At 43.5% G+C, this 144179-nt stretch overlaps 1 protein-coding gene and 1 non-coding gene across 2 annotated transcripts; one reads left to right on the plus strand and one right to left on the minus strand.

Annotated features, from left to right (window-relative positions):
* Positions 1-2478: 2478 nt before the first annotated feature.
* On the plus strand, positions 2479-118997 carry LOC126426581 (uncharacterized). Its single transcript, XM_050088478.1, has 4 exons — positions 2479-2584; positions 55534-56110; positions 70162-70338; positions 118613-118997. Exons 2-4 carry the CDS (start codon positions 55545-55547, stop codon positions 118995-118997), a joined length of 1128 nt encoding a protein of 375 aa, XP_049944435.1. The 5' UTR covers positions 2479-2584; positions 55534-55544.
* Trnas-cga (transfer RNA serine (anticodon CGA)) lies at positions 70737-70811 on the minus strand. The gene has a single exon. It is a non-coding gene; the product is annotated as a tRNA-Ser (tRNA).
* Positions 118998-144179: the final 25182 nt, after the last annotated feature.

Here is a 144179-nt window from a genome sequence, read left to right on the forward strand (position 1 = left end):
CTCATTCCTTGTCATGTTCCAGACCTCACGTCAGTATAGTCTTTCCCTCCTCACGCCAGCCTGCGTGAGCTAAAACGCGTGCATTTCGGCCCCCACTAGCAACACGGTGCTGGCTCTTCTGCCAACACAACAGTTAGGTTAGTTAGGTTTAAGTAGTTCTAACCTCAGATGTTAAGTCCCATGGTGCTCACAGCCATTTGAACCATCTGAACTGTTACTACAGGGTCAGATAAGTTTCACAAATTTTGTTTGAGATATACGCTTCAATGATTTCATCACTCCACTGTGCTCTGTGTTTACAAGATATTAAATGAGTTGTAGGTTATAAACATTAATGGTATTCACACTTTACACTGAACTTTTTTCCACGCTTTTTGAAGAGCACGTTCATGCATAATATGTTCAGAACTTAATTGTGGAACTACGGCGACAGTTACTGGCACGCCTGCAAAATTCTGTGGCCGATGTAAATGCTGGGAAACGGGCATGCAGCGTCACTAGAGTACTTCAGTATTAACGCAGGAGCTTCCACGTCACCAGGCACCGTTTGTCTGAGCACATTAATGTCTGACAAGAAATATGGTGCAAGAATGTCTTTCGGACATTCACAACTTGTGTTTAAACTTAGCTTTTTCCCAAGGTTTTTAGATAGCATTTTCAGTTCTTCGTCCTGTACGCAGTTTTAAACTGTCTGGAGAAAAAAAAGCCGAACATTTCGGAATACTTAGCCAGTTGGCCAAACCTTTCTTTCAAACTTTTTAACACTGTCTCAACGACAGAGTAGAGAAAATCGATCCTATATGTCTCCTCTGACGGTTGAGCTATGCAAACCAAATCGTCACCTTCATAATCAAATTGCTTCGCCTTCTTGCCAGTTCTCCTTTCTCCAAATTTTGGTCAAGTCTGCGAAGTTTCTCTTTCGCCATTAACTGCACATTAACGAAACCTCCTTCGCGGAAATTCCCAATAAACGTAATTAGACTTTCGAGGGATTTAGTTGCCACTTTCACGTCAACGTCTGCTGCTCGAACTGCCTTACTTGCTGCGCTAATGGCAAAGAGAAGGCCATACTATACGACAACGCCTACAATAAACTCGAAGCTTTTCAAACCGTTCACAGCAAGCGAGTGAGCTCCGCTCTTTGTTTTCGTTTCAACAGCGCCGTCGCTCACCTCAGGAAGGGCGCCTCTGACTTCTCTCGTCTGGCACCTTAACAGCTTTGACACTCTACACCATACTTTGAATCTGAAAGATTCATCGCTGTTCAAGTTGGCGCCCTGCGCAATAACATTTCCCATCTCTGAGTGGATGCACTGAAAATAACGTATATTCTTTAAATTACACCAGAAAATGTGACTGCTTTTGCAGTAGATTCCGCCGCATCTGATAACACGAGACTGTGGCTGTCACATGGCATATAAAATGCTCTTGGTTTGCACCTTAATATTCTGGCTTGAACACCAGTTCGATAACCTTTTATAATCGATAACGTTGGCTTCTGCAATCATGAATATCGAGTCCTAGTTCATCTAATTTCGACAAAACGGTTTCGGTGAAACGTTCTCCAGTTGTTGAAGTGGCGCTCAGGAAGTCGAGGAAGTGTTCTTCCACAGTCGCTGCGTCTTCTGATAAACTTACAGACCTAACAATCAGTGTCATTTGTTCATTGTGGCATGTATCAGGAGTACAATATAGCACGTCAGAAACATATTTACTTTCGTTTACAGAATTAACAATGCTGTTTTTTACTTTGTTGGCAAGCAAATTTATGAGTTCATTTTGAATGCTTTTTCCCAAGAAAATGGTCATGACTTACTTGAGCCTTTACCCACCTCTAATGTTCCTGCAAAACAGGGTCAAATTCTGCTGTCTTTCGATCAAACCAAGAAAACTACCGTTATTTTCTTGATAGGGCTTCTCGCTGCTTCCCTTTAAGGCCAAATTACGTTGAACTAGGTACCTGATGATGAGTGTAATGCTTTTTAGAACCTGACGCTAACGTACTGTCTGTGACGCTTGATTGTTAGACACAACAGTGAGTAGAATGGGCGCGGACAGGGGATGAGAAGCAATGAACCGAATTTAGGCCTGGGCAACAGCCATGTGTTGACAATAAACAGTAGTGTAGCGCGTCGGTATCACAAAAACCCTGGTTCCCTTGACTCCGGTGCGGGAATAATTTTCTGCGAGGTAGCCTACTCCAGTGGCCACAGTCGTTTCACAGTGTGCGTAAAATTGGATTACATTACGTTAAAAGTACTTTCACAAACATGTTACTTTATTTTTCTTTTTTCAATTTATCTGCAGTAACAAAATTAGGGCGACAGTCTTCGTATTACATTCGCATGTTCTGCGCGGGGTCCTGGAAGCGCTGCCCCCTGTCCGAGGCCCCCGTAGCAGGCTGCAGTTGGTACCTGCCGGCCTCGCAGCCGTTGGCAGCACTGACTGCGTGCCACAGCCCTGCCGCTTCAGGCGTCTGTCGCATTTGTAGCCAGTCGTGTCCTGTGCGACGTTCTGCGTTGGGGTTTCGTGCTGCTCTTACTGCACCGAGAATTTCTTCTGCTACACCCACACCCTTAATAAGGTAAGGACGACTGTTTTCATGCGTTCCCGCAGTTTTGAATTATTTTCTTTGTTTTCTTTTGGTTTGTTTTTGCAAAGCCACGGTAACTGTAAGGTCTCATTCAGGTTCACTATGGAGACTATCGCGAATAAAGCAACCCGCTTTCGGTTATTACACTCTCAGAATATTAGCGAATTTCGTATTACAAATTCTGGTACCGACATTCCTATTAATTCTGCAGTTTTACGGACTTTAGGCATGAGTGAAAAGCATAGTGTCTCGGACGAGATTTCTCCTCGTATGCGCGCAATTTTTTGAATTTTTTTTCTCGAAATATAGGCTTGTATTTATACACATGTGATCCGTAAAAGGATTATTCTGCGTGTTAGGAATAACACAACAGAATGATGGAACACTGCATGTGCAAGTAGATAAGATGCTATGGCAACTTCCACTATTGAGGAATTAAACAATTACTTTCTGTCACGATACTGCGTAGACCTTGGGACAGTCTGATCCTATTCCTAATGGTTTGAAATCAAACCAAGCTAGACGCATTTTGACAGTTCGATAGCGTAGCACTGAATCCGGTATTTCCCGAAGCAGTCAGCTCCACGAAAGCTGCCGAATTTAGCACAACTAATCTGTTAGCGTCTTTCCCCAAGTCCTGCATTAGCAATCGTCAGCACGTTAAGTCACGCAAATGTGTTTTAGTACAGAACGCTGTTCCATTGAATTTAGATATCTTCACTTTTCTGGAGTAATGTTTTTGGTGACAAGGTAGTCTGCTGGGTAGTCAGTAAGACAGATAATGTTACCCTCCATTTCGTCTTTGTTCTGTATGTGTAAGTGCAGAAATGAATGAATTCTTACGTTGACCTAAAATTGATCCTCTTGCTAGAAAAGTTGTCAAAATTCCCGGCGTTACGGGCTTAGTCTTCACTTCTGTTAATAATCGTGCATCTCCAGGCAGTGACTGTGCCGTACACTTACCAAAAAAGTAGTCGGTTTTCTGCTAAGGGGGTATCTGGACGAGTGAAGCAGTGCCCCACGTAAAGGACCAGCACTGAAACACTTTGGCAGTAAAACCAGCCATCCTCAGAATCTTTTCTGATAAGTGTTTGTCAGTGCTCAGAACGATGTCAAGATACAGAGTATCAGCTACAAATCTCGCTGCAGAACTCAACTATTATATATATTCTTGATGGAACAGTCCATAGCTGTACTTTCGGTTCATAGCGTGCACGCTGGACACTACGAACAGGCAGTTCACCTGTGGACTGTTCCATCAAAAAATAAGCTGGGAGAAACTGAAGATTCACATACATGTTCCTGTCAAACCAAACGAGTGCTGCTGAGTAATACTTTATTAGGACAAATAAAGAATTATTCAAGTGTTGCGGCTTTAAGAAGAACGCATTGTTACATCTGTAGTTGCCTACAGTATGAAGGGTGTTGCTGTTGCGTAGAGAAAGGAATACACAGTTTATATCACAGAAAGCGGATCTCTTGTCATTAGTACGTTGGGAGTAATTTCATCGTCTTTTGTGTAAGTAAATGAAATATAGCAGTGCAGGTGGTTGTAGACAAACTCCCACAAAGAAGGGCTGAGACCATAGCCACCTCCCTGAAATATGGGTTGTGTTGACAAATTGGTCTGCATCCATAGATACATACATACATTGATCCTTGTTGCATAGCGCATTAATACATTTCGTAATGATGTGGGATGTATCACTTTAACATAAGTTTTCTTTACACAAAATAGTAAATATTTTTATATTTAATACTTCATGTCTAAAGATTCATCTATTCAGTACGAGCTGTCATTCAGGAGGGTCGACAGAAGCGTCCGATCCCACGCGTCGGCTTTGACCCGTGGTGTAAGGGTGTTGTCGTGTGTGACGTCATGACGGCGCGGAGTTTGGTTTGAGTGTGGCGCGTTTGTAGATGTCGTCGTGTTGTGGTTTGTTGTGCTCTCTGGTGGTATGTTCAGGGTTTTCGTTCGTGTGGTGTAATGGGCTCAGTTTGCTTTTGCTCATTATCCAGAATTGTTAGTGTGTCAGCTGTGTTTGTAGTGGAATTCGTTTCAGTGAGTTAACGATTTTGTGTGAAGGTTAATTTAGTGTTCGCTATACGTCGTGTGGTAATTTTAGTAAAATTAATAGGTTGTTTTTGTTCAGGAATGGATATGACGGATAAAATTAAGTGCGCAGGTCAAGGGAAGTGTTCGATCCCGATGTGTGGCTGTGTCTGTTGGTATCAGAAGATGTTTTTGAGCTATATAGGCCAAGGGAAGTGTTTGATCCTAATTTATGGGATCGTGAGCTGCTGTTGAGCTATATAGGTCAAGGGAAGTGTCTGATTCCAAATGATATTGTTTAGTGGTATTTGGGGAGTTTTGTGATGTCGGTTTTTTCGTCTTTTTATGTGGTTTCGTATGGGGGTGGGCGTCTAAATTTGTTTATATTTAGTTTACCCACCCAAAACACCCCATTTCCCGCGCTTGTCCCGTTAGTGTCATTAGGCTTCTTGTGGAAAGTGTGTGTGCGTGTGTGTGTGTGTGTGTTTTTCGATGTATTTTCGTCCTCACAATGTGTACATAACGACTTTATATGCGCCATATTGGAATCGTGGTTTATGGTCGTTTCCGCCATATTTGTGACGTCATGGGTGAAAGCAGACGGGCGGGATCGGACGCTTCCGTATTTCCATAATTTTCTTTTCTTTTAAATGTTGGTTAGTATCTGCCGGATTTTTAATGCTATTTGCCAAGTGACCAAATATTTTTGTGGCAACGTAATTCACATCTTTTTGTGACAAAGTGAGATTGAATCCAGAGTAGTGAAGATTTTCTTCTGGTGTTGTAGCTATGCACTTCGCTGTTACTTTTGAATTGGGGTGGGTCATTAATGACAAATTTCATAAATGAATATATGTACTGCGAAGGTACTGTGAATATCTCGAGTTCATTAAATAAACGTCCACAATGTGATCTTCTGTGGGCTCCAGCTGTTAGCCTGATCACACCCTTATGTGCTATGAATACTTTTCCTCTTAGTGACGAATTGCCCCCAAATACGATACCATGTGTAAGCAGTGAATGAAAATGGGCATAGTAGGCTAATTTAATGATGTTCATCACCAATATTTTGCAATAACCGCAGTAGCGTAAGTAGCTCAACCTAACTATTTCAGCAGATCATCGATGTTTATTCAAATTCAATTTCTCATCAGTGTACACATCCAGAAATTTTGAATCCCCTGCCTTAGCAAGAGACTTGTGTTCATAGCCTATATTTATCAGTGTTATGCCATTTACTGCACAGAATTACATTCACTGTTTTTTCTCAAAATTTAATAAGTGTCCACTTGCAGAGAACCACTTGGTAATTTTGTGAAAGACAGTATTTACAATTTCCTTGGGTGTGATTACTGTACTTGTATCATTAGCAAAAAGAACTAGCTTTGCATCTTCATGAATATAGAGTGGCGAGTCATTAATGTATATTAAGACCAATAAGGAAACAGACTGAACTCTGTGGGACACCGTTCTTGATACCTCTCTAGTTAAAGGACTCTGCTGGTTTTCGCAGACTATTTGTACTGTTAATTTCAGCCTTCTGCTTTCTTCCAGTTAAATATGAATTAAACCATTTGTGCAGTGTCCCACTCATGCCACAATACTTACGCTTGTCTAGAAGAAATTCATGATTCACACCATCAGAAGCCTTCGAGAGGTCACAAAATATTCCAATGGATGAAGTTCGGTTATTCAGTGCATTTAATATTTGATCAGTGAAAGCACATATATAGCATTTTCTGTTGAAAAGTCTTTCTGAAAACCAAATTGACATTTAATTAGTACGTCATTTTTACAGATAAGAGATTCTGCTCCTGAATACATGATTTTTTTCAAGAATTTTGGATAAAGATGTCAGAACTAAGACTGGGTGGTGGTTGTTCGCATCAGACCTATCCCCTTCTTTATGCCGTTGTTGAACAATAGCGTATTTCAGTCCGTCTGGAAAAATTCATATGTGGCTGAGAATCCTACTTATTTATCGGCAACACGCTTTCAGTACTCCGTAGCACAGCAAGAGGTGTAGGTTGGTGTGGAATAAGAAGATACGGTTGAGAGACGGATAAGAGAATAAACGTGAATGCGAAATAAAGGGTGGGGGCTACGGGGTTCGTATGTAGCATGTACTTCATCATAAGAGCAAACCAGATGTAAACAAACACAAGCGCGCTGACTGGTCAGCAGCCGTAGCTCTCTTACCACTGGTGGTGCTCCGCTCTTGGAAGTAGGTCCAACTTAGGTGTTCGATAGCTTATTACTACGTCAGTGCGGAAGAACCTTTCAGACATTGTGACGTATTAACAGCCGTCAACGTCTATCTTAATCGTACTTTACCTACGTAACTTTTATCTTAAAAATTGTGTACAGTCAGTGTCTCTGTAACCAGTACTTGTGCTCTGATTGTCTCGCTGTTCATACGTACCGCGAAAATGGACGACACTGCTTCCTGCTTCGTAGTGAAACACGCGCCTGGAACACCTTTAATGGGGAGAAACAAGTAGTTAATGTTCTTCACAAGATTACAGACAAAAATCAGCTTTTGACTTTTTTCGAGTAGGACTATGTATCAGAAATAAGGGAGGTGTTAACTACATGCGTGGCGTGATGGACAGGGTCGTAGACTGACCATCGTGTGTGCCGGCGGGCGGTGGTTCTACGCTCCACGTGGTGCGTAATTTTCTGTTTGGTCTGAATACCTAAAGCATTTAAATATGAAACTCATCACATCTACATATACATCTATATGGTTACTCTACAATTCACACTTAAGTGCCTGGCAGAGGGTTCATCGAACGATTTTCATACTACTACTTTACCATTCCACTCTCGAATGGCGCGTGTGAAAAAGGAACACCTATATCTTTCCGTTCGAGCTCTGATTTCTCTTATTTTATTATCATGATCATTTCTTCCTACGTAGTTGGGTGTCGACAAGATATTTACACATTCGGGAGAGAAAGTTGGAGATTGAAATTTCGTAAACAGATCTCTCCTCAATCAAGACTGCCTTTGATTCAGTGACTCTCAGCCCAACTCGCGTATCATGTCAGTTACACTCTCACCCCTATTTCGCGATAACACGAAATGAGCTGCCCTTCCTTGAACTTCTTCGATGTCCTCCGTCAATCTTACCTGGTAAGGATCCCCTACCGCGCAGCAATATTCCAGCAGAGGATGGACAAGTGTGATGTAGGCTGTCTCTTTAGTGATCTGCCAACAAAGCGCAGTCTTTTGTTTCGCCTTCCCCACAATATTATCTATGTGATCTTTCCAATTTAAGTTGCTCGTAATTGTAATTCCTAGGTATTTAGTCGAATTAACAGCACTAAGATTTGTGTGATTTATCGTATACCCAAAATTACTCGGATTTCTTTTAGTACCCATGTGGATGACCTCCCACTTTTCTTTTGCTTAGTGCCAATTGCCACTTTTCGCACCATACAGAAATTCTCTCTAGGTCATTTTGTAGTTGGAATTGATCGTCTAATGACTTCACTAGACTCTAAATTACAGCGTCATCTGCAAACAATCTAAGGGGGCTGCTCAGATATCTCCTAGATCGTGTATGTAAATCAGGAACAGCAGAGGGCCTATGACACTACCTTGCGGAACGCCAGATATCACTTCTGTTCTAGTCGATGATTTACCGTCTATCGCCACGTACTGTGACCTCTCTCGGAGAGGAAATCACGAATCCAATCACACAACTGAGAGGATACTACATATGCACGCAATCTGATTAATACTCGCTTGTGAGGAACGGTATCAAAAGCCTTCTGGAAATCTAGGAATATGGAATCGATCTGAGATCCCTTGTCGACAGCACTCATTACTTCATCGGAATAAAGAGCCAGCTGTGTTGCACAAGAACGATATTTTCTGAATCCGTGTTGGTTATGTATCAATAAATCATTTTCTTCAAGGTGATTTATAATGTTAAAGTACATTACGTGCTCCAGAATCCTCCTGCAGATTGAGGTCAGTGATACGGGTCTGTAATTAAATGGATTACTTCTATTTCATTTCTTGAATATTGGTGTGACCTGTGCTGCTTTCCAGTCTTTAGGAACAGACCTTTCGTCATGTGAGCGGTTGTATGTGATTGCCAAGAAAGGCGGTATTGTATCTGCATACTCTGAAAGGAACCTGATTGGTACACCATCTGGACCGGAAGAACTGCCTTTCTTAAGAGATCTGAGGTGTGTCGCAACACCTAAGCTACCTACTTTTATGCCACTCATGCTAACAGCTGCTGTGGTTTTTCAGTGGCACCATCGTCGGTAACTTTTCCATCGCTATCGCGCAGTGACGGTGTTCACTGTTTTTTTTGCCACTGGTGTACTTTACATACGACCAGAATCTCGTTGGGTTTTCTACCATACTTTGAGACAATATTTCATTGTGGAAACTATTAAAAGCATCTCGCATAGACGTCCGCACTAAATTTCGAGCTTCCGTGAAACTTGGCCAGTTTTGGGGATTTTGCGTTCTTCTGAATTTGGCATGCTTTTTTCGTTGTTTCTGCAACAGTGTTCTGATGTGTTTTGCGTACCGTGATGGATCAGTCCCGTCTCTTATTAACTTAGATGGTATGAATCTATTGCTGTCGATACTGTATCTTTGAATTTGAGCCATATCTGGTCTACACTTACATAATTAGCTTGGGAGGAATGGAGAATCTCTCTTAGGAAGGCATCAAGCGAATTTTTATCTGCTGTTTTAAATAGATATATTTTGCGTTTATTTTTAGTGGTTTTGGTTGATATGGTTTTGAGCCATATATGGCAATTAACTTGTGAATCACCAATTTTAAGAAAAATGCACATCCCGTAGTTTACAATTACGTATCAAGCGAAAATTTCTGGTGATCATTGCAAGTATACATTCTTAATTACAGATATATTATAAAAGATTGCAAAAGATGGTTGAAGATAAAACATTACGTGATTAAATTTTTTGGAGAAAAATTAAAAAGTACTGTTTGAATATGCCCATTGTTTCGTAGGACAGATGTGGTATCACATGAGCCAGAGTGATAAATGTCGCAGAAAGATGGAAGACAATTTTGATGGCGTCGAGCACGCTGTACAAATGGATTATTTTTAGAGTTGTGGTCGTAACACTGCAGTCTCAACCCGACAGAATTGATATGGAGCAGAGTTAAGGTATTTGTCGCGAGGAATAACAAGACACTACGCTGTCAAACGTACTGCAACTAATGCGCGAAGCTTTGTGACGCGCCACTGCCTAACGATGGCGAACTGCAGAACAGCACGTCACGACAGAGGAGGAGGAGGAGGAAATGTGGACATTTGCACACCACGAAACTCTGTGATACATTTTAGGGTACATAGGTATTGCGAAACGGAGACGTCCTTCGCAACTGTGCAGTCCAGGCATTGGACAGTGTCTCCAGTACTTGGAGCTGGAACAACGGTTCTGCTCGCTTGGTCGGCTGTGTTCCTGTGAAGACAAAAAAAGGAAATGGCGGAAGACCAGACTTCATGTGGGCCGTCAAGACTGGTTAAAAAAAAAGAAACTTATCACACTGTTACCCCGTGAGTTGACGACATTTGCACGTGACCGTTATAATTGTTTATGCATCAAAAAAGTAATCATTTGTCATTGCTGCTACTGGATATGAGGCCCTAAATTCCGTATTATGAAACAGCACTGTTTCAAGGCAACGGTACATGGAAGATTTGTAAAAACACGTCACTTTCTTTCGGATGTTTTATAATCAGACGTCATGTAAGGCAGTATCGGCTGCTAAATCCTTCATTACATTCAGTTTACGGTGCGGGGGCTGATCTTCCAGCGGTTGATTGTGAGGCAGCGGTTGTAAGCGTTGAGTTACAGAGCAGAGGGTAGCTATGGAGGTGACTTCGCATCCTACCATCTCACCTTCACGTTTGTAAAGGTTCTGGGACTTCTTTATTACGTTAATTGCAGTTAGTTCTTAAATATTCGATATTGTGTACATATAGTAGTTCCCTTTCTCTGGAGGTGTGCGTATCAGTTCTGGGTTGTCATTGTCAATTTACAAATCTACGTATTAAGTGTGAAACTCGCAAATGGTAATAAATATTCACACGTTTATCATCTGGCAAAGCAAATTGCCATTCAAAATAAAAAGCATAGAACTGACTGACACATCTGCAACAGATTAAAAAGGTAGCGTAGTCTCAGCTATACATAAAATGTAGCCGTATGTGAAGTGTACAAAAGACAATTTACGGGCTAAGTTTTAGAGGCCACTTCTTTCCCAGACAAAAATCTCCCATTAAAGTACCTCTTGAACCACTTACATTACGCTTTTCTTCATTTTATTATACCAAATGCTACAGATAGTGACGTGTTTTCGAGAGATGCTAGCTGTGTTGTTTCGAAACGGCTTTGCTTACTGGACACAAGGTGAGTGAGCTGATGGTTTACCTCACTTGTTAGAATGGCTGCCCCCCACCCCCCCTTTTTTTCTGACTCCAACTCTACACGTCAGTTTTCAGATTTTTTTAAAAAAAGTAACTTTTCTTGAGAAACGTTAATGAGCGGGTTATTGGATTCTGTGCTGGCTGGCTTAAGATTCTTTTTGCTTGTAAGTCAGTAAGTGGTCTCACTTTTGATGTTAACGAAGGCGTATTAGCAAAAGCAGTTGGCACAACTTTTTCAGTATGTTTCAGAGCTAATTCTTGCCAACGTTTTAATCCCTCACTTATCCACAGCCTGGTCCACATGAATGCAAAACTTCTGGCGTCAGAATGACGTCACGTTTTCAGAAACTCCTGAGAACTGTAGGTTGCCCTTAACACAGCTGCAAGATCACACCACATCGCTATGTCTGCGGAAGACGAAATATTAATACTAACCTCATAGTTTTTTTCAGATGATCCTGTTATCTATGATGTATTGTCTGAAAGAAGCAGCATATTCACTCAGATCTCGATAAGATTTCAAAGCGGTTGAAAGACGGCAACTTGATTTAAATGTTCATAAATGTAAAACTGTGCCTCCAGAAAATTAAAAATAGTATTCCAAGACTATATCATGGAGTCACTGTTGGAATCGGCCGACACATAAAAAGTACCTGGTATGAAATGGAATTTATGGGTAAAGCAGGTGACAGACTTCAGTTTACTGGTAGAATACTGGTGGAGAGCAGTCAGCCTACAAAGGACTTTGCTTACAAATCACTCGTACCACCGGTTCTAGAGTATTGCTCAAGTGTGTGGGACTAGTACCAAATACGACTAACAAGGGATACTGAACATATACAGAGAAGGGCAGCACGAATTGTCATGGATTTGTTTGACGCGTAGGAGTGTAACGGAAGTACGCAAGGAACTGAACTTCCAGACTCTTTAAAGACACACCCAGACTATCCCGAGGAAGTCTATTAACAAAGTTTCAAGAACCGGCTTTAGATGGTGATGATGCTAGGAATATACTTACAACCCTCTACGTACCGCTCACATAGGGATCGTGAGGATAAGATTACAATAAGTACTAAGCTTACAAAGGCATTCAGTCATTCTTCCCGCGATCCATACGTGAATGGAACAGGAACAAACCCTGACAACTGGTACTGTGGGACGCACTCTCTGCCACGGTCGTTTGCAGAGCATATAGACGTAGATGCAGATGCAAATGTAGAAGATGCTGTTTAGCGTCGAATTATCAGAGCGTCTTCCGTAGTTTCGGGCAATTCTCGTTGTCATTTTCTTTTTTCATCGCAGTGTATCTTAATTTTCGTTTCATCACAGGCACAGGAATTCTGCTGTAGATTTCTTCTGCACTTTCTCGACCTGGCCTATTCATCCACAGTTGTTCCTACGAGTACTTCGGTCGATTCCAAGTTGAGCTCCCATTTTCTCTTTCAAAATTACCTAATGTTGTTTCTCATTTCAGCTCGCAAGTACTGTGGATTCCTGTAAAATGTTAAAGATTCCAGTTTAAGTGGACTGCCTGTAGGTATTTGTTATGATTTGCCTAAGGCTTCTGTGCATCTACTGTATTTGCAACATCGAGCGTTTCCTTACCTGTACTTTCCAGTTCCAAAACTCCTGCTGTTTATTCGCTCCCAAGTGTCTCGATAATGTCCGTACTTGGCTTACATACGGGATGGCGCACGAAATGTGTTACCATTTTGTTTTTGAATATAAACTTTATTGTCAATACAATCGGAAAGGAACATATACTACAATGAGGAGCCGTCCATGGAGGTTTGTTCTAAATGAGCACATGCTCAATATGTCTGCCATTGGGGGGGGGGGGGGGGGGCAATTTTGTCCGTGATTGAAGCGAGCTGGAAACCTGAGTGAAATGATCCGCACGTCGAAATGCTCGTGTAAAAACTCCAATAGTCCAGACCTCAATCCATGTGACTCTTTTCTTTGGGGGTTCCTAAAGGAAAAAATTTCCCCGAAACGTCCACTTGATTTAATGGAGCTCAGAAGACTTATTCAACAAGCTTGCAGTGAAATTACGGAAGACATGTGCCGTAGGGTAATCACTAACTTCAGCATTCGTTTGAAGGAAGGTCGGAAACGAAATGGTGGGCATATTGAGTATGCGCCGAGTTAGAACAAATCTCCATGGACGACTCTTGATTATAGTATATATTCCTTTCAGATCGTATTGACAGTAAAGTTCATATTCAAAAACAAAATGGTAACACATTTCGTGCGCCACCCTGTATGTTGCCAGTGAACATGGGCATTTGTTATAGTAGATTAAAGAATTCCCTATGATCACAATCAGTCACATCCCCCATGCTCCTGTTCTAGCCACCTGGCAACCAGCCTTTCCCGCTCACTCTTTTCTGTTCGCCTTCTATCCCACTTAACCGGTTTCCTACCTCTCCAAGTGCCGCGAGGTTTGAGGCGCCGTGTCACGGATTGCGCGGCCCCCCCGCCGGAGGTTCGAGTCCCCCCACGGGCTCGGGTGTGTGTGTGTTGTTCTTTGCATAAGTTAGTTTACATTAGTTTAAGTAGTGTGTAAGTCTAGAGACCGATGACCTTAGCTTCTTCAAATTGCGCTGTGTCGTCCTTCATTTTGATTGCTAAGTTCTGAACGTTTCTTCCGTATCATCATCAATTTCTGAGCTCAGTGATTCTACTGTAGTCATTGAGGTGCCATATTCGGCAACTAAATCTCAGTTCAGCTCCTCCTTTGACGCCAGCAAGTCTGCAGTCTGCCTTTAACTCTTCGCTGTGCTCATTCTTTTTATCAGCGTGGCCAAATTGGCCAGTCATGTTCTGCTCAGAGCTACATGCACTGCTGCCCTATGTTCACTTATCGTTGCTTCAGCCTCGCCCGCACTCACACTTAGTAAATTGTGCACTCGACCCGAAACACTGCCAGCTGTGAGTGGAACAGGCTGTGCACACCCTTTAAATCTAAACATCTCCGCTGCACCACTGAAGTCTGCCTCACTCATTTGTCTCGCATCGGAGGAACCTACTGTTTCATTTTGCACATTTTCGTCGCTAAAAGTGGGGAGAATATGTCCCTACACTTCTCTGTACCTTCGAAGTCTCTTTTCTAGGCATTTCGTCTACTCACCACCTTTTTTCTTTTCTCCTCGTACTGCTTTTGGAGCGACTACACGTAATTATTTTCGAATAACGCAAATGAAAATCTTATACAGAAAAAACACTATCTGAAACAGATTCACTTAAATAACATGATAGATTTTTACTAAGTTCTTCACACTGGCTAAACAAGAGTATTCATCACAAGCAACCTAATAGAATGAAAATGAGCTTCACACGCAATTCCCAGCGCAAAATCGTCACACGAGCATTAATTACATTTAAAAAACTCCCCAATGAAAAGGATTAAGACGAAAAGCTCCCGGAGTACCATAAACACACTTCACACAAAATTCAAAACAGACAACAAAGACGACACTGTTTCATAAAGCAAGCAACAACGCTGATCAACCACAATGAAGTATTTGTGAGAGATCTGTAGAAAATAAAATTTACGTGTTAGTACACCCTAACAATGTCACAGCATCAACATAAGATCCCTGGGGTGACCGAAATCCTGTGCAAAAGGGTCTCGCCATTATGAAGGCTACCTGTTCTCCGCAAAATTCAGATTTAATGGCAAAGTCGGTGTTCCGAATGAATCCTGTTCCTGACTTCAAATACCAACAGCCACCAGGCAAACAGAGGTTATTTTCGTTTTCGTTTCATTGAGCACGCACCAGACACACAAACTTAGATTGTGGCTGAAATTCGTTCATGTACTGGAAAAATAGCCGAGAAAACCACCACCTGTCAGGCTGTTGTATGAGCTAAGGAATGAAATATCCTCGTACTGGATACACAAGACAACATATTACAATTTTATTGATCGCTATTAAGGGAGGATAAGAACTGAATGATTTTAGCGATCTTGACTAGGAAGCAGAGTGGTGCTGTGAGGTGGTATGTAAAGAGCCACTCGACGTTTACGTCTGAATTAAAACACACGAAAATATTAAATGGTGCTTAAACTTCGGCATAGGGTACGTGTCTCTCGAATGCAGCCTCCAAATGCGGAACCCAATCTGCTAAATATGGGGTAGGATTTACTTGGTGCAGACACTGACCATCCATACATTATATAGTTTTGAAGAATGCTTGCTTATTCTGCTTTTAAGTACACTGGGACAGAGAGCAACTACTTTAGACAGTCAACTTTTGAGGACAAAGGCCCGTTGCAAGAATTCACTATAAATCCAATAATTAGACAGTACAGTTACTGAATAAGAGCACCTCTACTCTGTACTTGACAAAGAATATGAGACACACAACACGTGTGGGGAATGAAGTGGTTCTAGCACTACACATTCCACCCTCCAAAGGGACTTGACAGTTGAAAATATTCTTTCCACAACAATATTTGTGTATAGTACGGCAGGAGCAAAACTCACAAGCGTTTCTATATTTTTTACATGAAGTACCTGTACTTTTAAGTGTGTGGAATATATCACACAGTCTCTTAACTGTTTCCAAATTAGCTTTTTCCAATTCCTCAAGTTTCTGGGATACAATGTTGTTCACGCATCCTATCTCGTCTGAAATGTTGCACATGAGTCTACTGCCTTAAGAATTATCAGAAAATTTAAAAGTTCAGCCCAAGAAACAGTTTTTTTTTTTTTTTGTGTTCTCCAATGAAATGATTTCAGAGGTTGAAGTGGAGAAATCTACTTTTCCAAACAAGTCACAAAAGTGTCGAAGTGTCTTGGAATTGGTAAAAGGCTCGTATTTTGACCGACTGAAAGTACCTTCCTTTTCAAAGTTAATTAAAATGGTATTGATTATTTCTTGAAGCCAAGCTGAAACCGTGGTTATTTCCAACTTTTGGATTGAATTTAAAAACATTTTCAATGGGCATTGTGTGAAATGAAGCCAAAGAAGTGATTGTTGGTTTTCGAAAATTTGACAAACTGCCTATTGGCTTCTGTCTCGGGTTCTTCGGCCGACGTTCATCTAATGATTTTTCTGGCGTTTCGCCAGCACGAGTGGCTGGCATTGTCAAAGCTTCACCCTCCATTGCCGGTGGTGAACTGGAGCCGAGCTCGCGGCCGCAGACTATATGTACCTGGCGCGCCAACGTCCGAGGTCTTCTCCGCGGTCATTTCCGGTGCGGTTCTCCTCTCGCTACCTGCGACGGTCGTTCGCTGCAGTACGGGAAGCCAGGATCCGTTTACCTTAAGGCTTTCCTCTTTCTTGTTGAAACTGTTCGCGTGTTTTTGTATTTCTACAGCGCGTGTGATAGTGCTTCTCTACAGCCAGAAGTTCCGTGTCGGCGACTTTTATTACGTGGTCGGTCTCATTCAGTGCGTGCTCTGCCACGGCCGATTTCTCCACCTGCCCCAACCTGCAATGTCGCTTATGCTCTTCGATCCTGGTGTTAATTGATCGTCCAGTCATTCCGACATCCATTGTGCTTTCGTATTTTTTATCGCTCCGTCACGTCTCCTCGTTTGTGATTTGCTGATGAAATTTTTTTTAGCACTCTACAACGCTGCATCGCTTTGTTGGGCTGTTCTCGTGTTACTATTTGTCTGATTATGATGAGAGAGCCCGGTGTGTCGACAAAGGAACGCATCAGCCATCTGTGAGACGCGCCGTGTTCTGTGCGGCCTGCGCTTCAGTCGTGTATTATGTGAGGGAAGGATGAAGGTCGGTGATTCTGACGCCGTCACTTACCAGCTTCATTTCACGTTCAAATTACACGATTAAAGTGCAGTGTAGATTTCTATGTGCAGGCACTAATGGCGGCAGAACCTAGGTTTAATTTGTGCCATTTCCAGTGCAACAGTTGCGAGAGTCGAGGTAGATTTGTTGTTAGTTTCCGTCAGAGGGCTGAATCACGTCAAAATTATAACATTTGTGGGGGCATTTGCTAATTATGTTTGACAGAAACCTACAGTAAACATTATTTCGTTTAGCCAGAGACTGTTACAGAAGCCTTACCCGTTATTGATGGTAAGTCACAGTTTCGGAATCGTGGGTGGCCACTGACGTCGCATTTACACACACTTCGGCATGACAAAGTACTGAAGACGACCCGTCTTGAAGAGTTCAGAAATGCCATGTGTCAGTTAGACTGCACATCGTCGTAAAGCGCAAATTTCACTATCAAAACTATGAAATTGACAATTTTATCTCCGGAAACAGGTAGATTAACACGACTGTTCAGTGTGCTCCCCTCATCCACTGCCAGCAAAGAACGCGTGACGTCACGGAAAAGTGACTGTCGTCACACGTGAGGGACACGATGATTTGATAAAAGTTGCGCGAATTTTATGTATAAAAAGCAACCCGGAATCGGTGCTCTAAATGCCCTTCACTTTCGTGACGTGGAACTATGTGTGGTGGTTTTCGTATTTATACTCGCCTATCACAAAATATACAACGCAATTGATGCACGCCGTATTAAAGACCTGTTCAAAGCGTATCGTGTGTAGCGAGATAAGATTTGCTGAATTGTATAAAACTGTGGCGTTCACGGATGAACAGCAGCGGCAGCCAAAACAGTTTCCTAAAAAGGTCTCCATTTAATCGCGATTGTGTGGAATCAGCTGTTTAGGTCACACATAAATATCCAATAATAAGGGAGTAAGGTCACTCGTGACTTGGGAATGTGTACAGTGTTTCCGGGTGCTTTCAATTCATTGGGTTTCTGTCCACCAGTAAAATGTGATAGCCGCATAAAATTTCACATTGTGGTGTCTCACATGGTACTTGGGGCGGCAGTAAACGTGACTCAGCGTGGAGACGGCGGCGAGGTGTCGCCCTGACACGTGGCTGAGGGTAGCCGTGCCCTACCACTGGCTGCTTGTAGTCTCAAGTTGAGCCACTCTGAGGTCCATCGTGGGCTGTGACTGCTGTATGGCAGCGAAACTTGGTGTGCTAATGCGCCCTTGCGGAACCGATTTACACTGGAAAGAAATGTTCCCATATCTAATGCATTGGGAACGGAACGTGCACAGGAAGGGACAAACAAGTGAGAAAGGCAGAATGTCGATATTGTTAACCGCCACTTGCTGAACTTGTTCAGTGTGAGCACCGGAGACTTCCGCGAGGTGTTGCACAGTGACAGATTCGCACCTGGTATTGGAATTGATTTCCTCCGGCGCCAACTGGTTTCGCGTTAACGCATTAGCATGTCTACAGTGTTTCGCTGCCTTACCATACTCACAGACCACAGTCGACTTGGGTCAGTAGCTTCATTTTACTTAAAAGCACCCGGTACTTGAATGTCTCAGACGGAGAAAAAAAAGGTTCGTGAAAATTTCGCTGTCGCCTTGGTGGCCCATGTGGTCATAAACCATTTAGTAGTTAATCAGTGAAGAAATCTGCAGTTTTCTCAGACTTCCGTCGTGTGTTTCACTTTTCTCAAAGCATCAAGGCTCTGCAAGTACCCGTATTTCCAGTACAGGCGGCTGTCTAAACTGGAGCAGCTCGCAGCTGCTGATAGCGGCCGTCGACATTGACCCGTGGCGTAATGGTGTGCTGCGTGACGTCACACACACTCACGGATACAGCAGAACGCGTGGCTGCTATATTATTTTCTGTAAAGTGTTGTGGTGGAAAAGTGATCTGTTGCTTAGCCAGAGTTCTGGTACAAGTTGTCAGGTTACAGTATGGTTGTCAGTCAGCGGAGCCAAAGAAACGGAATGCTACAGTAACAATTTTTGTGTGGCACGTATTTCACGCATGTTAGCTTTCGAAGAGTGTCGTATGTCCGTTTTGGTGACGCACAGTTGGAATCGGCAGGTTCAGTGCTGGGCACCGTTTGTCCCTAGTGTGGAGGCAGGTTTACACCTGTGCAACTTTGCGTGTGCGAGAGACGCACGCAGGCTGTGCAGCCAGCCGGCCAGCCGCGCACGCCTCCTGACACGTGAGCACGGCGCCCGTCGGCAGCCCCCACTCTCCAGACGAGTACAGACCGCGCTCTCCCGCCCGCGGTGTTTTTCTGTCTGTTTTTTGTACTGCGTCTCACGGTTACGTTGCTGTTTCGCGCCCTTTCAAATTTTAGCAAGCCCATTGGCCGAGTGGTCTAAAAAGATACAAAATGGCTCTGAAGATCATCGTGCATACATACCTGTGGCGCGAGTTCTCGGTAACATCCAGTATGGCCTCTATTTTGTGTAATCAGTGATCGAGTGGTCTTCTGCTAATATTTCAAGTTCATTTGAGTCAGCCACAGTGCAATGAAACCCTATTTTAATCGCTAGATTTTCGAAAATAAACATTAAGAGAAACAGGGCTGTAGTACAATTATAAACATTGACTTAAATATAGGAGACAACCGCAATTACGATACACACACACAGTTTAATTACACAAACCCGTGACCAGTTTCAGATTTTCAAACATCCATTGTTAAGTGCTTTTGCAAGCTGATCAGTACTTGCGTTAACCGCCTACGGCCAATCCAGCGATGCGAAATTTCGTCGTTTAGGTAGCAACAAACATCGATGCTCCCTGAAGGAATGAGTAGTCCAAACAACCACAACTGCAACATATCGAGGTAAGATGTACCCGGCACAGTTGTCTCTCAGTATTAAAACGGCCCATTCAGCTTCGCCTGTCACACAGCACAGGATACATTAACCCTCGGCGAATCTCCTTCATGCGCCGAAATTACCTGAGGTTTTTCAGTACTCCACTCGCTCACATTGCGGGGATAAACTTTTTCAGTCAAGTGTTAGTTGCTTTGTCGCTGAATATCAGCGTGGGGGGCGAAATGTCCATCCTCAATTGATCCCTGCAATGTGGCGCAAATCTGAAGGCGCCGGCCGTAACAGTCCGCTTTTAATTGTTGTAAGGGATCCAGACGGTACGGTTTGGAGTGTAACCGCCGACGCACTGTCTTCCACACACTTTGCTGCGGTGTTCAGAGTTCGTGGCTTCTGCGTGCTGTTGACTTGGGTGCACTGCGTACAAAAATCTCGTTCACGCCCCTACACGGTTTTTTGCAGCTGCCACATTTGGTCAAATACCTCGCATGTTCCAACACATGAAAAGTCTTGCCTTGTCGGCATTTTGGCAAGGCGCTGAATTCGTAATGGCATGCAAACATATTCGTACACGTAATACTTCGGAAAAATTCGAATTCTGGAAACGAGTGAATCGTTCATGGTAGCCCTCTGTCTCGCCTTTTACCTGTCGTCCTTAGTTTCTGCACCAGTACGGTGCTGAGCAGCCCAACTCATGATCTCGATCCCCTTGCTCATTTTACACAAGGCCAAGAAGTCTTTAAATTCTTAGTCAGTCCGGTTGACAACATTGCATTTACGAATTATTTCAATAACGTACGTAATATCTGTACACGTAATGTGCCTCCAGGAACACCCGCGAAATGTTAACCATCAAAGTACTTCTGTGCCCTTACAATTAATCACTGCAGCGCCTAATATTTAATTCACAGAATCTGGTACTTTCTGAACGCGCTTGGTTACACTTCACGTGCTGACTTTAATCCCAGTACATACACTGTGTACCTTAGTGTCGGGAATCTTTCCGTAAGCAATGAAAGATAATGTACGTAAATGATGAGTATATGCCTACTTCTACTGAACCCATATTAATCCTCTGTGGTACACAAGTTAATTATGTACGTACATGTAAACGATGCAGTTCCGCGTGTAACTGACGTATACAAAGACGCAGGTATCGTTAATACGTCGAGTGTGTTTGAATTCTAAAATTGGATGTTGAAGTTCGTTATGTGGAGAGCCAAGTACGGAAACCACTGCATCAGTGGCTTTATTCTTCTTTCAAAATAATGCTGAGAAATTTATACACAAGTGCGTTTTAACGCGTAAATACCTAGTGTATGGTGAGCTGTCAGTGTTGCTGTTCATTAACTTGTAATTCACGCCCTACCTACCCTTAGTTCACTTACAGTATCACTGAAGCGTCGTTCCTTTCCGTACGTAAAATTCCGAGTACAAGTTACGAAATGCCACAGTAGGTGAAGTAACGTTCTCTAAAGCACTGCAGGACCTTTGCTTGTCTCTGAGTTGCACATCAGATACAATGAATTTTCGTCTCTTTTATTGACGATTAAAATGCGTAATACTTGGGCAAATCTGCTGATAGCAAATGTCGTTCTGCTTACTGTTTATCAAAATATGTCCCCGACCTTCATGCCTTCTTTCTTCTGTCGTGTAAATTTTGCCAACTCCAAGGAAACAAGACGACCGGCAAGTCAGGGATTTTTATAGATAAGGAGACTCATAGATGAGTTTCAAACAGCTGTTTATCTTTCTTTTTCTCCTACAGAAATTAGTATTGCGTATTTCTTTATACTTACCGCGTGTACAAATTATTTCCTCTTTTTTACTTATTTACATAAAAATATGCAAATTATCGTTACCACCTAGATGGACGTAAAACATAAATATATCTATGGACGGTTAGTCTCTAAATTGGCTAAAAGAGAATTACTACCATCTTTGTAGCCTCTTTCATGTAGGTGCTTTAATAATATATTCATTACATGATGAACGGTGCAGTTTTTTATAAACTCACGCAAAGATTTATTAACGTGACTTTTCTCGACCGAAATATTTGAGACAGGACTAAAGAAAACGATGGCGTCCACTCTTGGCAGTTTTTGTGTGGTGATCCACAGTGCGGACCTTACTGTAGTTAGTTTCTTACTGTGCTTAGTTTGAAGCGTCAGAAATTAAACTTGGTATTTGAACCTAAAGTAATTTCAGCTTGCGGGGATGACGTCATATAGCGATATTTTGCGCGGTTAGATTGTAAGAATTCGTATATTTAACTAAGGGATTTCGAGGGATTTTTTTCCTTGCTCTTTCTTCAATACAAAGCCACTAAATGGAGCACCAGTGCTCCGGTAGTGTAAAACCGAATACGGCGACCGGTCAGTCTCCTCTGCATCAACGAATCAGAGCGCAGACAACAGCCACTTACTGGGAACTGTCGAAAGTGACCAGCGCAAATATATAAGGGTTACTGCAAAAAACAGCCGCCATAAAATAAGTTCTGGCCATCGTACTCGGCGCAGCACAACGGAACAGACAGGGAAAATTTAGGTTCCTCTTCCGCCCACGAATGGCGCGTGGGTAGGGTGATCCTCCGTAAGGCGTCTTTATTGGCCGCAGTTTCTCGATTTTTCTCGTCGTCGTCATTTCGCTGCAAGCCTGGAAGCTTCGAGGAGACGCGCTGGCGCTGCGGAACAGCGGTTTGTGGGCAGGAAGCGGGCGTCCGCGCAGTGCAGACAACTGCGGGTCGCCAGTCCAGGGTCAGCGGGTGACGTCACGCGGCGAGGCTGGTGGAAACCGGCTGCAGTGAGAAACACAGCGGCAGGAAGGGGGGGGGGGGGGGGGGGCAGCAGCGAGACTGACGTCACGGCGCAGCGAAGAACGGCTTCGGTGAACAAAGTACCTTCCTCCATATTCCGCAAAGTCGTGTGAGGTTTGAATCTGTAGGTGGTTACTTAGTTTTACTGCATGCCCCATCAAGACATTAATTTTGTGGTGCTTATGTTTAGATTTGATTCATAGTTGAGAAGTGTGTTGGAAAAGAGCACTATAACGTATTACGGTTATGCACATGAGGGTATACAGGTACATTCATGGCGGTGCATTTTGTGTGGTTCATATCGTTTGAAAGATGTTTCACGCTGATACGGAAAACACTGGGGCGTGAAATGTGTACGCCACAGGAAGTTTTCAGGCAGAAGAACGTTTCCTTCAGCTTGTATAAATCATACAGAAGTGTACATGTTGGCATAATTTGACAACAGTAATTGTATAAATTTTTCGTTCCTGTTTAGATATAGTAAAAGTTGTCTGTGGACTGGCGCGGACACACACACACACACACACACACACACACACACACACACACACACACACACACACACACACACGAGTGGTCCTACAAGAGTTTAGTTTCTACCGACTGAGCTGCGGAGCCATGGAAACAGAATGAGGTGGCGGTGTTGGCCGGGAGATTTGCTCCCGGGGTTGCTCGGCCGGTAGGAGAAAGCCGTCCCGTTTCACTCGACTTGGCCCATCTGCTCGGCGGTGAGATGAGCCGAAGTTACGGGGGCGGCGCAAACACCCAGACCCCGAGAGAAGGAAATTAGCGGCTCTGTCGGGAATCGAACCTGGGACGCTAACCACGGACTGCGGACACTGCTGCACCGACCGTGAACACGAGTCGGTCTGGGATACGCTGTGTGGGGCTCACCGCCTCTCTTTCCTGCTAGAAGCAGTCAGTGTTCCGAAATTCTTCCGTTCATTACCGCCTTAACAACGTCGCGTTTTGTCTCTGTGGGGGGGGGGGGATGTGAAGATGTTCTACAAAACAAAAATCTACTCGCATTTTGACCTAGAACATGCGAATTTCTTCTCAGATGGGTCTCTGATAAGAGCCGTGCTGTCCGTTCAACGGAAAGAAAGATTGTGTTTTGCGGCATCGAATATCCGCTGACAAGCTTCGGGGTCACGTTCAAATCGCCTACTTTCAAAAAGAAATTCATAGCTCAGATCCTCAATAACAGAATTGCGGAATTGTATACAAAGAAAGATGGGTTAAACGAGAAAGCTTACTTGTTGTATCTTGAAATATTGAAGCACTATTCGAAGTCTTAAAATTATCGAATAGATGATTTTTGGGCACTGGCCAATGATTTCATTGGTAAACAGAAAGAAGAAACACGCTGCAAGTCATGCGAAAAAGCGTCAAATTTGTGTAAGGGTGTTATCAGAGGTAACCAACAAGGATGTTCGAATAATAAAGTTGTAAACCCACGTTCTGTGAACGTGTTATTAGTAAAACTTATAATATTTCCAACAGCTAAGACCCAGTTACTGTCCAAAGGGCTGAAATTCAATATCGCACCTGCGATTAAAGAACCACACGTGGTAGACAATTTCATAGCAGGCCTTAAATTAGGTTTGGAGTGTACCAAAACGCCAAAGAATGTTCAAACGCGGTTAGGCTAAGAATTCTGTGAAATCTTAGGAAATGAATTGTCTGTCGCTCAATCAAAGCATTACGTTATAGAACCGTGAAAAGTTTTAATCGTAAACTGGAGAATAATGGCGCCCTAGTTACGAAAGCTGATAACGGGAACTCGTTAATTATAGCTTGCGTATTTCGGTTACTTCGGCCGGCTTTAAACATCTAAAATGTTGTAATGTACTGATTAAGAGGTATAACCTGACACGCAGTAAGGAAAGTATCACATAATCATCTTGTGGTGCAGCTCTTCTTGTCGTCTCCGTGCTTGCTAAGAAAATGGGATGAGAAGTTCCGCCTTATGCAAGACACCTTTTTTCTTTGTTTCACACATGCATGTTTCAGCACTTTTGTGCTATCGTCAGTGGGTTCTATGTCTCCTTTTAACTGTAAATTTGTTCTTGACATATTAACATTTGTGTCGTTTACAACATTATGTAAAAGTTGCATTTATAACTTAATTGGCGAAAAGTGGGTGTAATCATGAGTAACATGCGTTACATGATATGTGTCCACTTATTTTGGTAGCTGTTCTGCTACACAATATACAACTTGTCATCTGCAAACAGCAAAACGTAATTTATTTTAAATGCGAACATTTTTAGGTTAGGCTTAACCGTGACTGTTGCTGACATTAAATGAAACAACAAGTTCACTGTTACCAGTCACCGTTTTATTTATTTCCACGACGCGTTTCGAAGGTTTAAACCTCCATCATCGGGTGGATTTACATTAGTAAGTATTACATTTGTGTGTTGTGTTAAGATTTTTTGTTTGTTATCATTTACCAACGGAAATAAGACTGTATCGCGTTTTCTTTCCGTAACTTACAGTTTTGAAGTTGTAGTACGTTTCCCTGTATTGTTGGCGAAGTAAATAGGCTTACTTCTGTGCCTTTGTTCGCGTGGCAATGCAGTTTGTCAAAACATGGGCGGAGTTTTCGCTGCCATTACGTGTTGTTGTGGCTGTGTGGCGTTCATTTGTTTCGTAGCGTGTTCTGCTGGGTGAGGCGCGCGAGCTTCAATTACATTTGGCGTTAGTGGTGTGTGTGTGTGTGTGTGTGTGTGTGTGTGTGTGTGTGTGTGAGATGAGTACTGGGGCAGAGAGAGAGAGAGAGAGAGAGAGAGAGAGAGAGAGAGAGAGAGGATTTTGTGTGTGTGTGTGTGTGTGTGTGTGTGTGTTACTTGTATAATTCTTCTATTGTAGCGAAGAGGGTTTTGTTGCACAGTGATGTGTATTCATTGAGTACTTTACTTCCTTGGGCTCTTGATTTTTGGATGTGGTAGTTTTCCTCTGTAGCTAATTTTTGGTATAGGCTGCTGCTAGTTTTTAGGATGTGAAGGTCAGTTGTTGGGTGGTGGTTGTGTGCTACCAGGTGGTCTGCAAATGTTGAGTGTGTGCTATTGCTTTTCAGTGCTCTGAGGTGTTCATTATATCTGGTTCTGAAGGTCCTGCATGTTTGGCCCACATATACATATTGACAGCAGTTGCAAGTAAGTTGGTAGATGCCGGACTGACTGTATTTGTCAGTGTTGGTGATATTTCTTCCGAGTCTGCTCTGTATTGTGTTGTTGGTTCTGTATGCTATGTTGAGTCCTTGTTTCTTTAGTATATTACCCACCCTGTGTGTGACCTTGTTGTTGCAAGTCATTATGTGCCATTTGTTGCTTACTGCCTGCTGATTTGTTGTGTGATGTGTGTGTTTGATGGTTATATGCTGTTTGTTTCTGTATTTTCTGGTTTATTTTGTCTACTCTCTTTGCGTCATATCCATTCTCCTTTGCAATTTGCTTTATCGTGTTCAGTTCTTGTGTGTAGTCATGCTTGTTTGTGGGTATTTTGTTCAGCCTGTGAAGTAAATATCTGAAGCTGGCTTGTTTGTGAGGTATGGGGTGATTGGATTGGTTATGAATAATGGTGCTGGTGGGTGTGGGTTTTCTGTAGATTGTGAATTCATGTTTGTTGTTTCTCTTGTGTATAGTGAGATCTAAGAAATGAAGTTTTTCATCTGTTTGTGTTTCTATGGTGAATTGTATTTGTGGGTGGATGGAGTTTATCATGAAGTTCTTTTATGCGAGACAGTGGTTCATCTATTAAGCAAATTATGTCATCTATGTCTCTGTACCAATATATTATTTTGTACTGTTTTGGTATTACTATTTTGTCAAAGATTTGTTTTTCCATCTGACTGAGGAAAATGTCAGGTAGGAGGCCACTGATTGGGGATCCCATGGGTAGTCCATCTTGTTGAGAGTAAAATCTGTCTTTGAATGTGAAGTAGTTTTGTTCTGTGATGAGCCGGAGTATGGCTAATATTTCTTGTATGTTTGTTGTGGGTATGTTTCCTTGCAGTTGGAGGTTTCTTTCTATTATGTTCATGGTTTCTTCTGTTGGGGTGTGTGTGTACATTGAAATTATATCAAATGAAACCAATGTTGCTGTGTTTGGTATGTTTTAATTTCTTACTTTGTCTAAGACTTCTGTTGTCAGTGTATTTGTATATTGTCTGTAGCAGAGTGTGTTTGGTGAAGTGGTGTTTTGTGGCTTTACTGAAGTTTATTAAGACATATGGGTATTCTCGGTTTGTGAACTTAAGGCAATGATTTTAGGGTGGGGGCCTTGGGATTTTACTGTATCATTTTTTTAATCTGTGTTTCTGTGAAAATTGTTTCTATGTTTCTCAGGGTTTTCTGTAACTCACTTTGGTATCGGTTTGTTGGGTCACTGGTTAATTCTGTGATGTTGTTGCTTTGGATGAGTTCTAATATGTTGTGAATGTATTCCTGTTTGTTTATGACTACTATTGAATTACCTTTGTCAGATTTTGTGATGATGGCATTTTCTTGTGTTAATTTATTCTGTAGTTTTCTGTAGGTTTTTTCTTCAGGAGTCCTAGTGTTTTCCTTTATGGTGGTTTTGTTCTCTTTGATTGTTTATTTCCTCAGCAATTAGTTCTCTTGTTAGGTTTGCATTGAATACAGGTGTGTTTAGTCTTTCTTGTTGCTTTATGATGTTTTCAGCTTCTGTTATATTTTCTACTGTCCTGTGTGACACCACTGTGTTAATGTTATGTTTGGGACCCTTTTCAAGTAGGCTGCTTTCTTGTTCAGATAATTTTATGTCTGTTAGATTAATCACTCCTTTGTGAAAGGTGTGTTTGTTGTATCGGTGGTGGGAATGGTGGGTGTTTGTGTGATTTAACATTTTTGTGAGTTTCTTTTGTTGGATTGTCTGTTTCCTGCCTATTATGGTATCTGTGTATGCTCTAACCCTGTACATTAGTTCATCAAAAAATGGTGGGTGTGTTATGTGATTAGCTAGTTCTATATGCAATCTGTATAATTTAATATCCAGAGTCAGTTTTTTGGAATACAGAGACCGGATTTCTTGCTTTATTCACATGATTTCTGCTTTACGTTTTGTCTGCTGTGCTGCTGGTGACATGTTGTTTACAGTTATTGTTATATAGTTAGGTACAATTTTAGAAGCCAAACATAGTTTATTGAACTTAACGTTGAGTATGGTTTTATGAAATCTGATGGTTGTTCTGATATATGTTGAAGAGCTGTGATGGAAATACCTGGCTTGGTGTAGAAATAATCATCTTGTGGTGCAGTTCTTTTTGTTGTCTCCGTGATTGCTAAGAAAATGGGATGTATCACAGCTGGAAACTTGGCGTGTCTCGAGGTGACGTAACTCAGAGTTCTGAAATACATGGTCGTCATTCACCCAGTAGTTCAGAATGATGGCAGTTAGCGACCCGGAACCAACTTCAGACAACATTTCAAACACTTGAGATAATTTCCCCTAATGTCACCCCGCCCCACACATATACACACACGCACATAAACATGCGCGCGCACTGGGAGATTGGCATGTCGAACATTCAGTCGCGCGAGAGACTTCCTTTTGTGTCAACTAGCCACACTGTAATCCAACTGTGTTTCAGAATGAGAGCACTTGTCCACATCGAACACACGTTAAGAATAATTTCAAACCGTTCCCAAACTCCTCTCATACATGCGTAACGTAGGATATCACACGCGTTTAACTCATTTATAAAGCAGCCAGTCGTCGGGCGCTATTTCGTGTGTCGGCATTGCGTGTCCTGTAATCGACTCGCGAATCAGAACCCGTGACGTCATCCCGACATGGTTGTGGTGCTGCGTTCATTTCAGTTTGTTGTTGTTGTGGTCTTCAGTCCTGCGACTGGTTTGATGCAGCTCTCCATGCTACCCTATCCCGTGCAAGCTTCTTCATCTCCCAGTACCTACTGCAGCCTACATCCTTCTGAATCTGCTTAGTGTATTCATCTCTTGGTCTCCCTCTACGATTTTTACTCTCCACGCTGCCCACCAATACTAAATTTGTGATACCTCGATGCCTCAGAACATGTCCTACCAACCGATCCCTTCTTCTGGTCAAGTTGTACCACAAACTCCTCTTCTCCCCAAATCTATTCAATACCTCCTCATTAGTTATGTGATCTACCCATCTAATCTTCAGCATTCGTCTGTAGCACCACATTTCGAAAGCTTCTATTCTTGACTAAACTATGTATCGTCCACGTTTCACTTCCATACATGGCTACACTCCATACAAATACTTTGAGAAACGACTTCCTGGCATTTAAATCTATACTCGATATTAACAAATCTCTTTTCTTCAGAAACGCTTTCCTCTCTACTTCGACATTCATCAGTTATTTTTCTCCCCAAATCGCAAAACTCCTTTACTACTTTGTCTCATTTCCTAATCTAATTCCCTCAGCATCACCCAACTTATTCGACTACATTCCATTATCCTCATTTTGCTTTTGTTGATGTTCACCTTATATCCTCCTTTCAAGACACTGTCCATTCCATTCAACTGCTCTTCCAAGGCCATTGCTGTCTCTGACAGATTTACTATGTCATCGGCGAACCTCAAAGATTTTGTTTATTCTCCATGGATTCTAATACCTACTCCGAATTTTCCTTTTGTTTCCTTTACTGCTTGCTCAATATACAGATTGAATAACATCGAGGAGAGGCTACAACCCTGTCTCACTCCGTTCCCAACCACTGATTCCCTTTCATGCCCCTCGACTATAAGAGCCATCTGATTTCTGTATAAATTGTAAATAGCCTTTCGCTGCCTGTATTTTACCCCTGCCACATTTAGAATTTGAGAGAGTGTATACCAGCCAACATTGTCAAAGACTTTCTCTAAGTCTACATATGCTAGAAACGTAGGTTTGCCTTTTCTTAATCTAGCTTCTAAAATAAGTCATAAGGTCAGTATTGCCTCACGTGTTCCAACATTTCTACGGAATCCAAACTGATCTTCCCCAAGGTCGGCCTCTACCAGTTTTTCCATTCGTCTGTAAAGAATTCACGTTAGTATTTTGCAGCTGTGACTTAAACATGATAGTTCGGTAATTTTCACATCTGTTAACACCTGCTTTCTTTGGAATTGGAATTATTATATTCTTCTTGAAGTCTGACGGTATTTCGCCTGTCTCATACATCTTGCTCACCAGATGGTAGAGTTTTGTCAAGACTGGCTCTCCCAAGGCCGTCAATAGTTCAAATGGAATGTTGTCTACTCCCGGGGCCTTGTTTCAACTTAGGTCTTTCAGTGCTCTGTCAAACTCTTCACGCAGTATTGTATCTCCCATTTCGTCTTCATCTACATTCTCTTCTATTTCCAGAATATTGTCCTTAAGTACGTGTAGACCCTCTATATACTCCTTCCACCTTCCTGCTTTCACCTCTTTGCTTAGAACTTGGTTTTCATCTGAGCTCTTGATGTTCATACAAGTGGTTTTCTTCTCTCCAAAGGTCTCTTTAACTGTCCTGTAGGCAGTATCTATCTTACCCCTCGTGAGATAAGCCTCTAAATCGTTACATTTGTCCTCTAGCCATCCCTGCTTAGCCATTTTGCACTTCCTGTCGATCTCATTTTTGAGACATTTGTATTCCTTTTTGCCTGCTTCATTTACTGCATTTTATGTTTTCTCCTTTCATCAATTAAATTCAATATTTCTTCTGTTACCCAAGGATTTCCACTAACCCTCGTCTTTTTACCTGCTTGGTCCACTGATGCCTTCACTACTTCATCCCTGAGAGCTACCCATTCTTCTTCTACTGTATATCTTTCCCCCATTCCTGTGAATTGTTCCCTTACGCTCTCCCTGAAACTCTGTACATCGTCTGGTTTAGTCAGTTTATCCAGGTCGCATCTCCTTAAATTCCCACCTTTTTGCAGTTTCTTCAGTTTTTAATCTACAGTTCATAACCAATAGCTTACGGTCAGAGTCCACATCTGCTCCTGGAAATGTCTTACAATTTAAAACATGGTTCCTAAATCTCTCTTACCATTATATAATCTATCTGATACCTTCTAGTATCTCCAGGATTCTTCTATGTATACAACCTTCTTCATTTCGGTATTTTCACAATTTTATGGAACTAAGGCTGTGGTGAGCGAGAGACCTGCTGCGCTCCCCTGCGCCTCGGTTAGACTGAGGCGAAGGCTGGATTAGCAGCGGGCGGATTCTCGAAGTGTTGTCGTGATGTTTTGCTTCGTGAAATCAAATATTGCATATTTCTCTTTTCATCTGTGACGTCACGTCTCCTGCTTTGAGATTAGCTGATGAAAGGGAAGCTATCAGACACAACACTTTTTTTGTACTATGCAACGCTGCAGTGCTTTGTTTTGGCTGTTCTTGTGTTAAAATTTGCGTGAGAAGTCCATGGCGTGCTGACAAAGCAAAGCACAAGGGATCTCTCCGAAACGCCTCGAGTTCTGTGTGGCTTTTTGTGCAAAAAATTTGCCGCAGTCGTGCTTGGGCGTTAATAGCATCCTTTGTTACGAAAGAATGGACGACTGACGCTGTCACTTACAAACTTATTTACTTGAGGTTCAAATGACACGATTAAAGAGTAGTGTAAATTTTCACGTCCAGTCTACAACGACGGTAGAATTTTGTCATTTCCAGTGCAATAACGGCAAGATTAGGCGTAGACTACTCTGTTATTAGTTTTCCTGAAGGGACTGCTCCCCACATCCATTAGTGGCAATATTCAGAACGTGGTACCTCTACTTCAGCAAAAGCACTTTCCTCCGGGTTTTGTGCGTAAAACGTGCTTGGTGGTGCTTAGAGCTGGCCGCATCTTCGTCGTAAGTAGTTACAGAGTACACAGCAGGCAGGCACCGCATTCTGCATATTTTCTTATCAATTTTTGAAGGACTGGAATGTGGAAGAGAGAGTCGGAAACACGTTCTCCACAGTTCTTCGACAACGGGATTGGGGATAATAGCAAACCACCTTCTCAGAATTTAGTACCTTGAGACTATAGGGATCAATAAAATCGTGCCTTACGCAGAAGGCATCTCTCCTGCAAAAACATACGGCAGTTTGTGACCTATGACACAAGATTCATACGGTATTCTTAACTTTTCTTCGGTTTGTTGCAAAATACTGTGTTTCGCACAACGCCACCATCAGGTATCCCGTCATTGGTTCCAAAGCCTCCATAGTGAACTCGTAATTTGCGTTCACTGTTGCAAGCAGCACCATGTTGCAGTAGCCATTGTAGTTACCACTCTCCAGGAGGAGGGACGATTAATGCGCACGTGTTCGCCGTCGATATGATCAAGACATTTCGGAACTCTTTTGCATTGTAAATCCATCCATCCTGAGACCTTGGGAACTGTAACATAGGAAGGAAAAACACAGCTACATATAACGTCAACCTTTTTTTTAATTTACACATACCTCCATGTGTTCATTTATCAAAGCATAGAAAATTGCGGCACAAGTATCTGGCATAATTTTCGAGAGACCCAGTTGTGAAATATCAACACAATGCTGCAGATGACGGTATGTAGGGCCAGTAGCTAAGTACCTTAATGTTGGTGCTGATTTCTCATGCGGTGCCGCAGCTCTCTCCATCTGTGTCTCCCGTCTTTGTAGTAAAGGGCTCACGAAGGGGGAGCAAGTGCTGGTAAGTTTCTCCATCCATTCTTAGGTAATTGTCGAAATCACCACACTCTAAAACTGGCAACATTTCTAGGTGAGAGACTCTCCTCTCTTCTTTGCAGCCATTTCTTCGTCGAAAATTTTGGTGTCCTTCTCCTCTTCTTGCTCAAGCAGCCGTATAGTTTCAGAGCCGGAAGTGCGCACAGCGACAGCCAAACGACGTCGTCCACCCTGTCCCGCTCCACACAACAGACTGACAGTCGGTTCTGCCACCGAAAATCCGCGCGTTTTCTGCCGGGAGAAAGTGTCCTGTGGAACAGCGCTTCGTACGAACAATTTACCCGCGGCGGGAAATGCGCGCACTCCCGCCTACGCCCTGACAGCTTCCCCTGCCGGCAAACCGCGCATTTTCCCCCGCGGTAAAACGCCGTGTCGCATAGCGCCGACGCGTCGTGGAAACTGCCCGGGACGCTGAGCGCAGAGACGTGCTGTGGGAGGGAGGGAGTGGGAGCCGCTCCACGCCCTCAGGAGTGGAGGGACGGCAGTCGGGCTGGCAGAGGCCGAACCACGCAGTGGGGTGGCGAGTGCCAGTTTCTTCAGCTCTTCCAGGCGAATTGCGCTGGTCAACTCACGGATAGTAATATTCCTGTGTCACGACAGGGTGGCGAGCGAGAATGTTACCGGATCGCTGCTGAATGGCTGTTTCTGAGACACTCGCCATTGGCCAATCTCTATTCTCAGAGTGCGTGTGTCCGTGACGTCCACAAATGCGCTAATACTTTGTCAGTTGATTTTGATTCATATATTCTGCTAGGAAAACATTATCTCATTCTCTTCTTCAGTAGCGTTCGTATATAAGCAACTTACTTTCTGGAGTTCAGGTTTAAGAGTGCCGTTGGCGGCTGCTCCACACGTGGTACACCTTCGGTCGTACAGGGCGGCGCGAGGCGCACACAGACTGTTTCTGCAGCGTCGTGGCGTGTCCCCAGTCCAGACCAAATGCTGCCGAAGCTGCCGACACAGGCTGCTTGTAACACTGCAACCGGTTGTACGTAGCGTGTGCAATCAGATACCAAATTTGGTATATTACGTACTATTCCCCAAAAGAGCAAATAGTCCTGTCCCGGAAAAGCCACGTATAACACTTCTGTCAAATACAGCTACTGTTATACCATAACCTCAAAACTGGAGGCAGTTCGTATAATGAAATTATTTGTATTCAAGCAATTATAGTATAAAGCAACGGAGCAATGTTACCCTCTGAGAGGAATTTCGTTATGTTGACCGTGTTGTACCTAACGGAGGTGGTTTATCGGAAGTGAAACACAAAATTACGTAAATATTTAAACAGTAACAAACAATATCTTACCTATCTACACTGTTCAAAGAATAAAGAAAACGGTCGCCAGCCTAATTAGGCAAGAGAATGATTGACATTCTTGTTCAACAAAATAGGTATGAGTAACTGTAATGGACCAACACAACATATACTTTGCCACACGCGAGTGCAATGAACTCTGGCACCTGAATATAGCATGTTAACGTTAAGGTTGGAGCTACCAAATAAGAACAAACTATTTGCATAGATATAACACATAACAAAACACACTATTACCTTGAAGATTTAGTGCTCTCAATATCGTTACTACTAATATTCACTGTAGAATCATAAATTGGACATAGGTTTTATATTACTTTTCAAACAAATTCCTGACATGAAATATGGATATGGTCCACAGCAAATTTAGTTACTCTGTGTAGATTAAGTCTTTCGCTACTAAGCACCTTTCTACTTAAAATGAAAATTAAATGGAATTAACTAACAGATTACTCCTCACTATCTTTTGAACAAAGAAATTGTTGTAAGTGGACTTTCTATGAATTGTTATCTAGCATGAGCACAATAGACAAACTGTTGCTCCTGTTACACCATTAACGGTCACCTTTAATACACAAGAGGAACCCAGTATTGTACAGAATTTCACTTGAATAGCAAGAATAGTAGAAACTACTTTGAGTGGAGAGGGGCACTTAATCATGACCACTGTAGCAGAGCATACTAAACACAATTTCAATACACTAAAGAAACAAGGCCTTAACAAGTATGAACATGTAACCTTCAATAGTATTAGTTCTCAACTCTTACTGCAGTAGAACACAACTCGATGTGGTTATAAGACAATAGCTCGTCTTTGATTGATTTTCAACAGACTGCACTGTCATCATTTACTAAGCAAACTTCATAAGCCTCAGTTTTGAGGACTTTCACTTTAGAAGTTGGCAATAAAATTTTAATAAGCAGTTTTAATAGAGAAATTATTTTCAGCAAGCATTATTTACTGTATTACTCAGTTCTGCTCAAACACTGAGCTTTAAATGTTCTTTCAATAAAGACACTCGGTAATCACTTTAGAATGGGAAGGACCCTAAGAGGTTGTGTGACTAAGGATAAAAAAATCAAGGTAGGTATAAGAGTTAGAGTATAAGTTACCTTGTATTTGTCCGCACTAAAACATCCAATGAGCTGATCCTTCACCGTACACTTCTACTATTCCTTGGTTCCTTTTCAGTGGCTGCGCAATGTGGTGGCGATTGCATGTAGGTAGGTGGATTTGCAGGTAGAATTGCTGGACCCTGTCATTTCTAGGTGGCGATGATAGATAACAATTCAAGAATAGTTCCAGCTCTTTATCCATCCATCCGAGGCATTGGAAGGCGCCATGGAAAGCCTCTCTCGGTACCAGCACAATACACAACTTTTACGTGAGCAGTTGACAGTTTGGTAGCTCGGCCCCGACTGACTCTTGGTTCCACCTTTCTGTCCATACCCACCACGTTTAGCGCGTGCTACGGAGTTCCGTTCCCGAGGGGAACCACAACACCTGTTACATATGAAATAACTTAAGAACCCTAAGTGAAGGTCAGCAGTTAACATAACAGCAAACAAACGTTTAAAAAAACAGAACATTAGCATATATTGACATTTCTACAAAAAATTATTTAAACAAAATTACAATTATGTACATTAAGTTTTGTCTCCCTCCGAATGAGACAAATAATTTAAATGATAGATACACTACATTGCATAGAATCAAACCATGACATCAGAGTTTTTACAAAGAAAGGACTACACAATTTTGTCATCGATTCAATCAAACATCATTTACAGAAACTCAAGGATCTGACATTAAATAAAAGAAAAGGCAAAATGAATCAGTAGAGCATTAGAGCTATGGTGTTACATGCTGCATATCGGCGGGCACATTTCTCTGTACGACATGCAGCCCGTCTTGTTCTCTCTAGTGTGTTAACTTTATTCACAAAAACGTGATTCCTGTTTTCGGTAGTTACATGCAGACATCAGTTTAAATACGTACAAGCAGAGACGAATTTCAAAATTATCGACATGTGCTGTGTTTTACCTGTAAGGAAGACGCCGTTTTCACATCGTTTAAGTGACATCAGAAGACATCAGTGTGTACGACACCGCCCTGCTAGCGTCATTCACGAGTGCAGTTTGCTGCTGAGCTCGGAATGGAAATGAAATCTGCGTCTTTCTGTGCAAGAAATGAGAGTTGAAACTACCGCTCGCGAAGCAGACAGCGTAATTTCGAAGTAGAGACAAATCGCTATCAAAGTACAAGTGGGCCACGTCACAGATGTATGCGCTTGTTCGCGCCCTGACAAGACCTGCTGTGGGAAATCTTAACCCAATAGTCTCCGTCTCCGTCAATGCACGATAGTTCCAACTGCATATTCCAGTGTATTCAACTAGGTCCTTAATCGAGCTACAGTAACGCCTAGATACTCTGGAACAAATAGAACTCGATGGTTACAATGGCTGTGTCAATACCATCTCTGTATCACATTACACTGCTCTTGGGAGATGCATACACTCTCGTCTCACGATTACAGCTGCGTAAATAAAGCGAAATGGATTCGCATTTCACGAATCTGTATTTACGTGAGCCGTTTGTGGCACATGGAAGTTTGTGCGGGATTTGGGTTCGAGTCCCGCTCCGGCAAAACGTTTCATGTTTCGCAAATAGCGGACGTCAATTCGGATTCGCGAAATGGGAATAAATTTCACAATAAATGTAAAACTCTTTCCGAGCTAGATGAACCACAGATCGGTGGTAACGTTTCTACTGAGGTTGTGTTTCTCACACGCAAACTGATTGTCTATCGGAAAAACATCACAAATTGCAATTTTGTAAGTTTTTTTAGTGTGTCAGATGTGACGCTTGCATATCTTCCGTATAAAGGAGGTAACAGAATGAACCGTGAACGCTGCAGGGTAGCGTATACTGTTGTAAAACTTGCTGACATTTTAATTTTGTGACGCACGACAGATGAAGCTTGCGTATCTGGACATGTTTAAAGTTGTGTCGTAAGGCGTGGGCGGCTAGCTCAGCTGACAAGAGTGAAGGTTCCGCGCTGGAAGCCTCTTTCGGGGCACAAACGACACAACTCGGGTGCGGCTGGCGTCCTGTTGACAGACAGGCGCGGAAGTAAACACTGTGTCCGCAAGCCTGGACACTGGGGAGACACACGACACAGCCGCCGGGAGAGAGCGGTCTGCCGCCAGGGAGCGGCCGTCCCCCGGTGCAGACATCTGCGGCCAGCCCGGGCTGCACAGAGGCCGGGACTTCCCCGAGCAGCTGACGCAATGCGGCCACACCCGCGGAAAACTACTGGAGTAGTGTGTGAAGGAGGGGGGTGGGGGTGGGGGGGGGGGGGGGGGGAAGGGGAATGTGCGGCAGACAAGGCGGCGCGCCGGCGGAGCGCAGAAAGGCGCTGGTGCTGAAAGTACCCTCCACCACACACCGTAAAGCGGCTGGAAGTAGGTTACTTTCTCCTTTTGGATCACACCCCAGCTCTGCCGTGGGATTAGAATTTTCTCAGGTACTTGGCAAAGTGAGTTATGACATGGAAGTTGTATGCTCTGGATTTTCCGCAATTTTGTGATTAAACTGCCCTTAATCTACTCACTCTGCTCGTACTGCTTCAGAGAGCAATTTCCAATTATTTTACACCTTGTCCATAATTCCTTCACGTCCATCGTATCGAAATTAAATGATGCCTATTCATTGCCTTAAGATACTAATACCTGCTTATCTACTATATCCATCATACATATTCTCCTAGGCTTCGTGAAGCATGTGTTAGCTTCAGTAACCATCGTCCCTACGTTGAAATAGAGATCATCAATTCCTGTCCTTATAGTTGCAATATCTATAAAGTCAGGTCACTTTGTAGTTTCATCGTCTAAAACATTCCCAATGTGTGTGGGTTCCCGAAATAGCGGCTCAAGACAGTTCTCAGAAAAAGCGCAGTAGCACTTCCTCTTGCGATTCCACTTGGTTTTCTATCACATGCTCGCATCTTTCGATATCTGCTATTTTGACGTTTGTGCGATTATTAAAGGCGGAACTACGGACCAATATTCGTCAGTGAAACAGTTTTGGGAAAGGACGTTTAGTATTTTGGGCTTTTCTCTGCAATCCAAGGTTTTGAGGTTTTCTGAGGAATTGGAAGAGAAGTTAAACGTAATGGACAGTGCCGTGGAAGGAAGATACAAGATCAACAACAAAAGCGATACAATGTAGCCAGATCATATTAGGTGATCCTGAGGAAATTAGATTATGAAAAGAGACGCTGAAAGTAGTAGGTGACCTTTCCTAGTTATGCTTAACTGATGGTAGACAAAGTAGAGAAGATATAAAATGCACACTGGTAAGGGTGAGAAAAGCGTTTCCGAAGAAGAGAAATGTTTAAAATTCGAATATAAATTTAAATATTAAGAAGTCTTTCCTGACAGTATTAGTGTGTAGCCTTTTCTGGAAGTGAAATGTCGACGATAAAACGTTCAGACAGGAAAGGAACAAAGGTTTTAGATTGCAGTGCTGCAGAAGAATGCACAAGAATTGATGTGTAGATCACGTAAGTAATGAGATACTGAATAGAATTGCCGCGCAAAGAAATTTGTGACACAACCTGACTAGAAGAAGGCATCAGTTGACAGGACACATTCTCAGACAGCAAGCGATCCCCAATTTAGTAGTGGAGGGAAGTGTAAAACAGGGGGGTTGGGGTGGACAGATGGTTTCGACCTATTTATTCACTTGAAGCGGGACTAAAACTTCCTGGTACCAGTACATCCTGTCAAGTTGGTAGACAGGATTTGAGTTCTAAATTCGTTGAATGCTGCACATAAGGCTCTCCTTACTCTAATTTAGTTCTGCTGTGGGGTTTTGGCCGCGCGTAGTTTTGCAGTGGAGCTGTTTGCCTCACCACTCTGGCCGGCGCACCCGTGCCGGAAGCGTGTCGCACAGTACTGCCGAACTCTGCCCACTGGAGCTCAAGACAGCCGCTGGTGATATTTTCATGCTGAGCCCTCACATAACCTGCCGGCCTCTGTATGCGTATTTACAGCCGTCCTGAGTGATGCTGAAGGGTACAGTTACCAGTTTGATCTCTTGCTTCAGACGTTGTTGTGGAACACAACAGTGCAGTGATACTTTAGAGGTGATTAATCTTCTACTTGTTGAATATTCTACTTTGGTAAAGTAAATAGTCAGCATCAAGGCTCGTCTGATGGACCCCATACAACCACTCACACGAAGAAACATCCGTACCTAAAGACAGGAAAGTCGCACGGGTCACACCAATACTCAAGAAAGGAAATGGGAGTAATGGTATGAAAGACAGCCTCGTATCACTGGAATCAATCTGCAGAATAATTTTGAAAATGAGTTACCTCGAAGAAAGCGATTTGTTCAGAATAAATTTCTTGTAAAGCACAACTAGCTCTTTTTTTCACACCAAATAATGAGCGTTGTCGACAGAGGAGCTCAAATCTATTCCATATTTATGAATTTCGAGAAAGCTCTTGACAGCGGTCCTCACATGCAACTTGTAATCGAACTGCGTGTCGCCGGCCGCTGTGGCCGATCGGTTCTAGGCACTTCAGTCCGGAACCGCGTTGCTGCTACGGTCGCAGGTTCGAATCCTGCATCGGGCACGGATGTGTGTGATGTCCTTAGGTTAGTTAGGTTTAAGTAGTTCTAAGTCTAGGGCACTGATGACCTCCGATGTTAAGTCCCATACAGCTCAGAGGCATTTGAACCATTTGAGACGGCGTGTCCAGGGAGCGCCTTCCCAGTTGTGCGACTGGATTCGTCATTTCCTGGCAGAAAGGTCGCAGTTGGTAGTCATTCGAGGAAAGTCATCGAGTAAAACAGAAGGTGCATCTATCGTGCTCCGAGGAAGTGTTGAAGGTCCTCTGCCGTTCCTGACGTACGTAATTGCTTTACTAGATAATCTGAGCAGCCATTTTAGACTGTATAAAATTATGACATTTACCGTCTGGTAAGGTCAGCAGAACATGGAAACCAAATGCAAAATGATTTGGAGACGGTAACTTGTTTGTACGGATACTGGCAACTGATGCTACATAATGACGTGTTAAGCTTTATGCAAAACCGACTGAAATTACCATTACGGACAACTTAAATTGGAAAGAACACATAGAAAATGTTGTTGTGAAGGCGAACCAAAGAGCGCATTTTATTGGCAGAACACTTAGTAGATACAATAGAGCTACTGGAGAGACGGCCGACACCACGCGTGTACCAAATTACTAAATTGGTGATCCCTTGACGTCTCCTCGTTCGGAATGTTTGCTGTGGAGAAGGGATGCTTACCAGATGCGATTGACTGAGAACATCGAAAAAGTCCAAAGGAGGACAGTTTGTTTTGTTTTATTACTAAGTAGGGGAGAAAGTGTCACGGATATGACACGCGAGTTGCGATGACAATAAGTGAAAGACCATTTCGTCGGGGCTGGATCTTTTCACGAAATTTCAGTCACCAGTTTTGCCCTGCTAATACCAGAATATTTCGCTGCATAGAGTGAAATGACCATTGCAATAAAACAAGAGAATTGAAGTTGTCGTGGAACGTCTTGAAGTGTGCATTTTTCTCGCGCGCTCGTTGGAAAGTATAACGGGAAAGAATTAGTCGCAGGGTAATTCGATCAACCTTCTGCCAGGCTCTTAAGAGTGAATCGCGCCGTAATCTTTTTTTTTTTTTTTCCCATCAGTCTACTGACTGGCTTGATGCGGCCCGCCCTCTTCATCTCAGAGTAGCACTTGCAACCTACGTCCTCAATTATTTGCTTGACGTATTCCAATCTCTTCTTCTTCCTCTACAGTTTTTGCCCTCTACAGCTCCCTCTAGTACCATGGAAGTAATTCCCTCGTGTCTTAGCAGATGTCCTATCATCCTGTCCCTTCTCCTTATCAGTGTTTTCCACATATTCCTTTCCTCTCCGATTCTGCGTAGAACCTCCTCATTCCTTACCTTATCAGTCCACCTAATTTTCAACATCCGTCTATAGCACCACATCTCAAATGCTTCTTCTGTTCCGGTTTTCCCACAGTCCATGTTTCACCACAATGCTGCACTCCAGACGTACATCCTCAGAAATTTCTTCCTCAAACTAAGGCCGGTATTTGATATTAGTAGACTTCTCTTGGCCAGAAATGCCTTTTTTGCCATAGCGAGTCTGCTTTTGATGTACTCCTTGCTCCGTCCGTCATTGGTTATTTTACTGCCTAGGTAGCAGAATTCCTTAACGTCATTGACTTCGTGACCATCAATCCTGATAAGTTTCTCGCTGTTCTCATTTCTACTACTTCTCATTACCTTCGTCTTTCTCCGATTTACTCTCAAACCATACTGTGTACTCATTAGATTGTTCATTCCGTTCAGCAGATCATTTAATTCTTCTTCACTTTCACTCAGGATAGCAATGTCATCAGCGAATCGTATCATTGATATCCTTTCACCTTGTATTTTAATTCCACTCCTGAACCTTTCTTTTATTTCCGTCATTGCTTCCTCGATGTACAGATTGAAGAGTAGGGGCGAAAGGCTACAGGCTTGTCTTACACCCTTCTTAATACGAGCACTTCGTTCTTGATCGTCCACTCTTATTATTCCCTCTTGGTTCTTGTACATATTGTATATGACCCGTCTCTCCCTATAGCTTACCCCTACTTTTCTCAGAATCTCGAACAGCTTGCACCATTTTATATTGTCGAACGCTTTTTCCAGGTCGACAAATCCTATGAAAGTGTCTTGATTTTTCTTTAGCCTTGCTTCCATTATTAGCCGTAACGTCAGAATTGCCTCTCTCGTCCCTTCACTTTTCCTAAAGCCGAACTGATCGTCACCTAGCGCATTCTCAATTTTCTTTTCTATTCTTCTGTATATTATTCTTGTAAGCAGCTTCGATGCATGAGCTGTTAAGCTGATTGTGCGATAATTCTCGCACTTGTCAGCTCTTGCCGTCTTCGGAATTGTGTGGATGATGCTTTTCCGAAAGTCAGATGGTATATCGCCAGACTCAATATCCTACACACCAACGTGAATAGTCGTTTTGTTGCCGCTTCCCCCAATTATTTCAGAAATTCTGATGGAATGTTATCTATCCCTTCTGCCTTATTTGACCGTAAGTCCTCCAAAGCTCTTTTAAATTCCGATTCTAATACCGGATCCCCTATCTCTTCTAAATCGACTCCTGTTTCTTCTTCTACCACATCAGACCAATCCTCACCCTCAGAGAGGCTTTCAATGTATTCTTTCCACCTATCTGCTATCTCCTCTGCATTTAACAGTGGAATTCCCGTTGCACTCTTAATGTTACCACCGTTGCTTCTAATGTCACCAAAGGTTGTTTTGACTTTCCTGTATGCTGAGTCTGTCCTTCTGACAATCATATCTTTTTCGATGTCTTCACATTTTTCCTGCAGCCATTTCGTCTTAGCTTCCCTGCACTTCCTATTTATTTCATTCCTCAGCGACTTCTATTTCTGTATTCCTGATTTTTCCCGGAACATGTTTGTACTTCCTCCTTTCATCAAGTAACTGCAGTATTTCTTCTGTTACCCATGGTTTCTTCGCAGCTACCTTCTTTGTACCTATGTTTTCCTTCCCAACTTTTGTGATGGCCCTTTTTAGAGATGTCCATTCCTCTTCAACTGTACTGTCTACTGTGCTATTCCTTACTGCTGTATCTATAGCGTTAGAGAACTTCAAACGTATCTCGTCATTCCTTAGTACTTCCGTATCCCACTTCTTTGCTTATTGATTCTTCCTGACTAATGTCTTGAATTTCAGCCTACTTTTCATCACTACTATATTGTGATCTGAGTCTATATCTGCTCCTGGGTACGCCTTACAATCCAGTATCTGATTTCGGAATCTCTGTCTGACCATGATGTAATCTAATTGAAATCTTCCCGTATCTCCCGGCCTTTTCCAAGTATACCTCCTCCTCTTGTGATTCTTGAACAGGGTATTCGCTATTACTAGCTGAAACTTGTTACAGAACTCAATTAGTCTTTCTCCTCTTTCATTCCTTGTCCCAAGCCCATATTCTCCTGTAACCTTTTCTTCTACTCCTTCCCCTACAACTGCATTCCAGTCGCCCATGACTATTAGATTTTCGTCCCCCTTTACATACTGCATTACCCTTTCAATATCCTCATACACTTTCTCTATCTGTTCATCTTCAGCTTGCGACGTCGGCATGTATACCTGAACTATCGTTGTCGGTGTTGGTCTGCTGTCGATTATGATTAGAACAACCAGGTTACTGAACTGTTCACAGTAACACACCCTCTGCCCTACCTTCCTATTCATAACGAATCCTACACCTGTTATACCATTTTCTGCTGCTGTTGATATTACCCGATACTCATCTGACCAGAAATCCTTGTCTTCCTTCCACTGACCCCTACTATATCTAGATTGAGCCTTTGCATTTCTCTTTTGTGATTTTCTAGTTTCCCTACCACGTTCAAGCTTCTGACATTCCACGCCCCGACTCGTAGAACGTTATCCTATCGTTGATTATTCAATCTTTTTCTCATGGTAACCTCCCCCTTGGCAGTCCCCTCCCGGAGATCCGAATGGGGGACTGTTCCGGAATCTTTTGCCTATCATGACACTTCAATTACAGGCCACATGTCCTGTGGATACACGTTACGTGTCTTTAATGCAGTGGTTTCCTTTGCCTTCTGCATCCTCATGTCGTTGATCATTGCTGATTCTTCCGCCTTTAGGGGCAATTTCCCACCCCTAGGACAAGAGAGTGCCCTGAACCTCTATCCGCTCCTCCGCCCTCTTTGACAAGGCTGTTGGCAGAATGAGGCTGACCTCTTATGCCGGAAGTCTTCGGCCGCCAATGCTGATTATTTATCAAAATTTAGGCAGTGGCGGGGATCGAACCCGGGGCCGAAGACGTTTTGATTATGAATCAAAGACGATACCCCTAGACCACGGGTACGATCATGTACACGGTGAAAATGTTGTGTGGCATAAATTTTGTGAATGATTCGTCTGGAAAACTTTGTTGCATATTGTATGGTGAAATGTAAGTTCTCGATGCGAAATTGGACGAGAAGCCTATCTATATTTTAGGGGTATCTTCGATGTACATCACTTTTGGAAGTAAGCAGTCTTATCTGTCGTACTTTATCTGTCGTCTCAGAATTAATTGGGGTGAAAGTCTGTCGACTTGATATGAGAATAAGGAGCTGATTTTTTATCTTTTTATTAATCAAATTTTTATTTGAGGTTTATTATCTTTGTAGCAGTTTATCGTCGGCCGAGAACGAGTGGCAGCAAAGCTAAACACTCGAACCAACAACGATAGTGAATAATAATGAAAAATGCAAAAATAATTCCCAGGCCCGTCCTGTGTGTCCGCGGTCCAGCAGATACCGCCACGTTCTTACACACCACGGCGGGGCGCGGATTTCTGAGCAGGAAAGCAACTACTGGGAGAGAACCCACGACCCCTTACGCTGGTCCAGTAGTCAGGACTCTGTAGAGGACACGGCAGTCAAATACTGTCTCGACACGAGCAGAGGTCACTGGGAAGGTCTTGAAAAAAGTGTAGTAATTGGTGTGGTAGGGTCTGTTCTCACAGTATGAGATGCAATACCCACTCTTTACATGACGAATAGTACAGTGTTTCCAGCTGATGCCAAAGTTTATGAACGTGGCTTTTCTGGAACGAAATTTTTCAGGCAGGACTATACAAAACTACTATGACGTCAACAGTTTTGTGCGGTGATCCACAGTGTTGGCCTTACACTGAAGCGGCGGAAATTAAACTTGCTATTTGACCCTAAAGTAACTGCAGCTTACGGGGATGACGTTTTGGTATTCGGTTATTTTGCGCCGTTGTATTGTAAGAAATTGCGCAGGTATATCGAGTGTTCGGTGGCCTTTTTTGCTTTGGACGTAAGTTTCAATACAAAGTGAGCAAATGTGGCACCAAAGCGCCGATAGTATGAAACCGGATACGACGACTGCTCAGTGTGTTCTGCCTCAGCCAATCACAGCACAGATGACACACTGTTATTACGAACTGTTAAATATTACTACCGCTTATTGCAAAAACTGCTGCTGCAAAATAAACATTTCGACCGTCGTACTTTGCGCAGTACATCGGAGCAGACAGAAAATTTTAAGCTCTTGCATGGACACCAGGGCAGCAGGCAGTCAACTGAAACGCTATAAGATGAATGGCCAGATCATGCGAATTAATTACGTTATGTACTTGTGACCTATGAGCTTCTCGGCTAAGACTGAAATCAAAATAACTACGGAAAATACAGGCGATGACGTAGGGAGAAGCCGGCCGGAGTGGCCGTGCGGTTCTAGGCGCTGCAGTCTGGAACCGAGCAACCGCTACGGTCGCAGGTTCGAATCCTGCCTCGGGCATGGATGTTTGTGATGTCCTTAGGTTAGTTAGGTTTAACTAGTTCTAAGTTCTAGGCGACTGATGACGTCAGAAGTTAAGTCGCATAGTGCTCGGAGCCAATTTTGAACGTAGGGAGAAGCGAGCGACGGAGTTGTTCATTCGTTAGGCAGCGTTCTGTCGCAGTAAGCGTTGCGTGTGCTCGCTTCTCGGAGAAGGGAATGAAACGCTGCCACGAAGCGCCAAGGTCGTGGCGTTGCTGGCGGCGGAGGGGTCACGTGACCTGAGAGCCGCTGCCCCGGCCCGGCCCGCCGGCTGTGGGGCAGCGAGGCGGCGCTCAGTCGCTTTCCTACGGGAGGGGGGGCGAGTGTGCGTGTGGGCGCAGCAGCAGCAGGTGGGGACGACGCGCAATCGCCCCGTGCTGTCTGAAGTGTGCGAGATTTGTTTGCAAAAAATGTTGCAACTATTGCCGGTACTAATAGTTCAATTCAGTATAAAGAGCCGCAAAGTACAGACAGCTGTTACAATTGACAGTATGTACTCAGTTTAATCTCAAAACAAACAAATTTTTTCGTTGTAGTGATCTGAAAAGGCAGCAACACAACTCATTTAGGTACAATAAACTCAGCTTGCTACTAAGTGACAGAATAGAAATGAAAGAAAATTACTTGCTCCCTCAGACACGGCCTCTCGCGAAACAAATTTTATTGCACGCAACTTCCTGGCAGATTAAAACTGTGTGCCGGGCCGAGAGTCGAGAACTCGGGTCATTTGCCTTTCGCGGGCAAGTGCTCTGCTGCGGAAGTAGAGCTATGAGCAGATGTTTTTTGAGTTGTGCTTCGGTAGCTCAGGTAAGCCGGCACGGTAGCTCAGCGTGTTCGGTCAGAGAGTTGTTTGGCCTCTGTAATAAAAAAACTGAGTCCAAGGATCAAGAAACGAACCATACCGGATGTGATGTGACGTCCGCAACGACCAAACACAACGATCAACAACGAACAAAACGCAAAAAAAAGTGGTAGAGCACTTGCTCGCGAGAGGGAAAGGTCGGGAGTTCGAGCCTCGGTCGGGCACCCAGTTTTAATCTTCCAAGAAGTTCAATATCAGTGCACACTCTGGAATTTCACTCTGGAAATTTTATTCCATGTTTAGAAGTGAAACTGTGACTGAAAGTACTCTGGTGAAGTAAGTAGGATACTTCGGACTCAGTCTTGGCTAAATAAAATTCGTTTATATCGACAAGCCTACACCAAACTACAAATGGCCCACGTCGTCTGTACAAGCCTCTTACAAATAGTTACGTAGATGAACCCATTTCGTTAAATAAGGCGCCTCAAACGACTTCTGGAGGCAAAAAAAATTTTATTCTCAGTATTTCACTCTGTTATCCGGCGAATTTAAAAGTTATGTCGTAAACTGCTCGCTAAGAGGTCCAAACTTGGGTTTAAAGCCCTCTTACAGCGAGACAAGTATTACGCTGAACGAGACAGATACGGAGATTGCCATCGCATCTCGTGGAGCCCAAATAACCCACGATACGTTCGTCCATTGTCTGGGAATGACAGCACTTGGGAACTTGCAACAAAGTTTGAACATTATCTCAAACCTTCTCAAAAGTTTCTCTCGCTTCCATGCATAACGTCAAATATTCGAGACAGTGGCGCATTTGTAAAGTAATAGATTACACGTGTAGTATAAGTGCGAGTTGTAGTCTTGGCAGAATCGGCCGTGGCGTGGGGTTTATACTGGTTGTGACTTGTGAGACCTCTGCACTGTACCTCATGTCGCTGTAGGACTTTCAGCAAACTTGCAAGTCCAACACCTAAGTCTTTATGTACGTGCCGGCAAGCCGCGTGGCAGTGCGTGGCAGAGGATACTCCTGGTACCACTGACTGCTCCCATCCGCCTTGGCTGTGCCGCTCGCGAGTGGTACGTGGCTGGCGTCGTCGTCGCTAAGCCCGTGTGTAGGCTGCAGTTTCTCGAATTTTCTCGTCGCGCTCATTTCGCCGCAGGCCTGAAAGCGTCGAGGAGACACGCTTGCACTGCAGCACTGCGGTTTGTCGGCAGGAAGCGGGCGTCCGCGCGGTGGGTGCAGATAAGTGCGTGTCGCCAGTCCAGGGTCGGCAGCGGCTGGAGGTGACGTCACGCGGCCACGCTGGTGATAGTCGGCGGGGGTGGGCGGGAAGCCAGCGAGGCGCAGAGTAGAATGGCCTCGGTGCACGAAATACCCTCCACCACACACCGTAAAGTGGCCTTAGGTTTGAAAATGCAGGTGGTAGCTCATTCCTGCTACATTATGCATCGCAATATTAGTTTTCAGTACTTCATGTTTAGATTTGATTGCTACGGCTAAGGGGCGATGTAACGAATTAACAATTATGCAGATGAGAGTATACCGGTACATTCGTAACAGGAAACACTGGGACCACTTAAAATTTACGGTTTACGGGTGGAACAACAGTTTCCTTCAGGTCGTATAAATAATGTAATTGTTCACATGCTGGCGTACTTTGACAACACAAATAGTACGGTTTTGTGGTGAATGTGGTTCGTCGATTGGCGGTCAGCGTCCTCCTTCCTGCTCCACGCTTCCGCAGTGCGTTCCTGCCGCCACCGAGTCCACGGCACTCCCACCAGAGCCCCGCTGGTGCCAGCCCGCCCGTTGCTGAGGAAGGGCCGTCTTTAGGCCTAGGCGCGACACGACGCTACAGCGCGACGCGCACGAATCACGCGTGGCGCGCGTGTCCAACGCAGGTCGAGACGCGTGCACGTGTTTTGCACGCGCCGGCTGACGGCGCTCCACGCTGACAGAAACGAAGCGCGCGCACACTGTAATCTTTCTCAAACGATTTTACAGAAACTACTCGGTAACATTATTTCATTTTTTACTTGCTTGTAGCGTTATATGGCAGCTTCGTGGCCAAGTGCCCGTCATCTCGCTAATTGTCATACTTACTTCGATATACACATTATAGTAATACGCTAAGCAAAATTCGAAAAGCCTGCAATGAAAAATAAGGGTCGCTACGATTTTGCGTTTGGTTACACCATATGTTGTTGCGTTTGAAATTTAGCCAACGTGTTGAATTTTTGTTTAGACTTGGGAGGAGGTATCTATCTGCCTCCAATCTCGATTAAACGGATCCTATGTAGCGCGCTCACTTCCAGTCTCACGGCCGCGAGAATGAAATACGCGCAACATCTCTCGTATCTCCTAAACCGCTCGAGACATCGAAACGAAAAGTTGGCGAATGATAGCACACAAGGAGAATATTTTGCTAATTCGTAAACACAGGTAACTTTATATTTGGCGATATATCAGTACTTATACTTCCCTTCTTATTTTTTTGACTCCATTGGTACTAATTTCTTGAGTTATCGACAGCTAGCGAAACAAGATTTTCCTAGTTGTTGTTGTTGTTGTTGTTGTTGTTGTGGTCTTCAGTCCTGAGACTGGTTTGATGCAGCTCTCCATGCTACTCTATCCTGTGCAAGTTTCTTCATCTCCCACTACGTACTGCAGCCTACATCCTTCTGAATCTGCTTAGTGTATTCATCTCTTGGTCTCCCTCTACGATTTTTACCCTCCACGCTGCCCTCCAATACTAAATTGGTGATCCCTCGATGTCTCAGAACATGCCCTACCAACCGGTCCCTTCTTTTAATCAAGTTGTACCGCAAACTCCTCTTCTCCCCAATCCTATTCAGCACCTCCTCATTAGTCATGTGATCTACCCATCTAATCTTCAGCATTCTTCTGTAGCACCACATTTCGAAAGCTTCTTTTCTCTTCTTGTCTAAACTATTTATCGTCCGTGTTTCACTCCCATACATGGCTACACTCCACACAAATACTTTGAGAAACGACTTCCTGACACTTAAATCTATACTCGATGTTAAATAATTTCTCTTCTTCAGAAACGCTTTCCTTGCCATTGCCAGTCTACATTTTATATTCTCTCTACTTCGACCATCATCAGTTATTTTGCTCCCCAAATAGCAAAACTCCTTTACTACTTTTAAGTGTCTCATTTCCTAATCTAATTCCCTCAGCATCACCTGACTTGATTCGACTACACTCCATTATCCTCGTTTTGCTTTTGTTGATGTTCATCTTATACCCTCCTTTCAAGACACTGTCCATTCCGTTCAACTGCTCTTCCAAGTCCTTTGCTGTCTCTGACAGAATTGCAATGTCATCGGTGAACCAGGAGAACAGTTTGTGCCGAACATGCGTGTAAAAGTCGACGGTTTGCGAAACTGTTAGCGCGTTACGGAGATGATAGATAAACTCCAGTGGAAGACTCTGCAGGAGAGACGGTCAGTAGCTCGGTACGGGCTTTTGTTAAAGTTTCGAGAACATACCTTCACCGAAGAGTCCAGCAGTATATTGCTCCCTCGTACGTCTCGTGAAGAGACCGTGAGGATAAAATAGAGAGATTAGAGCCCACACAGAAGCATACCGACAATCCTTCTTTCCACGAACAATACGAGACTGGAATAGAAGGGAGAACCGATAGAGGTACTCAGGGTACCCTCCGCCACACACCGTCAGGTGGCTTGCGGAGTATGGATGTAGATGTAGAAAGAATTTTCTACGCGTAACATTTTTTTCTGTTACGCAAATTAGCCATGTGGAAAACAAGGAGTAAAATTCTACAGAACGAAAGCAACATTCATTTAACGCTAAGTGTGTGTGTGTGGGGGGGGGGGGGGGGGGAGGGGGGGGGTCAGCGTAAACACCACTAGTCCTGCACATTTGTTTTTTTTTCCTTTTTTTAGTCCAAAGTGAGTTTGTGAAAACGTGCCTTCACATTTTTGAGGAAATAAAATTACTATTTCCGCTGGATGGGCAACTAGTTTAAATGTTAAGTCATTTTCTATTACTTTCAAAAAATACATTTTCATTAAAACTTAATCTCCCTTTGTACTGGTTAAAGAAATCTACGCCAATTGGCATTTTTATACATAGATCAGCGATTATAAGGAAGTCATGGAGTACACCATTTATTTTCAATCGCAACAGAATTTCCTGTTTAACAGGTTTTCAACTTTTCCTGCAGCTACAATTATCTGCAGCCCCGTTACTGGCATTATTACAACTTCATTTCTATTTGGCAACGATCCTAACAAACTTTTACCCACAGCACGTAAACCACTGCCACTATCTGCCAAGCACTGCACTTCTTCGTTCCACACTTGCAGACTGATTACTGGCTGACTCAACACCTTCCCTTCATTGCTGGTGTCAGAACCCTGCTCCAAAAAATCGTTCACAACCTCTCTTCTATCGAAATCTTCCCTGTTTCCAGAAATTACACAGATTTTTGCAGAATTACCCACATCATTTTTCTCCCCCATACTATTTATTCTGTTCACTAATGACAGCTCAAAAATTTTTTCCGGCGTTTCGCCATTCTCCGTGTTCTCCTTCCCCACCGCCCCAATCTCTCTCTCTCTCTCTCTCTCTCTCTCTCTCTCTCTCTCTTTCTTTCATGATTAGTTGGCTGACCGCCATTTTGGTCACAATTTTCCTGCCTCTCCCTTATAGCCTCACAAATGTCATTTATAGACAATAGTATTTCTTCTATACTGACATCACCAATCTCTTATAATTCTGCAGCTTCTGTACTTATTCCTTCCCCAGAACATGACTAGACTTCAACTTCGTTGCTAAGGACGTTCTCCGCTAATTCATCACCCGTTTCGTCTGCAATACAGTGCTTATTTTGTGTCTGTCCAAAAAATCTCCTAGACCTCCGTTAAATGTACAGATGTGTGTATACAGCTCGTTTCGTCTGTTGTTACTACCTCCCTCTGCTCCTCACTTACAATTCCTGGCTGTTTAGTTCTAACACGTACAAAGGGTTTTGCTAGCGGGTTCAAATTACTACTTCCCATCTTGTAAACGCTAGCCCTTTCACAGACGGCATTTAGTTTAACGGATTCTGTACCATTTCTTAAGTTTACCACCATTTGCTGTCACCTTGGCGCATCATCATCCTCTCGCACCGGAGAATACGGCCGATAATTGAGCACCTGCTCCCCATTATTTCGCCTATCATTTGTTGGGTAGCGCCACCTCCCGCTGTTTCCGGGGTACATACCAATTCTGTTAACGTTTGCATTCTGCCGTGGTTCTGCATTATTTGGTGGTCTGATGTTACGATTTGCATGCTCCTCCTCATGGAACAACTTGTCAACTCTCTCCAAATAGCAATAAATTTATAAACGTCATCCCTAGGAGCTGCAATAATTTTGTTTCGCCAGTTCATGGGCAATTTACCTTCCAGGCCCATGACAATTTCTTCTGTCTCGGCTTTGTTGTTTAAATATGAAAAGTTTGTCGTCCACTTCAACGCAAACTTTCTTAAGCTTTCCTTCCTGGCATTAAACGTTTCCCTAGCCCAGAAGCTATTTAGCAACTCCATTTGTTTTTGCTTGCCCCCAATATTCTTTAAAAAACGCCTCTTTAAATTTATCTAAAGTATCGTACTGTTTAGTAGCGATAACCCCCCAAATTCTAGCCTCTTCCTAGAATTGAGAGGTAATGAACCCTATTTTTTGTCTGACCACAAACTAGGTATAACTCGTTTGAAGTCATTCCAAAATTCTTTTGGATGTACATTTTCTGTTGAATCAAAACGTGAAAACTGCCTGTTAGCGACATATGATATTTCAGATGATGCTGCAACAAAACTACACCCACTACTGTTTGTTCCATATCTGAGGTTGGTTTCAACTTGGCATAATCTACTGCTATGCTCACCCGACTTATTTTCAACCTCTTCTACCTGGTTAGTTAGCTGAAGAACATTTTCTTCTGTCACGCCCATTCAGTCGGACACACTTTTTACTTCAGTCATACATTTGGCATATTCAGAACTGATTTTACTGCCTAACCGTTTGTGATCTTAACACACACACACACACACACACACACACACACACACACACACACACACTCTACCGCCGTTATTTTGACCTAGTTTCTGCACTCTTTCTTTTATCACATCTGCCCTTTCTTTGTTTCCAATAGCAACTTTTTTCAAGGCATCTGTTAATTCACTTTCTACAGTTCTAGTGGATTGTTGGCAGTTATTCCCAACTTCAGAAATTTTGCCATTCACTTTACTTTCTAATGACTTCAGATCATTTTCCCACATATCTTTTAAAACCGCAGTCTGCTTTTCAAGTTTTCCATTGATGTTCTGATCAGTTGTTTCAGCCAAATTAGTATGTCCATCTTTCATAGAATCCATTAATGCTGCAAACATATCTTCTTTGTTCTATTTTCTGCTTTACTGTTCCCTGTTTATCATTTTCCTTCGGTACTATTCCGAATTTGGTATCCACATTTGATTCAGTAACACTACCAATATTGTCATCACGCAATTGATTGTTACCGATTTCATGCTTAATGTGACTTCTTTTCAGATTGCTCTGAGCACTATGGGACTTAACTGCTGTGGTCATCAGTCCCCTAGAACTTAGAACTACTTAAACCTAACTAACCTAAGGAAATCACACACATAGATGCCCGAGGCAGGATTCGAACCTGCGACCGTAGCGGTCGCGCGGATCCAGACTGTAGGGTCTAGAACCGCTCGGCCACTCTGGCCGGCTTAATGTGACTTTCAGGATCTTCATTGTCTCCACTAGTTACATCAACTGACGTACTTGAAGCAAAGTCTACTTCACCGTCCGTAAGTAACAAAGAAACATCCTCAAAAATCTCCTCTTTTACTTTAACATCTACTCCTCTCTGTTCAAGCGTGCTAGTTTGTGAAGCACTTCCACTGAATGAGAATCCTTCTTTTTTCGTATTTACAAAATCTTTATCACTTACCATGTTACTCAGTCTGCAGCTCGCTCGCGCACACACACACACACACACACACACACACACACACACACACACACACACACACACACAAAACAGTTCTAACAAACTCATCTTTCGTCGAATGCTGCAGCCTCGGCGTGCTGAAACTGAGTGTCAGACCTCCTCCGTCTGCCGCCGTCCCAGTTTCAGGGTCCCCGCTTGTCGTGTAAGTTGGCAGCGCTGCCCTGCCGTATTGCTGCTCGTTGATGCCGCTATGAATTAATTTATTTACCTTCACTGTAAAGCACTTTTGAGACATGTAGCACATGCAGACATGAAACTGGCAAACAACTACTTCCTTCGGAGCTCATACTACACACGACCGTACCATTGAAAGGCTGGGCTCTGACTTCTTGGATTGGTGTAAGCATTCTCCATTTGCAAGAGAAGAGATGCGTGAAGAATACTCTGTTGTGATTGCTCAGTCTGCATTAAGGCCAATACAAAAATATTATTCTCCTGTGTTAGCGCGCTTTTTTCATGACTAACAAATCAATAAACAACACACTCGAACTGTACTTTTTTCCAAAATATTTGACATTCTGATACTTTATTTATACTTTACATTATTAACTGTTTACATTTACACTGAAATTAGCTTCCCTTTACCATAAACTTACTTGACACACTATAATACAAAATTCCCCGTCGTCTTCATTCACAGTGTATTAAGAATTTCTCACTTTACTTCGTACGGCGTTTGTCACTATAACAGTGATCTACATATTTACTTTAGGCCACATTCACGCATCATCCACACTACTAAAAACATACACAAAACTGTACAACCATAAAAGAAAAATCCTTCAAGAAATAAACAGTACAATTCACTGTTTCTTGAATGTGTCTGTCCGCTACTGTACCCTGGTGGATGACAATTTGAACTACGTACTCGGCTGAACCCACTTCACGACCTTTCACTGTGAACGCACGAGTCAGTCTCCCGACGCACGGGCTTCATCCCCTGTGTGAAGCAACTCCTGCAAGGGTACACGCATGACTGCTTGTTAAATGACGAATAATACAGATTCAGGTCATAAAACAGTGTTGTTTTCCTGAATAACAGGAGAAGTAAAGAGAACATCTCGTTGAATAGAGTAATACTATAGTTCTGTACAGCCTATTTAGTATTTTGGTAGACGTCTATTTCAAACCATTTCCATACCAAATAACATTGCACTGTAGAAAAAAAGATGGACATAATGTCCTTGCCACTTCTGGAGCTTGTTCTCCAAATGAAATATGCTGAAAGAAAAGGTAAAGCTTGAAAATGGTATTATTAAAGATCTGCTGTTATTCACCAATGGCATCAGTCGGACAGAAAGGGTGTGATACTGCTGGAACCGACTAAGGATGGACTGTACACGGTGAGTCACCTAACGTTACCGCTGGATATATTTCGTAAACCACATCAAATACTGACGAACCGATTCCACAGACCGAACATGAGGAGAGGGGCTAGTGTAATTGTTTAATACAAACCATACAAAAATACACGGAAGTATGTTTTTTAACACAAACCTACGTTTTTTTAAATGGAACCACGTTAGTTTTGTTAGCACATCTGAACATATAAACAAATAAGTAATCAGTGCCGTTTATTGCATTCTAAAATGTTAATTACATCCGGAGATATTGTAACCTCAACTTGACGCTTGAAACATTGTCCTCACTTCATTGCAGGGGCCGAAACAGCTGCAACATACATCAGTTTTCTACAGAATGATCTGCCAACGTTCCTCGAAAATGTCCCACTGGAAACGCGTCGACGTATGTGGTATCAGCATGATGGTGCACCTCCACATTCTGCAATTAACACTAGGCTGACCCTTGACAGGATGTTCGACGGGCGTTTCATAGGACGTGGAGGACGCATAAGTTGGCCAGCCCGTTCTCCTGATCTTACACCTCTGGACTACTTTCTGTGGGGTACGTTAAAGAAGAATGTGTACCGTGATGTGCCTACAACCCCAGAGGATATGAAACAACGTATTGTGGCAGCCTGCGGCGACATTACACCAGATGTACTGCGGCGTGTACGACATTCATTACGCCAGAGATTGCAATTGTGTGCAGCAAATGATGGCCACCACATCGAACATCTATTGGCCTGACATGTCGGGACACGCTCTATTCCACTGCGTAATTGAAAACGGAAACCACGTGTGTACGTGTACCTCGCCCCTCATGGTAATGTACATGTGCGTCAGTGAAAAAGACCAATAAAAAGGTGTTAGCATGTGGACATAATGTGCTGTTCCAGTCTCTTCTGTACCTAAGGTCCATCACCGTTCCCTTTGGATCCCTACGTAATTCGGTGCTCTCCGATACCCACGGTCGAACAGCGGAGGAGTGGTACTCAAGCGTCAACTTTAGGTTACAATATCTCCGGATGTAATTAACATTTTACAATGCAACAAACGGCACTGATTACGTATTTGTTTGTATGTTCAAATGTGCTAACAAAACTAACGGGGTTCCATCTAAAAAATGTAGGTTTATGTTAAAAAACATACTTCCGTGCATTTTTTTTATGGTTTGTGGTAACCAATTACACTAGCCCCTCTCCTCACGTTCGGTCTGTGGAATCGGTTCGTCAGTACTTGATGTGGTTTACGAAATATATCCAGCGGTAACGTTAGGTGACTCACCCTGTATTTATCAACTGTCGCTGGAGACAGGTGTGGCTGTCACTCGTAGAGGTATCGTCAGTCACCTATATGCTGAAACGGCTGCTCCGTGTTGCCGTGTTTCAGAATCGTCCGCAATGGAAGCAGTTAAGGACATCACAGAGACGGTGGCTGTCGACCTGGGGGACCTGCTGGACGCCGGGGACGACGCCATGGTGATGCTCGAGGCAGGTGAGACTCGGCTGGTGGTGCACAGGGCCGTCCTGGCGGACAGGAGCCCTGTGTTCGCGGCGATGTTCGCCCACGACACCCTCGAGGCCTGCACTGGCGTGGTGAGGATTGCCGACATCGGGGGCCCGGTGCTGAGGCAGCTGGTCTCCTACGTGTACACCCAGCGGGCCCCCCAGCTGCCCGGCACGGCCCCCCAGCTGCTGGCTGCAGCAGATAAGTACGGGGCGTCGGGGCTGAAGGCGGAGTGCGAGCGGCAGGTGGCCGCTCAGCTGACCGTGGAGACCGCGGCGGCCGCGGCCACCCTCGCAGTCCGCCACTCCTGCAGTGACCTCAGGCGAGCCGCCATCGAATTTATTAAGGCACGTACCCACGAGGTGATGGCCACTCAGGGTTGGGCAGATGCCATGCGGAAGCAGCCGGAAGACTTGATCGAAGTGAGCCGGTTGCTGTACGATCCACCACCACAAACCAGGTAAGTGTGAGACAACCCACTGATTAGTGTCTCTCGGCTCTAGGTGTGTGTATTTCCAACTGTATAATTTTTCCCACTGAATTTTCGTAGATGTGTGTCTGCTGTAAAATACACCATCATAGACAGTCATTTCACGATAGCTCACAATGCTATCATTACCCTCGTGTAGCAGTTTCAGTGAACCCCTAAACTGAACAGTGTTCATTACCAGGTATGTTAGCTAACAAAAATCATCAAAGAGCCAGTTTGTAGGCATTATATTAAACTACATGTATACAGAAAGTGGTTGTTTAGGTTTTAGCATCAACTGTCATGACAGAGGGTACACTCACTGTGTGAATAGAGCATGAGGCAGACTGCTGTGGACACAAAGCTGTATTGCCCAGCATAGGCTCAGACACAGTGATGGGTGTAGTTTGCAACCGGCAGCCTGTACTGGTTGCTGTAGCCCTGTTCCCATGAAGTGGTCTCTAAAGTTGTCCATTGCCTCTGTGGCTGATGACAATGAGACACCTTTGAATAGTGCCACACTGCATGAAGATGATGACCGAGTAAGTCACTTACAGCCGACACCTCGAGAAAGGTAGTGTACTGCAGAATGATTAGAGGAGGGCGGCAACTTATCTACAATTTTATATTGCTGATGTTGACCTGTGGAAGTTTCGTCATGTATAAAAGCAGATTATCAGAGTAATCACTATTCACACCTTAGTATTACAGCTTTGGCTCTTACGTAGTTGTCTGTCACTTTCTTTCCACGTGCAAGCCATATGCCAGTAACTATCCCAAGATAATTCTTAGTTCTCTCCAAATCCAGATAGTACACGGAAGATGTTAATTGCTCTAAAGGCACATAATATAAAAGAATGCTCTGCTGTGAGGGCTTGTATGGAAGATGTTCAGAAAACCAGGTGAAGTAAGCATCGGTGCCCCAGTGGCTGACTGCTCACTCCTCTTGCAGCCTGAGACCACCTCGCAGGATCACAGGCCAGACCTAGCAGCAGTTCCAGCTGGTCCCATAAAGTTGAGTCTTCCCACCTCATTTTGTTCGCCTCTGTACTCAGCATTACATAAAGCTCACGCAGTGCTTGGATACGTTCCCTTCTCTGACACACAGAATACCATGCTTTACTGTGTATTCGACGAACAGGTGTCCACCCCTGTGTGTGTGTGTGTGTGTGTGTGTGTGTGTGTGTGTGTGTGTGTGTGTGTGTGTGTGTGTGTGTGTTTTTCAGTGGATCTATGGCTGTACTATAGCCACCCAGTGAACACTACAAGCTTCCATTCTCCTGTGGCACACCTTATGACAGTATCTATCCCATCCATTGTTGTTGCTGTTCCACCTCTGATAGTCTGTGACGCTTAAAGTGGCTGTGCGACCAGAGTTACCATTTTTCTGCACCATCTTACAGTTACATATGTTCATACAAGTCTAATAGCCACTAACACTGATAAATGATCGTTTATTTTTCATTTAGATTTTAATACTTATGTAGTATTTTATGTGCTATTTGACATATTGGAAATCTTGTGTTCGAGATGACACTGTGCATTCCCTGAACCAATTGTAATGAACATAGAGCCAGTGTTGTAAATCATTCACTGTCTTTCTCTTTTATTCTATAAAGATTAACATCAAAATTCATTGTTCAAGCAATAAACATATTACAATTGTTGTTTACATTCTTGAAAAAAATGTAAAACATTACATTATTCCAAACTCGTTATGCACGCTGTGGGAAATGACTCAAGCTCTTATGTTTGAAAAAATTTTTGTTAACGGGAATCTTTTTACTAACAGTAATCTTTGTGTACATTTTAAAAATTCTCTTGATGATGTATAATAGATTCTTGTCGTGATCTTCACCTAGTTCACTGCCTCATACTTCCCACACTATTGGGTGTCAGTTACAGAGACATATACAATGTTTGGTTCTGGAACTGCCTCTGTGTCTTTCACTGATTCCACTTGACACCCCCCCCCCCCCCCCAGCCTCTTAAAATTATACATACTATTATACACAAATTTTATACACCACAGGTACATATGATTTTAATAATTAAAATAAGACGTATAAAACCACATGTAAGCAGAATTATTTTTTACTTCATACAGTGTCCACTTCACACAGTGAAGTGATACAGTGTTTTCCCATTTTTTGGGGAGGATGTCTCACTATCCCATGTTCATCCTACTCCCCCTTGTACCCATGCCAGCGCTTCTAGATAGACTTCAGATTCTCACGGAATTTACCATTCATACCTACTGTATGTGGAGGACAAACTTAATTTTATTTCAGTAGCAAGTTTACAGCACAACTTACATCATCAATCACAAACATTGCTCCCCCCCTGCGGGTCCGGGGATTAGAATAGGCCCGCGGTATTCCTGCCTGTCGTAAGAGGCGACTAAAAGGAGTCCATCCCCTTCACGGGGGTTGTTAGCGCCTGCGTCCGGAGACGGACGGTTCCACGACCTATAATCGTGGTCTTTTTGGTTTTTCACTTCTCGTTTCTTCCTTCCTTTTGTTGGTTCCTTTCCTTGCTCTTCTCGACCTCACTGTCTTCCTTACTCATTCCCTTGACTTCTCCTTGCCTTCTCATTGCCTTTTTCTCCTTGCCTTCTCATTGCCTTTTTCTCCTTGCCTTCTCATTGCCTTTTTCTCCTTGCCTTCTCATTGCCTTTTTCTCCTTGCCTTCTCATTGCCTTTTTCTCCTTGCCTTCTCATTGCCTTTTTCTCCTTGCCCTCTCATTGCCTTTTTTTCCTTGCCTTCTCCTTGCCTTTTTCTCCTTGCCTTCTCATTACCTTCTTCTCCTTGCCTTCTCATTACCTTCTTCTCCTTGCCTTCTCTGGTCTCCGCCTCGGCGTTTGAGACAGTCTGTCCTCTTTCTCCCTCTCTCTCTTCTTTTTCCTCTTCTTCCTTCCTCCCTGTGCGTGCCTGAAGGCCGACCCACGCGTTCGCACGCGTAGCCGGTGACGGGGTAACGCGTAATTCCCCGCCCTGGGTAGACATGTAAGGCACGCACGTACCCCCTGGTAAAGGCCAGGCCCGGGGAGGGGTGATTGCCTGAGCTGATGCCTTCTGACCATGCCGATTGGTCCCTCCGTCTGTTTCTCGGGAGGTGTGACCTGAGGTGTAAACATTCACCTAAGGCGGGAGTGCCCTCTGAGAGGGTCCCCACAAGGAAGGAGCGCGCCATCGGAGACGCTGGCAATCATGGGGGATTCCTCCGCAATGGATTCTACTCCATCTCTTTCGACTTCGACTCAAAAACGGAAACGTGACCAGCCAAAAGTGACAAAAGTACTACCGCCTGCCCCACAGTTCCTCGTAGTTTCTCGATCTGAGGACGGAAAGGATTTTTCCTCTGTCAACCCTTTCGTTATTCAGAAGGGCGTAGATGCCATAGCCGGATCTGTCAAATCTTGTACCAGGTTGCGAAACGGCACCTTATTACTAGAAACTGAGAGTGCCTTTCAGGCACAAAAACTGCTTCGGGCCACCCTCCTGTACACGTTCCCTGTCCGGGTGGAGGCCCACCGAACTTTGAACTCGTCTCGTGGTGTAGTCTATACTAGCTCCCTCGACGGATTGACTGATGAGGAGCTTCAATCATTCCTCGCTGAGCAGGGCGTGACGGCTGTCCATAGGGTCATGAAAAAGGTCAACAATGACCTTGTACCGACCCGGACAATTTTCTTGACCTTCGATAGTGTTAAGCTGCCATCGCGCATTAAGGCGGGATACGAGGTTATTTCTGTTCGCCCCTATGTCCCAACACCTACGCGCTGTTACCAGTGTCAGCGTTTCAATCACACTAGACAGTCTTGTTCCAATGCGGCTAAATGTGTCACTTGTGGCAGGGATGCCCATGAGGGTGACTGTCCACCTCCGTCTCCTCATTGTGAACTGTCAGGGTGACCATGCCGCATCCTCCCGCGACTGTCCTGTCTATAAGGAAGAACGCTGTATCCAAGAAATTCGGGTCAAAGAGAAAGTGTCCACCTCGGCTGCTCGCAAGCTATTGGCTAGTAGGGAGCCCACGCTGCTCCCAGCGGGGAAATACAGTACTGTCCTCGCCTCTCCTCGGACTACCCGGGAGGTAGCAACCCAGACATGCGATCTGACCTTCAGCACCACGGTCGTCCGTTCGGCCAGTGCTAAGATTGCGCGGTCGACGTCTCCTCTTCCTCCCATCACCCCACAGACACGAGCACCTTCCTCAGCTTCTGCTAAGACGAAGACATCGAAGTCAGATGCACGGGCCTTCAAGAAGGAACCATCCCGTGCAGACTTCCTCCGTACCTCGACCTCCCAGCCTTCGACCGGTACTTCCACTCAACGTCCTTCCAAAAAGGCGCATAGGAAGCACAGTTCTCCTTCTCCGCCACGGCGCATTCCTTCTCCTGCGCCACCCAGCGGTTGCCGCCCCAGGCCGTCATCTGTTTCGCCTGGCCGCACCGCTGGTAGCCGTACATCTGGCCGTTCACTGGCGGAGGAAGCTCCCCCTCCCGGCCATCCTCCCGAGATGGCCGATGACCCTATAGACCACATGGACGATGACTGTCCGCCTACTGATAGCGGCGGCAGTGCTCGCTCGAAGCCAGGCCCTAAGCGGCCTTCGAGGTGACCACTTCTCTCATCTTCCTTTTCTTACGATGGCACTTATTCACTGGAATATTCGCAGCATTCGCTCCAACCGAGAGGACTTGAAGTTGCTGCTCCGCTTGCACCGTCCGCTCGTCGTAGCCCTCCAGGAAACGAAGCTACGCCCATGCGATCAAATTGCCTTGGCACACTACACCTCTGTGCGTTTTGACCTACCCCCTGTGGTAGGTATCCCAGCTCATGGAGGGGTTATGTTGCTGGTCCGGGATGATATTTACTACGATCCCATCACGTTGCACACCGGCCTGCAGGCAGTTGCCATCCGCATTACTCTCCCCACTTTTACGTTTTCCTTTTGTACCGTTTACAATCCATCGTCATCTGCCGTTACCAGGGCAGACGTGATGCAACTTATTGCTCAGCTACCTACACCACTTTTGTTAACTGGAGACTTCAATGCCCACCATCCCCTTTGGGGCTCTCCAGCATCCTGCCCGAGGGGCTCCTTGTTAGCAGACCTTTTCAACCAGCTCGATCTTGTCTGCCTCAATACTGGCGCCCCAACCTTTCTTTCGGACACATCTCACACCTATTCCCATTTAGACCTCTCTATATGTACTCCCCAACTTGCACGCCGGTTTGAGTGGTATGCACTTTCTGATACATATTCGAGCGACCACTTCCCGTGTGTTATCCATCTCCTGCAGCATACCCCCTCTCCGTGCTTCTCTAATTGGACCATCTCCAAGGCAGACTGGGGGCTCTTCTCTTCCAGGGCGACCTTTCAGGATCAAACCTTTACAAGTTGCGATCGTCAGGTCGCACACCTCACGGAAGTCATTCTCGCTGCTGCTGAATATTCCATCCCTCACCCTCCTTCTCCACGTCGCGTACCGGTCCCCTGGTGGACCGCGGCATGTAGAGACGCTATACGTGCTCGTCGACGTGCTTTACGCACATTTAAACGCCACCCTACAGTGGCGAATTGTATCAATTATAAACGATTACGTGCTCAGTGTCGTCGTATTATCAAAGAAAGCAAGAAAGCCAGCTGGGCTGCTTTCACAAGCACCTTCAACAGTTTTACTCCTTCTTCTGTTGTCTGGGGTAGCCTGCGGCGGCTATCTGGCACTAAGGTCCACTCACCAGTTTCTGGCTTGAAGGTCGCGAATGACGTCCTTGTAGCCCCTGAGGCTGTCTCCAATGCCTTCGGCCGCTTTTTCGCAGAGGTTTCGAGCTCCGCTCATTACCACCCTGCCTTCCTCCCCCGCAAACAGGCAGAGGAGGCTAGGCCACCTAACTTCCGCTCCTCGAATTGTGAAAGTTATAATGCCCCATTCACCATGCGGGAACTCGAAAACGCACTTGGCCGATCACGGTCCTCTGCTCCAGGGCCAGATTCTATTCATATTCAGATGCTGAAGAACCTTTCTCCTGCGGGTAAAGGTTTTCTTCTTCGTACATACAATCGCATCTGGATTGAGGGACATGTTCCCGCATGCTGGCGCGAGTCTATTGTTGTCCCAATTCCTAAGCCGGGGAAGGACAAGCACTTGCCTTCCAGTTATCGACCTATCTCGCTTACCAGCTGTGTCTGTAAAGTGATGGAGCGAATGGTTAACTCTCGATTAGTTTGGCTGCTCGAGTCTCGACGCCTACTTACCAATGTACAATGTGGATTTCGTAGGCGCCGCTCTGCTGTTGACCATCTGGTTACCTAGTCGACCTTCATTATGAATAACTTCTTGCGGAAGCGCCCGACCGCGGCTGTGTTCTTTGATTTGGAGAAGGCTTACGACACCTGTTGGAAGGCGGGCATTCTCCGCACCATGCATACATGGGGCCTTCGCGGTCGCCTTCCTCTTTTTATTCGTTCCTTTTTAATGGATCGACAGTTCAGGGTACGTGTGGGTTCTGTCCTGTCCGACACCTTTCGCCAGGAGAATGGGGTGCCACAGGGCTCAGTCTTGAGCGTCGCTCTCTTCGCCATCGCGATCAATCCAATAATGGATTGCCTCCCAGCTGATGTATCAGGCTCCCTTTTCGTGGACGATTTTACCATCTATTGCAGCGCGCAGTGTACACGTGTCCTGGAGCGCTGTCTTCAGCGTTCTCTTGACCGTCTTTACTCCTGGAGTGTCGCCAATGGCTTCCGTTTTTCTGCCGAGAAGACGGTCTGTATTAACTTCTGGCGCTACAAAGAGTTTCTCCCACCGTCCTTACGACTCGGTCCCGTTGCTCTCCCAATCGTGGAGACAACCAAATTTTTAGGCCTTACATTTGACAGGAAACTTAGCTGGTCTCCACATGTGTCCTATTTGGCCGCCCGTTGTACCCGTTCTTTAAATGTCCTCCGTGTTCTCAGTGGTCTGTCGTGGGGAGCGGATCGAACCGTCCTACTTCGTCTATATCGGTCGATCGTTCGCTCCAAGCTGGATTATGGGAGCTTCGTATACTGCTCTGCACGGCCATCCATCTTACGCCGCCTCAACTCCATACAACATCGGGGTTTACGACTTGCGATCGGAGCATTTTATACCAGTCCCGTAGAGAGTCTTCATGCTGCCGCTGCCGAATTGCCACTCACCTACCGGCGCGATATACTGCTTTGTCGGTATGCCTGTCGGCTACTGTCAATGCCCGACCATCCGTCCTATCGTTCCTTTTTTGACGACTCTCTTGACCGTCAATACGGGTTGTATGTCTCTGCCCTGCTACCCCCTGGAATTCGCTTTCGTCGCCTCCTTCAACACCTTAATTTTTCACTCCCTGCAACCTTTCGAGTGGGCGAGAGCCGCACGCCACCTTGGCTCCAGGCTCAGGTCCGCGTTCACCTTGACCTCAGCTCGCTCCCAAAAGAGGTCACCCCCGGTTCGGTCTACCACTCCCGTTTTTTGGAACTTCGTTCAAAGTTCATCGACATGACATTCATTTATACAGATGGCTCTAAGACCAATGATGGGGTCGGGTGTTCCTTTATTGTCGAGGCACAAAGTTTCAAATACCGGCTCCATGACCATTGTTCTGTCTTCACAGCTGAGCTCTTTGCCCTCTACCAGGCTGTTCTTTACATCTGCCGCCACCGACATTCTGCTTATGTCATCTGCTCAGATTCCCTGAGCGCCATCCAGAGCCTCAGTGATCCGTACCCGGTTCACCCTTTCGTACACCGGATCCAACGCTCTCTTCAGCAGCTGGTGGACGTCGGTTCTCCAGTTAGCTTTATGTGGGTTCCTGGCCATGTCGGTATCCCTGGGAACGAAGCTGCAGATGCCGCGGCCAAGGCTGCGGTCCTCCAGCCTCGGACAGCTTTTTGTTGCGTCCCTTCGTCCGATTTTAGCAGGGTGATTTGTCGGCGCATCTTATCTCTGTGGCATGCCGATTGGGCTGCACTTACCGACAACAAGCTTCGGGCCTTAAAACCTCTTCCCGTGGCTTGGACGTCCTCCTCACGCCCTTCTCGGCGGGAGGAGGTCATTTTAGCCCGGTTAAGAATTGGACACTGCCGGTTCAGCCATCGCCATCTGCTGACGGCTGCGCCGGCGCCGTTCTGCCCATGTGGGCACTTGCTGACGGTTAGACACATTTTACTGTCCTGTCCAGATCTTAACACACTGCGCCTCGATCTTAACCTGCCAAATACTTTCGATGCCATTTTAGCGGATGACCCACGAGCAGCTGCTCGTGTTCTTCGTTTTATCAATTTGACAAACCTCGCTAAGGACATTTGATGATGCTGTTTTTTAATCCTATGCCTGTCAGTCTGTCTTTTATCGTGTTTTCCCTTTTAGTTGTTGTGGTCAACTTGTGCCTCGCGGTGTATTCTTAGAGTAGTCAGGGCGCTAATGACCATTGAAGTTGTGCGCCCTAAAACCACACAAAAAAAAAAAAAAAAAAAAAAAAAACATTGCTCATCACCCCCCCCTCCCCCCCCCCCCCCCCACACACACATTAGTGTGTGTTTTTCCATCACTGGGGAATGACACAGCTTACTTTAACTACCCCATGGTTTCATGTGTGCTTACAAGGTGAGGATGCTCACTTGAAAAATACTTAAATTCCTGTCAACCGTATTTAATTAATCAAATTGAGATGAATGTGGTAATACTGTTATGACATGTAACTGTTGCACACCCACAGCCTCTTTCTGTTGTCAAATCACGAGTTTCACCATGCCTTACTGCCCGCTGTACTGATTTCCTTCTCCAGCTCAATTTGAAACACGCTGTCAACCATTTCATTAGCTGTACCTTTCAAAGACCATTTTTAAGACAGGCTTTGAACGATGTCTGATGATCAAAGTATCACATTAATTACAATACGAAATGTTTGACAATCAGACGAGTGTCGTGCCTGTCAAATTTATATGCATGTGTTAACATGCTCAGAAGCAGCCAAATTTCCTGAACTGCGTTCCACCTGGTTTGTATGCAGGCACATAACTTTCTTGCACTTCGTCTATTATCGTCCATATGAAAACCAATACCACAGTAATGTAAATATCAGAAAACCCTTTACCAGAGATGATGGTCCTCAGTGCTTGTAAACTGAATTACAATAAATGAGATTTCAAAAAGCAAGATTCAGCTTCAAACTACATGCTTTTGTATTGGACTGGGATCCAGGACTCCAATCCGGTCACTACAGATCTTAACTATCATTTTAACTGCATGTAACATCATATGCACTTTTTCAAACTTGATATGATGGGGCATAAAGTTTTGTTTTGGGCAGGGATTGTGAATGAAGCACAATAAACTGTTATAATTTTATGTATCAAAATTTTTCACCGCTAGAGGGATGATGAAACTGAAATGATTATACAACAAAGTATTCCCCTGCTGCATTTCGAACCCAGCTTATATCATGTTGTTTTCTAGCCACATATAGATACACAATGTCAGTTCATTTCACCACCAGTGAGATATGCTCATGTGTGAACTAGAAATTATGCGAGGAAAAGTTCTGTGCTGACTGGGACTCTTAACCCTGTATGTGCTATCACCACTGGCTACGCACCTGTCAAATACTTTTCCACCAGCCACTAGGAGTGGAATTTATAAATCTGAAATGATAGGATAAAAAGTTCTCTGCCTGTTTCAGGGTCAAAATTGGCACCAATTGTTATTGTTGATGTTAGCATGCACAAATGCTAAAAATCATAATTGCTTTCCACATGTTATTTGCAGTGCGAATGCTACAACTTGAAATCACACAGCGAAAATTTTTGTACCCAACCAGTATTTAAAACCAGACCTTCCCCTTTCATTGAAACCTGGAAAACTGTGGAATGTTGGGGACTCAACAAAACGATGGAACTGTATTGTCCGAAAAGTGTTAAAGATGGCAGAAAGAGACATCCAAGTTAGATTCCCAGTTCAGCACCAACATTTTCAACATTGCAAGTTCAAATAAGTGTGCTGTGACTTTACATGACAATTGTTTCAGGGATGAAATAAAATTTCTGGTGCAAGAAAGGTTAATGGTGAGCTTCCACTAGCTGGACGTCTGCCTCTGTCATGGCCCAACATACACCGACTCTCCTCCAGCAGGTAGTGAAGCAGCGTCGGCTTTATTGTAGATTAGGAAGGAAAGTGGAACCTTATGTTGTTAAACAGAAGTCACCGGAGGCAAAGAGGGTCTGTTAATACTAGTCATGTGTTTGGCTGGTCAGTGACTCGAATATAGAGCTTAAGCAAATGAAGCCAGAGCAATTTTAACAGACCACCAAACTACTTTCAATGCAGTGCCACTGTTTTGCTGTTAACGAAGGATGCTCGTCACTGGATGAGCGTTCCGTTTCCCTGGAGGTTCATTACAGCCTTTACAAAACATTCTTTTCCTTGTTAATCCATATCAATGGTCACTAGTTGCCTCAGCTACCTAATGTGTACTTTAGAGTTGTTTTTGTAATCACTGAAATAAAATCGCATAGTTGTCAGCTGCACTACTGGCATTATTGTAGGCTACAGAAATTTCTGCAGGAAGTGTTTTCTCCCACCTGAGCTGCTGTGATCTTGTAAGAGTTTAGGTTACACCAACACTAGATCGTACAAAATAAACTCGGCGACAAGTATCAATCAAACTTCCAGAATGTTCTCCATTGTCACATTTATAACTGCAGTAGTGTGCCATTGTGTCAAGGAACGTTAATTATTTTCTAGCTCTTTATTATTGTGATAGAGGCTTATAATTTTACTAAAAGAAGAGAGGTCATTTGATATATAAGGAAGTCAATCATAGGCAGTGACTGTTGTTTGAGAATGCGTCCATTGTTATTCTTGAAGTGGCTTCCCTTTATTATAATTTCAGAAGGAGTTTATTTTTTACTTTAAAGTGGTATTAAGCTACTAAGCAGCCATGTTTATCCACTATAATAGTTTTTTGAAGAGATCATTCATTATTATAATTTCTTCTGTTATTATTAACACCGTCAATCTTGGCAAAGATGAGGCTTGTCTTCAGTAAATGTAGCTTATGTAGCACAGATAATCATTCCATGTGGAAAAAGGGGGCCTAAAAATGTATCGTGCAAGTGCGTAAGAAAGTCCATCATTTTTCCTCATGTAGCATACTACATTGATGCATGTAGCCTAAAAGGACCATCCATAATTTAACTGAAACAAGTAGATTCATGCATAATATCATAGACTTTTGTCTGACGTGTTGTCATGCAGGTTGGAATAAGTATATTTATCAATCATAATTTTTTATTTGTAGCTATAAAATATTCTTGGAGTGACTTATTGAATATTGTACACTTGAAGGTCATAAGGATTGTTGTTTAAACCTTAGAAAATGCTGCATGAAGTATTTTGTGCATCTCAGTATATTCATAATTTTTACTTATGCACCATCTGACAGCAACTGAATAAAACACAATTTTAGTGCCATACGCGTTTAGAGTTTATTTTCTGCAAGGCGTTATCAGTGGCCTGGAATATGTACATATGCTAGCTATTTAATTTACATTTTTGTCACTGTGCCTATAGGTTATAAACAGTTCTGGTGGTTGGTGTTTCCTATTAAGTAGTAATGTTTTGAACTGTACTTACAGGTTGTGTGGACAATTTCTTACATATTACACTCCCATTGCATTTTTGGTGTTCTTCTTATGAATGCCAATTTGCAGTTTTTCCCACATTCCACAGCACTATGAACTGAAAGATTGTTGCAATGCAATGTTTTGGTTTCTGTTGCCGACTGTCAAATGTTTTTGCCAAATATCGAATGTTATTGCGAAACTTTCAAGTGTAATTATTGAAGTATCTGTGATCTGTTTGTGTACGCATTTGTGCGTGCATGCGTTTGTGTGTTTGTGTGTGTGTGTGTGTGTGTGTGTGTGTGTGTGTGTGTGTGTGTGTGTGTGTGTTATGGTGTGGTATTTTTTTTTTTTTTATTTTGGCTCTGCTTACGTGTGTTAGTTTGTGTGTAGGTCATGGTGTACCAGCTGGTTCTTTTCTGTGTGGTGTTGTCAGTGTGTGTGTGTGTGTGTGTGTGTGTGTGTGTGTGTGTGTAAGTTTTCAGCTTGTGAGTCCTTTTGTATTCTGGAAATGTGTTTTGTTGTATTATTTTGTGTGTGTGTATGTGGTAAGTGTGTCAAAGAAATTACGTCAGGAAATAATTTTTTCATTTGCAGTTGGTTTGTTTTGATGTGGTGGTTTACCAGTATGGCTCAATCGATCACTGCCAAATGTCATGAAATGTGACCAATTAGCCATCATGCGGCACTTTAATTCAATAGGAAATGTTCAGGAAGAAAGAAAGAAGTAATTGTCAAACATCCCATCGACTGCAAGACCATTAGAGACAAAATAGAATCTACAGCTCTGAAATGTTAGGAAGGAAATAGATAGTGCCATTTCAAAGGAATGGTCACAGTATTTGCATTGCTTAGTTTAAGAAAATAAAGGAAAACTTAAAACAGGATGGTTGGATGGACATTTGAACTATTTGGCTCCACCTTCATAAAACAAAGATGTTTGGTCCTGACAAAAAACTTAAAATCAAAGGATAATGTGAGTCCACAGAATGTAACGGTACACATCTGGTGTAATGAAGCTCTTTTGTGTTAAGAAATTCTTCCCACGGATATGTCCATAGTTATTAGCATCCATTGTATTCATGGTTGTCTGCAAAGATTTTCATTGTGTCATGCACATAAAACCAGAGGAGAAAAGCAATTTTGATTTTTATCGCCTCTGCATGTTTTGTCAACTATGACAGCTGGTGTCGATTTCAAGTCTGTCACACAAAACTTTAAATGATTGCTTGAAAAGTTAAAACATGTACCTCGTAGCAAGTGGCGAAAAAGAATTCGATAATAAACATCATCTTGTGTGCAGTCAACAACGATGGTGCATGCAGCATGCAGGGATAGATTCCCACCCCACACAGAATGTTCCGTTAGGTTATTTCCAGTTCATATATGGGCACATCCTGCTACAGCTAAACTAAGCAGATGTTCAACATGTATTTGTGGTTAGAAAACAACGGGAGGTGGTGGATTCAGATCCCAGTAAAGGAACAAAATACTTTTTCTCGACAGTTCAGATTCTCATTTTGCTATATTTGGATATGTAATGTATTATTGTACTTAGTTAACAATCATATTACTTGCTAGATTTGAATCATCGAACACAATGCCAAGTCATTTCAACATGCACCCACACACACATGCTTACCTGTGGCTGAAATGATATTTAAGATCTTTCGTACTTAGTTAACAGAGACAATAGGTGCTCAATTGGAATCCTGGATGGTAGTCTTAATACAAATGTTTTCGTCACTTAATTTCAAGTTGAAACTTAGTCTCCAAAAAGTCATTTATTGCAATAAACTTGAGTTTACAAGCTGCCATCTAATTATAACAGGTTTCGATATTCACATTATCGTGATATTAGTCTGATTGTGGACTCAGTGTTACAAATCAGTTGCTTCAAGTGGGGTCTTGTAGTAATCATTTTGTAGAGTGAAATGCCCATATTGAAAAGAGATCAGAGGAACTGCAAGACAGTAACATTATGTGGGTGCATGCGTCGTTCCCCTACACTCTGTCAAGGAATATGGGACTTCATCATCATCATCATACAATTTAGGTGGATTGAAATTCAGGCCGTTTGGATAGTTTTGATGGCGATAGCACCTCAGCTAACCTGTCCAGTAATTCTGTAATTGTTTTGTGCAAGTATTGGGCATTGTATGTACCTTCTGGCTGCACCTAGATTTGAACTACCTGTTGTACGGGGTTGAGCGACTGCCGTGGAAAGCTCGTATGGTACGACTGATTGTTATTAGCTTACTGGTAATTCATTTGTATTAACTGGAGCCCTATCCCCTGTGTGGATGGTCCCTCAGCAGTGCTGGCCATAGTGAGCCACCTCCACATCCCCACGAGGACACGCCTAGCCAGCTCACACCCTGCCTCTCTGTATGTGCAGTGCACCAGTCGTTACAGAGCTGAGGACCACCACTACCACCAGCACCACAACCACAACCAGAACCACCACCACCACCACCGCTGCCACCGCCACCTCTGCCAGCGCACCTCGCCAGACACCTGCTGCTGTGCGGCCCACGACTCCTCCACCTGATGAGGCCACAGTCTCTCGAATGCGGTGAGTTCCCTCAGCGCGCGCGCACACACACACACACACACACACACACACACACACACACACACACACACACACACACACACACACCATTATGTGGTAGATAAGATGTAAATACTGAAAAGCAAAGTGTAAATGCTCAGTCTAGACTTAATGAGGGTCAGCAAAGTGAACTGGGAATAAAATCATACAATCAGAGGTGGTTTCCCCACGACTAGATCATAGTACCATGGAAGAGAGGTTAGTTAAGAAGAGGTTGATAGGAAAAATAGTTATTGTCAACAGTTCAGTGTCTTATTCATCAAGACCAGCAAACCAATGCCAACAATATTTCAGACTGAGATTTTCACTCTGCAGCGGAGTGTGCGCTGATACGAAACTTCCTGGCACATGAAAACTGTCTGCTGGACCGAGACTCGAACTCGGGACCTTTGCCTTTCGTGGGCAAGTGCTCTACCAACTGAGCTACCCAAGCACGAGTCAAGCCCAGTCCTCACAGCTTTACTTTTGCCAGTACCTCGGCTCGTACCCTCCAAACATTACAGAAGCTCTCCTGCGAACTTTGCAGAACTAGCACTCCTAAAAGAAAGGATATTGCGGAGACACGGCTTAGCCACAGCCTGGGGGATGTTTCCAGAATGAGAGTCGTGCTTGGGTAGCTCAATTGGTAGAGCACTTGCCCGCGAAAGGCAAAGGTCCCGAGTTCGAGTCTCGGTCTGGCACACAGTTTTAATCTGCCAGGAAGTTTCAATAATTCAGACAATGTCATGCCCAGAAAATTTAGTGATGGGGAGAGTATGAGTGCACTGAATGTGTAACAGTGTCAGATGAGATAAATGTCTATTACTTTAGATGTATTGGAATGGTCTAGCAGAGGTCACACACACACACACACACATTTATGAGACCATTTTTGGTGCTTGTCAGGAATGAGAGAGGAGAAAGAACCCAATAATTTGCTATAGTTTCTGTTAGTAACAAGAAATACACTCGGCAATCACCAAACAGAAGCAAACACCAGCAGAGCCTCAGCTTGCCAGGGTGTGCACCACCTTGGTTGCCCCACTGTAGTCTGCTGTAACAGCCAGTCTCGGTAACCACAGACATGCAAAGGGGAAACTCTGCCTTCTGTTGACAATGTGTCTGTCTGTCTGAGCAGCAGAATTGCAGTGCCATGAGCTCCCAGAGTCCACAATTATTTATGACATGCATTCCTCTCTCTGTCTTTCCCTACAGTTTTTAACCTCAGCAACCACCTCTAGTTCCACAGCGGTTATTCCCTGATGCCTTCAAATATAACTTACTCTGCTGACCCATGTACTTGTCACAGTTTTCCACATATCACAATATCCTCACCTATTCTGCAGAGATGTTCGATAGTTCTTCTGTTATGAGTTCACCTAGTTTAAACATCCGTCAATAGCACCGCATTTAGAATGCTCCGATTCCCCTCTTGTTTTTTCCATAATCCATGATTAATTTTTATGCAGTACTCTGCTCCAAGCATACATTCAGGTATGTCTAACACAAATTAAGGCATATCTTTGATATTAGTAACTTTGTTTTGCGGGGAATCTCCTGTTTTTCCATGCTACATTATTCCTTATAACAACCGTGCTTTGACCCTCAGTGTAAATTAGCATCACATGTACCAGAGTCCGTACAAGTGGTCTACTGTGTGGTCCTTAATTCTGTAAACTTTGCCAGCAATGTTACTTCTGCCACGCCCCAATGCTTTCCTCTTTCTTCCATTCATTAATCCTGATTTGGCACTCATTCAACTGTTTATTACATTCACCAATTCTGGTGATTCAGTCTGACTTTCGGTGAACACAGAAATATCACCAGTGAATTTTATCAATGATATCCTTTTCAACTTCAGTTTTAATTAAATTGCTATAAGTTTCTTCAGTTCCACCAATGATTCTTCAGTGTTCATCTGAACGTGTGTGGAGATTACCTGCATCCTTATCTTTAACAATCTTTAATTCAGAATACCAATTCTTGTTGATTATTGTACATATTCTATGTTACCTGCTGTTCAATATATCTTATATGTACCTTTTAAAAAAATTTCACACACTTTCATTATTTCATGCTGTCAAATGTCATGTAAAGATCTTCAAATCCAATAAAGATACCTTGATTTTTGTTACACATTCCATCCACTATCCCTGGATCCTTTACTCCAAATTTATCTTCCTCAAACAGATAATCACCTTTGTCTTCCATTCTTCTTCATGTTGTTGTTATTTTTTCAAAAAGCTCTATTCATGAGCTGTTTAGCTATTGCACTTACAAGTGCTTGGTTGCTTCTGTAGTATCTGGATGGTGTTTCTCTGGCATTCTGTTGCTATGACTCCTGTCTCACGGATTATGCAGACAAATGTGGATACTCGCTTGATTGCCATTCATTATCACGTTGTCTAGAGCCTCGTAGAAGTTAAAATTCCCATTCCATTCCTGGGTACTTCGCTATCCTATTTATTTATACACTAAATTCTCATAACAGTTCTCTTAAAATTTAGTTCACTCATTATCATACCTGAATTGTGCTCTGAGTGCACATCTGTTGCTGGATACACCTTACAATTCAATACCTGATTCCAGAGTGTGTGTCTGGTTGTGATGTACTCCAGCTGGAAATGTCTTTACCAACTAAAGCTCTGCCTTCCTCCTGAAGAGCTGAAAATGCCAAGATACCAAAGCAGCCATACAAATGTCACAGAACACAGGGCACAGCCTTGCAGAAAGTCAGCCACCCACATGTGGTGGAATTGTGCAGGAGGGCCCCTCCAAAGGGACTGCTTTTAGCGGTAATGTGGCCGACCATAAAAGGCAATCAGTGCTAACCTTAAACCGCTGTGAGGAATTTTTGAGAAAGTTGTGACCACAATATAACCTAATGGGAACAGGACAAACAGACTGTGATTCGTTTCCAAAACACCCCAGCAGAGTATAACCAACACTTAACATTTGTGTGAGAAACAGATGTTCTCCAGCACAAAAGCAAGTCTTATTAATTACATATTAGTTATGTATTAATATCAGTCGCCAGCCTAAGTAGGAATTCTTGTCAAACAATGTAATAAAGCGGAAGGCAGTGCTAAGGCTAACCTAACCTTCCTTGACACACACACACACACACACACACACACACACACACACACACACACACACACACACACAAAACTCTTTCTTTATATCTGTTCACATTACAACAGAGTAACGTAGCCTTGCAGATAAATGTAGTACTAATTTGGAGGTCAAACAAATGGCCAATAAGATTGCAAACTGTAGCATATGCCTCACAATAACATGTACCTTGAATCAGGGCTTAATTTTGGCCACAATGCATTCTGGCACCTCCCAGAAACTCCCTTTCTTCTAATTCTCTCTTTTCTCCCCCCCCCCCCCCTTTTTTAACAGTACAGTACCGGAGATTTGAAGTAGTACATGTGTATTAAATCAAACCGTAACCGTAATTTTCCGCTGCACCAGCACAAGTGAACATGACAATGGCTCGCCAACATGATGTGACGGGCAGGAGGTAGAGTGTGTGTGTGCGTGCGTGCGTGTGTGTGTGTGTGTGTGTGTGTGTGTGTGTGTGTGTGTGTGTGTGTGTGTGTGTGTACGCACGTACAGTATACCCAAGATAATTGGAGTATCATTCTAAAGTTGATTGGTGCATATTGCCTTTTGTATACGACTGCCAACAACCTCGGCAATGTAGTAGCAAGGCAACATCTCATGTTATGTGTGTTAATGAGAAATAATGTAAGCCATGTTTGAATGTGAACGTCTTTATAATGTGCTTTCACGAAATCATTTTATTCCATGTTGTAATTTACGTCACAGCTAAAAATCATATGTGCGAATGGAGCAAACATGACTAAAAGTTGGCAGCCTTGCGACCCGATATGTCCCTTTGCCCACGGCACTCTTGACCTTTATCTTTATCTGCCCGCACCCTCGTTAGAACATGGTTGACGCTATACAGTAGAGGCGAGCTCCCACGGGGGGCAAATTTGAACTCCCAATGCAGAACGGACATGTATATGTTTGACCCTTAAGTCTGTCTGTCTGCCCCAACATAGTTCTCAAACGAAAGTTCCAATTTTAAAGCCGTTTTTTATTTGAAAGCTGGTTTAATGGGGACGGTTCTTAGCTAATTTCTGAAAGTCTGTTCAGCCGTTTAAATATCAGCTATATGAAGTAAAAATGTTTTCCGCCAGCATGCTCTCTTGAAATACATTACATAATCCATAAGAACTATATCACGTTATGTAGTACCAAACTGTAGAGCTCAAAAAGATGTACCTAAATAAAAGATTAAGGTTGAAGAATAATGATGATTTTTGTCTTCTGAAGTCAGCTGTTTAAACACCCACAAAGCAGAAAAATTGAGTGTGACTCAACTGTGAAAGACAAACATATGCTCTTGCTGACTTTTTGTGGTTCTTTTTGAGGTCTACAATTCATTAAAAAATCAAATGATTTTGCTCTAATAGTGTAAGGAGCACGACGGCAGCCCAGTTTCTTGCGACTTGACTTACAATTACAGCCACAGCTTATTTCTTGTGCTACCTAAAGTAGCTAAATATATAATAATAGATAGTAAATGAATATATCTGTGAGTTAAAGAAAGAAACAAGTAAATCCCATAAGTGGTTCTCGCATTACAGTTGCCTGTCTGTATGTCTCTATGTGAATTCAGTCTTTTTAGTCCACGATTCAGACAGGTCGTGTCTATGGCTTTTTCAATTTGAATCAGTTTACCTTGTTAGCCATCGCTGCCTCACAGAGAAGCCAACAAACAATCCAACAGGCACTTCAGGAATTCACATTCAACAATATTACTCAATCACTCTCTGTACGTCAATCGCTTGCAGTGCAGTTGTTCTGCTCAGAACCGACAGCATTGTTTTGGTTTGTTCGTAGTGTTTATTTACACATTGTGACTCAGTGGACAGGAGAGTTTAATAGTAATGTATATCTCTACAAAAAATAGTGACTTCTTTAAACCTAAAAGACAAAACGTTAGTGAGGGCAATGAAAACCACAGTTTAGATGTAGAATCCATGACGTCAGCTGTGGCTGGAGAAGAAGATGCAAACAACAAAGTAGACAATCCTTCTCCTATGTCATTGTTGCAAAATGAAAATTTCTATAAGTTGGTGGATATGGATACAGACAAAACATCTATAGACAGTATTGATAATTGTAATGATGATGAAAAGCCAGATTGTCGGTCTGTCGAACAATGTACAGATTATAAAGCTAAAAACCCGTGGTTGATTATTAAAAAAAGGCCAAGTTTGTAGAAGTGTATCTACACTAGGTGCTGAAAAAACAAAACGGTTAAAACTGAGTGAGCAATGGCTTTTAGGAACTGTAAGCTCATGTGGGACATGATCAAATAACGTCTCTTAGGAAAAAACTGTTTGATCACTGCACATTTGAAGCTCACGGTTTAGCAAACATAATCCAGACTACGCAGAAAAATATCACATTCAGAACTCCGTCGCTTCCACAGTAAAGGAACAAGAAGTTGTTACTGAGCGTATTTTTGGACAGCTTATAAGCAAGCAAAGTTAGACGGTTTAATGAGTTTGAGACAGAAATTGATCTCCAAATTAAAATTGGTTTGGATATGGGCCGAATACTATGTTCAAATGTTGCTTGATCTAATATAGTGATTCATATTTCTGACCAGATGACATCAGATCTAATAAATAATTTAATAAAAATTGACTCCAAATTTTCACTTCTTTTGGATAAATCCACTTCTCTTTCACACAAAAAAGCTTTGATTGTCTAGTTCAGAACATTGTTAAAAGGGAAAACGCCATGACAATTTCTTTGAGACTTTTTGAGCTAAATGACACAACAGCATCTGATATCTTGAAAGAACTTTTAAAGCAGTTAGAATCACTAGGACTAGGCTGTGAGTTTTTGAAAGACCATTTAATCGCTTTGACTTGCGATGGAGCTTCTGTCGTGTTAGGAAAAAAGTCTGACCTTGCAAAGCTGATGTTTCCAAACTTATTCATCTGGCATTGTTTGAATCATCGTTCAGAACTCACCATGCATGACACGATAGAAGAAGTGGTGGGAATTAATCACTTTAAAATATTCATGAATAAAGTGAGAAATATCTTCAGCTGCTCCCCGAAAAACAGCAGTGAGTTGGCAGTTGCTGCTAAAGGTTTGGAGCTAGAAATTTAAAAATTGATCATGTGTTTTGACACTCGTTGGGTGGCCTCCAGTTTATTGGCAGTAAAAGCTGTGTGGAAAGATTGCAGGGCTCTGTACAGTCATTTTTTAGAAGTATCAGGACACGAAACGAGACTCAAAACAACGGTCTTCTTACAAAGGGCTTTGTAATACATTGTCATCTACAACTTTCGTCTCCAACCTAGCTGTAGTCTCTGATGCCTTAGAAGAGTTGGCCGATCTATCCCTACAGCTTCAAAGATCAAGTGTTAACCTTGCTCAAGCTCACGACGACATTACACTTTTATTAAAAGTGTTTGAAAGTCTGTTTGATGCAATGGGACAACATGCAAATGTAGCTAACATTGCACTGGAAAATATGAACTTTCAATGTGTTAAACTTTCTCAAAGAACAATTATTTCTAAGATTCCTGATGAACAGTTTAATCGCAGCTTGGCAAATAATTTGTGATCCAGGTTGCTATCAACAGTGAATGCATCTGAAAGCTACGATGATGATATGAACTACATGAAGGCCATTCACCTGAAATTGTGGTCTAAAACCATATTGATCACTTATGGAGAAAATGAGATTTTTCGAATGTGTGAAAGATTTAAGATTAATAGCCCTCTGAAATAATGAAGGACTTCAGGGAGTACAAACAGGGTCTGAAACCACTACTAAGTGGAGAAGTGCCAACTGTTCTTGTACAGCCACCAATGTTCAAAAATTTTGTATCAATAATAAACAGCATTGCAGTGTCGATTGCAGAGTGTGAACGTGGCATTTCTGCAATGAACTTAATTATGACACCACTGAGATCGTCACTCTACATCAGCACTGTTTGTAGTTCATTACGCATCAGACTTCTGGGACCACCTGTAGCTGGATATGAAAATGGGTGTCTTGGATGGCGAGGGGATATCGTTCTGCACTTGCTACACAGTCAAAAGCACGAAGTGATAAAGTGTATAATGAGGATAATTCTGTATTATGGAAATGTTTTTCGTAATCCATCTCCATTGATTGTGTTTAAAATAATTTCACAATGCTTACTTTTTCTTCCTTTATTTGAGCCACTGAGTATGAACTTAGTTAAAACTATGAGTTCAGTTAATAATGCATCCTAAAAAGGTACTTTTTAACAATAAATACACAATGTATATTCTGTATAAACTGACTCCTCATATGCCACTGACTTTTGTCAGGATAACAGATGTTTGTCATTTTAAGTTAATACACTATGTTGAAAGTGTAATAAAATTTAAAGGGAAATATTTAAACAGAGTTGTATACCCTTAGGTCAAAGATATATACTGCATGTTGACAGGACTTGTTATTTTATGAGTGAAGGGAAATTAAATTCATATTTCAAACTACAAAACTGTAATCTCAAAATTAACGCTCGGTACAATTTATTATTAATGTGATATTCTTGATTTGGAATCATTTGTAATTTTATCATATATGAGTTAACAGATCAATACTCAATCCCACCGATTCAGTTTATTGGTCATTAGCGGTTTAATTGTTGAACGGCAAATCGAGCTAAAAATCTACTGAGATGTGGGATTCTTGAAGTTTTCAACTGCTGTTTGAAACAGTATAACATCTTCTTGCAGCCCACTGAAGTAAAATTGTTTAAATAATGGTTTAACATACAAACTAATTTTTTTATATACACAGTATGTTACTGGAAATGAAAAAGTAATTTTAACAGAGCTATAATGGAACTCAAGAAGCTTTGATATTTTTGTAAAATATTCGCCAAAGATGGATGATAGTTATAAGTGCGACTTTGACTGAAATGGTCGTGAAATGGTCGACTTCACTGTGAAGCTGATTTTAATATAAGTGCATGTTTATTGTTGTAATAATTCTCTCCCAATGCCAAATGCATTGATTGCTTTTCCTACAAGATGTATTCTACATGTAAAACGTTTTTTGGTCAGATTGCAGCAAATGTGTTAACATTTATAATAACAGGTCCCTTTTGATTGTTTGTGGTTTAATAAATAAATATTCAGCTTGCAGCGGCTACTCATGAAATATGTTTCTCTCAGTTAATACAGTATGGGCTTATGGAAAAGAACAAATCTGTCATCTTTATGACGAGTTTATCATTTCCTGATTATTATAACATAAAGAACACTTGCCCACGAAAAGCAAAGGTCCCGAGTTCGAGTCTCGGTCTGGCACACAGTTTTAATCTGCAGGAAGTTTCATATCAGCGCACGCTCTGCCGCAGAGTGGAAATCTCATTCTGGGAACAATAGTGGTTTTTCAGTTCAATTTTTACACGTAGAGTCTCATGTTAATTAAATGGTAAAGACCTTTCTCTTTGGCTAGTAACATAGGAACTACTTAATTATTTTACAATTGTAAAAGTAAGTCATAGATATTTTTTAGACTATTAGTTACATTTTACATTGCATTTGAAAACGTGATGTCGTGAGTATGACTTGGTGCCAATACGTGTGAAGCAGAACTATGGAGCAAAGTGACACTGGTACGGCAGGTGGTGGAACCTTGTGGTGTTATGTTTTTGATTATAAGATATTATGGTTTAAAAACCTGAATTTTCAGAACTATATTTTCTAAAAAAGAATTTCTCATTGTAAGTCTTATCACATGTCTCTCTCCGTGGCCAGTGGGGGGAGTGGTAGAAGGGGGCGCCTTACGGCACCTAAAAGTTTAGAAATGAAGCCCTGCCTTGAATGAACTAGATGCAGCAGTTAATAGAACCAGTCACCAACACACATGATACTAATAGCAATACTAAACAGGGCAGAGCATGAAATGATTGATTTAAATCAAGAGGTCTATTATGATCATACCATATAACATCATTGCTAGTACAGGGTCTCTATACCTTTACATTAACCAGCTTGCATTAAAGTAGCTAATGCAGTAAATATTTCTTTATTGAGCTCAGTTTGAAGCAATTAAACAGAATGGAAATCTAACTACACTAGCTGTGGAGGTACCTTTGCTTTGCTTCATTAACTAACTAGTTTAGCACATGAGTGCCTCAAAGTTTCATGGTTTGAAGAGCCACGCTCATTAACAAATCTTCACAAGTGTGTATGGAAAATGGTGAGTATTCTCATCAATAATTTATTCATTAAGTGAACCACAACAAACTATAACTCCTCAAATAACAAGTGTGCTTTGAAAAGTAGTCTTTTAGCCTTCTCAAAATATAGTTGGCTGGGCAAATGCCAACACCATTAAATTAACGTTCAAACACCTTCTCATGGAATGAACAGTAATAAAACTTTGTAAGTCTGATTAAAGTGCATAAATGCAACAATTAATAATCTTTTTCACTTCTAATCACTATTATTATTCTTTTAACTAACAACTTTACTATTTTTGGACAGCTTTTAAGTAAGGCAAAGTATTTAAGAAAAGTAATGCAAATCGATTTAAAAATGCACTGGAAGTGGTGTATTTCTCTAATTATTAAACTGAACTTGAAACACAATAACTCCACACATTAGAAAGCAATCACAACTATTTTTACGGCTGCTGAATAGTCTTTTCATAACAAATTAGCTCACTCGGAATTAAATTCACTAGGATAGGATTCCTGGTGAGGTTTGTGATTTGGGATAATCACAGGTGCAAGATAGAGCTTTTAGCAATACCGTGATTATTATTAAAATCAACCAAATTTCACAAATACCTAGTTCATTTACAGTGCCAAATATAAACATTTTGGTGGAAGGCTGGTGGCACTGCCACTGGTGGCATGATTTGCAGTGGCTGTTAACATGGCGGCGATGTAGTCATCGCAGTACTGTTGGCCCCGCCCTGTTATAGATCTTCTGAATTATATTTTTGCAGGGCCAAAAACAATGCCTTTATACATGGTATCACCAAATGCAGCATCTGAGGTCGATATGTAACACTCTTAAGTTCCTCTGCCTCAATACTCCAAGAATATGAACTACAATGTTCTGCTACTGCTAGCGAGATATTAACCACAGCACTGCTCAAGCCAGACTCCTTAGCCGTCGCAAGGGACGAGTTGCCGCTTGCGTGAACGACACCTTTTCCATTCTGCCAGGCTACTTCTGTAGCTGCAGGGAGTCCCCACATTTTTTACATTCAACCCTGCATTCCCTAACTGTGGACAAAGTCATTTACAGTACATTATATAATAATCATTCCGGGAGTTATTTACATTCATAAGCATAAATTGAACATTGCTCAAAAAGTTCACATAACTGAAATATGTATACATTGTCTAACAATTTCCGTGACAGGTAAAACACTCTGCATATGACAGATACAGCACTCTACATAAGCAACTCTACAAATAGAAATATCAATACAAAGTAGGTCAAAAATGGATGTTACATATGCCCCATGGTTCACTGAAGATTCCTGCTAGGCAAACATCAATAAAATCGTACCAAGCAGTCGAAAATAATAATCACTTCATCCAGAGCTGAGCATGAAAAGAATACATTGCAAAACACATTAAACTACTATACACTTCATTATCAAAACAAGACATACGCAACATTATTCAATTATGTACACCTGTCACATCTGACTCTCATTTTGTGAAACAGTAAGTTGAGTAGTAAGCAAAATTTATCTGTATTGCCAAGAATATTGAGTAGCATTTTGTAAGCATTAAGAAATGTAGGTATACACATAAAAGTATACACTCTACAAATATCACAAGCAATTTGACATTGTACATGCAACACATCCTATAGCATGATTTTGAATTTACAAAGGAGGAAACTATCAATGCTGATTCTAATAATAGTAGTCCATTCTTCGATATTTACATAAACAAACATATTTAAACTGAATCTACTATTCTTTTCTTACTGCCTTTATTTGAAACACAGTCCCTCTTTGAAAACTGTAGCAAAACACATACAACACTAACAGATATGAAAATAAAATAATTTTGCTACCTGCAATAGCATCTTGCACTGCATTTGACAACATTAACAAATTACATATCACATTAATCAGTTGGCTGCCCATTTTGGGTTTTGGCAGTCTATTATAAACAGTTTTTTTTCCCCACTTTGGCAAGTCTTCTATGCTGCCCATTCTGTATTTAAGGCATTCCACATTTCTTTTCAATTTGGCAACATTTGCTTGTAGCCCTTTCAGTACAGGGTTTCACATATTTTACAACAGGTTTTAGAATCTGAAACTTCTAAGATAGTAACAGCAATTTTACATAGGTAACATTTTTATAGGAACATAAATTACAGTTAAATACAGTATCGTAGCTTCATAAGATAGATACATTATTTCATCTACAGCATAATACACATTTTTAGTCTGGTATGATTTTTTCATTTATTCATTCCTAGGTACATACAGTTTGAGATCCACTACATTATGGACATCAAGGAGCTTCTTTGACTCTGGGTAGATTAAATAGTAGGCATTGTTGTGAGGTGTGTCTTGTACTGTGAATGGCCCATTATATATACATAAATTTAGAAATTTCGTGGTTAAGTTCACCTGATTATTCATGGGTCTTCAGAAGAACATAGTCTCCAATTTTGAACATGGAAAACTTCAGGTTGCTCGTTTTAGATCTCGTTTCGGCTTTGTTTTTTCTTTTACCAATTCTTTCTTCTGGGCTAATCCCAAATCTGTAAACGGTGGGAACTCTAGTTTTTCCTCATTTAAACATTTGCTCTTTGTATTGAGCAGAATTTCCCGAGGTGTGAACTCGGTAAACCCATGAGGCAACGTCTTCATTAATATATTTAGTTTCTACACCATTCTGCTCCATTCCATCTTTCCAGGTTTTGAAATTAAATTGGGGCCATTATTGGGCAGTACTGCACTGGGTTTTCCAATGGTTCTCAAATACTGAATCATCCTATCGAATACTGACATTGCTGTCACCTTTTTCAGGAGATACAATTTTATAAATGTAGAAAATACTTCCGAAATCACTAAAATACATTTACAATTACCAGAAGTTGTGGGGAGGGGTCCATACGGGTCCACAGACAGTAAATCCATGGTATCTTTACGTAACGTGTTCTGCATTGGGCCTTGATTAGTTCTATTGGTTACCTTAGCTATCTGGCAGATGTCACAAGACCTAATACGTTCAGTTACCTTTCGACTCGTACTATTGGCAATCACTATAACACTAGCCAATTTATCTAGACACTCCTTTGGCCCAATGCTAGTGAAAATAATCTGACATCTGTATCAAATTGGGTAGGCCAACACACCATCCATTCTTCAGTAATGAAGCCTTTCCTCTTATACAAGATACTTTTAAAAATCAAAATTTACTTATACAGATTTCCAATTTGGTTGCTCATTTTGATGATATCGCATGGTTTTGCAAATCTGTTCAGATTCATTTTTGCCTGATCTTCTTCATGTAATTAATTTGGAAAGTTCCATCTCCATTGCATTCCTTGGGTACTTCATCAGTACCATTGGGACAATTCATTGCCACATAATTTTTTGTACCCTTTACATAGCAGATTTCATAATGAAATTTTTCCAGGTATTAAGCCCATTGGGTGAGCCTGCCATTTAGAAGGCAACAACCTTTAAGGAATGTTTGAGCTTTGTGGTCAATGTGTGAAGATCGTAAAACCCCACCAACCTATAAATTTCTTTAGGTCCCATAATATGGCCAAGGCTATCTCCTCTGATATGGTATGGTTCCTTTTGTTTCCTGTCAATGCCCTGCTGGCAAAAGCTATAGTTCTATGTGCTAAATTTCCTGTACCATTTATCTCCTGGAAAATTTCAATACCAATCCCATAGGTGCTATAGTCAGTATTCATATTGAAAGTCTCTGACAGTACTGGGTGATGTAAAACATTATCATGTCAAAGTTTAATCTTTAAAGATTCACAATCCTGCCGACTCTAATCTGTCCAAACAAAAGCACTAAATCTTTTTATAGATTGTTCAAGTGTGGATTGTTGAAGTGTTTCCCCTTAACAAATTTTCTGTAAAATCCACACCAACCTAAAAAGGCTTACAACTGTTTCCTATTTTTTGGTGGGGGAAATTTTTCTAAGGCACGTAGCTTTCTCCAGGTCCTTATTAATGCCGGTAGTAGTAATTATATGGCTCAAGAATTTAATTTCTAATTTTACAAGTTCACATTTCTATAATTTTAAAGTGATGCCTCCTGCTTGAAGAGCAACAATTTGGAGCTTTTTTGCCAGTTTTCATTGTAGATAAATAAATCATCTACATAGATAGTTAACCTGGAACTCAACTCCTCTCCTAACACAAAGTCCAGAGCTCTAATAAACACTGCCAGAGAGGTATTCAGTCCAAATGGAACTACTTTGTATCGATAACATTTCCCGGTAAACAGGATTGCTTTATATTCATGCAATTATAGACTTAATGGGATTTGCCAATAGCCAGCAGTCATGTCGAAACTGGTTAAATACCTCATTATGAAATTTTTGCAACATTTTGTCCAGATTTTCAGGCCTGTGCACCTCTCTTTTTACTTTGTTTAGAGTTTGTGCATCAATGGCCACATGTACTCCTCCATCCTTGTTTACAATGATAAGTGGACTGATATATTCGCTGTTACTGTATAATATCACTCCTCATTCCATAATCTTATCTGTTTCATTCTGTACGGCCTGTTTTTTAGAAAAAGGTACCGAATACGGTTCCACAAAGAATGGATCCAGAGTTGCAATACAGTATCCAAAATTTTGAGCCAGTCCGGGTTAGCCGAAAATGATCTACTGTTGCTTTCTAAGATAGTATTAAATTCTGCTTTCTCAGGGCCGGCCAGAAATTCTGCACGCGTGCGGTGCTCCTGCACATGTGCAACTTCCGGGTCACAGCGTGCATGCCGCAGCCGCCAGCGTTCATGTAGTGCACGTTTCTATGCACAGATGTCGCTTTATCCACTTGCTGGGGTACTCTGTACCAGAGCATTCTAGTGCTCTTTCCACAGCTTGCAAGCCAACCATGGGGAGGTATTTTGCGTATTAAAACATTTAAAATACTGTCACAGTCTACTCATTGAGACATCTACTTTTACGTTACCAATTTAACTCACTAAGACAAGTAATACAGTTAACAACTGTAGGTTTTTATTAAGGCAGCTTGACTGACGGCACGCAAATACGCGTAATGTTTTTGATCTAGTATTTAAGAAAGAGAGCAGTCAGCGACTTCCAGCGAACCCTATTCATGATTTCAAATAACATTAAACTAATGCAAGGTTTCCTATAACTAATTCTCGGTGCCCTCAGTTACACCCACATACACTCCTGGAAATGGAAAAAAGAACACATTGACACCGTTGTATCAGACCCACCATACTTGCTCCGGACACTGCGAGAGGCCTGTACAAGCAATGATCACACGCACGGCACAGCGGACACACCAGGAACCGCGGTGTTGGCCGTCGAATGGCGCTAGCTGCGCAGCATTTGTGCACCGCCGCCGTCAGTGTCAGCCAGTTTGCCGTGGCATACAGAGCTCCATCGCAGTCTTTAACACTGGTAGCATGCCGCGACAGCGTGGACGTGAACCGTATGTGCAGTTGACGGACTTGGAGCGAGGATGTATAGTGGGCATGCGGAAGGCCGGGTGGACGTACCGCCGAATTGCTCAACACGTGGGGCGTGAGGTCTCCACAGTACATCAATGTTGTCGCCAGTGGTCAGCGGAAGGTGCACGTGCCCGTCGACCTGGGACCGGACCGCAGCGATGCACGGATGCACGCCAAGACCGTAGGATCCTACGCAGTGCCATAGGGGACCGCACCGCCACTTCCCAGCAAATTAGGGACACTGTTGCTCCTGGGGTAATGGCGAGGACCATTCGCAACCGTCTCCATGAAGCTGGGCTACGGTCCCGCACACCGTTAGGCCGTCTTCCGCTCACGCCCCAACATCGTGCAGCCCGCCTCCAGTGGTGTCACGACAGGCGCGAATGGAGGGACGAATGGAGACGTGTCGTCTTCAGCGATGAGAGTCGCTTCTGCCTTGGTGCTAATGATGGTCGTATGCGTGTTTGGCGCCGTGCAGGTGAGCGCCACAATAAGGACTGCATACGACTGAGGCACACAGGGCCAACACCCGGCATCATGGTGTGGGGAGCGATCTCCTACACTGGCCGTACACCACTGGTGATCGTCGAGGGGACACTGAATAGTGCACGGTACATCCAAACCGTCATCGAACCCATCGTTCTACCATTCCTAGACCGGCAAGGGAACTTGCTGTTCCAACAGGACAATGCACGTCCGCATGTATCCCGTGCCACCCAACGTGCTCTAGAAGGTGTAAGTCAACTACCCTGGCCAGCAAGATCTCCGGATCTGTCCCCCATTGAGCATGTTTGGGACTGGATGAAGCGTCGTCTCACGCGGTCTGCACGTCCAGCACGAACGCTGGTCCAACTGAGGCGCCAGGTGGAAATGGCATGGCAAGCCGTTCCACAGGACTACATCCAGCATCTCTACGATCGTCTCCATGGGAGAATAGCAGCTTGCATTGCTGCGAAAGGTGGATATACACTGTACTAGTGCCGACATTGTGCATGCTCTGTTGCCTGTGTCTATGTGCCTGTGGTTCTGTCAGTGTGATCATGTGATGTATCTGACCCCAGGAATGTGTCAATAAAGTTTCCCCTTCCTGGGACAATGAATTCACGGTGTTCTTATTTCAATTTCCAGGAGTGTAATTTCTGTCTCACTGACCTCTGAACAGAATGATAACCGCAGACCTCTCGATCACCTGCTATTTCAATACTATTATCAGTTCCGTCTAAAATCTGCATAATAACAGACAATTAGATGAAGGTTATTGTTTATCGACTTCAGCTGAGCGTAGCCCTTCACACATTAAAAAAACCCTAAATGTAAGTATACATTGGAACAATCGGTTTAATGAGCAATTTTCCTGATAATAATGTACCATGGAGCAGAATGATGCAATAATGCACAGTTAGTAAACAATAATTTTTAATTATGAAAGGAATAAACCCAAACACGTTTATCAATGGTCATGAGGAATGATATAGTTAATATCGGGCGTAAGAGATTAGCTCATTGACGAACGCAAGCAGTTGTGTAGATTTTCATCACTTATGCTTGACAGAAACCTTGATTTATTCATTTTCATCACCCAGAAAAACCTTTCACAAACATGTCAACCCAAACATGGACATAAGTCTCGCGGCATCTTTGTGCAGGCGTGGAAATTCTTGTTGTGAAAAATTTTTGTAGATATCTTTTGAACTTTGCACTTCAAAGAACTTGTCCTTCAGTCTTGTATTGCACTGTAGGTCGATCAGTTCCATCTGTAGAACATTCGGAGCATCTTCAACTGACGACGAGAATGGTCAAGCAAAGAGGCGAATGGCAGGAGGCAAACTCGTATCATCTGCAAATTGTGCTCGAAATTGTTCCTTAATTTTTACAATTATTGATCCGTATTCTTGAAATCTAGCACTTTCATGGACCAGTCCAAGATTCGGAAAATGTGCAGTGTTTTCTGTCATTAGCTGGCGCTCCCAAAACGCAAGCTTCCTTTCAAAGGCATTTACTTTTTCCAACATGTCAGAAATCAAATTATTTTCACCTTGCAAACTGATGTTCAGGCTGTTCATGTGAGACGTAATGTCCACAAGAAATGCAAGGTCTGATATCCAACAAGGGTCTTCCATCATAGGTTCACTTTTTCCCTTCTCATGTAAGAATGTTACTATGACCAAACGTAAATCAGAAAATATTTTCAGCATTTTACCTCAACTGATCCAGCCTACTTCAGTATAGTAAGCTATGTCGCCGTACTCCGCTCCTAATTCCTCCAAGAACCGCCGAAACTGGCGATGCTTATGCCCATGCGTCTTCAGGTAGTTTATAGTATGCACAATAATTTGCATGACGTTTGCTAACGTTACTGATTTTGCACAAAGCGCCTCTCGATGCAGAATGCAGTGAATTCCATACGTCCCATTTGTGCGCCCTAGCTTTTGGCACATCCGTGCTATGAGTCCTCTCTGATGGCCTTGCATTGATGGTGCTCCATCTGTGGTCACTGAGACTCACAGATTTCAATCCATACCGACACCATCAATCGCTTGGAGTAAGTCCGCACCTGTAGTAGTCCCTTTCAAAGGTACTAAGTCCAAAACGTCCTCTGTTACACAAAGTGCGTTATCGACACCTCGTATGTATATCACAACTTGGGCTGTATCTGTAAGATCTGTTGCTTCATCGAGCATAACAGAGAAAGCAACAAAGTCTTTTGCCTTATTTATTAGCTGCCTGTGCACATCGCCGGCCATAGCACTGATACGTCTTTGTCACTGTTTGTTTGGATAGACTGATTTCTTGAAACCTGCTAACGTTCGTGGGACACTCAAGTTGTGCAGCATCAGTGAGACACCCTTTCACAAACTCCCCTTCCTAAAAGGGTTTCCCAGATTGCGCAATTCTTAATGCGATTTTAAAACTTGCTTGCAGTGAAGATATAGTGTGGTTGTCATTCTGGAAAATTGAAAACAGTTCATTGTACAGCATACAGTAAAATAGACATAAATGTAACACAAGAAACTAAGAAGTATCAGCTACTCTGACGTACTGTAAAATCGAGTTGATGTGTCTCATCCATTTTCTTAAGGACATTTAATTTTGCTTGCCGTTCTTCACTGTTGAGTACACTACACTCGTCTTTGTGATATGTATTGTAGTGTCTTTCAATTGAAAACTTACGTTGGCTGCCTATTATTCGGTGGCACAGCACACACTGAGTTTTCACCAATGGCTACAAAAAAGAATTGCAGTACCCAGTCATTTTTAAACAACTGAGAACATAGATCTACATCTACATACATACTCCGCAATCCACCATACGGTGCGTGGCGGAGGGTACCTCGTACCACAACTAGCATCTTCTCTCCCTGTTCCACTCTCAAACAGAACGAGGGAAAAATGACTTCCTATATGCCTCTGTACGAGCCCTAATCTCTCTTATCTTATCTTTGTGGTCTTTCCGCGAAATACAAGTTGGCGTCAGTAAAATTGTACTGTAGTCAGCCTCAAATGCTGGTTCTCTAAATTTCCTCAGTAGCGATTCACGAAAAGAACGCCCCCTTTCCTGTAGAGACTCCCACCAGAGTTCCTGAAGTATTTCCGTAACACTCGCATGATGATCAAACCTATCAGTAACAAATCTAGCAGCCTGCCTCTCAATTGCTTCTATGTCCTCCCTCAATCCGACCTGTTACGGATCCCAAACGCTCGAGCAGTACTCAAGAATAGGTCGCACCAGTGTTCTATAAGTGGTCTCCTTTACAGACGAACCACATCTTCCCAAATTTCTACCAATCAACCAAAGATGACCATCCGCACAACTGCCATTACATGCTTGTCCCACTTCATATCGCTCTGCAATGTTACGCCCAAATATTTAATCGACGTGACTGTGTCAAGCGCTATGTTAGTAATGGAGTATTCAAACATTACAGGATTCTTTTTCCTATTCATCTGCATTAATTTACATTTATCTATATTTCGAGTTAGCTGCCATTCTTTACACCAGTCACAAATCCTGTCCAAGTCCTCTTGTATCCTCCTACAGTCACTCAACGACAACACCTCCCCGTACACCACAGCATCATCAGCAAACAGACACACATTGCTATCCACCCTATCCAAAAGATCATTTATGTAGACAAAAAACAACAGCGGACCTACCACAGTTCCCTGGATCACTCCAGATGATACCCTCACCTCCAATGAACACTCACCATCGAGGGCAATGTACTGGGTTCTATTATTAATTAAGAAGTCTTCGAGGTACTCACATACTTGGGAACCAATCCCATATCCTCATCCCTTAGTTAGGAGTCTGCAGTGGGGCACCGAGACAAACGCTTTCCCAAAGTCAAGGAATATGGCATCCGTCTGATACCCTTCATCTATGGTTCGCATGATATCATGTGAAAAAAGCGCAAGTTGCGTTTTGCAGGAGCGGTGCTTTCTAAAGCCGTGCTGATTCATGAAGAGCAACTTCTCTGTGTCAAGGAAATTCATTATATTCGAACTGAGAATATGTTCAAGAATCCTGCAATAAACCGACGTTACGGATATTGGTCTGCAATTTTGAGGATCTGCCCTTCTACCCTTCTTACATACAGGCGACACCTACTCTTTTTTCCAGTCGCCCGGGACTTTACGTTGGGCAAGAGATTTGCGATAAAAGCAAGCTAAGTAAGGAGCCAATGCAGTAGAGTACTCTCTGTAGAACCAGAATCCCATCAGGACCTGGCGATTTATTTATTTTCAACCCATTCAGCTGCTTCACAACCCCAGGGATGTCTATCACTATGTCCTCCATATGGGAATCTGTACGAGACTCAAACGGTGGTATGTTTGTACGATCCTCCTGCGTGAAAGATTTCTCAAATGCTAAATTTAAAATTTCAGCTTTCGTTTTGCTGTCTTCGGTTGTCAGGCCAGACTGATCAGTGAGTAACTGGATGGAAGCCTACGACACGCTTACCGACTTTACGTAAGACTAGAATTTCCTTGGGTTTTCAGCAAGATCTTTTGCTAAGGTATGACGGTGGTAGTGGTTGAATGCTTTGCGCACCGCTCTTTTTACAGCAGCGCGAATCTCTAATAACTTTCGCCTGTCCTCATTCTCCCGATCTTTCTTACACCGTGAGTGCAACTGCCTTTGCTTCCTGAGCATTCTCCGAATTGCGCTGTTAAACCACGGTGGGTCTTTCCCGTCCGTAACCCACATTTTCGGCACACACTTGTCCAATGCATGATTTATAATGTGTTTAAAATTTGCCCGTAATACTTCCACGTCCATCGTACCAGAAGTCAATGAAGTCGATTCATTTACCAAGTGGGATGCTAACAACTGCTTATCTCCTCTTTCTAGTAAGAATACTCTGCTAGCCTTCTTGACGGACTTTTTAACTTTCGTAACCATAGTCGTAATGACAACATCATGATCACTAATCCCTGTCTCAACACTGACACCATAGATAAGGTCTGGTCTGTTTGTGGCTACCAGATCTAAAATATTTCCATTACACTTTGGCTGTCGATTCAGCTGCTCAAGACAGTTTTTGGATAATGTGTTGAAAAGTAATTCACACGACGGCTTGTCTGTACCACCTGTAATGAATCCATAGAGATCCCAGTCTATACTACGTAGGTTGAAGTCGCCTCCGACTAATATTGCATGATCCGGGTACTTCTGCAATACAGAATGTAGACTCCCTTTGAATTATTCTAGAACTGTTACGGTGGGACCTGGTGGCCAGTAATAACACCCCACAATTACCTTTATTTCCCCTAGCCCTGTTAAACGTGTCCAGTAACTTCACTATCACACTCTACTTCGACCTCAGTAGACACAATATTTTTGTCAACTGCATTGAAGACACCACCTAGTATGGTGTCTAATCTGTCTTTCCGATACACGTTCCAATCCTCACTGGTGAGCGTTCATCAGGACACCTCGCACTACTGCCTAGCCTAAACAAAACCCACGTGCATGCCACAAGTACTCTGCTACCCGAGTAGCCGCTTCCTTTGTGTAGTGCATCCCTGACCTATCTAGGGGCGTCCTAAAATTCCCCACCCAAAAGTGGAAGTCTAGAAATCTGCAGCCAAGACCGTCACAGAGTCGACGAAGCCTCTGGTTGAGACCCTCCACTCGGCTCCAAACAAATGGACCCCGATCCACTCTGGGAACGATGCTGCAAATAGAGAGCTCTGCTTGCACCCCGCGTGCGAGGCCAGCGGTCTTCACCAAATCCGCCAGCCGCCCGTACAAACTGAGGATCGTCTCAGAACCCTAGCGACAGGCATCATTGGTGCCAACGTGAGCAACTACTTGCAGGCAACTGCGCCCCGTACGCTCGATAGCCGCAGGCAAGGCCGCCTCCACATCTGGGATGAGGCCCGCCGGCAGACAGAGTGCACGTTGGAATTCTTTGCAGCCCTGTATGCTGCTTCCCTAAGGGGCTCCATTACCCACTTAACGTTGGAGCTCCCAATAACCAGCAAGCCTTTGCCCCCGTGTGCCTGCTCGGGCCCTGCTGAAGGAGCGGTCACCTGCCCACTGACTGGACGAACGGGCGAGGCCAGCCGGCCAGCCTCCACATTGGCCCTCCGCCTAGAGAGACGCGAATGCGTTGCAGTCCGCCACTCGCCCTGAGGTGAGTCCTTTGCTTTTTTGCAGTACCTGCCATTTCTCAGTACTTCTCTGTCAAGGTTTTGGACACCAGGGGTAAACGGGACTGGGTGTGTTGCCGTCTTGCTTGTACCACATAAACAGGGAAGTGGAGCCGCCGCCGTTCATTTAGGACACACGTCTAATAACAGATGTGACTGTCGTTTGCTGCCGCACATGTGCGCACATGATCAGCACATCCGCATGTCTGCACACTCATTTCCACTTTGACCTTTTTAATACATGACACATGGTCGTGTGACTGTTTTCATTTCTGAAGAAGTCCAAAGTACGATACATGTGAATGTGATGCTTTCAGTTTATCTTGTTATCATCGTGACAGCTGGTTAGTCCAAAGACTGTGTTTATGCATACATTTTCTGGGAATTACCTTTTATTTTGAGTAAAGAGGTCCACGTGACAGTTTTAGATTATGTTCCGGTAGCGCCGAAAATAAGCTGTTGCGATCCCGCAGTTGCTATACTCAAATTCCTATGTTTCATGCTGTCCATCCACCCTACACTTTTCGTCAAACTCTTCTTCGGCGCCCTTTATAATGTTGTTGGATGGCAAACCTCGCTCCACCAGCACTGCTTAAATTATTCATTTCTTAGGTGCGTTATGCATTATCACTGAATGACCGCCAACCCGGGCGTCCGCCTGTATTCCGCCAAGCGTCAGCAGCTCGTGGTCTTGCCGTAGTGTTCTCGGTTCCGCGCTCGGAGTCCCGGGTTTGATTTTCGACGAGGCCAGGGATATTCTCTGCCTCGAGACGATGTTGTGTGTCCATCATCATGTCATCATCATTGGCGTCAACTGAAAAGCATTTGCAATACGGCGGCCGAACTCCCACGCGTGGGGCCTCCCGCCCAACAATGCCAAATGATCATTTCATTTCATTCCGCCATGTCACTAGAAAGCCAGCACACTATCTACAAAATCACAAAACCAGCACCATACTTAAATAGTGACACATTACTGATTGTGAGCACATTCAGACATTAATCACAAATTCACGTGGTAGTAATGCAGAAGCCGAGTTGACTTTTCCGTTAATTCCCCGTGTAATGCAGCCCACAGACCTTTGTCGCTACCTCAGCAAATGACTGTTGCCACTAGCGCCGAGGAAAGTTGGAATTTTAAACTCTCCCGCAAGGACCAAAGACACTCTAAAGTTAGTACATACTCACAGCACTGCGTTGGGCGAAGTTCGAACATAATGTACGAGGTAGGACTGGCAGCTTGCATTACCAAATTTAATTTTTTCTTCTGTTTGACACAGTTGCACTCAAAGATTTTGATTTGTGGGGACAATTTCTACATAACATTGTCCATCTCAAACACGTGCCTGCAAACAATTTATAGCTGTTAATGTTATCTTCACAAAATTTTTCATTCCAGAAAAATTAGACGTTTCCCATTACTGTAAATAACATTGGACTCTGTCGTTGGAAATGCTAATGTACAAAGCAATTAGGGCACACGTATATAATAGCAATAACTGGTATTTTTATATTTGTACGGATTAGTAACGCTTATTCAGGTTCCAGTAACATTAAACGTACTTGTTGTACAATATACTGAATACGACACTGCAGAGCCCGTGTTATTCCGAATCACAGTGCGAAGTTCCACTGCATATGCTTGCGTCTCCAATGGAACACCCCCCAGGGGGTCCACAACTCTTTCGTGGATACGTGCGTGGCGAGCACGGGTCCCTGAGCCATTGCAGCCTTCTTTCTCTCCCGGGCTGCATTTCCTTTCCCTTCCCCTCTTTTCCCCTCCATACCCCTTTCCCCTCGCCCTCTCCTCTCCCTCTATTGGTGTCCTTGCTTATGTTGGCCCCCACTATCCTCCTGGTTCTGTTGGTTTTACACTCCGGCTTTGTTGCATAATCATCTCCTCCTTTTGGCATTCCTTGGTCCCCCTCTGGGGTTTGACCTCCATTCCAAAATTTCTCTTCCGTAGTGTGAGCCATTTGGGGAAGAGCACCTTACCTAGTGTCTCCGACGTGTGCCCTCCTAGTACATTCCACCTTTCCTTTTACGTCGTTGTCTGATGCTAGGGTGCATAGCCAGCACGGTAACCAGCCCGTGTGGTGGGGTCGCTATGTACCCTTTTGGTTGAGCCCCCTGAACACACAGGGATCACACTTCTGATACCTGAGCTGTGACCTCCTCATGCATGCCTTGGAGTGGTTGCTCGTCATCCTGGAGCATCGGAACTCCCGGCAACGGCTGCCGTGCCAGACGGCCCTTGCTGTGGCTGGGTGGCGCCCGTGAGGAGAGCCCCTGATCGGAGTGGGTGGTATCAGGGCGGACGCTATGCAGATGAAACGCATACGGGTCCAAAACTCTGGCCGCTCTTCTGCGGCCGTCTCTCTGCGTGGTACTGATTCCTCAAGTGCTGCTTCTCTTGCCCCTTCGGCCTTCCCTTCCGTGGCTACCCCCTGGGAGGAGGGTCAGGCGCGTCGTCTAGGGGCAAAACCTTTCCCCCGTTATCTAGTTTGCACCAGGACTGATGGAGATACTTTCACCAGTGTCAAACCTTTATTCTTTGTGGAACACATTGAAGACAAGTTCGGGGAAGTGGACTCCCTGAGCAAGATGCGGTCGGGTTCGTTACTGATAAAAACTGCTTCGGCTGCCCAATCTGCGGCCCTTCGTGCCTGTACCCATCTTGGCACAATTCCCGTGTCCATTACCCCTCACCAGTCTCTAAATATGGTACAAGGTGTGATTTTTCACAGAGACCTCATCCTTCAAACTGATGAGGAACTTCGGGACAATCTCGGACGGCGGGGTGTTCACTTTGTTCGGCGTGTTCAGAAGGGTCCTAAAGATAATCGTATTGATACTGGTGCCTTTATCCTGGCCTTTGAAGGGGATACCCTTCCTGAGAAAGTTAAGATTATGGTCTATCGCTGTGATGTGAAGCCGTACATCCCACCTCCTATGCGGTGTTTTAAGTGCTTGCTTTTTGGCCACATGTCTTCTCGCTGTACCCAGGACCCTCTCTGTGGTGACTGTGGACGTCCACTCCATGAGGGGAGTCCCTGTGTTCCCCCTCCTGTATGTGTAAATTGTCATGGTAGTCATTCTCCTCGTTCAGCAGATTGCCCAGTCTATAAGAAAGAAAAAAAGATACAGGAGTATAAGTCTCTTGATCGTTTAAGCTACACAGAGGCCCGTAAGAAATATGCACGATTGCACCCTGTGTCCATGACATCTAGTTACGCCTTGGTTACATCTTCATCCCTTCCTCCCCCTTCCTTACCCCCATCCCGGACCCCTCTCCTTCCCCCCTCCCCTGCGGCTCCCACACCTTCTCCTCTGGGCGCTGCTCCCCCTCCCCAGCCGGAGAAGTGTCCCACTCCTTCGGCGTCTGCCGGTCAAGGGCGCCTCTCCCGGGATGCCCCTTCCCGGCACCTTCCAGGTCAAAGGTCTGCTGCAGCGCGGCGACCGCGAGAGCCGCGGTCTATCGGCCCCCAGGTCGCCCGGTCTCTTTCTGTTCCTGATCTTGCTGCAGCTGGCTCCATTATGCCACACAGCCCTCCTCGATCTCAGCCTGAAAAGAAGAAGAAACATAAGTCCCGGGACAAAGAGCCTCTGGTGTCACCGGAGGTCCCTTCCCCGGCTTCACAACCGGATTCTGACCTGTCGTTTATGGATGTCGCCCCCTCCTTGTCGGTGACGGGTGGGGACCCGGCGGTATGACTGGATTTAGCGTGTTCAGCCCTCATTTAAACCATCGTTCTGTGGTTCTCCAATGGAATTGTAATGGCTACTATCGTCACCTTCCGGAATTGAAATCCCTTCTTTCGTCCTACTCAGCAGCTTGTGTGGTTCTCCAGGAATCTCATTTTACTGATGCTCACTCACCGACCCTCCGTGGGTTCCGTGTTTTCTGTCGAAATCGGGTCGGACCCTTGCGGGCTTCTGGTGGCGTTTGTATGTCGGTCCGAACAGACATTGCTAGCACGTGGATTCCTCTTCAAACTACATTGGAAGTGGTTGCTGTTAGGGTCCACCTAGACTCTGTGGTCACAGTTTCCAATCTTTATCTCCCTCCTGACAGGACTCTTACACCTGCTGCCTTAACTGCCCTTCTTCGGGAACTTCCTCCTCCTTGGGGATTTTAATGCTCATCATCCTTTGTGGGGCAGTGCCTTTCCATCTAGACGAGGTCTTCTTATAGACCAATTTATTGCAGACCACGACCTGTGCCTTCTTAATGATGGCTCCCCTACTCATTTCAGTGCTGGTCATGGTACCTTTTCTGCCATTGATCTTTCTCTTTCTTCTCCCTCTCTCCTCCCTTCATAACACTGGTCGCCACACGACGACCTTTGTGATAGTGACCATTTCCCGTTGATTATCACGCTCCCTTCCCGCTCCCCGATGGACAGGTTACCTCGTTGGTCTTTCCACCGCGCCGATTGGCCGCTATATACTGCACAGGTCGAGTTTTCTCCCTCTTTGTCGTGTTGTATTGATGACGTCCTACGTGACGTGTCTGCCGCGATTGTTCGCGCTGCTAACCTTGCTGTCCCGCGCTCATCTGGACAATTTCGTCGTCGGCAAGTCCCGTGGTGGAGTCCGGCCATTGCCATTGCCATCCGTGATCGCCGTCGAGCTTTGCAACACTTTAAGAGGCACCCATCTGTAGCCAGCCTTTCTACCTTTAAGCGCCTTCGCGCTAAAGCCCGTTATTTAATCAAACAGAGCAAGCGGATATGTTGGGAACGATTCGTTTCTTCCCTTGGTTCCACTGTCCCTCTGTCACGGGTATGGGCTACACTTCGCTCTCTCCAAGGTTGCCATCGGCAGTCCACCCTCCCAGGCCTTCACCTCCCAGATGGCATTTGTACGGACCCATTAGTTCTCGCAGAACATCTTGCGACCCATTTTGCAGTGGCATCAGCGTCGGCCTCCTATCCAGCTGCTTTCCTTCATCAAAAACAGCAGGCTGAAGCTGTCACCTTATGTTTCACCACTTGAGTCAGAATCTTACAACGAACCTTTCACTGAATGGGAAATTCTTTCTGCTCTATCTTCTTCTCATGATACGGCCCCTGGCGCAGATTCCATTCATAACCAGCTGCTTCAACATCTCAGTGCTCCACAACGGCACCATCTTCTTCGGGTGTTTAACCGTATCTGGCTCCAGGGTGACTTCCCTTCTCAGTGGAGGGATAGCATTGTGGTTCCTGTCCGTAAGCCTGGTCAGAACCCCCTATCTGTTGACAGCTATCGGCCAATTAGTTTGACCAATGTTGGTTGTAAGTTACTTGAACGGCTGGTAGCCCGTCGGCTCACTTGGGTCCTCGAATCTCGGGATCTATTGTCCCCTTACCAGTGTGGCTTTCGAGAGGGACGATCTCCAATCGATCATTTGCTTCGCTTGGAATCCGCAGTTCGGCAGGCTTTTTCCCAGCGCCGCCATTTAGTTGCAGTGTTTTTTGACCTTCGCAAGGCCTATGACACGGCCTGGCGCCATCACATCTTACTAACCCTTCATCAGTGGGGTCTTCGGGGCCCACTCCCGATTTTTATCCGCCAGTTCCTTATCCATCGGTCATTCAGAGTTCGAGTTGGTACTGCTTTTAGTTCTCCACGGACCCAGGAGACAGGCATCCCACAGGGTTCTGTCTTGAGTGTCCTTCTTTTCCTCATTGCTATCGATGGACTTGTGGCCTCTGTCGGTCCCTTGGTCGCCCCTGCCCTGTATGTGGATGATTTCTGCATTTGGGTTAGTTCCTCCTCGATGCCATCTGCAGAACGGCAGCTCCAGGTGGCTATACGGCGTGCCTCTGCATGGACCCTCTCACACGGGTTTCAATTCTCTCCTTTAAAATCGCGGGTGGTCCACTTCTGTCGCCGTACTACGGTCCACCCTGATCCAGAGCTCTATCTCGCTGCATTAAGATTGCCTGTGGTTCCACAGTTTCGTTTCCTAGGTCTTCTTTTCGACAACAAGCTCACTTGGCTGCCCCATATCAGACACCTGAAGGTAGGATGTTTCCGTAAACTCTATGTCCTTCGCTTCCTTGCCCACTCCTCTTGGGGTGCGGACCGTTCCCTCCTCCTCCGTCTTTATCATGCTCTAGTTCTGTCTCGCTTGGACTATGGTTGTCAAGTTTATGGTTCAGCTGCTCCTTCCACGCTGCACGTGCTGGATCCAGTCCACCATCGTGGTATCCGTTTTTGCCACCGGTGCATTCCCTACTAGCCCTGTTGATAGTCTCCTGGTTGAAGCTGGGATCCCCCCCCCCTTTCTGTTCGGCGGTCCCAGCTTCTGGTGTCTTATGCCCTTACTATCCGTTCATCTCCCGCTCATCCTTCCTATTCTATTCTATCCTATTCCCAGACCATGGACGTCGCCCGCCTGACTCCCGCCCTCGGGCGGGTTTACCGGTTGGGCTGCGCCTTGCGTCTCTCAACCGTGATTTTCGGCTTCCTTCTTTGTCCTGTCTTCCTCGCTCCCTCCCCTCCACCCCTCCTTGGTTAGTTCCTCGGCCTCGAATTCGGATGGATCTCCGCCGCGGTCCGAAAGATTCCATCCCCCCGGTGGTGTTCCGTTCCTTTTTCCGCCAAATTTTATGGGAGTTTCGGGATGCTGTTGTTTTTTTACACTGATGGCTCTAAATCTGCTGATCATGTTGGGTATGCCTTCACGTCCTTTGTTGGAACGGAGAATCATCTACTGCCACCCTCATGTGGGGTGTTTACTGCGGAATTGATGGCAATTTCCCGGGCCCTTACCTTTATTAAACAATCCCAACACAACCGCGTTTTGTTATGTACGGACTCGTTGAGTGGCCTTCTTGCTATTGACCGGTGTTTTTCGCGCCATCCCTTGGTCTCTGCCATCCATGACCATCTCGCTGATCTTCACCGTGCTGCTTGTTCCATTGACTTCCTATGGGTCCCGGGCCATGTGGGTATCCCGGGTAATGAGCTCGCTGATCGTTTGGCTGGGGGAGCAGTTACTTACCCCCCGTTTTCTGTAACCCCTCCTGCAGCGGATTTACGGCTTCACATCAAATCCCACTTTGCACAGTCATGGGCCAATTCTTGGGAGGCTACTCCACTGTCTAATAAACTTCGTGCCATTAAGGTGAATCCAGGCCCATGGCGTTCTTCCTTTAGCCTCTCCCGCAAGGACTCGACCACACTGTGTCGTCTCCGCATTGGCCATACTAGGCTGACCCATGGTTTCCTTTTGCGTGATGAGCCACCCCCGCTATGTGGTTGTGGAGCCTTCCAGTCAGTGGCCCACATTTTGGTTGAATGCCCCCTTCTTTTGGCTCTGCGTGCTAAGTACAGACTCCCCCACACTTTACCTTTGATGTTGGCTGACGATTCCCGGATGGTCTCTCTGGTTCTAGGTTTCCTCCGGGAGAGTGGTTTTTATTCTCAGTTTTAAAGTTTTTAATCTCCCTCTGGTGTTGGGGCAGGGCGGTGAGTGTTTGGGTGTCTCCCATTGTAGGCAGTGTTCAGAGATTCCCGATTCACCTCCCTGACCGGAATCCTCTTTTCTTTCTCTTTTACTCTGTTTTTACCCCTTCTTTTTAAGGCTTGGTTAGTTTTTCTATTCCCATACGTACTTTCTGCATTATAGCAGTTGTACCTTTTAAGTCACAGGTGGTCTTGCCTATGCTGCTTCAGCATAGTGTTGGGTTCGTTCTCTTGCCAACTTCCCTCATTTGTTTTTACTAATGACAACGTGACTGCCCTTTTACGTTTCCCCTTTTTCCGTTTTATTTTTCTGACTATACTGAAATGTCCCGTTAGCAGAATGGAGTCTATTTGAAACAAGGGACTGATGACCTTGCTGTTTGGTCCCTTTAACCTCAAACAACCAACCAACCAACCATCCAATGGAACGGGCACTACGGCGGCTACAGCGTGTGCTCGTACATCTGTACAGGTGAGGCATTTTACCTGGAAGTCGTTTCTCTGATGTCGGCGAGTAAATACGATATTGCGACCGGTCGCGATAAGCGGGAAACACGGCTTCGAGTCCCGGTCCGACACAAACTTTCACTGTCGTCATTCCACTGTACATCTGACGGTTGTCCGTATTCGCGACTGCGGAAGCGTTTCTCGTATTTCATAGCACCTGTAGTCGCCGCTTCGCCCGTTCCTTCGGAGGTGCACAGGAAGTTTGCATCGTAATTCTGAATACCACAGGCACTGCAATAACGCAAGTAAATTCAACGTTAGTCTGTATCCGTAAACATAAGATTGTGGCGGTAACTCTGTCATTGACGCAAACTTCAGATTACCCTTCCAGGAAAAAAAGTCAAATGTAAATACAACGCATCGAAAGAAGCAGAGCAGTGGGCAATTCCGTTCAGTTTTTTGTAGTCAAAGCGACATCAGTGAACCCCCGTATCGTAGATCGTATCTCTGCGTAGCAACGTAAACAGAGATCGCAGTTTGGTTCGCACTGCTAAATAATTTAAAAATATATTTGGATACGGACAGTTGTGCTTTGGGCGGTGTTCATTATCGTTCATAGCCTTTCGACAAGCAATTACACAAAAGTTTCGTTTGTCTGGGACCAGAATAGCAGAATAGCGGCTCTTGCGGCCGTCCTGAGCGGGCGCGCTGTGGCGCTTCTGTTTGGGTTTTAAGACTTTACGTTCAGTCTCCGCGTTACAGTGTTGTGTAAAACTGATTCTGGTGATGCAGCATTTTAGTTTCCTTGTTTTCGCGAGCTGTTAACTGCTGACATGGCAACCACGTTTCCCAGAAAGCTTACCCCAAGATTTCGATTTGACAAAGCAGGCCGTAATGTTCAGCCAAGTTAACTGGAAACTCGTGACTGGATCGTTGACGTTATTGGCGTTACTTCGGACCAGACGCACACTGCTTATTAGAACTTGGAGCAATACTGCTTTTTTGTGAAGCTGCTTTCCTCGTTGGTGCTGGAACGGATTTTGCAGAAATTTGAAGGAAAAGCCGAATTCAGCCATCGCGATAATTCGGTGAGTAGAGTTACCATTTCAAATGCTGATGTTGATTATAAACAAGTCAGAGAATTTAATTTGCCGCCTGAGGTAGAAAACTGCTACTTAAAAGACGTATTATCTAAATATGGTGACATCAGGCAAATTTGTAATGAACGATGGTCAAGCCAGCATAGATTTGTTCTGTCGATATGCATGTCAAACAGAACATTCCATCTCATATTTTGATTTGTGGCTACAAAACGCACGTTATATACAATGGACAGACTTTGATTTGTCACATATGAAAGTGGGCATCTCCGGCAAAACTGTCCAAAAAAAGTGTTTGTATTGCAGAATAATTTACTACAGCCTGAAAGGTTATCACTGGCTGATGTTGTGACCGAAAATGAATGACAGGCGGTCACCTTTCCAGCATTACGGGAAATGTGGACGAAAGGCCACAAAATACTCTTGAAGCATTTCCACCTTTACTCAGGAAAGACACTGCAGACAATCCGGCTGGAAAAAGTAGTATAGCCACTAACAAGAGACGTCGAACTTGTAACGGCAGTAGCACAGATGTCAGACAATATTGTCAGCATAGATTCAAACTCTTGAGTCAAGTGCATCAGTAGACAAATCGAACCCGCCACCATCACCGGAACAGGTCAAAGTGACACTACAGCCCCACTCTGTAGCGCTGGACGCGCCGGTAGATGGCAATGCGCTCGTCTTCGTGATGCCACAGCCCCGCGCTGCAGTAGCCGTACGTCGACCAGCGCAGACAGATTCACTCGCAGATGCAACTGAAACCAAACGTGACGAGGTAGCGAGTGATTGTCAACAACAGGCGATGTCACAGCCAAATCCCAAGGCGAAGAAGCGGAGTTTTACAGCAATAACACACAAACAGCAGACGAAAGTGATCATAGAAGTGACGGGGCGTTGGAAGAACGTTTGCAAACTGCGTCTGCGCCGCCTTTGGCAGACGAGACGAGATGTTGGCACACGACTGCCCCTCAGATCCACCGACACCGCCCTCAGTGGAAAACTGCTCAGGGGGTGGGCGGAGCAGACATTCGGTGAAGGCCAGAGTCAATGAAAAGCGCAAGTAAAGTAAAAAGAAAGGTTCTAAAGCAAACCGGGACGGTGGTCTCCAGTCGGATTCTCAGGAAGTATCCGGCATGGAGTGGCATGAAATGATATACTAGCGGGAAAAAAGGTCACTCCCCTATGTTAGTCATATACGATTACCACGTTAAATATTAATAGGATACAGTCGGATGTTAAAATAGCTGCTCTGAAACAGTTTCTGTATGAGTCAGCGACGGATATTGCTCTCCTACAGGAAGTGGTATTCCCACAATTAAATTTGTCCAGTTACGTCGATTTTTACAATATTTCTGCTGAAACGAGTGTTGCACAGCCATTTTAGTTAGAGAAGGCATCCCCGTACATAACGTTGATAAACTAGAATCGGGGTGAGGTATTGGAATAAACGCAGCAGGAGTCACTATAGTCATATGCTCCTTCTGGCAGCAGTAATAAAGCTGCAAGAGCCACATTCTTTAATGAAAGCGTAACTTCTTTACTGAGGAAAAACCGCCTCCAACTTAATAGGAGGAAATTTTAATTGTGTATTGAGTCGAAATGATCAAATCCCCAACTTCAATTAATCAACTGACCTGAGACGTCTCGTTGATGATTTAAAATATGGGTGGGAAATAAAATAACCAACAATGGTGAACTTCTCATTGTTGCGAATTCATGTAGTAGAATTGACAGAATTTATGTATCGGAAAATTTAGCAGATAAATTACTGAAAACAGAAACTGTTCCCGTTAGTTTTTCCGATCACAGTGCGTTGTTGACCTGCGTAAATTTAACGCCACAACCTACCAGAAGAGTAAGAAGCCAGTGGAATCTAAATATTTCGTTATTATCAAGACGACTTAGAAGATGCCCTAACCAGAGCTTGGGAAATGTGTCTCCATTCACTGAACAACTTACCAAGTGTGATAGAATGGTGGACCCAACGAGCGAAACCGAAGCTGAGGAAAGTTTTAATATCTTTCAGTATAGATATGGCCAGAGAAAGGAAACAGACTGTAGAATTCTACTACAGCGTGCTAAGGGAACTGTACGATCACACAGACGCAATTCCTACAAGATTAAAAGACATCAAGCAAATAAAAGCAAAATTAATAAGTCTGAAACGTAAGTAACTGGAGGGACTTGAAATGAAAACCAAAGCAGAGTCAGTCACTGAAGATGAGACTGCTGCACTGTACCACCTTGTCAGACACGCCAAGAATAGTAGTAGTTTCGTGGATGAACTTCAGATCGATGATGGTACCATACTCACCACCCAAAAGGAAATAATTTCAGAGATCTCAGCGTATTATGAACGTATGAGTCAGGGGAAACAAACGAAGAAGAATACGATGAGCTCTTTGGTGCATATCTTCCACGAATATCGCGAGGAGATGATGATAACATTTCTTCGGACATCACCAAGGAAGATGTATTAGAAATCGTGTGCAGCTCCCCCGCTAGGAAATCTCCAGGATCTGACAGACTGCCCATTGAATTCTATAAACGATTTTGGACCCTAATAGGAGAAAAGTTCACCGAAATTGTCAATGAAGTCTTACAGGGGAAGCCAGTGCCTGCAGAGTTGAAACAATGCAAAATCGTGTTGATCCCGAAGAACACAGGCTGCAAAAAAATAACCTACGGCCGATTTCGCTTTTAAATTCGGATTATAGAATTATAGCTCGAGTAATTAACAAGCGCTTTACACCATGCACCGCTGACATCATAGGCCAACAGCAGACTTGTGCTTTCAGAAAGACGATTTTTAAATTGTGCTTTTGTATCGCGATGCCATTGCGCTAGCGCAGGCAAGTAACATAAAATGTGGACTGCTTTTCATAGACGTCCATAAGGCATTTGATCAAATGCGACGAATGGACTTCCTGCCAAAAACCATCGACATCCTCGAGAACGTGGCTATGGGCGTTACTGCACAAATCTCTGTTAGCTGTCAACTGACAAAACAAATTGACATAAAAAGGGGTGTTACCCAAGGAAGCCTCTTATCCATGCTCCTGTTCGTTATATCGCTGGAACCTTTCTTGAGACAGCCACAGCACAGGCTGACAGGCATTACCATGACCGTGGTAGGCGCTTACGCTGACGATGCAGGCGTAATCATCAGAGACCAAACAGATGTGACGCAACTAGAGATGGTACTTGCAAAATACTGTTCCGCATCAGGTGCGAGGGTAAATGGAAACAAAAGTAAATTTCTAGATATAAAGCGGCTTGCTAACTTGCGCATTGAGTGGGTGAACCATGTTAATGAACGCAAAGCTCTTTGAATAGCATTGACAACTCCCCTTTTAAAAATGATAGCAATAAGTTGGCGGGAGGTGGCAAGAAAAATCAAGGGAGCTTTGATTGAAAACTGTCAACGTAGCATAGACCAGTTCCAGAGAATACTGTTTATCAACACGTATATTTTATCCAATGCCTACTACATAGCACAGGTTCTCCCCATTCCATCAATGGTGGAGAAGGCGATCATGTCCACCTTAGCAAAGTTCTTGTGGGAAGGGGAATTGTTTCGAGTGCTGGTGAAGACAGCAGTTTTGGATCCAAGCAATGGAGGAATGGGTCTGACATAAAGTGTAAAGCGATGGCATTGTATGTTAAACGAACGTGGAGCATAATGTGTAACGATCCATGGTGCACTACAGCAAAACTATACGACATTGTCAGGCCAGAAAGTGTAGAGCCGCCGATAAATATACAAAAAATAAGTTTTAAGCTAAAACACATTAGGGAGTATAATCTGTAACTAAGTTATCTCAGCAAAAAGCTTTTAAACTCCAAAAAAGTTACAGCAAAGGCGATTTTAGCTGAAAGATGGAAACATGAAAATATGGAAAATGAATTCGAGAAAATACTGAAATATCAGAATCACAATAAGAAATGTGGTAACATGCTCCGAATTGTTTTCAAAAGAATGGGTATTGGATAGAAACTGGATTCCTAGTAGAGAGGGAATGGGTTGAGTTCACGTTCCCAACCTCACCTGCAAGTCGCACATGAAAAATAAATCAGTAGTACAGCAGATACAAGAATATGACGGCAAACATCTGGTGTCTGATACGAAGGAAGATCTTGAACTCCCCAAGGATGCGTTTAGAAGGCTGGAACTGACAAACATAACAAGGCAGTGAAGGACTTTGCGATGTCGCTGTTCGGGACTGCTCCTCTGTCCACGTAATTTACCCTGGAAGGAACACACGTCAAGGATTTGCTGAATGATTAATTTGGGTCTGGGAAATGATGAGGAACCTCAGGCTGCAGAAGAAGAAAATGTGCGTGTGCTGAACTGCCGCCAGCTGAAGGTAACAGTGAAGGTGCGGATTTGTGCTACTGCTAAAGACTGAATATGATTCCTCATTCTTTGAATGTTGTAATTTATGACTGCAATTATCTGTCACCTCATTTGTCATTTCTTTCTTTTTGTCCAACAACACAAATCATGGCGGTGGGTTTTCCATTTTCCATTGTAAAGTATGTGAGGAGAAACATTGGTTTTTTATCAGAATAACAAAGTCGATTGGGAAAAATTCAATTTTTATACATATAATAATTATAAACTAGAACTGCAGTGACAATTATCGTAAAAACAAAGCAATTTTCGCGACATCTTGCGAAACAAATGAAAACGGGCGTTTGCAATAAATCCGTAGAAAAACATGCCCCATTAACATTTACGAAAATGTTCCTGATAATTTTGAGGCAAACCAGTCATACTGAATCATGTCTCGGAATATTGGTGACGATGATTGATGGAGAATTATAGAATGAATTTTGATGCAATCTTCCCGGGAATTATTTCACGATTCTCCTGTTACAATGCGCTGCAGTTGTGCAAGCGCTTTACGAAATTTTTAACTTGCCTGTAAACGTAAACATCACAAGGTTGCACCAAAGAAATGCATTTTTGAGGTATGACTTTTAGAGACCAAGTTGGCATATTTTCGTCATCTTGAAAAATTGCATCATATGTCTCCGGAATCGTTTGAACTCCCCAAGTCAATGAGAAGTAAATATTTACTCTCCCCGACGAAAGATTTTATATATTTGCGGAGAAAATCCATGTATAAAACTGTTGTTCCTTTCCCGGACTGCGATGATGTTACGATGACGTTCGTATAAGTATTGCCATAGCCATCTATTAATTAGTGAATACGAGGTCCGAAATGACCGGTCGCTTCTTGTAAGCATATGAAGACATGTGGGAGCAGTTTTCCGGATAATGTTATTGAATATTGTGCGGTGTACGAATGCGTCACTTCATTCAAATCCGACTTTTTCACGAAAACTGTTTTACTTACTTTTTCAGTGAGATTGATATTGGTATCCTAAAACAATAGTATTTTTAATATTAAACAATATTCGAATGTGTATGTAAATATCTTTTTCTATAATTAAATTTGAATTGATGTATTTTACATCGGTAAAAACATTTTGTACGCACAAAACATGTATTTACCTGTTGGGTCAGTATGTATCGCATAATCCTCGTCGTGGTATTGAGGGATTAACCGGCACGTCTGCCGACGAAAGGCCTCCGCAGACGCCTGGATGGCCTCCATTGACGCCGCCTCTTTTTTCGAAACCAGTTTCGTGAGCTTGCGTTGTGAAATTCTGTGCTTCTGTTTAAATGCCGTGACCTATCGATCAGACGCCTTGAATTTGAAATCGACGAATTGTGCAGCCGCAGCCAATGTCCATTGCCTTAAATTTTTTGTCGCAACTTGCTGATATTGCTGTCTTGCTTCCACAAAATTCACGACTTTGTGGGCAAAGGGAATCATGTCACTTTTAAATCTTTTCGGTGACGGTTTATATTCGTCTGGAGACGAATCATTTTGTGGCACTTCGAAATGTCGGTCGTTCTCCTCACATTCTTCACAATCCTCTTGAGCGTGAATTAATTCCTCTTCAGTTACGAATGTTTTTGCACCCAAAAGTTCCAGTGTATTATTATAAAGTTCTCCGGCCAATAACATAGCATCGTGAGAGATTTCTTCCGAAGATGTCGATGCAATTAAAATATTTTCCGTCGACAGCTTTTCATAATACATCACTGCGCCCTTCAATCGTAATTTTGATAGGTCACTATGAACGGATTCTTCAGGAATTTCTTCTCCTATTCCAGATGAGCCAGCAACTTCTTCAGTCGACGTGTTTAACCGCGGATCGGAATAACACGTCGAAATTTGAAACGGGCATGTCTGTTCACGACGAAGTCGAAAAACAAACTGCCGTTTACTTCTCACGGCTCGCGCACAGTCCTATGCCCAGATGGCCGTTACAATCCCAAGGGGGCCCTTACAAAGCCCCTCTAAACCTCGAAACCCCATGAAACGAAATAGAATAACGAGCACGAATATTTTTCAGAATGAAAAACTTTACATTCTTGAGCTAAAATAGTGTAAGTTTGAGAAACTTTTTGAATAATTGGTGGAATAACAAAAGAAAAAATCAGAAGAAAAAGAACCCAAGGCCTCTGGCATAAGAGTCCGAGCCCTAACCATTTTTTAAAATTGGTCATAACATTCCACAGTAGTACATAATTATCAACTAACATTTAAAAGTAATAAAACAAACGAAAATTAATTACAGGTTCCTTGACATTTTAGAAGAAATCATGGCCTAAACCAGATAGTGATGTTCGTCACTTGATCGTATTTGGTTTTCAAAGATCAAATTGTCTCTCGTTTCTTCATGTTCTGAATCGCATAATCGAAAATGGAGTTCACATGACGCTTCTTCTGAGGAAGTTGGCGTATGTATCATAGTAATTATTTATGCGTAGTAGCTTGTGATGCTCATCGGAGATTAACGTCCAACAATCTCCTTTGCTCCTTTCTTTACTGGACAGCAGGTAAAATACCGCGTGTCCCTTCAACCAGTTGGCGGCATTTTTCTTTGAGGTGGGGTATAATTCTTTTTCCGGGTATAAAAGGCACGTTGGCGTTATCAAATACGGCGGTTTTTTCTGCATAGTTGCTAATTTCTTTCTGATTGACAACCATATATTATCTGCATTTCCACAGCCAAATTGATGTTCATCTCTGTCAATCAGGTTGCAAGTGGTACGCGAAGGGGAATCAGCCAGATGAATGGAATGTAGTCTGGAGTTCGTAGAAAATTTCCTATTCACAAAATAATACCACAATGACTAGGCGAAACGGCGGCTCGGCACTGGACCAACATTTTATACTCATAAGGCACTTGAGAAACTTTGGATCGATTTTTCTCGGGATTTTCCGAGTAGTGCGTTCTAATATTTCAACCACGTGAGGTGTTAGGGGTCCACGCAAAATTTCGGACAAATCCCCGACCCCGTGGTCGAGCCGTCTCCTTGTGAGTTGTGGTGGGGAGGTGGCTGACCTCCACGTGACCTGCGTTTACGTTTAGTGATTGTGCTGTCTCCTCTTCGTTTATTGCTCTCACGTCAAACGAAAACAAAATTGATTTCTGTGGCCGCGAGCTATCAAGCGAAGTAAAATACACTGATGAGAGTACAGTAGACTAAAATATGTTGTTAGTTTCAGATTTTATTTTATTTCCACCTTCCTGACAGTCGGGCCTTAATCGCCTTGCAGAACAATACTTATTTGGCTTTTATTAATCTTCCTCGCTGAGGCAGTGAAGTTATTTTTTTAAATCCACATTATTGGCTAGTTTCAGCTGTTTGCTGCATCTCAAAAGTGCACGTTTTCATCCAACCAATTATTATGTTACTAACACCTGCAAACACGATTTAAGTTTTGACAGAAACTTGTCCAGTTTTTAGGTATAATCTACCCTGGTTGCTTACATACTTTAATACTCTCCCCATAAAATGCTGCAGGAATGCAATTATGCGAGACGAAATGCAATTTCGAAACCAAAGAGGAGAGTATGTTCGATATCTGGTCTTTGGGTTTACACAAATTTGTGAATAGACCCGAAATACTATGAGCGTAGAATCGCAAGTGGAGAGACACATCCTGCAGAAATCTGCGCACTGTACCGTGTTGCCCGTTCGTGGTTGGTTGGTTGGTTGGTTGGTTTGGGGCAGGAGACCAGACAGCGTGGTCATCGGTCTCATCGGATTAGGGAAGGAAGTCGGCCGTGCCCTTTCAGAGGAACCATCCCGGCATTAGCCTGGAGTGATTTAGGGAAATCACGGAAAACCTAAATCAGGATGGCCGGACGCGAGATTGAACCGTCGTCCTCCCGAATGCGAGTCCAGTGTCTAGCCACTGCGCCACCCCGCTCGGTGCCCGTTCGTGCATCGTGCAGCTGCCTCTTAACGTGATCTCATTTCGGCGATAACAGAACCAAGTCAGGAGCACGCCTTAGCCAGCCAAGGTGGCCAGTGACTGTCGATGTGGACCAACAAAGAAATGTTTCCAACAGGTTGTAATCGACCTCCACGGAATCGGAATTTTCCATTAGTGTGCAAAGGCCTCCATTACGACACAGTCATAAACCAATGCTCTGTGCAGACTTGTGTTCATTTGGAATGATTCTTGTGATGGTCGGGGCTAGGTTCTCACATAAGGCAATCAATTTAAGAAGTACAAACAGCACATCTTCACCTCTGGTGACGGCATTCGAAAAATGTAGTGTTGCACTGTGGTTCCAAACGGACATAAGAGACGTCACTTTGCTACTTGTTGCGCGAGAGTCCTTATAGGTTGGGCCATGGCGGAGGCCTAATCATGCCAGGTTGAAAGCCAGTCACCAGTAAGCTTTCTTACGCGAGAGTGTTTTTTGATGAATGTGCCACTCATCGTGCAAGATCACTGGGCAGCTGATTCTTATTTTATTTCGGCATGAGATGTGGAAAATATCGGTGCTGGACTGAGATTCGAACTCGGATCTCCCTTTTCGTCACGTCTGATGATGGCTTTGTGTTGATACTTTCCACCGTTCGCCGCGCGGTCTGCGCGGCTGCCCCCGTCGGAGGTTCGAGTCCTCCCTCTGGGATGGGCGTGTGTGTCGTCCTTAGCGTAAGTTAGTTTTAAGTTAGATGATGTGGCGGAGGGTACCGTGAGTACCTCTATCTGTTCTCCCTTCTATTCCAGTCTCGTATTGTTCGTGGAAAGAAGGATTGTCGGTATGCCTCTGTGTGCGCTCTAATCTCTCTGATTTTATACTCACCGTCTCTTCACGAGACGTAGGATGGAGCAATATACTGTTTGACTCCTCGGTGAAGGTATGTTCTCGAAACTCCGACAAAAGTCCGTGCTGAACTACTGAGCGTCTCTCCTGCAGAGTCTTCCACTGGAGTGTACCTATCATTTCCGTAACGCTTTCGCGATTACTAAATGATCCTGTAACGAAGCGCGCTGCTCTCCGTTGGATCTTCTCTCTCTCTTCTATCAACCCTATCTGGTACGGATCCCACATTGCTCACCAGTATTCGAGCAGTGGGCGAACAAGCGTACTGTAACCTATTTCCTTTGTTTTCGGAATGCGTTTCCTTAGGATTCATCCAATGAATCTGTCTGGCATCTGCTTTACCGACGATCAACTTTATATGATCATTCCATTTTAAATCACTCCTAATGCGTACTCCCAGATAATTTATGGAATTAACTGCTTCCAGTTCCTGAGCTGCTATATTGTAGCTAAATAATATGGGATCTTTCTTTCTGTGTACTAGCAGCACATTACACTTGTCTACATTGAGATTCAATTGCCATTCCCTACACCATGCGTCAATTCGCTGCAGATCCTCCTGCATTTCAGTACAATTTTCCATCGTTCCAACCTCTCGACATACCACAGCATCATCCGCAAACAGCCTCAGTGAACTTCCGATGTCATCCACAAGGTCATTTATGTATATTGTGAACAGCAATGGTCCTATGACACTCCCCTGCGGCACACCTGAAATCACTCTTACTTCGGAAGACTTCTCTCCATTGAGAACGACATGCTGCGTTCTGTTATCTAGGAACTCTTCAGTCCAGTCACACAATTGGTCTGATAGTCCATATGCTCTTACTTTGTTCATTAAACAACTGTGAGGAACTGTATCGAACGCCTTGCGGATGTCAAGAAACACGGCATCTACCTGGGAACCCGTGTAATTGGCCCTCTGACTCTCGTGGACTAATGGCGCGAGCTGGGTTTCACACGATCGTCTTTTTCGAAACCCATGCTGATTCCTACACAGTAGATTTCTAGTCTCCAGAAAGTCATTATACTCGAACATAATACGTGTTCCAAAATTCTACAACTGATCGACGTTAGGGATACTCGTCTATAGTTCTGCACATCTGTTGGACGTCCCTTCTTGAAAACCTGACCTGTGCCCTTTTCCAATCCTTTGGAACACTACGCTCTTCTAGAGACCTACGGTACACCGCTGCAAGAAGGGGGGCAAGTTCCTTCGCGTACTCTGTGTAAAATCGAACTGGTATCCCATCAGGTCCAGCGGCCTTTCCTCTTCTGAGCGATTTTAATTGTTTCTCTATCCCTCTGTCGTTTACTTCGATATCTACCATTTTGTCATCTGTGCGACAATCTAGAGAAGGAACTACAGTGCATTCTTCCTTTGTGAAACAGGTTTGGAAAAAGAGATTTAGTATTTCGGCCTTTAGTCTGTCATCCTCTGTTTCAGTACCATTTTGGGCCCAGAGTGTCTGGACATTTTGTTTTGATCCACCTACCGCTTTGACACAAGACCAACATTTCTTAGGATTTTCTGCCAAGTCAGTACATAGAACTTTACTTTCGAATTCATTGAACGCCTCTCGCATGGCCCTCGTCACATTACATTTCGCTTCGCGTAATTTTTGTTTGTCTGCAAGGCGTTGGCTATGTTTGTGTTTGCTGTGAAGTTCCCTTTGTTTCCGCAGCAGTTTTCTAACTCGGTTGTTGTACCGCGGTGGCTCTTTCCCATTTGTTACGATCTTGCTTGGCACATACTCATCTAACGCATATTGTACGATGGTTTTGAACTTTGTCCACTGATCCTCAACACTGTCTGTACTTAAATCAAAACTTTTGTGTTGAGCTATTAGGGACTCTGAAATCTGCTTTTTGTCACTTTTGCTAAACAGAGAAATCTTTCTACCTTTTTTAATATTTCTATTTACGGCTGAAATCATCGATGCAGTAACCAGTTTATGGTAGTTGATTCCCTGTTCTGCGTTAACTGTTTCAAATAGTTCGGGTCTGTTTGTCACCAGAAGGTCTAATGTTATCGCCACGAGTCGGTTCTCTGTTTAACTGCTCAAGGTACTTTTCAGATAAAGCACTTAAAAATTTTCACTGGATTCTTTGTCCCTGCCACCCGTTATGAACGTTTGAGTCTCCCAGTCTATATGTGGCAAATTAAAATCTCCACCCAGAACTGTAACATGGTGGGGAAATCTACTCGAAATATTTTCCAAATTATCCTTCAGGTGCTCAGCCACAACAGCTGCTGAGCCAGGGTGCCTATAGAGACATCTAATTACCATGTCTGAGCCTGCATTAACCGTGACCTTCACCCAAGTCATTTCACATTTCGGATCTCCGTCAATTTCCTTCGATACTATTGCACTTCTTATCGCTATAAACACGCCTCCCCCTTCACTGTCCAGCCTGTCTCTGCGGTATACATTCCAATCTGAGTTTAGAATTTCATTACTGTTTACATCTGGTTTCAGCCAACTTTCTGTCCCTAGTACTATGTGGGCATTGTGACAGTTTATTAATGAGAGCATTTCTGGGACCTTTCTATAGACGCTCCTGCAGTTTACTAATAGCTTATTAATATTGTTATTGCCCATTGCGTTTTGCCTACTACTACCTTGTCGCGTCTCAAGAAGGGTCTTGTCGGGCCTAGGGAGGGAATTCTCTAACCTAAAAAACCCACATGTGCACTCCACACATACTCCGCTACCCTTGTAGCCGCTTCCTGACGCCTGACCTATTCAGGGGGACCCTACGTTTCTCCACCCGATAGCGGAGGTCGAGAAATTTGCACCCCAGATCTCCGCAGAATCGTCTGAGCCTCTGGTTTAAGCCTTCCACTCGGCTCCAAACCAGAGGACCGCGATCGGTTCTGGGAACGACACTACAAATAGTTAGCTCAGATTCCACCCCGCGGGCGAGGCTTTCCGCCTTTACCAATTCCGCCAACCGCCTGTACGAACTGAGGACGACCTCTGAACCCAGACGGCAGGAGTCATTGGTGCCGACATGAGCAACAATTTGCAGTCGGGTGCACCCAGTGCTCTCTATCGCCGCCGGCAGGGCCTCCTCCACATCTCGGGTGAGACCCCGCGGCAAGCAGACAGAGTGAACACTGGCGTTGTTCCCCGACCTTTCCGCTTTTTCCCGAAGCCTAACGTTGGAGCTCCCAACAACTAATAAACCCCTCCCCCCGTGTGCCTGCTCGGACCTTGCTGAAGGAGCGGCCACATGTCCACTCACAGGCAGAGTGGGCGATGCCACACGACCAGCCTCCACATTGACCCTCCGCCTCGTGCGCCGCGAACGCCGCTGAACCCGCCACTCCCCTTGGGGAGAGGGAGGCCCAACCGCGCCCGGTACCCACGAAGATGTCTCGACAGCAGGGACAGTGGGTGAAGCATGTAACACCTGGGGTGTACCAGACTCCCCACTGCCGCTACACTCCGAGGCAGCAGCCTGAAGACGGCTGACCGCGGCCATCAACACGCTCAGCTGTTCGCGAACAGTGGCCAGCTCCCCCTGCCTCCGTACACAGCAGTCACACATCCTATCCGTCCTAAGGAATCAATTTACTGTAGAGAGTTAATCAACTTTTAACTAGACTGCTAATCCAGTAAAGGCGGCTGATAGCTGACTAAACTGTGGTTACCAGACACTTCTTATAGAAAACAATGAAAAAAGCCCTACCTGTCTAAGGACTGTATTCAAAACACTAGCACTGCTGGCACTATGGCTGACTAAAGGGACACTCTGACTGTATTCAAAACAAACACGAAATCTATGGAACACTCGACAGTTAAAGCTTCCTAAATGCAAAAACACACGAAAGAAGCAGTGACAAGTAAAAAAATACAGTTAATACTTAAATTAAGGTAGCTCGCTGCAGAGCAGACGTGACGCAGACTGCAGTTACGACGACACTGACACTATGGCTCACTAAAGGGACTCTTGAGATCAGTTACTGCCCTGAATGGCGGTTACAGATAATGCATGAGGTGACTGGCCCGTATCGAACTACGGTGGGTAGAGGCAGATAAAGTATTCAAACTGTCCGTGAATATAGCGACATGGTAGCTGCGGCACATGTTGTCACGCTCGAGTGCGCCGTAATGTCGCTCGATTTCGGGAATGCTTTCGATAGGGAGAGTCACCAGTGGCTTCGTGAAACAATGGCCGTACTTGATTTTCTGCAATATTTTGTCAAGGTAATTGGTATAATGTTGAAGAACAGCAGTTTGCAAGTCATGATCAGTGAGTGGTCGGCTAACAAGGCAGCTCGCACTCAAGAGTTGTGTGCGCCGAGGTGGTCCTGTGTGGAGGGCCTCGTTCGCCACTGCCGCTGAGGCCCTGCTAGCCGCTCTGCAGAAACAGCTACGAGGGCTGCACGCACGCACACACACACACACACACACACATACCGCCAGAATATCTTGTGTAGGGCGTACACAGGTGACGTGGATGTAGTGATCGTTGGCGACAGCGACTGGGAGAAGGCACTGCAGGTCACCAGCAAATCCGAACTTGCGTCAGGTTCAAAGCTAAGCAACACTAAACCACACGTCATGAATGTGGGGTGCGGAATATCTTTGCGAAACATGCGAGACCTCAGTCCAAGTTCTGCCTCTGGACTACAGGTCTAACGTAAATCGTACTGCAGCTGCAAACTCTAAGAAAGGACTTGCCAGCGTGCCAGTTGGAGTCAAAGAAGATAGAGAAGACATGACGACATCCAAAGGCCACACTTTGCACATATGTAGATCGTCTCTAAAGTCAACTGTGTGGCACATGTTTTACCCATTCCACATGAAAGAGCAGCAAGATTTCTGTCAGCTTTGCGCCATTTTGTAACTCGTGGTAATATTTTTAAGATAAAGTTTGACACGTTGACCATCTCAGGCGGCAACGGGGAGGGGGGAGGGGGAGATTAAATATCGCCGACTTTGGGAGAAAGTGAGAAACTATATTCGTGTGTTCGACACACGAGATGCGGAAGAAGACACACACACGGCCCTCACGCCGCACTTACCAGACGAAATTACTCCCACTGTCTGGAATCCACCCACAGATGTACGGCACGTCGCCAATGGCTTTTATCGTTTTGAACAATTTTGATTCCAACTCAGTTATACTCAAACCAGAGTTGGCCGTCGAATATGGTAAGTCAGGAACATGTACGTGGAATTAATGAGAAGCAAAAGCGGAAACGTGACTATACAAAAGTAGCCGCACTACGGCTGGAGGGCCATCTGGACAAACATCGGCACCCCTCACCTACCTACGAGTGTGAAAACTACTCGGTAGAGGGCAGTAAACAGGAAAGTAGCGAAACTTGAGGCAGTCCACCTGGGTGGTCGGCAGCACGTGAGAATTACTACCTGACAGCAGGCGAGGTTGGTACGCGCTCAAGTGAAGGACATCTGGTGAGTTATCGCACAATTGTTAGCCACAATAGCACGAACTCTGCTCCCAGTACCTTGCCTTCCAATTTTTTTTAATCGTAGCGACGTGCCGTGTGAGTAAAGGAATGCTGTAAACTGGCTAAGAGGACAGACAACGCACCACCTGCCAGCAGAGGGAAGCGAGACGGGCGGGCGCTGGGTGGGTCGCCGCACGCACGCCGGCCACGAGCGGGCCACGGGGCGGCGTGTGCGTCGCTGAGGCGGGAAACTGCGAGAGGAGCTTCGCAACATGTTTCAGTACATACAGTTACGTGAAACAGTGTGCAAAGTGAATAGAAAAAGGCGTAACGCAAGAACATCATAATGTATCGTCCTTAAGCTCTTTTGTGTTAAACGGTGTTTCTTACTGCCTTATTTATTTTTAAGGAAACAGAAATCTAATTTGAAATACATAGGTCAGAAGCACTCTATTTTGTGTTGAAGGAATCTCGGAGGAAAAGCTGGTCCTCACGACAGAACACATGCTACTTTTTAGTACACTTTATTTTACTTCATTCTGTATGTCAAAAATCCTTTTAGCCAGAAGCGACTGCACTGATTTCTGCTGTTCTGCGTTACATTCATCGTCACCCGCTGTATCAGGAATCGCAGCACGGAGCTTCCAGCGCGTGCAGTGCTCAGGGATGGCAGAAGACCAACTTTCCAAACGAGCCTCGGGAACAGAGGCATTGGGCGAGTTACAAGATGTTGAGAAATAAATCGTAAAGCAAACCATCGTTAACACAGAGCTTGGAAGGCGTCGCTCTCAGCTGAGTTAGTTTGTGTGCAAACATGGTCTTTCGGATGAAGTGCTAAAAATAAAAAAAATTAGAAATAAAAAAAAAGAAAGTTATGCGCGAAAATAGCGCAGCGACTCTGTGACAGGTATGGGGGAGGCGTCGTGGCCAGACCTCGGAATGGTTAAAAAATTAAATGAAATAAAGGGGTTAAGGGCGCGAGTTTCTAGTCTGCGTGTAGTGGATTTGAATACCGCAACTAGCATGAATTTTAATTCGTGGCAATAGTTGCTAGTTAAGAAAAAGTTGAAATGATTCTTGCTACATATGCTGAAGGTCTGTGTTCGTTTCTCACATCCGGCAATCATTTTTACCAAGCATAAGCAGCATCTCTCCCACCTCTGGTAGCCTGGAGGAGAGTCGCTACAGGTTGGGCCCTGACAGAGGCGGAAGTCACGCTGGGTCGAAACTCTGTCACCAGTCACCTTTCTTAAGCGATATTTTTTTTAAATCAATGAGCCAATTGCTGTACAAGGCCGCAGCGCACTTGGCTCTTACTGTATTCGAGCCTGAGACGTGGAAAATATTGACGATGGACTGGAATTCGAACTCAGATCTCCCTTTTCGTCAAGTTTGATCACTTTCAGATGATGCATTTCCACTGCTTCATTGTCTCCACTTGCCTGCAAAGTCATAAAGACATTCACAAGAGACACATCCCTGGGTTCGAATCCTGGCATGTCACTTTAAGTTGCAGCATGAGCTCAGCAAAATACATGTGAGATATTATTATGATTTTACCGATTCTTTGGGCTTTATTAACAATAATGGTGGTACTGGTTTCGAGTCCCAAGTCAGACGGGCAGCTTTTCGTCCTGTCGTGTCAGTTTCAAACATGCCACTCCTAGCTACTGGTGAAAGAGAATAGTACAGTCGAGGTATCTTTGTATGTAGTCAACAACTGTGTGTCCAGGGTTCGATTGCTAGTCAGCAGAAAATTTTCATCATTGTATTTAAAATTATGACATGTCCACATTTCGCTGCTCAATGTCCATGCGTGACTAGAAGTCAGTGTGGATAGGTGTTGGTTTCGAATGCCCATTACACAAAACACTTTCGTCTCCTGGTTTCAGTTTGTCATTTCATTGCTGGTTAAAAATGACGGTTTCTGACGTTTCATTGTGCTTAGTTAACCATCCGATTAAGTGCTGCGTTCGAATCTCCGGGAAACACAAAACTTTATGGCAGATCATTTCACGTTTCAGCTTGCATACTGTTTGTTACTTGTGAGGATGCTGCTTTCTGAGGTTTCATTTATCACAATAAATTTGAATATGCAAGCGTAGTGGCTGTGTAATGTACAATAACACGATTCCTGGTATTTGCATCATCGAAGTGTCAGTTTGCATGTAAACTGATGGTCGCACAGGGCAGTTGTCTCTTGTGGGCTCATGTAGTGAACATTTTGTACAGGCAAAGACTGCATAGAACAACAACAAAGAATGAAAGAAAATTTCCGTTAACACAATTAATTAATGAAGTCCCCAGCAACTATAAAATCTACGAAGCCAACAAAGCACAAGTGTAGCTGTTCTGTGTGTGGAAGTGTGATTCAACGTACACATCTGGCACAGTTCTTCTTCAATAAGACAAGAAATTTTAAATGTCATTTATACTGAAGTAATTAAAGAAAATAGAAATACTATAATTACGCAAGAAAAGCAGAATTACACTCTAATACAAGAAGACAAGCCAGATGCTTTGTTGACTGAACCTGTAATGACGCATTATTCAAGACATTGAAATAATGAGAAAAAAAGCGAGTTTTGTTACCTTCATATATATTGATGAAAAGCACTCTAATCATTATAATATCTCCATTAGAACAACATCTGCTGTCCAGCTCATCAAACAACTGCATGAAACATGGAACAAGCACTCCCTACTAAAACATCTCAACACCGACTCGCTACTACCACATCTCAACAAGCACACTCCACCACGACATCTCGACAAGAACTCTTTACTACGACATCTCAGCAAGCACTGACTACTGCCACATCTCGACAAGAACTGCCAGTGGAGGCGGCGGAATAAAACTCTTTGGCGCAATCTCTGGCGCTGTGGCTCAGTGTAGCCACCTTTCAACTTGCAGGAATGAGTGTGACAAAATGTGGTAATGAAATTCTTTCAGAGATTGTATAATGCTCTTTGTAACGGACGATGAATGAAGATTTTCTTATGAGGGGGATAGAACAGATTTGCTGTAATTTAATACATACACACAACTGCGCACTGTTTTGTACTGTGGGAGGGGGAATACGGTAGGTTTGTTTCAGGACAGATTTGTATTCGCAGCAGTTGTTTCCTCGTGTGGCTGTTTTCCCCATTCTGTGTGTTGTGTGTTGTGTAGCAGAGAGTGGCAGTTTGTGTGTTTTGTGCAGGAGCCTCTCTGCAGAGGAGAGGGGCAGGAGGCTGGTCCAGGCGGCTGAGGTGGGGGCAGTGGGGGAGCTGAGGGCGCTGATCGCCGCAGGGGCCGACGTGGGGGCGAGGGGCGTGTGGGGGCAGACCGCCCTGCACTGGGCAGCGTGGAGGGGAGACGTCGAGGCGGCGGGGCTGCTGGTGGGGGCGGGGGCGGCGGTGGACGCCAGGACTGACGGTGGGTGGACGCCGCTGCATGTTGCGGCAGACTATGGCCGCGCAGAAGTGGCGGCTGCGCTGCTGGTCGCGGGGGCCGACAGGGGGGCCACAACTGGTGATGGTTGGGGGACAGCGCTGGACGTCGCCAGGCTGCGCAACCACAGGCGGCTGGTGGAGATGCTGTCATGAGGCAGACAGTCCAGCGAACTCTGTGCAAAAAAACAGGAACTGAAAGAGTTTGTACGAGAGCAATATACATAATTTTTTAAATAAAGATCCAAAAAACTCAATCCTATTGTGACTCACTAATTTCAGCCCTCCTCCAGTAGCATACAGCACACAAATACTCTAAGCAATGCTGTAGCAAAACTGAGACAACGCCAGATAACAGCAAAATAATTCAGGTAACAACGGACAATCCTTCTCTCCAGAAAAATGTCCCGAGTAAAACTTCCAGACTAAACTTGGCAAAAGTCAACAGTTCATTGTGAACAATCACAACTGCTCTATAATATCTGATCGCTGAAAAGTATTTCATACCAGTCAGCAAGGTGCTGCATCAGACTATTCTAATTTGCAACATACCGAGATTAATGCTATATCAGTTCTATCACCAGAATTCTCGCTCCTGATACCAGACTCAATTTACTTCTCCATATTCAGCAAACATTCTACTCTACCGTACCTGTTGTGTTTAATAACAATGACATAGTAGTAGCAGTATTCACACTACATAATGCGACCATCATCTGGAACCATACAGTCAGGCTACGTTTAACTAAACACAATCAGACCACAACATGACACGCATACAAAATGTGAAGGAAATCCTCTCTATCTGGTACTGTTGTCTCTACTTGACGTAAAAGATTGCAACGAGCAAAGCAATCCTAGTTGTATTGGAGACAGAACACCGAGGCCCGAGTTTCAGCACACGAAAGCAATTTCGCAACGACGCACAAGAGTCTCGACACTCATCGGTCACAACGCGACAGCTGAGACGGTGACGCAAGTCGTGCAACTACAGGTAATAAAATTACACTTACTTTGACTCGTACATCGAGTAAATAAGTGTAGTGGAGAGTGCACGCCTGTCAACTCAGCTGCTGTCACCTCACTTCACTCCCTGCGGCCGCAGCTGACGCAGCTCGCCGCTCCCCGCCACTCCGTGGCTCCCGCCACAACTGTCAGCGGCCCCTCTGCTTGTGAGGCGCCAGCAGGCAAACGGCAGAACAGTCCGTGAGGCCGTCACTCACACTTCACTCACAAAGAGTACTGACAAGGCGCAGACACAACATTGCCTTCACGAATCCTTTCAACAGTAAAATTTCTTCTCCGAGACCCTCGTTATTAACGTCTACACTGTAGCAAGATTCGTCGTTTCCCACAAGCTCTTGGACCGGAGAATCGTGTTCGCTTACGTAGTTCCACGGGAAACGGAATGTGTCCGTGTTGCGTGTGGCTACACACGGTACAGTCAAGTTCCCTACAGCTGTGTAATAACGTGGCAAACATTTAGCTGAAAACTGTTCCTGGAGCTATGGTTTAAATCGTCCCCTGATGCTTCATCAACTAAGCGTTTTCTTCTGCCTTGCCGTTTCTCTCCGTCATCAATCATTACATTCAGTTCAGGTGATATTCCAATATTTTCCGCTACTTCGCAACTTCCTGCGTAAATAGTATCCCAACATTTCTCAGCTGATTTAATTCTTCAGCGTGACTCTTATTAATACTACTTGAAACATATGTTTCTCCGGTTTGAAGTACAACTTTACGTATCTTTATTGCAGCCAATAATTTCAAATACTTATGAATGCTCCTTAGTTCAATGTGTTGCTCCCGCAGTCCAGGTTATTAGCAAGTCCAACCGCCCATTGTAATCCTGGCCAATTCTCAGCAAATGGATGCATGGCACCTACCCACACAGACCCTCTCGTTGCCGATATTTTCTTTTAAAACTGTCCGTAGCTGCCACTTTCATTTTAAATGAGTTTTTTTAGAAACAGCAGTTGTACTGGAGACAGAGGAGAAACGTCATGGGGAAGTATCGCAGTTAACTCGAGTGCTTCCTTTTGCCGCGTCTTCCCCACGTGTAACTGACATTTCGTTCCTCTGTGTGCAACTATGACTTCCACATCAGACACAATCTTACACGCTTCCGCCGTGATATTAAACGCTCTTTATGGAGGTAACAGAGGGCCATGTTGTGCATCTCGCCGAAAGTTCGGGACGCGCCTGACGCCCTCCAGCTGGTGTTGTCTGCTACTGCGGCTCACTGGAACGGCACAGCACGCTACAGCAGAGGGGAAACAGCCCAGAACTCCGTCCCCTTTCCTCGCATCGTCAGACACGCCGCAATTCACTGCTCATATCGCTCAACAACCGGACGCCAAATAGTCTGAAACGTCTTCCTGTTTAAACTCGTGTATGTAAATGTCTGGTTGGTATCTGAGAAACTGGTAAAATTTATGTTGATATGTAAATAGGTTAATCTCAGAGCAGGCCCGCAGAACTGCTCTAAAACTAAATTTTGATCGGAAGTATGTGAAGCACACGCTACACGATGCGAAATCCAGTCGAGGCACCCCGTCAAACAATTCGCCTGCGAGAGAGCATGGCGTTTTCGATGAAACTTACAAGTGCTATTTGATTGCAAACAAATGACTCAGGTTAAAATGTTGGCCCTGAATGTTGTTAATGTTTATCTTCAGCCTCGCAAAGAATCACTGTACCAGCAGTTTTACGGTAATTACAGAGCAAATGAACACAAAATTTTACGCATCCAACTTTGTGTTAAAACTGTTCCAAACACCCCCCCCCCCCCCCAAAGGTAACACCTGTCTCAGATCATCTACCGATTTGAAACCTCTGAAGTGATGTACTTTCACAGATATATCCCGACAATTACACTATCTGACAGTGGGCAATGGTAATTAAATATGTTGGCCTACCTCTAAGAACGGAAGGTTCGTTTCTTCTGCAACCTATTTAGTATTAGTATAATGACAGAACTGTCAAAAACCAAAAAAGAGGAACTGAAGTTATCGTCTGACAAATGAGAGAAAGGTTCCAAGTATAACTATGCCTCACTAAGCCACAACAGCAACACACCCTTTCATGAATTACTCACAACCACACATGTCAGCACACTCCCTGGTGCGACGCGCTTACATACTACGAGTAAAATACTTAAAACGACTCACCACGCAGGAACTGGAGAATTTATTGTGATTTCGCGTTCTGCGTTGATAGCTACAGTGCTGTGCTATAATGCAAAACACATTGTCCACCTTGGCACCATGATTGTTTACATCGTTTCATATTTTAAATATTTTGTGTTATGTTATTAGTTTTGGGGTAATTTCTACATTTCGTGTTTTTACTGATAACTCTGTGGTTGACAGCCTCCAGCTGGTCCAGCACAATATGTCTCCAGAACTGAGTCTGAATGCAGTGCTGGACGACCCACACCCTACATGAGAAAATAATTACGAAATATTATCAGCCCTGTATATGTTTATTGACAGCTGCACAGTAAAGGCTGATATTAGGAAAAGTATTCTGTTTTTCTCCCATTGCCAGTTATAGAACAGTTCTTACATGTTGCGACAGTCTCTAGGAGACTACAGAACAATCAGGCGAAGAAAGGTTCAACCGTAATTTCGTAACTGTAATGTAATTCAAGTGACGCAACGGATATCTGATTGTGCAAAAAAATGTCTTAGAGCTGAAGTGGAAAAATAATTAACATAATCGGTGTTGAGCGCACCGCCATCAAAGAAAATGGAAAAATCTACCAAGTAATGGAGCTAAATAACTACAAATATTCCAGAGTTTAGTTTTAGACGTCTTTCCTTTGGCAGATTCTTAAAATACAACGTTGTGTGTATGCCTGTTTTTACCTCTGCAACTGAATGAAGCGCAGAAAACTGGAGGTTGTCCCATAACGAAACTGCGGAACATCATTTCTCAGAGCTTCTATAATTACGTGTTTTGTGATTCTATAATCCGAATTTCGTGTTTGGTGCATTGTAGGAGATCGGCTTCACAACGAAAGATCCCACAAATTTTCACTCTTTTCTCAGATTTTCGTTCGTTTCACGAAGACTATGCGTTTCTGGGAGTTGAAAACCCTGAACAAAATTACAGCAGTCAAACTCTTCTACGAAACGCAACAATCAGGTCTGATTTTGTGACGAGCAATGACGGCGCTAGAGCGCGCTGAAGAACGGCGAGTGCCGAAAATTCGGAACGCTCCTTTAACGGCCTTCGTCTGTTGTTCTCTGGTATTACGGCGCACTGCAACGGTACGGCACGCTTCAGCAGAGGGGAAACAGCCCAGAACTCCGTCTGCGCTCTTCCCATCACCAAACACAACGGCATTCACAGCATATATGTTGTGATAAAAGTAAAGAGATATCTTTTGAAACGTGTTCGTATTCATTTAAACTCGTCGTTTTAAGTGTGTGGCTGGTATCTGAGAAATTGTTGAAATTTGATACCGAAATGCGTAAATCTCAATACAGTGCAGCAGATCTGTATAAAAATGTATGTGAAGGACACGCTACACGATGCGAAATCCCCTGTAGCCAGTTCATCATACAATTTGCCTGCGAGAGAGCAGGCCGTTTTGAATGTAATTTATATACGCAACTAGTCTACAAAACTAATGACTCAGATTAAAATGTTGGCCCTTGATACTGTTAATACTTATCTTAAGACATGGAAACAATGACTGTACCAGAACTGCTTTTGTATTTATAATTCAAATGAACATAGAATCTAACACATCTGAGTTTGTGTCAAACTGCTTAAAAATTGACAAATAACACCTTTCTGAAAGAATTTACCGATCAGAAACGTCTGAAATGAGATGATACCTTCACAGATGCATTCTGGTGTGTGGCGGAGGATACTGTCAGTACCACAGGTGTTTCAGCCTTTCCTGTTGCAGTCGCGAATGTGTTGTACTCTCATCAAAAAGTTTGAAATCGACTGAAAAACTTTACGCCCACAAGAGTTAACAGCTTTCATAAGTTTCAGCTCAAAGTATCAGTTCCAATTACGATTAGCCGAAGTGCCAAGCGCATCCTTCACGTACTTCCGTTCAAAATTTAGTTTTTATACAGTTCTGTAGAACTGCATTGAGATTATAAAATTGCATTGTCCTCCTTTTCCAAAAAGCTGCTTCACAACTGTAGTGGACAAGGTTCATTCTCACGCTAGGCTTACTGTAACTCAGGAACCAATCGAGAATGGAGCTGAAATTATGCCGTTTGTACTGACATACTTCCCATGTATCAATGATTCGGAACGGAGGACTGTAGAATATTTGGTAAGTAAAAGGCCGTGCCAGGTTAGTCCTCAGGGACGGTTCGAGAAATATCTTCCGACTACTCGTCTGTTAAGAGCTCTGTCTGGTTTTTCGTCCTTTGGCGACAGACCGACGTTGGGTGGCCACTGCTCCCAGAATCCGCGCAACTCGTGACGTGTTTACTACAACCGATCGAGCGCCGTCACGCATGCAGCACGCTATAATCTGGAGAACTTGGCCTTGAATTGTTCTCACTGTCTCAACGTGGTATTAGTTAACTGCAGGAGCGTCTACGGAAAGTTCTCAGAACTCATCTCGCTTATAAGCGGTAACAATGTCCACACAGCAGTAGGGACGGAAAGCTGGGTGAAGCGCGAAGTCGGTAGCAACGAGATTCTAAATTCCGGTCGCAACGTAGGTTGTAAAGAGAGGTCGACCGCTGGTGTTTAAAGCAGTGAAAAGTAGGATTACATTAGAGAGATCAGTGGAGATCCCGAATGTAAAATAATTGGTGTCAAGACAAGCATTAAAGTTGGATCAAACGTGGTGATCGGACGCTTCTATAGACTCAGCAGCAACAGCGGCGCAACTGTTTGAGGGGAACCTGGAGAATATTTCGCGTGGATTTGCTGGCCATGTGATAGTTTTAGGTGGATACTTTATGCTGCCATGTATACAGGGAGACTCAGGTGGCTAAAACTGGTGGTAGGGCCAGAAAATCATAATAAATTAATCCAAGTGCTTTACCCAAAAACTACCTCGAGCCATTAATCTGAGAAGCGACTGGTGAAGATAACATCTTAGGCCTGCCGGTAACAAAGAGACCCGAACTTTTCGAATGTGTTGGGGTAGAAATGGGAATCGGCGATCATAAGGCCGTTACAGCATCACTGAAGACGACTGTAAACAGGAATACAAAGAAAGGTGGGAAGGTCGTTCTGCCTAGCAAGAGCGACGAGAAACAGGCTTCAGACTACCTGAGCAGTCAGCACCAAAATTCCCTCTGCAGCACAAACAGCGTGGGTGTCTGTGGGAGAAGTTGAAGAGTATCGTACAGTACGCTTTAGGATCACAGCGATGAGTTTAAGGCACTGATTTCCATACAAGTGCGCCTCGGCGCACGCCAGAACACGAGAGAACAGCACAGAAATGTCAGAGATCCGAATGTCAACAATGGAACTCGAGCCAAAGAAAGAGTTCTTTGTGTGAAGCGATCCACACCTGTAACATGCTGCGTTACTCTCTACGTGACGAAAACCTGCGTAAACATTCGGTCTGGTGGTTTAGGCAAACATGCTTACAGCACTTTTATCCACGTACAAGTAGCTTCAGGGGGCGACATTTACGCCGCGGGGAAAGTCGCAGGTGGGGGCGCGACGCGGAATGCGGGCAGCGAATCCGGCCGCGCATGCGCAGAAGCAGCGGTCGGGGCGGGAACAGGCGGTAGGGGCGCTGCGAGCAGAGAGAGAGAGAGAGAGAGAGAGAGAGAGAGAGAGAGAGAAAAGACCGGCCACGCGACGGGGAGGCCGAAACTAAATCGGGATTATCACTTAGCATATCAAATCTGCAACACTGTTTGGCGATACGAGCTCCAGTTCTACTCAACAATTCAAAATTCAGCCGTGATCGCAGACACCAGCGTGCGGCTCGATGTTAATGTCACGATATTACAAAGATATTTTCTCCCGATCTACCAGTAATTTCGCAGTTGTATCTCAGCAGGTTACATCTACCTAATGGCCGTATACGGTGTACCAACACTAAACACTATTTGGACGACAGTTGTTTCACTTACGAGACAAAACGTTATGTTGCAATATGAAATTTCTTGTGCAGACTTCAGCCGTACGCAGTGTCATAACAATAACAAACTACACAGTTACAAGTATGTGAAATACGGACATGTTTCCATTACTCGAAGTATGTCGGTACAAAGTCCCCCTGAGCTAACGCTGTCTCCAGCACACGGCAGGCCGAGTACACAGCCAGACCGCCCGACACACACACACTGCCTGCTACTGCCGTGAAAGGAAGCAACACCCGTGCTGTCGGCAACAGACCTACAACGAATATGATTACAACGATACTACAGAAATTGAGTTCATTTATGAAATTCACAACTTCATTCAGATTTGTGGCCCAGACTTCTAGAAAATTGACACAGAAAATAGGACACCCCGTTTCCATTTCTCATTCAAGTGCCAACACGAGATATTTCTGCATTATGGGCATTTTCCAAAAAGCGTGAGCGTCCAGTTTAGCGGCAGTATCAACTCCTGAATCCAGTCGAGGGTGGAACGGAGTGGAGTACAGTAGAAACAGACCAACACTTCACCACCACTTACACACGTAACTTCATTGCCGCATTCTACACAATGCAGGAAGGCCATCCTTGCATAAAATATTGCCCGGTTTCGCCGACAGTTGTGAATTCTGTATGTCTGGAGAGGCGCCCACACGGCCGTACCTCTTTGAATACACCGATTGTCGTCTGCCGACCCAAGTTAAGCTTCTCTGGATGGCGAGCGCCTGTTGGCTTTAGTTTTGCTTTTTCGCGTCCTCTGCTATTTATACCCAATATTGCGATAGGAACTGCATTACACATTTCGTACCACGTCGCACGCAATCTTCCACACCGTCGCCGTGGTGCTGGACACCCTGTGTAGAGGCGACACAGCGCACTCCTGTACCCAGCTGCTGGCTGTAGCGAGGTGTGAGAGGTTACGGCAAAACACACACCGTGTCCTCCAGAACTCAAAGTAGTGCCGTTAAGTCGATATCACGTCGTACACAATTCCCGCCCCACGCCCACTGCTTACACGTTTCGTCATTTATCCACAGCCACAGCTACACAACGCCCAGTAGGGAATAAATCCTTACCAGCACCTCATGAGCGTAATTCGTGTAAAAAAAATTCTTCGCATTCAGTCTCGCCACCCAGGTCATAGGGAGTGCCCTGAATGTTTCGCAGCTTGCTACGGAGATTTAGTCTAGACGCCAACTGAATGCATCAAAATGAAACACTCATCAAAGGCAAACGCCTGTAAGGACTGTGTGAAGAACAAAATTGTTGTTAACCTCCCAGATGGCTGTTTAAGTAGTGCAGCATGTGGTTCGTTGGGACTGAAATGCTCGATAAAACAGACTGCTGGTTCTCCGAAGTGAAGAAATCGCAGGCAGTTACTCTCGTAAAGAAACGGCCAACGATAGTGACGTAGATGACCAGTAAATGTTTCCGAAATAAATTTAAGAGTTAAAACTTCCATGCCGCAAGTACGGAAAGTGTTGCTGTATGGGATGAAAGAACGTGCTGAGAAGTGTGTGGTAAGGAATGCTTACATACTGGTAGTCTGGTGGAAAGCAATCCGATGAATAGGGAGATGCAGGATAACGTGAAATCCGGTCGTTAATATTCGCGACGTTTAAATACACACTTTGGACCTATTCCTATGCAGCAATAGAAAAGTCAATCAGTGACAGAAACAACATCTTGCATGACATGGTTTCTGATATTGCTAACGATATAAGGAGCGAAAGAATTTGTAGCTTCACCAAGCTGGACTATCCGCTCCCAAGACATCGCAGAAATTCACGTCTAGAAAGATAATAAAGAAGGTAGCGGGAAGAAGGTCTTAAAAGTATATAATTCATATTTAGGTGTTGGTACGTTTTGTCTGATATGTAAAGAATAGGACCGCTGTTCACAGTGAGTCTACCGTGAACAATGAAATCAGTCTTTGAATTTGCGATAAAAGGACGCTTTCATTGAGAGGCGTGAAGAGGCGGATTTGGAGTCAGTATCTGCACCCACATTTCTATACAGGGTAATACACATTATCAGTCTGCATGGCTCAGGTGTTCATTGTTACCTGCGTCAATCGGCTGGAAAGTGCAGGTCTTGTGGAAAGGTCAACGTCACCCACAGACAAAGTAGTGATAGACTCATCGACATCCGGAAAAATGGGAACATAAGTGTTGTTACAGTTGTAATGCGTCACGCTTTTCTTCCGCTTTCAGGAAGCAAATCCCTCTTCATTGCAGATTTGTGTTTAGCTGAAAGAAATGAAACTAAAAAGCTACTGCCACTCACAACCGGAACTAACTATCGCAGTGTTGCCAGAAAACAGCTCCACTCTTCCGCTAAACAGCTACTTTGTACATTCCGCGTCATACGCTGATAAATTAAGTTCAGGCTGTGTCACATCTCTAACGGAAAAAAGTATTTTCTATTTCTGGCGACAATTTTGTGGGGCCTTTCGTCTCGCTACGCCGCAGAGGTGTACAAATTCCCTTTGCAGCCTGCTTGCCCCTAGCATCTCTGCAACCATTCATGCAGGTCAGCCTGCCGCGATGTAAACACAAGAGTGCGCGTGTACTGAGGCATAGTGGGTAATGCGGCCGACTTGGGCTCCCGCAAGCCCGGGCTACCTGGGTTCCCGCAAGCCTGCCAAGCTTCACGGGACCCGCGCAGCTTGCTGCGCCTGACAACAGGTTGCGCTGTCAAGCTACCGTGACTAGAGTAGCCAGGTAGTTAGCCTGCAGTTCATTTATCGCAACGGTGGAGGCAGCACAATGAATAGGTCGAACTTTAGTGAGATTGAAAAAAAATTGACAACTGGCGAATACATGCTGGTAACGAAACAGAGCACAAGTGCCGCATGGGAAACGTTTTCGTGTGTTTACGAGGCCGCTTCAAATAAATCGGTAGGTGTGTCTCAATGCAAACTATGTAAAAAGCTCTTAAGTACTTATTCGGGAACCTCGAGTATGTTACGACATGTGTGCAAATTTGACAAGCAGTTCCCTCACTCCGTAAATATCTTGAAAGAGGACAAAGATTTAGTGGCCGAAAAGTGCGTCGAAATGTGTGCTAAGGACCTGAGACCATTTAGCAGTATAGAGGGAGAAGGATTTCTTAATTTAGGGCAGACACTGATCGACATAGGTAGAAAATATGGCTCAGTTGATATTAAAAATGTTATGCCTTCCCGAGTGACAGTAGCTAGGAAAGTTCAAACCTTAGCTGATAAAGTGCGCAGCAAAATGCTCCCAGATATAGTGCATGCGATTCGTTCTGGTATATGTGCCAGTACAATTGGTCTATGGACAGACAATTACAAAGGGGTGCATTACATGTCCGTGACAATGCATTACATAAATTCAGACTGGCGTTTGAATAAATATGTACTAATGTGCTCTGCGTTTCCTGACTGCCCAAAAACTGGCTCGAATATTCGAAACGAGTTGGAAGATGGCTTAGAAACTATGGGTGTTTCTCGTGAAGACATTGCCAAAATTACGTTTGGCACAGACCAGGGCAGTAACATTGTCAAAGCTCTCGAAGTATATCAGCGTCTTCCATGCATGGCTCATAGTATAAATACAGTCTTGAAACATGTTCTGAGCGAACAGTTTTTGAAAGAAAATGTTCCAAATATATTAGCCATTCTTAATACAGTGCGGGCTACGGTTTCGTACTTCAAGAGAAGAGGTCTCTGTGTGAGACTGAACTCATCTTTAAAGCAGTGGGTTTCAACTCGTTGGAATAGTTATTTTGACATGCTTGTATCAGTCCATTCTCAGATTGATTCAGTGAAGGCTGTTTTACATAATGAAGGTGCCTCTGATAAGATGCTGGGTTATGACCACCATATAACTGGCCAGCTTATAGAATTTCTTAAGCCGTTTAAAGAAGCCACAGTTGATCTAGAGAGTGACAAGGGTCCAACCCCACATTTAGTTCTACCGTGGTTTTACGCCTTAAAAACTCACTGTACCGTACGGGATAACGATGAAGAGGTTTGTAATTATATTCCATCTGAATATTATAGAACCACTTGTGAAATATGTATGTTGAGAAAATGTATTTTCAGGACATGAAACCTTTGAAACAAGCCGCTGATGCCTTCCTAGAACAGAAAATGTGCGTTAGTATGTTGCATAAAATTGCAACGTTTATGGTGGCTAACTACCGCACATTAAGAAAGTTAACCGAGGATGAAAAAATTGAAGTTTACCAAGCAGCACGACAGATGTGTGCTGAAGGTAAGCTCCTAACATAATGCATATATTCTTCATCTACATGTACATGGTTACTCTGCAAGACACACGCAAGTGCTTAGTTGAGGGTTCATCGAACCACTTTCAACTTATTTGTCTCCTTTTCTCGAATTTCGCGCGGGATAGAACACCTACAGCTCTCCGTCTGAGCGCTGCTTTTTTGTATTTTATTCTGATGATCATTTCTTCCAATGTATATGGGACTCAACAATATCTCTTCGAATTCGGAGGTGTAAGTTGGTGATCGAAATTTCATATTTAGATCGCGCCACGTCAAAAAACGCCATTGTTGAAATGATTACCACCCCAACTCTTGTGTAATTTCCGCGACACTCTTTCCCCTGTTTTACGATAATACCAAACCAGCTGCCCTTATTTAGACTCTTTCGACCTCTTCCGTCAATAGTAAGGCTCTCCAGCTTCGTAGCAACGCTCCAAAAGAGTGTTTTGTCCTTAAAACGCCTACAGCATTTTCTGTGTGTCCATTCCTATGTAAGTAGGTCGTAATTGTAATCAGAGGTATTAAGTAGAATCTACAGCCTTTAGATTTGACTGGTTGATCTTATAAACGAAGTTTAACGGACTTAGTTTAGTACACACAGGGATAACCTCGCTCTTGTCATTATTTATTGCCAAGTGCTAATTTTCACACCAAAAATATATACCTTATTTAAATCGTCCTGCAGTTAGTTTTGATCTTCTGGTGACTTTACAGGACGATAAATGATAGCATCATCTAAAACCTATTATAATTTCAACTATGTGTAGTACGATCTTCACATTATTCTGCAAATATTATTTGGAACCTGTACAGTTTCAGTACAAGTGCCCAATCACAGCAACCAAGAAACAAATCCAGGGCCGTACAAAATGGCGAAATTTGAGGACTGGGCAGAAGAGCCTCCTCTCCTACATGATGAAGTCAGCAGATACTTGCAAGAACACTGTGTGAACGAGGGAGATATTCTACAGTGGTGGAAAAATAACTCCCAACGACTTCCTCGACTTGCGTGTGTGGCAAGAAAAATATTAAATATACCAGCCACTAGTGTGTCTAGTGAGAGAATTTTTAGTTGCGCTGGAAACCTAATTAGCGAAAAACGATCACGTCTTAATGCAGACAGACTTAACGATCTCGTCATAATTAATTCAAACACTAATCAGCAGACACACTGAAAATACAGTAGAACATTAAACGGGAAACTATGAGTTTGAGCGCAAATTTACTAATTAAGAGTGCAGATTTCTTTCTTGTGCTTTCTGGGCGTCAATTTCTGAGATAGAAATTTTGTAATGCATACAGTTAATTTTTATTTTAGACTAAAATTTTTTATTTCAGTTGTTCCAAGTGACATTAATTATTGTTTGTAAACCATTTTCTGTTACTTGGGTTTGCAAAAGTAGCCAAATATTTTTAGGAGTATCTGGTTTGGCCTAAATAATACTTTCAGGGGAACTGAAGGAAAATTTGTAAAGATTTTATGTTGAAAAGTGTTCTGCAAAATAAAATATTCATTTGTGGAGTAAGGCAATACACATTATGAGTTTAAATTACAATTTATTTTGTTGAGTTCCACACACATTGCAAAATGTAATTTTATTCTTGTATTTCTATATTAAGGGGAATCCCACATGCAGAGTCAAGATGCTGAAAACCTAGACACTACAAATACTCCTAAAATGAAGAGCGTCTTTTTCCATGAATGTATTGTAGTAGGAATATAATGGAAACTCTGAGCCACTCTCCACAGCGTCTATATCTGCGTCATGAGGATTCAGACTCGTCGTTTAGGTCTGTGTTATGAGGGTCTAGAGTCGTCGTTTAGATTTGCATCATGCAAGTAAACACTCGTCGTCTTAGTCTGCATCATGATGGTCCGAAATATGGTCCCTCATGATGCAGACCTAGACTACAAGTGTGGACTCTCATGACGCAAACGTAGGAGCCGCGAAAAATGGCTCAGGGTCGCCATTGTATTCCCAGTACTATAGTTTTTAGACGAACTGGATACGAAACAAGTCCTTCGATTTTGTTAAAATGCATTTTGGCAATTTAGAATGATTTTTCCAACTTCGAATGAATTCACAGAACCAGTAAAATACATCCTGGAAACGTAGTTAAATGTTTATATAATTGGTGTCATACTTGGCTGAAACATACTAAAGTTAAAGAATCTAGACTTCCAAAATCTTAATTTGGTTCTCATTGCAGTACAGTGGTTAATAGGGGCGTAGATAATTTATTCTTCTGGGGAGGTGACCAATCTTCTTTTTGGGGGGTGGAGGTTCACTTCTTTAGTACAAATATCCATCCGTTTCGGTGTTGAAAAGTGCAGCACAGACTGCATTGCGTTGCCTGGGCATTTATTTATTCCATACTCTCGTAGTCCATCTTCCCTCCCGTATTTTCTCTCTATCCATTTAGTCCTCTCCCACTATCTCTTTGACCACCTCCACCCCCCCCCCCCCCCACTCCCCATCCCTTGGCCGGCCGAATTCGCCAAGCAGTTCTAGGCGCTACAGTCTGGAACCGCGCGACCGCTACGGTTGCAGGTTCGAATCCTGCCTCGGGCATGGATGTGTGTGATGTCCTTAGGTTAGTTAGGTTTAAGTAGTTCTAAGTTCTAGGAGACTGATGACCTCAGAAGTTAAGTCCCATATTGCTCAGGGCCATTTGAACCATTTTTGAACCCATCCCTTGACCCATCTCCCCCCCCCCCCCACCCTCTATCCTTCTCCTCGTCCTCTCTCTGTTGGATTCCGCCACCTCAGTTCATCTCCTCTTCACCTATCTATGAAAACTCATATATATCTGTCAACTTTTGTGGTGATCAGTGAATCAGTGTCAAAGTTTATTGCTAGGTAGCATTTATTGTAATACTTTTTGATATGCAGCATTGATAGTTTTGTTTTCTGGTGCGTAAACAAATGAAGTTGAAGGTGTCCCGACAGGGCAATATGCGACATACAAATAGCCATGTGAAAAACATGATTTTCAAGATTGATGCCACAAACATATAACAACTGCCCCTGCGATTTATCTATCGACATGGCAAATGTAAGCTGCACTGGAAATTATAACCGTTTAAAGTCGAATGGCATGTCGGTCGGAATCTTAGTGATACTGGAATCAAACTGTCCTCACCTTTTTACTTTCCTTTTAAAATTGTGGCTTCGATTACATTGTTCATTAACTTCTTCCCCGCAAGCCGGGTACCATTACAAAGACGTGGCTGGTTTACCTTTCGCAACATGATTGCCGATCCGACTTAATTACAGATTGGGAGGCGGTAATCCAGGGAAATCCAGCGAATTTAAAAATTCTGTAGGATAGTTGACTACATCATGTTGGTTAGTAGCGGAATAAACCGACTTGTATGTCAGCAATTCGCCAGGTGTCATATTTTGAATCTGAAAATTCATTTCGTTAACATCAAGGTTTTTTGCAGCCAATATAACACGTTCACTCAACCAAAAATGGTTTGCAACTGTTAAACGACACTTGCTGTACGCGAATTGTCCAACACGATGACTGTGAATGTGTCAGACAGCTCTCAAATTTCAAAAAGATCATAGACATTTCGTTTAAAAGAAATGTATCTATATATATATATATATATATATATATATATATATATATATATATATATATATATTTCTTTTAAACGAAATGTCTATGATCTTGAAGAGAGTACCTTACAAAAGATTTTGACATCGTTTGCGGGTTACCATGAAAGTTCACTATGTAAGCATGTTTCCATGGAGAAGGTTTTTGAATATTTACATGTGCATGTATATGTATATATATATATTTATATATGTTTATGTATATATATGTATATGTATATGCGTATATATATGTACGTATATGTATATATGTATTTGTCTATGAGTATATATATATATATGTATTTGTCTATGAGTATATATATACTCATATATACATACATATATATATATATATATATATATATATATGCAGATGTAAATATTCAAAAACCTTCTCCATGGAAACATGTGTACATAGTGAACTTTCATGGTAACCCGCAAACGATGTCAAAATCTTTTGTAAGGTACTCTCTTCAATGTACTGTCCGAAATATTATGTAGACAGTGATGTTCCTCTTGATGGTCAAGTGTGCAAAATTTCTTCAAGATCGGAATAAAATTGTAGGTTGGTGTAGAAGTGTGTACGTAAAGTACCCTCCGCCATGCACCATTCAGAATTTTAAGCAGGCAACGCCCTTCATCCTGCTTTGAATATCAAGTGTGCCAAATTTCATCAAGATCGGGATAAATACGTACAATTTGTCGAGTTCCGTTATGTAAAGGAACCTCTGCCATGCACCATATGAAATTTTATGTAGACTGTGACCTTCCTCTTGGTTTCAAGGTATAGTGTGCAAAATTTCATCAAGATTGTATGCAATACAAACACACGGACACAATGAAAACGCGCTTTCAGTTTTTGTCAAATTTTCCAATTTTTCGGTCGATTTTCGAAAAATTTTATTTCATAAAAACCTTGTCCTGAGAATTACGAACACAGCAAAAAAAATTTAGCCGAACTGGTCCAGGCGTTCTCGAGTTTTACGCTTATCAACACATTTGGCAATTAATTTTTATTTATATAGATAAGAAGCCCGAAATATACGCGTAAAGGAAGAATATACAAATAAAACCAATATTTTTTTATTTTTTTTACCTGAAATTAATACATATATATATATAATGTTGGGGTTTGTCTTTTGGTGCTCAGGTAAAATAAAAACTTTTGATTAACGTTCATAATACGACAATGACGCGCGCAGACTAAACGGCTGCGTAGCGCAGCTCAGCAATAATATGGGCAGGCAAGCAAGTTCCCCGCAGCCTGCCCGTTCTGTTGACAACGAGCGGCGGCCTGCCCGCCTGGCAAGCATGGGCGGGTTAAAAGCGGGACATGTACACCTCTACTCTACGGCTGCTTACGTCCGCCTGAGCAGCTGCCAGGGAGCGCCAGCAAACAGGCGCCACTGCGCACGCGCGGCGGCGACTGCGCGGGAAGCCCGAGGTTCCTGTGAGCAGCTGCCAGCGCGTTGGTGCGCATGCGCAGAGCTGAATTCGCGTATGAGCAGTGCCTTCTCCCGCTCCTGGCTACTTGAGACGCGGCTGTTTGCCGTATGAGCAGTAGCAGCGAGCAGCCAGATGCTACCCAGATAAAATTTTCTGGCGCGCCCAAGCTCTCAGATTCGCCCATGCGCAGACTAGAGGAGATATAGTGGGGGCTCATTCTCCACGAGACCCGTGTGTATGATTCATGATATTGCCGGTCTCCCTCCCTTACAGCTCCCACGTCAAATGAAAACGAAACACATTTCTGTGTCTGGCAGCCATCAAGTGAATTAATATACATTCTCATAACAATGAAAGACTAAAATAAGTCAGTAGGTTCAATTTTCTGATTTTATATTATTTCCACGTTATTAACAATGAAGCATGAATCTCTTAATGAAGCTATTTCTGTCACATCTGTGGAGAACTTTGCTTCTATTAATTTTTTTCCGTTGAGGCAGTTAGTTTATTTGAAACGAAGTCTTTCGTTCCGCACTATTGGCGATAACAGGTATGAAGCTGACTAAGCAGGCAAATTTGGTCAGTAGATTTGAAGTAAATGTTTTGTTTAAAATACACACATCAAAAAAAGTTTTGCGTCACCCCGGTTCCGAGAACTCCTGAAGACAGACGTCGGCTGTGGATATTGTATCAGAGACGCGGTCGCTTTGACTGTTCAGAGATGTCACTAAACCGACCCAAACATGTAAACAACGATGCATGAGCAGCGCCAATTAGAGTGAGCGGGTCCGACAGTTGATCAGTTTGTAATGTCTCTTTCAACGGTCTCTCCGCGATATTTTCAGAAATTTTATAAATTATATAACTCAGTACATATCTGAAAATATCTCTTCTTATCTTACCGATTCCCAAACTCTAATATACGATGATTATCAATGCAAAGTAGTTTCAAGTCCTGTTATTCTTTGGAGCGTGCATTTACTCCATGGAATAGCTCCTCTGCTGTCTACGTTTTCTCTTATGAAAAGGAGGATTCAGATCTTGCCGATCAGCCCTGAAAGAACGAAGATGTATATGTGTGTATTGTTGAGCTAGTCGCCATCTTGATGAGATTCTGTATGAGAAGGAATTTAATACACGAACTAAACCAAAGTAAGTGTGTTCGCGTATTATTTAACTGATTATTACTGACAGTGTCTGCTTACTATGCTGTGTTGCACGGGATCAGTGGGGAACGTCTGATTTACACTGGACGAACCTGCCTTTTTGTACGCTCAAGATATCCAGTTTATTACATTCAATAAATGGGCCAACACGGTCTTACCAGCAGATCTCCGGTCTTCCCCATGTGGTCACCGAAAGTTAATAATTATTACAAATGTTTTCAGGAGATGGACTGACAATTTTCGTCGCACCGACACATCGAAATTTCTTCACTGCCTTATGGAATTTAAGTTAAGCTCAATTTAATCAGGATAGAACAGTATTGAACTGTGTGAATGTGATAAGGCTGCTTTGTCAATGAAAATTCCCTTAATATACGAATGTTTTTTACTATCCTGATCAGTGAAGCTAAATCAGGCCGGTGTGTGAGAGGTTTTTAAATTTCAGATCCCACAAAAAATATTAAAAGTTCCAGTCGTTCCACCAGGAAGGAGGTACACGGCTCGTGTTGTCTGTAGTTCAACCACGCCTAGACGGCCAATACCGCGGATCGATTGCGTCAGCATTGTTACTTTGTGCCAGGAAGGGCTCTCAACAAGGGAAGTGTCCAGGCGTCTCGGAGTGAACCAAAGCGATGTTGTTCGGACATGGAGAAGATACAGAGAGACAGGAACTGTCGGTGACATGCCTCGCTCAGGCCGCCCGAGGGCTACTGCTGCAGTGGATGACCGCTACCTACGGATTATGGCTCGGAGGAAACCTGACAGCAACGCCACCATGTTGAATAGTGTTTTTCGTGCAGCCACAGGACGTTGTGTTGCGACTCAAACTGTGCGCAATAGGCTGCATGATGCGCAGCTTCACTCCCGACATCCGTGGCGATGTCCATCTTTGCATCCACGACACCATGCAGTGTCATTCAGATGGGCCCAACAACATGCCGAATGGACCGCTCAGGATTGGCGTCACGTTCTCTTCACCGATGAGTGTCGCATACGCCTTCAACTGGACAATCGTCTGAGAGGTGTTTGGAGGCAACCCGGTCAGGCTGAACGCCTTAGACACACTGTCCAGCGAGTGCAGCAAGGTGGAGGTTCCCTGCTGCTTTGGGGTGGCATTGTGTGGGGCCGACGTACGCCGCTGGTGGTCACGGAAGGCGCCGTAACGCCTGTACGAGACCTGAATGCCATCCTCCGACCGACAGTGCAACAATATCGGCGGCATATTGGCGAGGCATTCGTCTTCATGGACGACAATCCGCGACCCCGTCGTGCACATCTTGTGAATGCCTACCTTCAGCATAACGACATCACTCGACTAGAGAGGCCTGCGTGTTCTCCAGACATGGACCCTATGGAACATACCTGGCATAGGTTGAAAAGGTTGTTTATGGACGACGTGACCCACCAACCACTCTGAGGGATCTACGCCGAATCGCCGTTTAGCAGTGCGACAATCTGGACCACCACTTCTGAAGGTCTCGCCGTATGGTGGTACAACATGCAATGTTTGGTTTTCGTGAGCAGTAGAAAGAGCGGAAATGTACAGTTTCCGGAACTCCCGGAACCGAGGTGATGCTTTTAATATATAGAACGTAATAGTAAAGATGTTAACCAGATGTAATTACTTACCGAATGAAAGAAGGAGGTACTGATTCCTGTGTGTTTAAAAGCGTTCTTTCGGACAGAGCATCTTCATTTTGCAAATAAAACACAGTTGTTGACAGAAAAAATAGTGGCAGCCAGAAGAAATTCATAAATGTGCTGAAAAACAACAGGAGTTCATAAGGGAATCTGTAGACAGCATTGGAGATAGCTGAATGTAATGTTAAAAATGTAGCCATATGTTATTGCTTACCAGAGTAAAGAAGGACGTAATCATTTCTCTACATTTGAAAGCCTGCTTTGCAGCAGCGCGTCTTCCCTTTGCAAATAAAACGCAGTCGATGGCAGAGTAAGTGGCGGTACCCATAAGATGCTCATTAACCTGCTGATAAAGAGAAGGCGAACAAAGCCATTGCTACATTTCATACAGGAATCTGTAGACAGCATTCGAGGTTCCAGGATGTAATATTAAAATCGTTAATCAGATGTAATCGCTTAGCAGATGAAAGACGGAAGTACTTATTTGCCCATTTCTCAACGCCAGTCTTCCAGTAGCTCATCTTTATTTGGAGTTAAAGCCCAGCAGGTGGCAGAGTAAATGGCGGCAGCCAGAACAGACAGCTTAACCTGCCGAGAAAGAGCAGGAGAACAAACCTGTCACTGAACAGGTCTACTGGGAGTCTGTTATTTGCACTTCTGGATTTTGTACCTACTACGTATCTCTCAGACGCTGAGAGACACTTCTGAGTCGTTTATTATTCGCTCACAGTCTTTGCTCAGAGTAACTGTGTCGCTGGAAGGTGTGCTCGTTTTTGTCATCGTTGCTGGGATAAAGGAAACATTTTTTTTATTTGGTGGCACTGCAGTCGCGCGTAGTTAGATTCATTGTTGAATTAGACAGTCATGTGAGCGGAATTGAGTTTTTTCATTAAAGATTGTTTAATTTTCACTGTAAAGATTTTTTCATGTCTGTCAATTATTTTTCTAACAATTGTGAGAGTAAGCATTTGACATCAATGTTGTCCTTTTTCAATGTTAGTGCATGTTGTAACATAAATTTCATAGAATTAATAATGTATCAGATAATGTAAAAACTGCTTGTTAAAGGCATATTTCACCTAAGAGCATTGTGCACATGTTCGGTCCAAGTCATTTTTATTTAAAGCAGTCTCTCACTCAGTGGTGTGTACAACACAGTTTACTTGCTGGCTGGAGCATCGGCAGTAAGCTCTCAGCAACTGCAGTCAGAACTTTGCAACTGGCGTTCGCAGAGAAGCAAGCACTGCGTTTCCAAGCAACTACATTACGAGGTGAGACATTTCCATTTCACAATCTGTTTGATATGAAAATGATCAGCGCACAGGGACCATTTCATGTACAACATTATTTGGCAGATCATTAAAGCACAGGGACAACTTGGTTTAATTCAAGAGATTAACAGTACAGTTTCAGCAGAGCATTTCCATCGAGCAACAGGAAATTAACAGATTGGAGCTTTTTCCACGCACAAACAATACACAATGGTATACACAATTTTTCACTGACACATCTTTTGCTCTCGACAATACAGGTGAAGAATCAAAGCCAAGGTAGACACTTGTGAAGCAGCAACAGACGAACCAAACAACGCACTGAATGGGACAGATATTTCAGCACACCGTTCATAGAACTCCCAATGATTCAATTTTGCTCTCGCCACATTTAGTTTTGAAGAATAAAAATCCGCCAGACAAAATAAAAGAACTTGTTTCTTTCCCCAAGTCACAATGTTTACGTCATCGTGAATTGATTGACATTGCAATTACTAATACAAAAAAGGCAGCTGAGAAAAGGGAAATGCTAATAAAGAAGGTAAGTCGCAATAGAAAATTCAAAGTTGCACGAAAGGTTTTAGTTCGAGCGCACCCTTTGTCTTCTAAAGCAAAGAACAGGTGTCAAATATTTGTATTCCTGTATAACGGACGATTTCGGAGTCGACGAATCCCACTTCCGAACGTAGTACATCTTGAAACACTCAGAACGAAAGTTTCCAGAGGTTTCCATCACCTCACCAATATAAAACCTTTCATTGTATAATTATTTGGCTTTCTACTCGTTAATGATGACTACACCACACCAATATACAACACTTATGTTCTGACAACACGTATTTCATTTTCTTATGACGTCAAGCGTTTGCGAGTAGCAGTTAAGCTTTTTCTACAGGTTTTCTTTCACTGACATGTATGTGTACATGAAAATAACAATTTTTTCTCATACAGTACTATAAGTACAAGCCACTTTGTATGTTAATTTTCACTGTCATTATTTTTATGTAATAGATACAACAGAACACATATCACGCATGCTGTAACATAACTCACCCCGATCTTTACACTACATCATTTTACAAGCAGAGATTACGTAAAAGAAGGCAGCAATGATTTTTTTCGTCAATGACAAAGGCATCACAGAACATAAAAGCAACACGAGAAACAATAAATCGAATTTTGCGCGTCGTAAAGCATTTTCTCTTACAGGCTAACGTACAGAAGTATGCAACATCGGATTCCAGACAGTACTGATAAAACAGGTAGAGTATATATTTTTTCACAGGTATAACACGTACTGTCAGTAATCGGAGGAGATATTCAATTTAAGCGTCTTGCACTGAGATACTCAAAGACTGAGATATAGTCAGCATTTCTTCATTCACTGTTGGAATTTTATTGTAGGTGTCGTATGTGAAGTGAAGACTTAAGCCTTCATTATAGATGAAGTATGTGTAGCAATGATTTATAGATTTTTATAATGAGAATACGATGAGATAACAGGAAGTGAGAATAGTGATCTTTTTATGATTAGTATGCAGACGTTTATTATTTATGATATGAAGTGGCATATTGATGTTAGAGATTGTCACGGACTACATGATAATTTTACTCTTGTTGCATTCCTTGTTGATTATGTTTTGGTTTGTATCTCTGACGAGTAGTACTTCTAATGGTTTGAGAAAAGGTGTTGCAAAACGATAATACAAGGCTATGAATTTACAGGAAGATAAACACATTGTTTCAAAAATATGCAATTTTTTGTGAACAGCAATGAGAAGGGTTGAAGACTCTTATTACGATGCACTTGCTTTGATGAATTTCTGACTTTGCTTGTGCTAGTGTATTTTTTTTCTCATTTACAGGATAATACCATTTCTCATTCTTTTTCGCCTCTAGATAATAGACTTAATCGGAAACAGATAAATTCTTCCTGATACCACTTAAATTTTTCATTTGGGGGAGTTACTTGTAATTGGCACGTGCATAGGTTTTGTGAACACATTTTCATTTGCTTTATGTTTTGTGACTCAGAGGCAAAAGACAGATGTAATAATTTCTCTTTTTTTCTCTGCAGAAGTAAAATATTGTTCACATTTCATTCCTTTCCCTCCCTTTAGCCTGTATCCTTATGGGCATCTACTCGAGTATATAAAAACATACACTCTGCAGAAATCAGTATTGTACGCTTGCATAACAACACGAGTGGCAGACGCATGCTCGTGTGAAAAGTAAGAAGACAGACGGCAATGTTTGCCTATTGATACTCTCACAACGCATTGTACATGTAGTGGTTACTATATTTTAATGTTTCTTTTCTCTCACAGCGTGAAACCGATTTTGATTTTGATTATTCTGTCTGACATGTCACTGCCGACACAGCAATGTATATCGTAATTTGAATATTCGTAAGAAATGCTTGTTATTCTTTGTTTTTTAATCTGAGAATTCACCATAATTTATGTAGTTTTAGATAGATGTAAAAGATTTATTTTCTTTCACTGTGTTGTAACAGGATACACGTACTTTGCGGAAACAGCACATTCATGGACTCGAGTAGAGATATTCTCTGCACTGTGAGACAGTTGGACGTATTACGGACGTTTTCTTTACGACGGCATGCCAAATCGATTATCGTGATTTTAGATGGCTTCACAGACATTTTGTTAAAGTGACGTGGAGGTACCTTTTGTGAGCGGTCTGGCTCTGAGTTGTCACTGGGTTCATTATGGACAGGTACAGCACCCACTGAGTCTGCCCTCAGCCGCCTCCCACACAGTCACGGTACGACGCTCTCACCTGGTCAGATATTACAGCGTTGTGAGTGAGTGCTGGAAGACACTCCAGCATGAGCTGGACAGCGTACTGTGAACACTCGTGGTAGCAGCTTCGTGTACGAAAACCACGAAAAGACATTGCTTCGATACACATTTGCTACGACAAAAAGACGACGTAATCACAGCCAGTCTCACGACATTTTGTGCAAAATAACTGCAAAGAAAAATGCCGTGAATGGCATTTTTTCCCACAATTCATGACTTTACAACTGGTGCACACTAATGTAGTGGACAATTTTCTTTAACTTGTGCACACTGCCTTCAAACGGAATGTAGCGCATTCTAAATACACCTAAACGCCAGTGTAATCAACATTTCGAACTTTACTTGGAGTGCACCTGAGCAAGAAATGGACGATGATTTTTGCAAATTAATTTATCAGCGACGGAGCACTGCCACTTACAAAACAAAAAAGTTTTTCATGACTTGTTTACACTGCATATATGCCAGTCACATGTATATATTGCATATTCTGTTATCTTTTTATGTTTCTTTGTAATATACTACTCTACTTCCTACTATTTTTGTGTAATATTACGCAGACGAATTTTTCAGTACAATATTTGGCATGTGTAAAACTCCTCTTGCAAATTTCTGCCCAGAGAGGGCGTGAGATACTCAAATAGATAGTGAAATAGATCTACTATGAGTTTCTTCTTCTTCTTCTTTCGAATAACCTATTTGGAGGGTACGATGAATCAGCTTTGGCTATTCTACATTATATTAGATTTCCTTAGTTTCCAAATTTCCTTCCTCCTTTTAGAGTGTTGTTCCCTTTCTTGTTGAGTCCACTCTCGTCTAGTTGTTTTCTTTCCCTCCTGAAATTCTGCCTTTTGTACTGACTTTCTCAAATGTATTCCGTTTTCTGTTGTATGTATAGTAATTCCAGCATTTTCAGTGTCCTTTCCACTCTCTATGAACCATGCGGGTTTGGATTGGTAGCTACAGAGTGTAAGATGTATGCTTCGCCGGCGATGGGCGAGGCACGACAGAATCCCTGACCAGAGAGTAGTATGTAGTTAGTTGTTGCTTGTCGCTTGTCTGCGCGAGTCGACAGTAGTCTGTAGTAGTCGTCAGTCGGTGCTAGTAGTCTGCCTGAGTCTGGTGGAGTCGGCATGTGTAGGCTGTGTCCTCTGGTCGCGACTCTGGTCAGGACTCTGCAGGATGAGTATTGTTGTAGAAGGTAAAGAAGCAGCCTTGCGCATATTTAATAATGTATGTTAATTGTAATTTAATTTGTTCCAAAAAAATGCCCTAATAATAATTTTTATAATATAAAGCAACTCTTTCAAAGAAAAGCATTCATTTCAATTTAAAGAACATTTCAAATGCATGATCATTCCTTCCAATAACAATAAAAAAAAATATACGCAAGCATTGCACGAAGCTGTGTCGAAAAATTCCAACTTAAGAGCAGATATAATTGCAGTTTTTATTGAGGTAAGAATTTTTGCTTTTTTTTATTCAGAATATAGGGCCGAAGGTCAGCGCTGCTGTCCTCAAAAAAATTTATCAGGTTACTAAACTTTTATATTATTTTTGGAGTTTAGGAATTTTTTCTGTTTTGAACTTGACATTAAATGAGAAAAGAATTTTGTGGGAACATTAAATGTGAATGCATTTCTGCGCACAGACTATAAATGGGAGCCAATTTTGTTCAGAGGTCACAATATTAAAAAATTCATTTAATTAATATTTTTTGTGGCGAGGTTGCACTTGGCTCATTTTTATTTAACATTTTGTGTGGGGAGGTTACACTTGGCAACATCCGGCCAGGATCGTATTTCTTTGTGAATCTTCTGAGCAGTAGTCATATATCTGCTCTTATTTACTTAAATGTAGTTTGCATCTGGCGCAACGCATTTACTAATTTGTCACTTTTTCTTTCACAGATCATCGGCAATTTGTTGCTCCTTGTTGTAATTGTGTTTGTTGCATTTTTGGATTGTTCATGTTTCATTTGTGCTTAATTTTGTTTTGTGAAAAATGCCGCGAAAAACTGTTAACAGTACATCGCGATGTCTAAT

This window comes from Schistocerca serialis, chromosome 11 (genome assembly GCF_023864345.2).
Source record: "Schistocerca serialis cubense isolate TAMUIC-IGC-003099 chromosome 11, iqSchSeri2.2, whole genome shotgun sequence".
Classification (NCBI taxonomy): Eukaryota; Metazoa; Arthropoda; class Insecta; order Orthoptera; family Acrididae; genus Schistocerca; species Schistocerca serialis.

Coding starts and splice junctions, on each gene's coding strand:
- LOC126426581 (XM_050088478.1), top strand. CDS start 55,545: ATGGAAGCAGTTAAGGACATCACAGAGACGGTGGCTGTCGACCTGGGG. Junction 56,111..70,161: donor GATCCACCACCACAAACCAG/GTAAGTGTGAGA, acceptor CTGTATGTGCAG/TGCACCAGTCGTTACAGAGC. Junction 70,339..118,612: donor GCCACAGTCTCTCGAATGCG/GTGAGTTCCCTC, acceptor TGTTTTGTGCAG/GAGCCTCTCTGCAGAGGAGA.